The following is a 144,179-nucleotide window of genomic DNA, read 5'->3' on the forward strand; positions in this document are numbered from 1 at the left end:
ATAGGGTCGCCCTAAAAGCTGCTGGATTGACGAACTGATAAATTTCGGCGGAAATACGTAGCAGCGAACGACACAGGACCGAGAGAGTTGGAAAAAGCTTGGGGAGGCCTTCATCCAGCAATGGATTGATCCCAGTTGCTGATGATGATGATAGTTTGGTTTAGGCAGGGCTTAATGAATTTAAAAAAATGAACCACCAATATGTGTAATGATAATATATATTCTCAATACAACGAAAACAAATAAGTATGAATGAAAAGGTGTGCGCAATTTTGTCAAAATTAAACCAAAGCTATTATGGTTTGATTTAGGCAGGGCTTGATTGATTTTTAAAACAAATCAATATCATCTGTAAATAATTATTGAAGTCTTAGTCAAATAAGAACAAATACGCATGACTAACAAAGTTTAATGTGCACTATTTATGGTGGATATTAAAAGCCCACCTCCACCCTTTGCTACTGGGGCATACATTACTTAATAGGTCATAAATTCACATTTTTTCATGAATTTATATCTTCAATAAGTGAGTTGCCTAGAGTAATAACTCACATTATTATATTATTTCAAAAATCGAGTTTTGAGATAATCGCAAAAACCCACCAGAGCACTGTTTTTTGTAATAAGAAGTAAAGTATTGAACTCCCTTGAATATTAATGAGAGAGTTAGTCAATTTACATTATTTTTTGTGAATATATATAATTTTCAAAAGAATATAAAATTCTTATCTTGTTTATGGGTCTCCGTTTTTTTATTTCAACTAAATCCAAATTATCAAAATAATATAAAAATCAGTTCGGATGATAACTTTACTCTTAAATATACTTATGATTTTTTTAAAAGTTAAAATAAACATTTTGTCATTCCAATAAGTATTTCTGTTTCTTAGAGCTGAAAATCTGGAAGTCACATATTCAATATTTTGCAGGAGAGTAGTTTTAAAATAGTTAATCTAATCTTGTTAAAATACTCACTTGCGTTCAGACTAAAATTCCATAAGGAATTCTGCACTTTTGCAATTAATCTGTTTCAGCTATAGATTAAAGCAAAAATGACTTAAATTGGACATTAACTCTTTCAGCTCTAAAGTATATTAATTGGACTCCCGTCGTTTTACAAGTAAGTATTTTAAAAACCATGTGACATTAGACTCTCAAATTTTCAGCATTAAAAGAACGTGAATACACATTTAGGTACTTCTGCATACTTTACTCAGAAATGATAAAAATGTGACTTTGGCACTTTTAACTCTAAGCTACAGATTTTGACAATGGGAAAAACAATTAAAAAAAAAAAATTCCAAACACCTTTTTTAAAATTAGACGTTTCATATAATATTATGATATTATATTGTGAGTTCTTTAAAATATATATTTCGTGAAATAATACAAATTATCACATAAAATTATAATATAATTATTAATATATTGATTATTTATATCGTATATTATACTAGATTTAATTACAATTTGTTTCCTTTTCATCAGGAAGCTTAATATATTCGAGATTTCATAAAATATTCCGTAATGAAATTTTACTGGTTTGGGTATAAATAACAAATTAAGTTTTAGCACTACCATTTCTATATTTTTAATTCACCGCAGACGTTATATGTAATGGGTGTTATTTAATGAAATATTCAATGTTATTTTAATTTTATTAATATCGTGATCATTGGATGAAAACTTCATGATTTATAACAAATTAATTTTAAATGTTTTGTATTTTCTGTTTCTATCTGCATATAAAGGAAGAGTATGCGAGTATTTTAGACGGCTAATATAATGAGAGCAGTGATGCTTAAATTACATTGGCATATTGCGTCTGTCCTGATCATCTGCCACGATTGCCAACATCAATTATCTATGGTTTGCTGGGATTGTGAACGATCGTGAAAAAAATGAAATCAATCCTATTTCCGTCTGCCACGATTCACGAATATTCAAACGAAAATTGCCGAGAACGTACGAAAATATCCGAACAACTGAGTTTTGACGTAAAATTGTGAGGGAAAACTGTTCAGTGTAACGACCAATCTAACGAAGACACAGTTTTCGGTCAATCTATATTTTTAATAATAGAAACACTATATTTATTTTAAACTAATCAAAAGCAAGGACCAACGCGATCGAATCATTTCATGTAATTGTTTATGTTGTAAAGACGTTGGTCACAACGGTCAGCGTGGATCGTTGGATCTGGTTGGATCTGCGCGTCTGCCAATGTAATTAGGCCTTAAGAAAATCATTCCACTCTAATATTTCTGTATGTAGATAAAGTTATGTTGTGCTTTTGTGGGTGTGGAAGGGCATACCTTAGATTTTTCCAGAACCAAGGATCACCCCATTTAATATACGTATTCATCAAGAGATAAGCTTTTAGTTCAACGTCAAGGTTGTCAATAGGTCCAATGTCACCATATAGTATTAAAACTACTCTTGCTCGTCCTTCATTCAACGCTTGGGTGTGCGCCACCCTAAATTCCATCCTACCCCACGAGGACTCTAAAAAGCTTAAGGACAACACGATTATAGTACGCCGGGAGCATTCGACGGATTTGACGATCTGGTTTGAGATAAATTCACCAGCAAGCCAATCTCGGGAGTGCAGACATATTTTCAATGGGTGAGGCTCTTTTTCTAATTCAGGTAATAACTTAGTCACAACAAAATCTTCGTCTTTGTGGGAATATGAAATGAATGCATGTTTGTCTTTGTCGATCTCTTTTTCTGACACCCACGACATGCACAGTCCTTTAGAGAAAAGCCACACTATGATGCTCTGTTTGTATTTGTAGAATAACGCAGCGGATGTTCCCAGGGTGATACTAATTATCGCTCCAATGACACTGATGGTTATTACAGCAGAATGTTCTTCACATAATGTCCCCAGAGCGATCTGTGAGATGATTTGTCCATCCGAGCAAGTGATGTTATAGAAGTCTTTCACCTAATTATACCAAAATGAAGAATACATTAATAAGGTTAAATAATAATATTGTGATAGGGCTCAATGTGGTATTTAGTTTAATAGTTAATTAAATAAAAATAAAATTTCTTTCAGGATTAAAATATTTTTGTGAATAGTAACTAAATATTTTTACAAATTTTTGTTTTATCGTAGTTCAATTTGTGATATTTTGATAATGCTAATTATGTTTAACGGTCGTAAATAAAAATAATATCAAAGCTAAGCGCGGAATATTTGATTAGAAATGAGTATTCGCCAATGTACGTACAGTAAAATAATGCTTCAAATACATTATTATGTGCTACCACGTGCTGTCACGGCGAAAAAAATAGTCTATTGTTTCGTGATACCGCAGAATATTTTGAATGATCACTATATCTATAAATGCAATATATCAGTATTTTGAATAAATATATTTTCTTAAATATTTACAAAATAAAAATAACTTTTTGTATACAACGTTTTTAAAATTTCTGTTGAATTATATAAACTTGACTTGACTTTAAACAATCAAAACAATTTGTAATTGATAGAAATAATACTGAAATGTCATATTGATTTCGATAGTAATGCACGTATATATTAATAATTTAGTTGCTAGGACCCCAGGCCCCATGCAACCAACAATGGTGTCGAAATAACTTTTCATACAAAACAGAATTAACTGAAAATGAATTCAATTCTACTTAAAGATGGGTAAAAGTATTTAAAAAATGTATTGGCATCGTGTTCTGATATATTTTAAAAGTTTCAAATGTCTAGCTAGTTGGAAAGTTAGTTAAAATCGATTACAAGATTTTTGCCGGACAAAAAACTACCGGACAAATAAGAATACGAGCTAAGAAAAACGTTGTTATAAAGAACACGCGATTTTGACATGGATATAAAATATGTAGGCTTACTGACTAGTGCGGTTTATGATGTAGCACGATATGCGTGAGGTGACCTCATTGTTGTTCTAGCCATTTTGGCAGATTTTTCCAACTGACAATGTTCGTTTAACTGTCCAAAATGTTCTACGGGATGGAAGCGTCAGTCTGATAACATTTTAGATACTTACCAAGAAAACCGACATTACTCATATTTTCTGGCAGTGACAGCTTAACGTAATAACACGTAATACCACATAACGTGATGATAATGACATTAGTATTTGGAGCATAATTATCAAAACTATATTTATTGTGTTATTTCAAAAAGTAGATTGATGTATTACAAATTGTGGAAATCACTTAATATTTAGTATATTCTATTAGATACTAAGTTTACGTATCTCGGATCCAGCCTAAATACCCAAAATAAGTCAGCGGAGGAGATAAAAATCAGCCTTATCTCCAGAAATAAATGCTGGCATGCCTGCAAGCGACTGGTGGGGTCGAAAATTCTAGGCCGAAGAAGTAAACTTCTAATATATAAAACAATTATAAGGCCAGTGGTCACTTACGGCTGTGAGACTTGGTGCTTAACTCAAAACGAGGAAAACAAATTAGCTGTCTTCGAGCGCAAAATACTTCGCAAAATCTTTGGACCCACGTTGGAAAATGGGAACTACAGAATAAAAATGAACAACGAGTTGGAAGAGCTGATTGAACAGAAAACAATCATAAGGTACTGTAAGTCCCAAAGACTACGATGGGCGGGACATGTGGAGAGAATGCCTGATGTTAGAGCGCCAAGGATCATGAAGAAGTGGCTACCCCAACGGAAGAGACCCAGAGGCCGTCCATGAAGGAGATGGGCCGTCGTAGAAGTGGACTGACTTCATATAGGAAGACCCAGTAACTGGAAAAGTGTGGCGAGAGACCGGAGTGAGTGGAGAGCGGTTGTGAAGGAGGCCAAATCCCACCCCGGGATTTAGCGCCATGGAAAAAGAGAAGATTAGATACTAAACATTAGATGATTTCCACAATTTGTAATACGTTTTGGTAAGACCGTAAACAAAGCTATATGTAATTATTATATGATACGTACTTTTTTGTAGTTTCTCTGCAGGAAAGAGAAAAAAGGTAGATTGTGACATTTGCAGTCAAAGGGATTACCAGAGAACCACATCGACGTTATACTTGTTGAGTTGCCCAATCTGTAGACGACCGACAAATCAATGATTCTTATCAAATTGTTACTCATGTCCAAATCCTGAAAAGTTTATATATTACTAGCTGAAGTACCCGGCTTCGCACAGGGTCGCTTCGTGGTTATATTTATCTTAGATATTTGAAAAATAATAAGAGGTAATTATTTTTTTTATATTAAAATATCTGTGTAATACAATATGGCAATATGAAAATAATTCTAGTAAGAGTAAAGGTCAAACATAAGAACACTAAATTAAAATCGAATCCAAAATATGAAAACGTTATTAATGTTATTAATATGTAGTAAAAAAAAAATCAAAATTGGATGGGACAAACAAACTACAAACTTTGTATGTTATATAATAATAATTTAGAAACCTTCGTAGGTGTGCGCACACAACTGACAAAAGTTTCATCGCAATCGGATGAATGGTATAGGAACGCATACGAATAGTAGAAGAAGATGATTTTCTAATTCAAAAACCTTCGCGGGCGTGCGCACAACAACTGGTCAAATTTTCATCACAATCGGATGAATGGCATAAGAACGCATACAAATAGAAGAAGAAAAAGATGGTTGTACTAATTCAGAAACCTTTGCGGGCGTGTGCACAACAACTGGTCAAAATTTCATCACAATCGGATGAATGGCATAAGAATGCATACAAATAGAGGAAGAAAAAGATGATTGTACTAATTCAGAAACCTTTGCAGGCAAGGGCACAACACTTGATCAAAATGTCATTGTAATCGGATGAATGGTATAGGGATGTATACGAATAGAAGTAGAAGATGATTTTCTAATTCAGAAATCTTCGTGGGCATGCGCACGACAACTCACCAAAGTTTCATTGCAATCGGATGAATGGTGTAGGTAGGCATTCGAATAGAAGAAGAAGATGATGGTTTTACTAATTCAGAAACCTTCGCAGGCGTGCGCACGACAACTCACCAAAGTTTCATTGCAATCGGATCAATGGTATAGGAACGCATACGAATAGAAGAAGAAGAAGACGGTTGTACTAATTTAGAAACCTTTGCGGGCTTGCGCACAACAACTGGTCAAAATTTTATCGCAATTGGATGAATGGTATAAGAACGCATACGAATAGAAGAAGATAGAATAGAAGAAAAAGAAGATGAAAATAGTTGTATCAATTCAGAAACCTTTGCGGGCGTGAACACAAAACTTAATCAAATTTTCATAGCAATCGGATGAATGGTATAAGAACGCATACGAATAGAAGAAGAAGAAGATGGTTGTACTAATTCAGAACTCTTCGCGGGCGTGCTCACAACAGCTGTTCAAAATTTCATCGCATCGGATGAATGGTATAAGAACGCATACAAACAGAAGAAAAAGAAAATAGTTGTAACAATTCAGAAACCTTTGCGGCGTGAGCACAACACTTGATCAAAATTTCATTGCAATCAGATGAATGGTATAGGAACGCATACGAATAGAAGATAGAATAGAAGAAGAAGATGGTTGTACTAATTCAGAAACCTTCGCGGGTGTTGGCACAATTACTGACAAAAATTTTATTGCAATCGGATGAATGGAATAGGAACGCATATGAATAGAAGAATATAGAATAGAAGAAGAAGAAGAAGAAGAAAAAGATAGTTGTACTAATTCAAAAACCATTGCCACAACAACTGACGAAGGTTTCATTGCAATCGGATGAATGGTATAGGGACCATACGAATAAAAGAAGATAGAATGAAGAAGAAGGAGAAGATGATGATTTTTCTAATTTAGAAACCTTTATGGGTGTGCATACAACCACTTACCAAAATTTCATTGCAATCGGATGAATGGTATAGGAACGCATACGGGACAGATACACAGACAGACAGACATACAGACAGACAGACATTCATTTTTATATATTAGTATAGCCTATACTCTTCCCGCAAGTACAAGCAATAAGTTTACAAAGTTTTATCGCAATCGGATGAACGGTATGGCTGCGCATTAAATACGAACAAACAAACACACAAACACACAAATATTAATTTTTATATATTAGATTATAATATTGAGTTAATAAATATTTCACATACATTTCCATTAATGATTATTTATATGGACTGTATTTGAATATGTTGGGTTCGGGTGTAGTAGGGTAGATATAGGGATAGATTCTAGGCCTTGACCTATTATAAATGCTTCAGGATTCATGGAGCGTTCATGGATTCAGGTTCACTCACATACTATATCTATGCTGGGGTTGAGTTAGGTTATTACTCACGTAACGTGTCATGTTCCACTTTATGTGTATCAAGTTTAGTTGAATGTATTATTGTATAACCGTTGTTAGAAATGAGCCTTGTGGTGATCGATTTGGCGCTGAAATTGAATGTGCCCAGAAAAAACATGGATGGACATGATTACCGATTTTTTCGGGGGGATATTAAAAAAAATGACTTAAACCACTATAGGTATCAGTAGCGAAGGGTGGAGGATGGCTATTAAGATCCGCCATAAATAGTGCACATTAAACTTTGCTCGTTATACGTATTTGTTTTTATTGAACGGAGACTACAATTTACAGATAGTATTGGTTAGTTTTTAAAAATCAAATCAACACTGCTTAGCCAAACCATAATAGATTTAGTATGTTATGGGCAATCAGACAAAAAATAGTGCGCACCTTGTAAGTCATAGTTATTTGTTATCATTGAATTAAGAATACATATTATTTATTGCAGGTGATGTTAGTTAGTTTGTTTTTAAATTCAATAAACCCTGCCCAACCAAACTATTATCGATAAAAAATATTCTCCTCTCTATAAAATATCTAAAATTATGTATGGTTTGATTGCATAATTTTAGATATTGTATAGATAAATGAAACTATTGTGTAGTACCTATAGCTTAGATTAGGCGGGGTTTAATTGAATTTTAAAAACTAACAAACACTATCTTCTCGTCATTATAGTCGTAGTTCAAAGAAAACAAATACGCTTGACTGACAAAGTTCAGTGTACTCTATTTATGTCGGATCTTAACAGCGTACCTTCACCCTTCGCTACTGGTAGGTAGATATTATACAAAGTCTTTTCAAGTATTGAATAAAGGGCTATAATAATTATCAAAATGTAACATTTAATGAATGAATCATAAAACATATAACTCAGATTATATGCTTCCACTACTATTGAATGGGTAAGTAGTAAAAAAATTAAATAATAAATTAACAATTACCTGAATGTTTGGTGGAATATCATTAACACTCAACTCGGATATATTATTTTTACCCACGTATAATCTGTTAATTTGATTAAATGAAGATCTTTGACTCGAAAATATCGTCAAATCTTTCAATTCATTTTCCTCTAGGTATAGATCAGTAACTGTATGGTTTAATGTTGATTTCGGGAGCATGCTTGTTGACTGCAAATAACAGTTAGAGCAGTTGGCTATTATTGATTTATCCGAAGTTCGAACAAAACAACTGCAATTTTCCGGGCATGTTATAATGCTTTCCATCCATAAGCACCACATTTGATCTTCTTTAAGCTCAGTCAACACTGTTCCTTCCAGTCGCTGTGGAGCAAGACATTTAGCTATATGTGTGTCTGCTTTTACGCCAGTTGGACGACCGTGATTATTTTTTAGGTATTTTACAAAGTCGTATAAAACACAGTCACAGTTGATTGGATTTTCGGCGATAAGTAAATTTACTAACTTATCGGTTGAATCTATGTCGTTGGACCATATTGGAAAACTGATTGTTGATAGGTTGTTGTTTTTTAAATTCAGCTCATAGTCGGATATAAAGATGATATCGTCAAGCTAAAAATAAATACATTTTTAAATTAAATTAAAAGATAGATCGCTTACAGTACTAAAAAGTTGCATATTTTTTGTACTATCGTTACAAAACAGTAAATTTTTCATAAGGGCCCACATGCACCACGTAGGTCAAAATGGAGGTTTTATGGTATTTTCAGAGCATAAGCCTGGACACTTCTTAAACGTTGTAAATAATCTATGTATATAATTTTGAAGCTATATTATCCTTTATATTTCTTTTAAACATTTGATGACTGAATAAAGTATTTTTATTACATAAAATAGGTTTCTTTTAAACCGCTCGATCTAATGTTATAGAATATAGTCATATTTCAGTACATCCATGTGTAGTCGTGTTAATTTTTTTAGATTAATTAACTTTTAAATGCATTAGTAAAATTCGAGGGCTTAGTGTCAAACAACACTATCTACAAAAGTGCAACTTTACAGGAGAGCCAAAAATCGTTATTTTAGATTCTTGTAACTTAACAAGGGAAATGTTTATTTAAAACCTAATGTTAATATTTTATAATTCATTGTGTATTGTACATTTATCTTGCTTATGATGATGTTAAAATTTATAGGGATAGTTTTAAAAAAATATGAAAACCAGGATAACTTATGTAATTAGCGTTAAACTTTACTGACAATTTAATAAGAAATTAGAAAAGATTGACATAACGTTGTTTGACTATCATGTAGCCGTAAATGTAAAATAACGTTATCTCAAAAAAAAAAAACACTTTTTTGTAGATAACGTTGTCTGACTTTAAGCACTCGAATTGTTGCTAACATTATGATATAGTGAAATATTTACGGTAAAAAAGTATATTTATAATCTCTGTGATCCCAAATTTAACAAGAATTAGTTATTTTATTATTCAAAAATGGGCAAGATTAACACATTTGAAGATAATTCTAAAGAAACTAATTATAACGTATATCTTTGACCATTCAAATGTGATAAAACATCCTGCGAATAATGATTGTTTTATTTATTCACCTAAGAATAAGGTAGTATTTCTTTAAAATACGCCATTTTTTTTGCTGGAATGAAATGCCAATAGAATGAATAGATGCAGAAATTTATATTTGGCATGATTTCAGATACATAATTACTTAATTAATAATTAATACAGTTGAAATTGTTGATTATTAAAAAAAAATGTCTCAAATTGCAAGCTTGGAATTTTTTCTCTATGTGCCTCTGGTAGGTAGAAGCATCCCTCTTAAATATTTTTGAAAAGCAAGAAAATTTGATTGATAAAATATTAAAATGTGCTTTGGTTATTATTAAATAATATTATGTAAAATTATACTCTAGCTAAAAATGTTTATGGAATATAATAACAGCGCTACTGAAATGTATAATAGCGTTATTAATATAATAAACGTCTAAGCCAAAATTTTCATATAATATTTTGTTAATCAAGCGACATTTAAAGTGGTAGGAGTCTATTTTTCCGGGACATTCTATAATATAGTATATAATATATTCCCAATATATTATATTGGGAGGTTATTTTCTCAGGGGTTATTATCTAGGGGTTTTGTAAAGGTGATAATTGTCTTGATATAAATAATTATTGTAATAGATATTAAGTCACATTTATAAAGTTTTAAAAATACTCGAGGAAATGGCTGTGGTTACTAGGTAACCTACATTGTTATAATATTCAAAAATCGAAATTCGAAAATCAATCATTGGAAATATTTCAAATTAGATGTTGAAAATCTGGGCAGTTGATATAATTTGAATCTAACTAGGTACCTACTATAATGTCACATATGTATTTACTGAGGAAGCTAATAATAGTTTATAATTTCTTATCATTGGAATCGGTTAAAACCTTATTTATTAATATTAACCAAGTATTTTGTCTGAGATTACAATTTTTGAAAGTAATTTCCTTTGTCTTTTTGTAGAGCTAAAAAAACTGTAGAAACTGGTATTGCTAAATTCATTCATACCAAAATTATGATTATAAATAGTAACATATTCTATCAACTTCAAATATAACTAATGATAGGTAGAAATATCAGTCGATTATTAAGTACTCGTCGCTCGAACTTAGTAGTCAATCAGTCGATATCAACCCGTTCAATCATGCAGTTGACAAAATAATCTCTCAATTGAATCATCATTTCTCGCATAATGTTTATCCGAGAATGATGAAAAACTAATAAATATGAAGTTCACATTGATAACTTAATTAAGATTATCCGTGGGTCCCAGGTTCGAATTCTGGGTCTGGCAAGTGCACATATTGTTTTTCAATTTTTGTATCAGTCAGAGTATGGGCCTAATAGATTGAGCAAGTGGCTGACATCCATTTCTCATAAAAAGAAAATCTGTTAATACAAACCTCCACCCTGTGGAGACCCATATGTTCTTATTAGAATCGGACATGGTAGAAAGAAAAAAAAATCTTATTTTTGCTCTCCTCAAAATTTTTAAAATTGAAATTCTGCCACATGACTGACGAAATATAAGGCTGCGCGCACACACACAGCCAATGGCCCAAATACATTACCATTACGAAACGTGCCGTCATGCTGAGATAGAGATAGAAACGTTGAGATGGAGATAGTGAATCACTATCGCTTCGATCTCTATCTCGGAATGACAGCATGTTATGTGGTGGTCATGTGTTTGGGCCATAACCCTCGTTCATCGTGAAACCGGCGAATGCAAATTCGTAATATCACAATCGATTTTTGATATTTTTTTGACCCTCACAAATCTTGACATATGTATTATAAATCCTCAAAATCTAATACAGTATACAAGTGATACTATAAATACTTAGCTATTAAAAAACAGTCCTGCATTATGAATCAAATTCGTATCCTTATAAAAGCAACTGCGAATGGTGCCCCCTTAAATGGTCTATTAAATCAATCTTATTGAATTTATTGAACATACATAACTTGAAAACAACCAGCAGAAAAAATCATATTTGAAAAAAAATACGATGCTCGGCGGGATTTGAACCCGTATAACCACTGTGCATTAACCAACTATGCTACGAGCCTCCTATCTAATTGCAACAATTAAAACTAGTAGGTCATACATGAAATACCTATCAAATGCCGTTATTACTGATTATTGGTTGTTGTGTATTAAACAAAGGTAAGTAGTAATACATAAAAGAACTCAATGCGCTATGATGAGTGAAGTCCTGGTACTTTAAAAAATTTGTTATTGTAATGTTATTTAGCATTTACAGAGGTTGCAAACATTTGCAGGGCTGGTCATTTATGATTTTATATAGAATTCTGATGTGTTATTTGAGGCATTCTTTGGGGGGGGGGGGGGTATATTTGGTGACAGTAGTAATTAATATAATTATTACTTCGATTTCAGATATGATTTTTTTTGGTGGGTATATACAATGACATTATTAATGGACGATGCACTCAATACAGAAGCTAGCAAGTAAATTCGCGCATTCGCATGTATAGGTAGACGTCAAGCAATTTCCATTATGCGATATCACGCATCGGGAATTTATAGCAATATGACCTTTATTGTAATGGCGTTAGAGCAGTGTTTCTAATGTCAATGTTCATTTGAGCGAACCCGTTCGAACCAAACCGTTCGGCAGACCCAACAAAAAGCATCAGATATTTATAGCAATATCATCTTTATTGTAATGACGTTAGAACAGATTATGCCATTCGGCAGACCCGACAATAAAGTGAGTGTCATTTTCTTTTCTAGATGATTCGTCCATATTAATGTCATTGTGTATATAATATCTGATGTGTATTCAAGTCATGTATGTTAAATAATATGGAATGTTACATTCTCAAAATCTTATGAATTATTCGTTGAATAAAAGAAATGGTTTATTAGATTAAACATCTGCATGACAATGTCTGAAACTATTCAATTCAAATATTAAATAGTCAACTCACCTGAATCTCAGAGATCATGTTATAGCTTAGATCCAAGTATCTCAATTTCGGAAAAATGTATCTCCACATTCCATTTAAATTGGTAAATTCATTGTGACTAAGGTTTAGTCTCACTAATGTGGGGAAAATTTCATTCGCATTAAAGTCTACAAAATCGCGAAAATCGATTTTCATAATATTAATCATGTTGTGGGAAAAATCGATAGACTTGATATTTGAGAGCGCTACAATATAAAATACTTCTTTTAAATTGTTATGCTTAATGCTTAGGTGCTCTAGATAAGTTAAATTTTTGAAGAAACGTCTGTAACAAATAAAAAAAAAACAAGTTACCCAAAATATCTCGCTCAGAACGACTTAGAAAGTCGGCCGTACGAAAATTACTTTGGTCACCCAACGAATCCGCTACCATACGCGATAACTATTGTGGGGGGAAATTATCACATTTATTTGAGACTATACCTATTCTTAACATGTTTTTTCTTTCATGGTATTAACTGTCAATTCATGGTAGAAACGCATTTTATTATTATATAATTACAAGATAAAAAGAACTTTTTAAATACAGTGTTTTTAAATTTTCTGTTGAATCATAATATAAACTTGACTTGACTAGCTTAAACGATCACTTGATAGAAATATTACTGAAATGTCATTTTGACATGCCATATTGAATTCCATAGTAATGCACGTATATATTAATAATTTAGTTGCTAGGACCCCAGACCCCTAGCAACCAATAATGTTGTCGAAATAACTTTTCATACAAAACAGAATTAACTGATAATGAATTCAATTATACTTAAAGATGGCTAAAAGTATAAAAAAGGCATTAGCATTGTGTTCTGATATATTCTAAAAGTTTCAAATGTCTAGCTAGTCAGGAAGTTAGTTAAAAATCGATTGCAAAATTTGTACTGGACAAAGAACCACCGGACAAAATATAAGAATACGAGCTTATAAAAACGTTGTAAAACAGAACACAATATTTAGTCAAAATACATAATTATTTGAAAACGATTCTGCAAAAAATCGTTTTGAAAAAAATACGACACCCACCACTATTCAAACATGTACCCCCGGGATTTACGCCCGTGTATTCTGAACAGGAAATTATTATTATGTGTCATATTTAATTGTGACTTGACTAATTGTTTTTACAATACTATATAATATAATAATACAATACTCTCTGAAGCTCTTTTTAAATTACGTCACTTTTTGGCAATTCTTCATTAGTTGAAAATATCTCCCAGAAGTAGACAAAACCGTTCAATAATATTATATAAAAATAGTAATTATGTTAGGTATTTTTTGTTTTAATTAACATATCTTTACCTTAAAATTCTTTTCGCGTACAACAATTTTTCACCGTATTTTTTAAAAATTTAATAAACTTTCTTATTATGTACATGAACGATTGTCTATTTTTTGATAAATTAGGAAATAACCATTCTCGATGTTTTCGAATTCTAGATAAAAACAAAAATACCTACTTGTATGTTTTCATAATATCACCCTGTATTAAATGAGTGACATGTTTTGTTATCAAAACAAAACGATAGAGCGATAATGAAGTCAGCATTTCCTCAATCATAACTAGATTGGTATGATTTGTTATAATTTTCTAATTGCGACAATATCTCTTGTAATAGTATGTACTGCATTTGTAAAAATTTGGAAAGACAATTTATGAATCCTCAGTCATTCATCGAGTCTATCCGTCATTAATCAATCTCTTGATCACATCGATCTCACCAGTACATCATTACCCATGATTATAATCTCACGCTGTCATCTTTATTAAAGTATAACTTTACTGTATTCTTGTATCGATCAATAAACTTTCTTCACAACAACGACCTTTTATCTCCTCCATCTCATCACCACCAAATATCTAGAAAGGATATACGTATTACTAATATTTTAAAATAAAATCGATAATATTATAACATACGCTTACTTATTGATATTGGTTAGCAGGTTGTAATCCAATTTGAGGATTCGCAGGTTTTGCAATGACATAAACGCCTCATCAGGTATCGATGTCAATTCATTTTCACTTAAATCCAACTCTTTCAGTCTTTCCAAGTGATTGAACAAATGAGGAGGAATTTTTTAAATATTTTTTTGATCTAAGACAATTTTAATTATAGACGTTGAATACAAAAATAAATTTTCCGGCAAAGAACTTAAATTATTTGCAGTCAATTTTATATGTAATAAATTAGGAAGATTGTGAAATACATCGTCTGGTAAAAAAATTATGTTGTTAAAGCTTAAGTCCATATATTTCAAAGTATTTAGACCTTTTAAAGATTCACTCTGTAAAGTTATAATATTATTTGGTATATACAAGAACTTTAAGGATGCCAACTCTTGAAAAAAACCTGAGGACAAATTGATTAGACCACTTTTGGTTAATTCCAATGTTGTTAGCTTTTTCATAGATCTAAATGAGCGAGGTGTTAAAAACTGCAAATTGCAAGAAATCAAGTCAAGCGCTGAGAGATTTGTCATGTCGTCAAAGGCATCTTCTGCAATATTGTTCATTTCCACACACGATAATTGAAAATATCTGACTCCATCCAGTTTTTTGAGATGGTGCCGTTTGATTGATTTTGTCATATTTTGTTTATTTCGTGTTTCAAAAATAATTTAGTTTTTGGTTCCAGAGTTTTTGATGACTTCTCCGAATGATGATGATGGTAGAGGGCAATTTAGGATTTTCATGTTGTCAATTTTATGGGTAAACATTGAGAGTGGTGGCAAAATTACAGAAAATTGTATTCCTGAACATTTTATTTCCTGTACATTGTTACTCATACTCAAAACAATTTCCGGTTTATCTGTAAGAAAAAATACAGCAAGTTACAATTCAAAATATAATATATAAATAATATAGGACAGTAGATAATTTATAACAATCAAGTTTAATATCATCCCGTTAGATTAAAAAGGATTTCAAGTTATACACATTTATAATTTTATAAAAACCGATGTTTTTTAAAATAAATATGAAACATATTAAAAAAGTCAAAAATCTAAACGAGGAAAAATTTAAAACTTAGAAAACTAAATTTAAATATTAAATATGACCACAAAATATAATGTAATAATAATATGTGACCCTGCAACGAATTCATATTTTATTACATTTTTTTACAATTGTAAGTTTATCTTTAAATTAAAAAAAAAATCTTTTTAGTGTTTTCAAATTATTAATTAATACAGTTGAAATTGTAAATTATCAAAAAAAAATCTCAAATTGCATGCTTCGCATTTTTCCGCTAGGTTCTCTGCTGAATAGTTAATAGTTGATATAAAACACATTTGAGACATTTTTATTATTTAAATTTAATTTATAATAATTGATTAAAAAGTATTTCAAGTTAATTGTATTGTTTATAAAAATATAAATAAAATACTAAAACAATAAATTAGTCAAAAATATTAAAAACAAAAAAAAAGGTAATAAGCCTATTTTCAATAGGTGTCAATAAGTAAGGTAGGTAGGTATACATTTTTAAATTAAAATGAAAGATAGATCGCTTACATATCAGCACTAAAAAGTAGCATATTTTGTGTACTATTATAGTTACAAAACATTAAATTTGTCATAAGGGCCCACATGCGCCACGTAGGTTAAAATTGAGGTTTTATGGTATTTTCAAAGCATAAGCCTGGATATTTCTTAAACGTTGTAGATAATCTATGTATATAATTTTGAAGCCCTATTATCCTTTATATTTATTTTTAACATTTGATGACTGCATAAAATATTTTTGTTACATAACATAGTATTCTTTTAAACCTCTCGCTCTAATGTTTTAGAATTAAGTCATATTTCAGTACATCCATGTGCAGCGGTAATAAGATTTTTTATATTTATTAATTTTTAAACGCATTTACAAAACCATTAGTAAAATTAATCTTAACATTATATAGTAACATAATATTTACGATAAAAAATATATTTTATAATCTTTGTGATCCCAAATTGGACAAAAATTAAGCATTTTATTATTTAAAAAAATGGGCACGATTCACACATTTGAAGATAACACTAAATATACTCATTATAAGCTGTGTATTTGACAATTCAAATGTGATAAACATCCTACGAATAATGATTTTTTTATAATAATTATTGACCTAAGAATAAAATAGTATTTTTTTTAAATACGCCATTTCTACTAGCATAACCCCGTGGTTAAGCTACAACATACGGCCGTAGCCATAAATCGACAAAAAATAAATGAAGTAGAGAGTAAGATCATGATAACGCGCGTTATTTGCGACTACAGCAACTTCCGGTTATCGACGAGATCTTGTTGTCGGACAGTACAACCACAACTGATTATTATGCATTAATTAGTTTTTAAAATTATTATTTTTTATGAGTAATCATATTTACCTACAAACTATTTACCTGAATTGGGGGGGCATGACACCGTATATTTTTTCATAATATCACCAGAACACGAACAATTGGATGGGGCTGGACACGGAAACTGGTCATTTTTACTTAACACTAAAAATGACGACAGCATCTCGAAGATAACGACCGTTACCTAAAGAAAATCCGCCATAGTGTATACCCATAGTACATCGGCTATCTTTTCTGGAGCTGTGAATCATTCGGACAAATCTATGAGTGAAATAAATTATTCAGAGGTTATAATAATTAGGCCATCTCTCACTCATCAGCTATAAAATTAATAGAAAACATATATTTTAATTGATTTAAGGGTTTCGCCTTCCGGCATCTTCAAGCACTATGCTTACTGACAACGGATACAGTTAATTCTCACTTATATAATAAATTAACAGTCATAATTACAAGATAAAAAGAATTTTTTATATACCACGTTTATAAATTCTGTTGAATCATATAAACTTGACAATTCTATGTATTAATAAATACTTTTTAAAATTTTTTTGATGAATTATCTCATCAACTTGAAAGAAAATGATCAAATGTGTAATAAAGAGAGCAATTATAAGAAATTTTCAAACATTTATTAAATTAATAACATATTATGTGATTTTAAAACTTGTACTTGATATGAAGTAAAAACAAACGAACAAACAAAAAACAACAAAGCGAGTTAATTCTTTTTTCAAAACCGTTGAACGGAGTTACGCAAAAGTGCAAGCATTGAATTCGATCAAAGCGCCACTTTGCGGATTTTTTCCGAACTAACTTTCCATACAAAATCGAATGAACTGAAAACGAATTCAATTCTGCTTAAAGATGGCTAAAAAAGAATGGAATTTTATCGTGTTCTGATATATTATAAAAGTTTCAAGTATCTAGCTAGGTCAGGAAGTTAGATAAAAATCGATTGCAAGATTTGTACTGGACAAAAAAGAAAACGGGCTAATAAAAACGTGTTAATAAAAAATACAATACATTTATTATATAAGTTAGAGTTAAGAGTCTTCATTGTCAGTATGGGTTTGCCTTTGGTGAGTATACACAGCGCATGAAAATGCCGAAAGGCGAAACCCGTGTCGCAAAAAAAACGACCCAAATGGAATAGTACAAAACCTAAAACCATTAGAATTTAAAGATAATTCAATTGAGAATATTAATACAGTCCAGATAAATCATTACATCATACCAATAATAATTATGGTTTGATTTAACTATTGTTTAAAAGTTAAATAAAATATATTCACAAACCCATCCCGTGCGTCCAACGCAACTGATGCATTGCCATTAGATACTATTAGTATGTTAATTAATAAAAAATAAGTTTAGTTGGATAGTTGTGTTATAGTTCCGCACTTTTGAGCCTATCTTTGCATTCTTATCAAGTATTAATAAGCAGTATAATGAATGTCTGAATGCATTTGATAAAGATTTGATTTATCGCACTATTGTTCTTATCAATAAAAACGTCTGGAAAGCAATGTATCTTTATCGCTCATTATTTCAAACTTCTTTCTAACGGATAATATTTTATATGTATTCACTCTTATTTTCAAACATAATCACTGAAAATGCCATGTGTAATATTAATTATGTTTGTTTTATATAGAATTAAAATAGGTTTTAATTCAGTTTTAACTCAACCTTAAAGAAGGACACATCGACTGCATTCAATCACTGTTTAAAATCAGACTGTTGACAAATTAATGTCTTAAACATAATATAATATAATAAATATTATTATTTTCTAATAAAGCCAGTTTAATTAATATAACAAGTATTTATATGAATTCCATATGACAGATATAGCAGTAGGCTTTTTCAAACGATCCACTGTAACACTGAAACATAATATTTAATAACTTTTTAAATTTATCATTGTAAAACTTACTAATAATTAGGTGTGTAAGAATTTACAGTTTTTTTTTATAGGCTATTCAATATTAAAATATAACACTAAAATATGCTGATTATAAATATTTTTATTTATTCTAACAGTACATTTTTAATAAAACCTGTAGTAGGTATGCAGTTGACTTATTTTTATGTACTGAATACTGCCTGCTTTTGAAAAATAATAGAATGATTTTATATTGACTACAGTCGTGAGTAATGATTGTTTACAAAACTATTCTTACCCCGAGAGCTAAAGTGAACTAATTGAAATAGCGTAACTTTTTCAATCTTTTACTTAGGTATGCTTACATACTGCAGGCTGCAATTTAGAAGAGATCTTTATTTAGCTACGTATTTTTTTCGACTTATACGAGGTATAAATGAGAACTCTGCCATTCTTGGTAGTGTTGACCTGTGTCCCCCTGATAACTATCTTAGAGAAATAGAGAGCATCAGTTGTTTATTCTCCCAAGATGCAGAACCAACCTTCCACTGCTAATGCCAATTGGAAGGGCGATAACTATGTTCAACCAAATTGCTTAGCGTGTTGTTGATACATTCCACTTGCGTGAGGGTGAGTTTGGGTGGACGCTATTTTATAAATTCTTACAATAGGGCCTCCTTAGAAAACTCGGTGTACTTCTTTGAACATCTATAGATGTATAATTGTATTGTCACTGCTTTTGTATGTACTTATAATATGTTCTCTTTTTATATTTTAATTTTTATAGCTTTTATTACTATTTTTCGTCTTTATAATAATGTTTCATGTCATAGATAGTCTTAATCTTATAATTTGTAATGTCAAAAATATTCTTAAAATAAATAAATTGAAAAAGAAATTTAAATTGAAATATTTATTATTAACCTCCACTCTGTAGAGGCCCATAATTTTTACGATCATATTATTAGGATCGGACATGGTCAAAAAAATATTAATGGCAGGTACCTATCATCCATGATTCAATTATTTATAATGTGTCCCACGAAATTTATGTAAAATCTGTATTATTTTTTATTCTTCATATCAAATATTAAAAATGACTACATTACCTACTACTAAAATTACATTATAATTGGCTTATCCATTTAAGGGGTGTTTAAAAAGCACCCCCAACCATTTTAGCGGGGTTTGAAAGGTTAATCTTTGGCCATCATCAAAAATCCATCAAAATACATATCTAACTCAAAATTTTTCAAACTCTGTTTTAGGTTGATTTGAAACAAGGCACTTAATTTAGTTAAAAATATAAGCTTACACAATGAAATATTTTTTTTATTTTTTTGCCTCATGTTTTTTAAAAATAGAAAAATATTTACAAAAGAAAGGCGGCCCGCCAAATATTATTGATTTCAAAATTGTCCCTTTGACGAAAAAGCACCATTAGTGATCACACACAACCTTCGCATATTTTTAGAGTATAGTCATACATCGAAACTGGGCGCAACATTGAAACTTTTTCTGTGTGCGTTGGCGAGGCCATACCGGGACAGTGACGTCACGCGGCGACCCAAAATTATTAACGAAGTGTGACGTTTTGAAATTATACCCATATCGCATATTGCAGGAAAATAGTTGCATGCGACACCAGCTATTTTTTTCAGAAATTCTAATGACACATATTTGAATCCATTTGGAATCAGTCAACTGTCCTAACAATCATTGTAAATAATGGCCTTGCTTATGGAATTACTCCAGGTGATATTCGTGATGTTTGGGACCAATAAAAAAACGGAAACGTGTTAACTATCTATAATAACCCAGCAGGCTCACATAGTATTTCATTTTGGTTAGGTTTATGGGTGCTCATCGTGAATCTCACCAAGTGCATAGTCTGTTTAAGTACATACATTTAAAGAACTAAGTTTAAGCATACATTGTAAAGTACTGTTTTCAAATGTAAACTCGTGTTTAGCACCCGTCGGCAGGGAACTCACCTTTGGTCGTCATTGACACAAGGTGACCCCCGCTATAACAGACGCACGAGCCGAGTTATCAAATCGATTCAAAAGCACGTTCATCAGAATTTCAACGTTACAAAGTATCACGGAACAATCGGATTTCACTTTTTAACCGAATTCCATTGGTAATCAAATACGAAAACAGCGTGTAAACACTTTGTCCGCAGGCAAGTTTGTTCAAGAAGACATAAAGATTTCTTTTATTTTGTTAACTGTCAATAATTCATGGTGGAACTGCATTGTATTGTTGTTTTTATTTAATAAAACGCATTTTTTTTATAGTACTTATTCCACTTTTAATTAATATATTAGGACCGGTTTCGTCCGCCTCAGTTGAAAATGTCCCACTGAGGCGGACGAAACCGGTCCTAATATATTAATTAAAAGTGGAATAAGTACTATAAAAAAAATGCATTTTATTAAATAAAAATAACAAGACATAAAGATGCTGATAAGGCGTCGCCGCGATACATTTCCTTCGTATTCAAGTAATATAAAAAGGTGGGGTTGCTACCCACTGATAATCAGTCACACACAGTCATTCAGTTCTTGCCAACGTAACCACGTCTGCCGAGCTGTCAATTTTCTCAGAACGCTATATTTGTAATTTTTATTGTCAATTATAAACGAAAATCATTAATATTAAATACTAACGTGTCTGCAATCTTGTATCAATTTTTAATAGAAGGGGATAATAAAATCAGGGTTATTTTATTTCACACGACAATTTGTTTTATCATTTGGAGTCATTCATCAACCTATCTACCCTGTCCACATCACACATCTCTAACTATAGGTTAAAATTACATGTATCTTTTCAAATAAAAATCCATGTGTTTTAAAAAAGACCGATTCGTTTATTTCCATTATCGGCAGTATTGCGTTTGTCACACATTACCATTCGAGTACAGAACATTTTATCTCAAGGCGGAAATGCGATAAATTTAATGTTTTTAAACGTGTTTATCTGTGTTTGTCGAATTTATTAATCTCGTTTGTTAGTAATTATCTATATTTTTGTATGCCAATTGTTTACTATTTACGAAATTAATTTAAACTAATATTTTTTGAACGTTTGAATTAACTATCAAAGAAACGCAACTTTCCAGAACTAATAATAATACATAAATAATAATACCCATAACATTTTATAATAATATCTATGCGATTCTCTCTTCATATGCTATGGCTCATTACTGACAAAGGTAACCAGTGAAAATAAAAGCGTGTCCAATCTCCTCCCATCTAGCTAGAGTCTAGACCAGGGATGCCGAACCTGTGGCATTTTGACTTAATCCAAATTTTACAAAATAAATTCTTTTATTTTGCCGTTTCATTCTAAAGTGTATTAGTTATCGCAGGGACAGGTGTTAGCAAAAATTTTGTTTCTAAAAGAACATATATTTACTTGAATTTTATGAAGAATAGAATTTGCGATGTGAGTTATTGAAAGTAAATTTACATAATGAATATTGCATTTTGTGTGATAAAATATGATATGTGGAAAAAAACTCCAGGCATTTCGTAAAAAGCTATCTTTTTTAAAAACACTTTTTGTTCATAAACAAATTTTGGATGAACATTTCCCTCAGTTAGCGAAGATCATTGATTAGTGGAATAATTATAAATTAGCGTCATTTGAATAATACGCAGTAATTGTAGAATACAACCAAAGGTTTACCGATTTTGAGACTCATTAAATCCCATTTAGAGGATCTAGGTACTTAAACTGCCGACCTCTACGCTGCAACCAAATATTACAAAACTTTCCAAGAAAAAGCAGATATAACCCAGTCATTAATACTTTGGACGCGGAAGACGCACACGGTGCGTAATGACCAGGCGGCCGATCGATGTAATTAACGTGCATTTTAAAGGGGGCAATTAACATCTCATTATCTCTTTAGCAGCGAAAGCAAAAGCTGTAAAATTAATAAATAGTTTTCATTAATAATTATAAATATTTATTATATTCCTGTAAATATATATATATATATATAGATATATAATATAATGTATGTATGCATGTTAATGGGTAAACCCGTAAATAAAATTCATTGTTTTCCTTCATTTACAAAGTAATGTACACTCATCCCTCGATTTACGCGGTCGAGAAAAAACAAAAAAAACGCTTCTTCTTAAAAAAATCCTTTAGAACTCATCTACCGCGTAAGTTAAGGGATGATTTTACAAGTATTTTAATGTTTGTTTCTTAAATGCGACCTTAGATTGTATAAGATAAATGAATGCAGCCTTCCGACAGGAAAAGGTTCGTCACCCCTAATCTAGACCGATCTTGATTATTGATCATGTTGTTTCAGTTGTTGTTGGTCCAGTTGTTTTATTGATGTTGTCACTGGTTTTTCTGAAAAGCTACATGCCTTCCCAACCTTCTTCCCCTCCATTCGACGTTACTTAAGATCACTCATTTTACCACGTTGCCGAAAAATTTAAAAAAAAATCGTCTCATTGATATTGCCGAGAGACGTTCTCTAACTCTACGTTCATTCAATGCTTACATGAGATAATACACTAAATATAGATCTGAAAACATACAAAAAACAAGAGAGGGAAAATAACACATAATCTAGATACAATATTTAATAAGAGGCTCGCAGCTTAATTGGTTAAAGCATTTTGGCGCAATACCAGTGGATACCTATACGAGTTCAAATCCCGCCAGGCGTCGAATTTTTTAAAATGTGATTTTTAATATATCTGAGGTGTTTTCAAATTATGTATGTTCAGTATATTATGGAATGTTACATTCTCAAATTTAGTGAATTATTCCATGAATAAAATAAATGATTTATTAAAAATTATTAGCAACTTCAAGTAAATGTTTTAACTAAATATTTGGCGAGAGCCGGACGTCGCTTAGTAATTATTAAGGTTATTAATATTCCTTGATTTAAAACACAAAAACCGATAGTCAATAATAACGCAATTTGATAAGGATTTCATGTAAGACCTACTGGTTTAAATCATCGCAATTAGGTAGGAGGCTCGTAGCTTAATTGGTTAAAGCATATTGGTGCAATACCAGACGGATATTATATGGATTCAAATCCCGTCGAGCATCGTATTTTTTTCAAATGTGATTTTTTCTAGTGGGTGTGAAGTGTTTTCAAGTTATGTATGTTTAATATAATATAGAATGTTACATTCTAAAATCTTGTGAATTATTCGCAGAATAAAAAAACGCTTTCACGCTTTTACGCTTTTCGCACCTCAGAGGCAGACGGATGCAAATGCCAAATACGCAATTGTTCAGGAGAGCCAAAAAACAATTTTTATTTTAAACGGATACTCATAACATAAGAAAATATTCATAGAATAATCATTATTTTTTTTATTCTAATTCAATTAAAGTACTTATGGAATATGTAAGAAAGGAACAAATATAATACAATTTTATATCTAAAACAAATAAAATTTAAAACGTAGTGTGGATTTGCATCCTTCTGCCTTCAAAGATATTTTGTTAATGTGGATTTGTATCTTATTTATCTAGCCAAATAAAACAATTTATAAGTTAAAAACAATTTTAAGTATAAATATAACAAAGCAAAACACTTTTTTTTTAAATTTTATTATGTCATCATCATCATCACCAGCCTGAATCTATTCACTGCTGGATGAAGGCCTCGCTAATCTCTAAGCTGATTCCACTTCTCTCGTTCCTGTGCGTTGCGATGCCAAGTTTTTCCGCAGAACTTTATCATTTATTTCATCGATCCAGCGGCCTCTAGGTCTACCTTGCGGGTGTTTTGTACCTCTTGGATACCACTGGATAACTAAATTTCTCCAAGGATTGTCCTTTCTTTGAGCTTTGTGTCCAGGCCATTTTCATTTGAGGTTTTTAGCAAACACTATCACATCCTTAATCCTTGTCTGTTCCCTTATCCACTTATTCCTCTTTTTGTCCTTTTGCGTTATACCCAGCATGCACCTTTCCATGTGTGCTACTCTAAGTTTCTGGATCACTCTTTTACTTAAGGTCAATGTTTCACACGCATGTGATTACGGGAATTACAGACTGGTTGAACACTTTGAACTTTAGACACAGTGGGAGGTCATTTTTGAAGAAATTATTCAGGCGGCCAAAATCACTCCAGCCTAGCTTTACTCTTCGAACGATTTCATCAAATATACATCCATCTATAGACACTTGCTGTGCCATATAGATGTAGTTTTTCACCTGTTCGAGCTGAATGCCATTGATGAGGATCTCTTTTTGGCCCGCAAAGCAGTTGAACATAACTTTCTTCTTTGATACATTTATTTTTAAGCCAACTTTGTTGCTTACTCCAGCGAGTTCCTGCAGTCTGCTTTGGAGGTCTTTTGAGTCTTGCAAACTACTATTTATTATCATCGGCAAAGCGCAGATGACTCACGTATTCTCCATTTATGGGGACCCGCGTCATTCCAGTCAAGTTGCCTAAATAAGTCTACAAGTGTAGCTGTAAATAGTTTAGGTGAAATTGTATCACCTTGTCGGACTCCTCTTCTCATAGGAAATGCACGATGGTTTATGGAGATGTTGTTGCGCTACTGTATATATTATTAAAAATATTTATATAGCGCCCGGGGATTCCTTGATTTCTGAGTGCATCGAATATTGAAAATTTCTTTATGGAATCGAACGCTTTCTCATAGTCTTTATAATCCATGGATAGCGGCAGCTTGTATTCCTGTTATTGCTCTGATTTCTCTGATGACTTGGATATGGTCCATAGTGCTGTATTCTCCTCTAAAGCTCGTTCTCCTGGCTGTTTTTCATCTAGTACATATTGCAGACGGTTTGAGACAATTTTATCTTAGTGGATTATTGGATTTGCATCCTTCTGCTTCTAAGGTATGTATGGCATTTGCATCTTTATGCTATGCATATCTTGGACTAGGACTTTTATCTCTCTGCCTCTAATAAATAAAGCCTTTAGCATGACGATTCTTAAGATTCTTTTTCCCCAAAAATGGAATTGCATCCGTCTGCCTCTGAGGTACAGATATTTAAGTGCTTAAAAATGACGAAGAAAAAGAGGTAGGTACGATTTCAAAAAAAATTGAATATTGCACCGTTCTCAAAAAAATATCAGGTTAAATTAATATTTTTAAGTTAACAGAATTCTACGGATAAGTGAATTTTTGGCAAAGAAGATAAATAGATTACGTGTAAATTTAAAAATATTATCAACCGTAAAACAATTATTCACTTCACTCTCAGTTACAAAATAATAATCGCCGTTGATTTGGTGAGTTTTTTATTATATGTTTATTATTACGGTGTTTGACATCTCCTCAAAAATACCTACATTTATTATGTTGACACATGAAGAATCAATTATTACTGGCTTGAATCATATTAATTTGGCAAATAATTTACCAACATTATTTTTAAAGATTGAAACAATATATTGTTGGGACCTTAATAGTATTTCAAACATAGATTTATATTATTTTTAACACTACATCAGGCTTAGAGACCCAATGACCGTAGTGTTGTTTAACATTAGTGTGTTGTTGTTTAACATTAGAGCAAATGGTTGGCTAGGGCCTAAATGAAATGCACTAATGCCAATAGGTACATTTCTATAAAGTGTTGAGACGCTACTCTACAGATGGCCAACAAATCCTATCTTTAGCCTCCACGCGGCGTCCCCTGGACAATGCAGATGTGGTGTGTCTTGTGACAGTATAACTCATCTGTAGCTAATAGAGAAGGGTGAAAGGCGACACTCTGGCGCCTTAAAACGAGAGACCCCTTGGCTACGGGAAGGAAAACCCAGACAGAAAACCACACATCAACCCGTTTGGACAGCGTGGTGTGTTATGTCCAAATACCCCCATGGAACGAGAACAAAAATCTCGGCCCTTGTTCTCCGGAGGCCAACCTGACACTGATCACGGCAGCAATCAGCAAGGGAAGGCAGAGGGTGCTAAGAATCCCCGAAAAGACGGTAACGGCTGCCTACCGATGACCATTGCCACCTATAACGCCAGAACATTATCCAGCAACGCCAAACTTCTAGAGCTCGAAGAAGAACTCGAAAAAATCCATTGGGATGTTGTCGGGCTCAGCGGTGTAAGACGACAAGGAGACGATATCGTCAATCTCCACAGCGGACATGTACTCTGTTATAATGGAACTAACACCAGACGCACAAGCGGTGTCGGATTTTTAATCCACAGACTCTGGAAAGATCGCATAGTTGAATTTGATTTCTCCTCAGATATAGTGGCAAGCTTAACACTTCAGCTCAGCAAAAAATACCTGATTCTGCTTTTGCAAATTTATGCCCTCACTCAAAACTCACCTGATGAAGAAGTGGAGGAGGTATATGAAGAAATCAGTACGTTGAAAAATAAACGGAAATGTCACTTCACTATCATCATGGCGGACTTTAATGCACGAATCGGATATCAAAACCAGGATGATGTAGCGGTCGGGCACTTCGGACATGGCACCAGGGATGGCCGAGGAGACATGTTAGTGGAGTTTGCGGAAAACCACAATCTCTACATCATGAAATCATTCTTCAAAAAGAAGCCTTCCCAAAAATGGACATGGCGAAGCCCAGCAAAACTAACCAGCGAAATTAACTACATCCTCACCGACAAGAAGGATATTTTTCTAGACTGCACAGTCATTAACAGATTTAATACTGGCAGCGACCACCGAATGGTAAGGTGTAAAGTACGATTTAACATCAAACGTGAGAGATCCAAACTGATGCAGAAGCCCAGAGTCCGCAGAGGCTTGAGAAGCAGAGTCAAATTCCAACAAGAGCTGGAGAACAGGCTAGCGGCTTTCCAGGCTAAAAATAACCCCATCTCCCTACAAAACACCGAAGCAATAACAAAAATCATTATAGAATCTTTGGAAGAGACAGTTGCTGCTGTGGTTGAACGAGTAAGAAAAATTTCAAAGGAAACGTTGGATCTTATGTGGAGTACAAAAAACGAGCAGCAAGTTGCAAATGATCTCGAGTACTCCACGCGGTGCAAAACTCTACGTAAAAAACATACGAGAAGATCTTTGTAAATTCAATATGAACCTTGAAGAATCAATCGTTGCGTCAGGAAGGAGCTTACATAAGAACAAGCAGCATCTGTCAATAGGAAGATTGCAGATCACGACACTAAAAGCGCAAGATGGAAGTATCGTGCGTAACTGGGATCATCTACTGGACACTGTTGTAGAGTTATACAGCGCTCTATACAAAGATGACACTGACATCAATTCAGATCTTCCGGTGAACGGAGAATATAGAGATCCTCTTCCCGAGGTTACTACCACAGAGGTGGAATATGCTATAATGTGCATGAAAACTGGGAAAGCCCCGGGAGAAGATGGGCTCACTATCGATGTTCTCAAACGGGCCGGGAGGACGGTGAGCGAAGTGCTCGCACGTCTGTTCACGTCTTGTCTGCACAAAGAGAACATCCCAGAGTCATGGAAAAATGCCTCTATTATTATTTTTCATAAGAAAGGAGACAGTGAAGATCTGAAAAACTATCGAACAATTAGTCTACTGCCAATTCTGTATAAGGTGTTCTCGAAAATACTCTCAAACCGTCTCGAAACAGTTCTAGACGAGAACCAACCAAGAAAGCAAGCCGGATTCAGAAGAGGCTACAGTACTATGGATCATAATAATAATATACAGGTCGTCAGGGAAATCATAGAGCGCTACCAGGAATACAAACTGCCATTATATCTTGGTTTTATAGACTATGAAAAAGCGTTTGATTCCATCAAAAAATTCTCAATTATAGACGCCCTTAGGAACCAAGGAATTTCCAGAAGCTACATAAACATATTGAACAGTATATACAGTGATGCTACAGCATGCGTGGAACTCCACAAACGGTCGTGTAAATTCCCCATTAACAAAGGTGTCCGGCAAGGTGATACCATTTCACCTAAACTATTCACCGCTACTCTTGAGGACTTATTTAGGAAACTTGATTGGGAGGAAAAAGGTGTTCCAATTAATGGAGAGCACCTCAGTCATCTGCGCTTTGCAGATGATATTGTTATACTCTCACAAGACCCGAAAGACCTCCAAGGTAGAATGCAAGAACTCGCGGATGTCAGTCAAACGGTCGGTCTAAAGATAAATGTCTCAAAGACAAAAGTGATGAGGAACTGTTTTTCGGACCCTGCGATTATCTGTATTTCTGGCACTCAACTCGAGCAAGTCAGCAGCTACGTCTATCTTGGACAGCAGGTGTCCATAGACGGAAGCATGCACGATGAAATTGCTCGAAGAACAAAGCTGGGATGGAGTGCTTTCGGACGTCTGAATAGTATCTTCAAGAGTGACCTACCATTATGTCTTAAGCGTAGGGTGTTCAACCAATGTGTACTACCCGTGCTCACGTATGGCTGCGAGACGTGGACCCTCAACACGAGAGATGTCCAAAGGCTAAGAGTCACACAGCGAGGTATGGAGAGGTTCATGTTGGGCATCATGCGAAAGGACCGTAAGAAAAACGAATGGGTTAGGAAGCAGACAAGAGTACGCGATGTAATAGATGTTGTCAAACAGCTGAAATGGAGATGAGCGGGGCACATTGCTCGCCGAAAGGACGGCCGCTGGACAAATGCCGTCATCCAATGGTACCCAAGGGGTACGAAACGGCCACAGGGTCGCCGTCAAAGCCGCTGGATTGACGAACTGATAAAGTTCGGCGGAAATACGTGGCAGCCAACGACACAGGACCGAGAGAGTTGGAGAAAGCTTGGGAAGGCCTTTATCCAGCAGTGGATTGACCCCGGCAGATGATGATTTAGTAATAGAAGTGAAACAATCACAAACACACAGGTTTTGAGAAAATCACATATCAAAATAGATTGTGTCCTAACCGGATCGAACCCGGTGCTCCCAGATGAAAGGCCAGCGCCAGCGTACTGTACTGCGAGAGTACAATGTTATACCTACCAGTATTATATAATATAATAGCTCTAATATTGATGCATGCTTGCGCATGATATAGTATGGTCTGCTGTAATATTATAAAATGACAATTATTTTTTCTTTCTTTCAATGTTATATTTTATTAAAAAGAATCACGTTATAATATAAAATTTTCTTAAATATACATACATAAAAGGCATAAATTCCACATAGTTATAGTACAATTTAATTACTTATTTATATATATTATTATCTATAATAGAGAATGTGTGAATGTAACAGGTTATGATAGTCTGACAACATAAACATTAACTTTTTGATGGTATGTTGGGTTTGGCTGTTTGCGGCCACTATGAGACCGTCTAAGAAGGTATTACACGTAGCAAATCATCTTTTTCTTTAAATATAAATAATTTGTAAAGCACTATCCACAACATGATCTTGGCGATAACAGGAAGTCGTTATAGTCGCGTGTAGAAGATTTCTGTGTTGTCATTTTTTGAGAAAACAAATCCGGCGAAATTAGATTTTTAATTTATAACAATTCTATTCTTAGTCATTCACTTAGAAGTCCAATTATTTTAGATAATAAACTATGGAAAAAAAAATTCAAATAATATCACCTATTAATGGTTATTATTATCTAGTTAGGTAAATTAATACTGGGTTATTATTACGTTTGGAAGATAATAAATCAATAAACCCGCATTAACTGATTATTAATACTGTTGCAAGAAATTTATTAATTAAATAATTAAGAGGAAACAAACTCTTACTTAAAAAGTAGAAGTAAACAGTATGCATAATAAATATATCGATGAGCCAATCATATTTTTTTATAATTATTTACAAATAATGTTTTTTAATTGGTATTTTTAGTAGTTATCATTGTAAAACTATAAATAATATACGATTGAATTGCGTAAAATCGACTTATCATGAACACGTTCCGACGTTAACACGTCTGAGATCAGGGATGTACTAATAATTAGTAAATAATAAAAAGGATTTCAAGTTATACACATTTATATTTTTTTATAAAAATTGATGTTTTTTTAAATAAATAAAAAAAAATTAAACTATGAATTAGTCAAAAATCTGTACGTTTAAATTAAATTAAAATTAAATTTAATAAAGTAAATTTTAATAATAAATATGACCTTAAAATATAATGTAATAATAAGATGTGGTCCTGTGACAAATTCACATTTTATAACATTTTGTTTTGTACGCGCGTGTTTTAACCTAACCGATTTTTTTTAAACGGTACATGAGTACCTTAAGAATTATCTTCAAATGTGTAAATCTTGCCATTTTTTAAATAATAAAATGCCTAATCTTGTCAAATTTGGGATCACAGAGATTATCAATATTATTTTTTATCGTAAATATTTCACTATAATAATGTCAACATAAATTATACTGATGGTTATAAATGCGTTTAAAAATAAATAAATGTAAAAAATCTTAGCACCACTGCACATGTATGTACTGAAATAAGACTATATTCTTAAACATTAGAGCGAGAGGTTTAAAAGAATACTATTGTATGTCATAAAAATACTTCCTGCAGTCATAAAATGTTTAAAATAAATATAAAGGCTACTAACGTTTCAAAATTATATAAATAGATTATCTGTAATGTTTAAGGTATGTCCAGGATCATGCTTTGAAAATAGAACAAAAGCTCCATTTGACTAACGCTAAGTATGTACCCCCTTAAGGTGATTCATCAGTGAAACGGCAAATAATTTTCAACCATAGGCGCGACAAAATTTTGCACTCGCTCCTATTCAGAGAGAGAATGTAGAGCTGGAAACACGTCATTTTGCTTCGTAATGGCGACGGTCGTAATAATAATAATAATAATAAAAAGAAAACATGTCAATGAATATATTATTAGTGTTACTGACAAAACAATAAACACATGTTGGATTTATAAGACAAATAATATTTGGTTTGATATGCCTCATTTGCACCCGCGACCTGAGATCCGCGCATCGCCTAGCGACGATCTTTTTAGACCGTGTCTCAACTGAGGTATGGCCTTAACAATTAATAAACAAAAATTCGTTTCAAAATAATTACAAGATAAAAAGAACTTTTTCATTACCACGTTTTTATATTTTCTGTTGAATCATATTATAATCTTGACAATTAATAAATACCTTTTTTGTACTTGATAGAAATACTGAATAAATATAGAATACTGAAATGTCATTTTGACATTTTGGTACCGTTCGTTAATCAGGAATACAGCGGAAAACACATTTTGAAAATACCCGATATACTGGATTATTTCATTACATTTCATATTGATTTCCGTAGTAACGCACGTATATATTAATAATTTAGTTGCTAGGATCCCCTTAGCAACCAATAATAGTGTTTACTTTTAACGATTTTTTTCCGAAACATACGAAACAGAATTTAAAAAAAAGCTGAAAATGGATTCAATTCTGCTGAAAGATGGCCTAAAATATTAAAAAAATACATTTCGTCGTGTTGTGGTATATTCTAAAAGTTTCAAATGTCTATCTAGTCGGAAAGTTAGTTAAAAATCTTCAATCGTCCAATACAAATATTGGACAAACAAGAAAAAATTTGTACCGAACACACAAGAAAAAATCTGTACCGGACAAACAAGAATACGAGCTAATAAAATCGTGGTGAAATACACATTCTGAAATTAAAAAAAAATATTTTCATATTATAAACATAGTTTGTGTGTTATGTAAGTGACAGAATGTGGTATATTCATTTGTTTTTTTAAGTCTTCTATAAAATGAGTGGATAATAATATGAAAATGATAATGCCTGCGACTATCATTTGTTTCTGTTTTAAAATGTTGTATAAAAAGTGTATTATGAATATAAACATACTCATGTCAAAAAAATCCTTTTATGATTTTTATATTATAATAATAATATGATGGATGTAAGATAAAATTTCTAAAATTATTCGAGCGGCTTTATATTTGGTGTTTGCATTGAAGTTGAGTGAAAAACTACTGGCAAAAGACTTCTAAACGGGAGATGGTCCTGTGAGCTGCAAGAATATTGTCAAACTCTAGTATCTCTGACGGTTGATAAGATTCTTTTCACCTTTTGGGGATGCGGTAGAGCGTACCTCAGATTTTTCCAGAACCACGGATCACCCCATTTTATATATGTATTCATGGTGATATAAGCTTTTAATTCAACGTCCAGATTATCAATGGGTCCGATGTCACCATATAGGATTAAAATTACCCTTGCTCGTCGTTCTTTCAATGCTTGGGTGTGCGCTGCTCTGAATTCCATCTTTCCCCACGTGGACTCTAAAAAGCTTGAGGACAATACGATTATAGTTCGCCGGGAGTATTCGACAGATCTGGCGATCTGAGTTGGGATAAATTCACCAGCAAGCCAATCTCGGGAGTGCAGACATATCTTGAATGGGTGAGGCTCTTTTTCTAATTCAGGCAATAACGTATACACAATAAAATCTTCATCTTTGTGTGAATAGGAAATGAATGCATCATAACATTTGTCTTTGTCGACCTCTTTTTCTGACACCCATGACATACACAATCCTTTAGAGAAAAGCCACACTATGATGCTCTGTTTGTATTTGTAGAAAAAAGCAGCGGACGTGGCCAGGATGATACTAAATATCGCTGCAATGACACCGATGACTATTAAGGCAGAATGTTCTTCGCATAATGTCTCTAGATCAACTCCTGAGATGTACCGACCATCCGAGCAGGTGATGTTTTGATAATCTTGCACCTTAATACACAAAAACGTACATAAACTTGATATTTTAAAAGATAACGTGATTAAATATAAAATTATGAACCCCACTGTTTGCAAAATAAGCTAATAACTAAAATATGCATATATAATGGCACAATGCTCATTTTCTATTTGTAGAAACTAGGATGATACTTATTATCAGTACGATAACACTGATGGCTATTACGGCAGATTATTTTTCAAATAATATCTCTGGAACAACTTATGAGATGATAAGACTATCCGAGTAGATTGTACTTTGGTATTCTTTCACCTAAATTTACCAACATAGATACGTATAAACCAAAGAAACAAATGCCTGGTTGCAGGCCAGGACCTTGATGGCCTCACGAAGAAGTTTCTTGACAGATTATTTCAGAAATGTATGTCAGCCTATATATTATTGTGAGTCCCTAATGCATGGTAGTAGAAATTTAGTAGGTACTAAGTAAATTAATACCATTGACCGATGGTATTGATGAAATTCGAATTTAAATTATAATTGATTTTAGTTTTTTACTATTCCATTTCGGTCGTTTTTGGTAATGCACGTTTCGACTTTTCGCCGCATTCTTTAATAATGCAAAATTGCCATATAGGACTACAACATCCCACAATAATTTAAAGATTGTGATCGATAAATCTCGTCTTAAGTAATCGGAAAAGGCTTAACTCGAAAGAAAAATTATTTTCTGAAATTTCATTTTTGGAAAAATCATTAATGAGATTCTCGAGAAATTTAGAAATTATCACTAGCCTAAAGTGCATACAAACATTTAATTTCATAAGATTAAAAAGTTATAATTGCATAATACGTACTATTTCCAAGTTTTTCTCCAAATAACGAATGAAAGGTTTAATGTCACAGTTACAGTCGAAAGGATTTCCAGAAAACCATAATTGATTCAGACTTGTTGAATTGCTAAATATACTGACTACTGACGAATCAATAAACGATAGCAAATTGTTTCTTATGTCCAATACCTGAAATGATAATGTTAAGTATTTAAAAATATTTTTCGTATGGGTTTTCAAGAATGAATAAATAAAAAAATCATTATTCTATTACTTTAATATTAGGAAAACAAAAATAATAAAGTAATGTCAAAATTAAAGCATCTTTCATTGCATAGCATTACTAATAATGGACGAAGTTTTAATATAAAAAAGAAGGACCAATAGAATGAACGGCAATGCATTTCTATGCTGTTTACCTCCCCCCCCCCTCTCCATGGATCTATAATCCACCAGTATCCTAAAATTACAGTCCACTGCTAAAAGCGCAACCATCATAAATTATTACCGGAATACTAGGATGAATGAGTAGCAATCGAATCTTAAAAGACAGAATATAATCATATGGAATCATTCCGAAATATTATAATTATTATAGAAAAATTAATATTTATTTACCTTTATTTCTGTTGGGATGTTTTGAACACTCAAGTCGGAGATTTTATTATCAGCCACATATAATTCAGTAATCAGATTGTAAGCATTTAATTGATTCGAAAATATTGATAAATCTTTTAAGCCAATTTTGTTTAAGTAAAGATCAGTAACATTGTGATCTGATGTTGATATAGGTATAAGGATGGTTGATTGATTATCGTAGTTGGAACAATTGACTATTATTGAAGTATCTGAGGCTCGACTAAAACAGCTGCAATTTTCTGGACATATAATGTCATCTTTTGTCCGTGGACACCACAAATCTTTGAATTTCAGATTACTCAACAATTTTTCTTCCAGTCGATGTGGTGTTTTACATTTAGCCACATGTATGTCCGCTTGTATGCCATTTGGTTTACCGTTATACCGTTTTAGTTTATGTAGAAATGTGACCATACTACAATCACATATAAATGGGTTTTCGGCGACATATAGATAAATATACTTTATATTTAAATCTGGTTGTCTGGTTGATAGTAAATAGATTCGTTGTAAGTTATTATTTTTTAAGTTGACAGCAGTATAACCAGGCTTAAAGATGATGTTTTCCAACTGAAATAAATATACTCACTTAATAATAACAGTTTTATTTATTAAATTCAACCCTAACGAGATCATAATGAGCTCCACAGATTGTAGTGAAGGTGAGAACAGACATGGCATAACGTCAATAATTATAGCATCATTTAGAATTTACAGAAACGACAAAAACTGCTTAATAAGTACAAAAATGAACGATACTACATACATTGGAAGTAATACCGTCGTAATAAAATGCAACATGTTACATTGGAGGTTTTTACCGTCATTAGAAGTACTACACCCCTTGGCAGATCAATGTACCCTCAACAAACCTTTTCCACCCTGGAAAACAAAGCGCTGTTGTTCTACGGTTGATTTTTCTGAGCTTTGGCTTTCTAGGTAAATATTTTTCTATCAGAGAATGAGAACATAGTCTCCCTTGTTGATAACTATCCCTGCAATCTGAAGAGTATACTCTTCTTCTTATCTTTAAATGCTCCTTTATAACCTAAAGCTTTTTCTCTATACTCTCATTTCAAGAGATATTCATATTTCTCTCATAATATATAAAAAAAATGCCTAGTATTCTGACCCAAATGTAAACACTGGCTGCAGAAGAGGTTTTGTGGAAAGTTGTTTTAGTTTTCTTTGAAAATATCTTATTTTTCAGAGGTTATGAGGCTAAATGCAGCAGTGTGGTGTAACAATATTGGAATCAGTAATATAAATTAAATAATCACAAACACTCATTCTTTGAAAAAATCACACACATAATATATCGTAACTTCACTGAAATTCAAACCCAAAGTCAGCGAATTACAGCCCAATCAATTACACACTGAATGCATGTTTAATTAAGCAACATATTAGCATGGAACATGCTTTTGTCTTGACCACCTGGGTGGATTCGTTACGAAAACATCGCACAGGTTCAGCGGTAACGAAAACGAAAATAAAGTCAAAAAAGTAGCGCGGGCCGCGAGTGGGTTAAGAGTCCATTCGGTCACGAATGGCGCTTTGGCAGTGACGTGTGATCCGCGCCCCGCAACTCCAATTCCTTCGACAAAATTGATTCAAAAAATTACATAACTTATTTCAGCTATCATAAACCCATGTCCATTACTTTTAACGATTACGTGGAGCGGAAATAAAATCAAATCATTTTACGTTCGGTTATTTCAGGCACCAACATTAGGTATGAATTCATAAATTTTAATTTTCAGAAAAGTAAAATTGTGTGAAATTTTTGGATTCGGTTGCTTTTAAAAATAAATTTTCTTTTGAATTTGGACAACCAGCATTCAGAGAATGAGAAGGCAAAGCATGTTCCATGTTTAATAATTTTAACGGTCAGGGTTTAAGTAACCATCGTCTGAGGGCAATAGTCTGAGGGGACCAGGGGGGTAAAGCCCCCCCGCGAAGCGCAAATTGCCGAGTTTTTTTATAAAGAGATTAGGTACCTAGTTATGTATTTATGTAATTTGGCAATGTTCGTGTTGGTATTTTTCTTTTTTTTGTTTGCGAGAAAAATGCAAAAAAATAAACACGTTACCGCACGTAAGTGAATTTTTAATATTCATACTATCGACCGAGGGAACTTGATGGAATTAGAGTTTAATTGAGTTTTAATTATAGTAATATTATAAAACTTTGATGGTTTTACTGAGCTCTGAAATCTACAGACAGAAAATAAATAAAAAAAAAAAAACATTTTGACAACGTTGATAAATCAGAACGATAAAGTATTGTGAATGTAATATATTATGCGATACCTATGAATATTAATGAATTAACTCACCTGAAGTTTGGAGATCTTGTTGTAACTGAGATCTAAGAGTTTCAATTGTGGAAATTTTTTTCTCCATATGGGATCGACTATTTCAAAATGATTATGACTAATATTTAGATCCGTTAAATTGGAGAATACTGTCAAATAAAAGTAGTTATCGACACCCAACATTGTAAGATTATTATGAGAAAAGTCGATACGCCTTATATTGTGTGTACACGAGACATTGTAGAAATAATAAATATATTTTAAATTGTTATGATTTATACTCAGGTCCTGTAGAGATTTTAAATTTCTGAAGAATTGTCTGTAACAAAAAAATAATGTAAAAATTTAAGTTCCTTACACATACGATAGCTGGCCAACAAATAAATTAGCTGTAATAATTCACTTACCCATTCAAATACTTTATTTTGTTGTTATTCAGATTGAGAATTTGTAGTTTTCGCAGTGACGAAAATGACTCTTCAGTTATCCATGTTATTTCGTTGTCACTTAGATTTAACTCAGTCAATTTTATCAAGTTACTGAAAAAATGCGGCTCTATGTCTTTAATATTATTTTCATTCAAAAATAAATTTAAAATTGACGTTGATTGAAAAAACAGTTTTTCGGGCAAAGATCTTAAATTATTTTTGGTAATTGTAAGAACTTCTAAATTTGGAAGACCATAAAATATACCATTTGGTAAATATTTTATACTGTTCGAACTTAAATCCAAATATGTTAAATTATTCAAACCTCTAAAACATTCATTGTTTAGATACATCAACTTATTTTTTTGTATTCTTAAGAGTGTTAACGACATGAATTCTTGAAAAAATCCCCAAGATAAACTATACAAGCTGTTATTAACTAAAATTAAATGTAACAGATCTATCATAGGGCTGAATGAGCTTGATCTAAATGATGAAGTTGTGAGATTGGTCATATCCTCAAAAGCATCTTCTGCAACGTTGGTCATATTCTTAAAAGCATCTTCAGCAACGTTGGTCATTTCCACAAATGACAACTCTAATTCTCTGATTCCTTCCAGTCCTTTCAGATGATGTCTAGTCAAGTTTGGTGTTTCAAACTTAATAGTATTCTTGGAGAGTTTACTACTTTTGATGATTTTTCTATACGATGTAGTTGGCAGGGGGCAATTTTTGATTTTCATTGTGTGTATTTTGCCATTTAACTTCGGGAGTCGTGGCAAAGTAGCGGAAAATGGTTTTTCTGCACATTTTATTATCATAAAACTGTAATTTACCATTGACTCGATTGACGGATTTTCTGAAAGAAAAAAAAAGATAATTAGATAAGTAGGTATGCTAAAATATAAGAAAAAATTACAATATATTAAACTTACATAATTTTGAAAAACGCTTTCTGAGAAAATATATTATTTTAACCAATAGAAAAAATCTTTTTGAAAAAAGTAAGCCACCAATTTTTTTCTATTGGTTATAATATATTTTCTCAGAAAGTGTTTTTTAAAATTATGTGTGTTTAATAATCAGACGGATACATTCTTAAATCTTGTTAATTATTCGTTGAATAAAAGAAATAGTTAATTATAGACAATATATTAGATTGATATACATAATATAATTAAGATCAAGCCTGATTCCATTCAATTAGATGGCTATTGTCATAAATCTATTCCTTATTTCAATGACGTACGTATTTTGTTTTTGAAATTTTATTTTAATATATAATATTGTATTTATTTTTATTTATTTTTTTATTAAGGAAACAAACAGTTACATTTTGTATGTATGTATATTTTAATACTTTCTTCTCTCTTGTGAGATTATTTATTTATTATAATGTCAATCTCAAGTTGTGAACGTCTTGAATTTAGATTTGATATGTCCACAATGTTCTGTTATCTCAAAAAAAAAATCAAAAACAATGATTTATATTCATTGGTTTGAACTGTTTCGTATTCAATTCTAATGGTAATTACTCTTTAATGAACATTGTTTTATTATCTTTATATATAAAACAATGTCGGGTTTAGTTACACCATGTATAACTCAAGAACGGCTGGACCGAGTTTTCTGATCTTTGATTTGTTGGATTTTTCCTTGCTCCCGAATAGCAGAATAACTAATAAAACATCGGATAAATCACGGAAAAATAAATTATGAAGAAAATTCATTATCTTATACATTTTGTATGGAACTGCCTTTGACAGATATCGATGAATTTGAACGAGTATTCGAAAAGTAAGAAAATCACAAAAAATTAAAACCGTATACAACGCCATCTCTGATACATTACAAAAATAGTAAACAAGAAACAAACAAACAAACAAAAGAAAGAATGATAGTTGAAATGTCTAACTGTCAATGGTGTAGTGTGCCCAACATTTCGTGCTTCATGTCAACAGCTCAATTTGCTTGAAAACGATACTCATTGGGATATGACAATCGCTGAAGCAATTGTTTCTGCATCTCCAAGTCAGATGCGCACATTATTTGCTATCATTATTTCGACATGCTTCCCATCGAATCCACATGAACTGTGGTACAAGTACAAGGATGAAATGTCAGAAGACATTTTACATTGAATTCGTGTCAGTTCAGAGAATCCCGATCTCGAAGTGAATGAGGAAATACATAACCAGGCTTTGCTTTTGATCGAATACATGTGTTACCTCATGTACGGCAGTTTGTTAGTCAAGTTAGGAATGCCAACGCTACATCGTGGAATGAACGACGCTTTCAATCGAGAATTGGAACGTGAACGTGAATATGATCGATATGCATTGAACCAATCAGTTCAAACAAATGTGCCACTGTTGAACCTCCAAAAGAAAGAAGTATGTCTAAGAGCGATTGAAGACACGTATCCACATTCCAATGTACTTACATGTAGCGGAGATACTCAGCATTTACCCACCAACCAAATATTATGTTCTAAATTGTTTTTTTTACCCAGTTTCTCGAAAGGTTACCGACCACTGATGTAGAAAGCGTTTGTTACTTTTTAAAATTCATTTAAACTCTAAATCTAAGTCATAGTCAAAAGATATTCATTTATTTATTAAATATCTAAAATTATGCCATTATACCATACACAATTTAAGTTTTTATAATAGAAGAATAATTATTATCCTGAATTATTAGTCTAGTATTCACTTATTTACGTATATTTTGTCTTGCTAAGGTTAAAAAATTTAAAACTTAATAAACCAAATTTTAATAATAAATAAGATCATAAAATACAATGTAATAATAACGTAACTGGGGAATTAAATATGTGACAAATTCACATTTTTTTACAATTGTAAGTTTATCTTTGACTTAAAAAAAACTTTTTAATGTTTTCAGATACATATTTTTTAATCAATACAGTTGAAATTGTAAATTATCAAAAAAATGTCTCAAATTGCAAGCTTCGTATTTTCTACTAGGTGCCTCTGCAGGAACAAACCCTTCCCACCCAAAAAATATGCACCGTGTTCAAATGGCAGAATATCTTTTAAGCCGTTCATCTTAGCTTTTCACCGTCCGACTAGGTATTTTTTGGAATATTTGTCTTACTGACTTCCGTCACCAACCCCAAAAGATCAATTAAGAAGATAGTGATAAGTCACCTGAGCCAGAAACATAAACTCCCCCAAACTACCCGCCTCGCACCACAATCGATTTTAAACGATCATATCACGAGGTTCTATGTTTAATTGTGTGCGTATTTTAGGCCGGGGAATATCTCAAGAGCAGATTCATAGAACTGAGGTCGCTTCGCACTCAAGTGTACTACTTTAACTGAGTTTACAGAGACTTACTAATAAAAGTACCCATGGGACAGAGGAGCATGGTGAGCTTACCTAAATGATTTTAATAATTAATAAACATAATATAGTACCTACAAAAAATGTTACGAATATACAAAACTATGTGAAAAAAACAAAAATGTGCTGCTAGGTTTTTGACACCTGATTACCCAATATTACCCCATGTAAATCGTGGGCAATATTAGAAATCGCAATCTGCGCAATTTCAGGGTTAAGTTATTTTAATATTTGTAATATTTTTATATATCTGGGTAAAACATATTGCTTATTAGAAACCTGCATCGGGGCACCGAATCTTGTATTGATTGTTAGCATCACGAGAGCATAAGCACTTGGAAGGTTCAGGGCAGGGAACCAGTTCATCAATCGCATAACACGCTGACGTCAATAATGTAAGAAGTACAGCCATTGCACTAAGTAAAACCATCTTGTTGACAACACATCAACTATTTTTTAATGAGTTCTGGAATAATGTCAGTATTCTTCCTAATTTCAGGCCATCAACTAAAAATAAAAATCGTAGTATTAAATTTAATTTATTTGATCTTATTGTATTTGTTCAAATGGTGTCAGTCGTGGTTATTTAATTTTGTATTATTTTTATATAAGGATATATTATTATATATTTTAATTTATACCTCTACAATCGCCCCAATAGCAATAGTGTAAAGAGTCATAACTCACATATTCCAAAATGGAGTTTTGAGATAATCGCAAAAAACGACCAGAGCACTGTTTTGTGTAATTAGAAGAAAAATATTGAACTCCGTTGAATACTTATGAGTGAATGAGTCAATTTACGTTATTTAATAATGTATATATACATAAGATATATATAATACTTATAAGGCTGCAGACACAGCACACTATGAGAAATAAAACTCCCTGATTGGTTCGATAGGCTTTGACGACAGAACTCACATTATTCATCGAAAAATGTGAGGTATGACACCAACAGTCAACTTTGTCAACGATTTTCACATGGTTTAAAGTGATCTTTGATAGTTAACTATTTTTTTAAAATTATAGATTGATGCATTTAGAATCACTTGGTGTCTTTAACTCAAAAATGACAAAATTGAAAATTGTGAGTTATGACTCTAGGTGACTCAATTAGTAATAAAACCGAAATAATCATTTTGAGAAAATCACTGGAAAGTCCCTAAATGAAAGACATGCGCAATACTAACTTTTTTACAAAACAAAATATTTATTTATGTTTGAAAAATGGGTTTTATCTAATAAATTCTGGATCTCTCCTGGAGAGATCCAGAAACTTAGAGTAGCACAACGTGGTATGGAGAGGTGCATGCTGGGCATAACGCGAAAGGACAAAAAGAGGAATGAGTGGATAAGGAAGCAGACAAGGGTTTGCGATGTAATAGAGTTTATTAAAACCCTTAAATGGAGATGGGCTGGACACATAGCTCGAAGAAGAGACAATCGTTGGACAAATCTAGTCATCCAGTGGTATCCAATAAGTACAAAACGTCCACAAGGTAGACCTCGAGGCCGCTGGATCGATGAAATGATAAAGTTCTGCGGAAGTACGTGGCAACGCAATGCACAGGACCGAGAGAAGTGGAAGCAACTTGAAGAGGCCTTCATCCAGCAGTGGATAGATTCAGGCTGATGATGATGAGGATCTAATAAATCAGTATTTAATGATTAAAATCTCTATGAAATTAAAGGAAAACCTATTTTTTTTATCGAGTGAATCTTTTAATATTTAATTTTCTTATAAAATCAGAATTAATCAGAACACAAATATTTTGAAATCACAGCATTTTTTTAGTATACAATATACTAGTATGTAATAATTACAGTCAATATAACTAGGTCCACAATATTTGTTTTTGAATTGACAATTGATTACAATCCGACTCTAATCTTGGCCACCTCACGGAAAGGTTTCGTAAAAGATTTTGGTTTTACGAGAAATGAACGGTGGCTAATTGCTTTGGGTATAAACACTCATTTAAAAATAATACTTGATTTTGTTAATCCCTGAATTTACACCTGAGACTAGAGACTGATGCATTACTCCTCGCGACTCGGGTATTCTAGGCTTATTAACAAAATATAGATATGTAAAAACTTACGGTAGTAATTTTTTCATGCTACAGAACAGAACTGTAACAACACTTAAATAATTAACAATAACAGAACGTTTTAATAGGTATAAAGTATAAACTGTAGTATTTTGGCTTATTTTAAATGATGAGTACTGCTTAACGTTGAAGCGACAAAACAATGATTGATGATGAAAAAAATTAAATTCTTTAGCTCGAAAGAATAGGTTATTTTTATCACAGGAAATGTGTAACCGCATCTTTTGCAACATTGATATATTTGTTATTTTTCTACAAAATTCATTTCGATAATAAAAATGTTAAAAAAGTACAAAAATAAATCAACGTTTGTTATTTGTTTCGTTATTTTTTGTTTTTAAAGAAGTATACTTTCTAACGCGCGTATTTTTCGATCATGTCCGATCCCAATAAGATCATATATGGGCCTCCACAGAGTGAAGGTTTGTAGAAACCTATGATACCTATGGTACCTATGGTACAACTGTTCTTATAATGAATGCTCAAAAATGATTAATTTATCAAAATAAAACAGATAATTTGAGGTGTCTACGCCGAATGACCAACATGCAGTGAATATATTATAAAATTTTATTTATACTCTATATATAAAAAACTGCAATATTTTCAAAATAACGGTTATTTAAAAAAATGTATGTATACTTACCGATAAACAGTTGATATTTTCACTAAAAAACTGAAAAATTTTAAATATTAAATTTTATATTATACTAGCTGAAGTACCCGGCTTCGCCCAGGGTTGCTTGGTTATAATATTATCTTAGCTATTTAAACAATAATAAGAGGTAAATATATTTTTTTAATTTAAAATATCTGTGTAATACAATATGAAAATATATCTAATAGGAGTAAAGGTCAAACCACTAAAATTTAATTAAAAATATGAAAACGTTATAAATGTTATTAATATGTAGTAAAAAAATCACAATTGGATGGAACAAACAAACAGCAAACTTTGTATTTTATATAATACTAATTTAGAAACCTTCGCAGGTGTGCGCACAACAACTGACAAAAGGTTCATCGCAATCGGATGAATGGTATAGGAACGCATACGAATAAAAGAAGTAGAAGATGATTATACTATTTAAGAAACCTTCATGGGCGTGCTCACAATTGGTCAAAATTTCATTGCAATCGGATAAATGGTATAAGAACGCATATGAATAGAAGAAGATAGAATAGAAGAATAAGAAGGAGAAAATGGTTGTATCAATTCTGAAACCTTTGCGGGCGTGAGCACAACACTTTATAAAAAGATCATTGCAATCGGATGAATGGTATAGTAACACATATGAATAGAAGAAGAAGAAGATGGTTGTACTAATTCAGAAACCTTCGCGGGTATTGGCACAATTACTGACGAAAATTTTATTGCAATCGGATGAATGGTATAGTAACGCATACGAATAGAAGAAGATGTTTGTACTAATTCAGAAACCTTTGCAGGCGTGCGCACGACAACTCACCAAAGTTTCATTGCAATCGGATTAATGGTATAGGAACGCATACGAATACAAGAAGAAGAAAATGGTTGTACTAATTCAGAAACCTTTGCGGGCAAGGGCGCAACACTTGATCAAAATTTCATTGTAATCGGATGAATGGTATAGAAACGCATACGAATAGAAGAATAAGATGATTTTCTAATTCAAAAATCTTTGTGGGCGTGCGCACGACAACTCACCAAAGTTTCATTGCAATCGGATGAATGGTGTAAGTACGCATTCGAATAGAAGAAGAAGATGATGGTTGTACTAATTCAGAAACCTTTGCAGACGTGCGCACGACAACTCACCAAAGTTTTATTGCAATCGGATAAATGGTATAGGAATGCATACAAATAGAAGAAAAAGAAGATGGTTGTACTAATTCAGAAACATTTGCGAGCTTGCGCACAACAACTGGTCAAAATTTCATCGCAATTGTATGAATGGTATAATAACGCATACGAATAGAAGAAGATAGAATACAAGAAAATGGTTGTATCAATTCAAAAACCTTTGCGGGCGTGAACACAACACTTGATTCAATTTTCATGCCGCTTTGCTTTCACAAGCCGCCTATGTATGATTACTTCATTCCGTTACCAGAAATTGACGTGTTACTTGACAAATTGTAAGTGTTTATAACGCGGTCGTACCAGTGTCACATTAATATTTAACGTTGAAATCGAATCCCATCCATATTATTCCATCTAAACTTTTTGTACGGCTTATACCCAGTTGAATCCATAATTAATTATTTGTAATTTATATCAGCGCATATACTTCGTAAAATTATGCGACTTTGCTTAGGAAAATGGGCGTAAACCTCGATTTTGCTTCTAGTGCTTTTATTAGATATTAACAATGTATACAACCAAATACACGTTTTGTAAAAAGGAAGTAAGCCGCATCTGCCGAATTATTATCTAAATTAAGGTTTTAATTGAGCTTTATTTAAATTTTAATTTAAAGAAAAAATCATTTACCTTCAAATTTATTTCGTGATGGCGGTGGGGGTATCAATTCTTAAATCGTCTAAAGATGACGAAAAAACTACTTGAAAAATAAAACATGTCAATGAATATAATACTATTATTGTTACTAATAGAACAATAAACAGAACATTAAATGGATGCATGTTGGATTTTTATGACAATTTATATTTCGTTCGGCACGCGTCATTTGCACAATCTGCGCATCACCTAGCCACGATCCTTTTAGACCATGCCTCAACTGAGGTATAGCCCTAATTTTATTATTATATCGAAAAGATATTACACCAAATTATCAATCATCATACACCCAATGTCATGGCATATCAATAAGGCTCATATGATCTTATCAGGATCGGACATGGTCGAAAAAGTGGACATGTACTTAACCGGAAAAAAAAATATTTTTTTAAAAAACGGTACATATTCGAACATGCGCGTTAACATGATCTTACTCCCTACTTCATTTATCGTTTGTCAATTTATGGCTACGGCCGGATATTATAGCTTAACCACTGGGAAATGCCAATAGAAATGGCGTATTTCAAAAAAATACTACCCTCAATAATTCAATCAATCAATAATTATTTTAAAGCAACCACTATTCATATGATGTTGATCACATTTGAATGGCCAAAGACATAGCTTATAATCAGTATCCTTTCTTCAAATGTGTAAATATTGCCCATTTTTTGAATAATAAATTCCTAATTCTTGTTAAATTTGGGATCAAAAAAATATAAAATATATTTTTTTATCGTAAACTAGCTGAAGTACCCGGCTTCGCACAGGGTCGCTTCGTGGGTATATTTATCTTATATATTTAAAAAATAATAAGAGGTTATTGTTTTTTTGATATTAAAAGATCTGAGTTATACAATATGCCAATATGAAAATAATTGTAATAGGAGTAAATGTCAAACAAAAGACCACTAAATTAAAATGGAATCCAAAATATGCAAACGTTATTAATATGTATCAAAATTGCATTGAACAAACAAACAATAAACGTTGTATTTTATTTAAGGTGTGCGCACAACAACTGACAAAGTTTTATCGCAATCGGATGAATGGTATAGGAACGCATACGAATAGTAGAAGTAGATGATTTTCTAATTTAGAAATCTTTGTGGGCATGCGCACGACAACTCACCAAAGTTTCATTGCCATCGGATGAATGGTGTAGGTACGCATTCTAATAGAAAAAGAAGATGATGGTTGTACTAATTCAGAAACCTTTGCAGGCGTGCGCACGACAACTCACCAAAGTTTCATTGCAATCGGATTAATGGTATAGGAACGCATACGAATACAAGAAGAAGAAAATGGTTGTATTAATTCAGAAACCTTTGCGGGCTTGCGCACAACAACTGGTCAAAATTTCATGGCAATTGGATGAATGGTATAAGAACGCATACGAATAGAAGAAGATAGAATAGAAGAAAAAGAAGAAAAAAATGGTTGTATCAATTCAGAAACCTTTGCGGGCGTGAACACAACACTTGATCAAATTTTCATTGCAATCGGATTAATGGTTAAGGAACGCATACGAATAGAAGAAGAAGAAGATGGTTGTACTAATTCAAAAACCTTTGCGGGCGTGCGGACAACAACTGGTCAAAATCTTATCACAATCGGATGAATGGCATAAGAACGCATTCAAATTGAAGAAGAAAAAGATGGTTGTACTAATTCAAAAACCCTTTCGGGCGTGCGCACAACAACTGGTCAAAATTTAATCGCAATCGGATGAATAATATAAAAACGCATACAAATAGAAGAAGAAAAAGATGGTTGTACTAATTCAAAAACCTTCGCGGGCGTGCGCACAACAACTGGTCAAAATTTCATCATAATCGGATGAATGGCCCAAGAACGCATACAAATAGAAGAAAAAAAAGATGATTGTACTAATTCAGAAACTTTTGCGGGCAAGGGTACAACACTTGATTAAAATTTCATTGCAATCAGATGAATGGTATAGGAACGCATACGAATAGAAGAAAAAGATGATTTTCTAATTCAGAAATCTTTGTGGGCATGCGCACGACAACTCACCAAAGTTTCATTGCAATCTGATGAATGGTGTAGGTACGCATTCGAATAGAAGAAGAAGATGATAGTTGTACTAATTCAGAAACCTTTGCAGGCGTGCGCACGACAACTCACTAAAGTTTCATTGCAATCGGATTAATGGTATAGGAACGCATACGAATAGAAGAAGAAAAATATGGTTGTACTAATTCAGAAACCTTCGCGGGCTTGCGCACAACAACTGGTCAAAATTTCATCGCAATTGGATGAATGGTATAAGAACGCATACGAATAGAAGAAGATAGAATAGAAGAAGATAGAATAGAAGAAAAAGAAGAAGAAAATGGTTGTATCAATTCAAAAACCTTTGCGGGCGTGAACACAACACTTGATCAAATTTTCATTGCAATCGGATGAATGATATAGGAACGCATACGAATAGAAGAAGAAAAATATGGTTGTTAATTTAGAAACCTTCGCGGGCTTGCGCACAACAACTGGTCAAAATTTCATCGCAATTGGATGAATGGTATAAGAAGGCATACGAATAGAAGAAGATAGAATAGAAGAAAAAGAAGAAGAAAATGGTTGTATCAATTCAGAAACCTTTGCGGGCGTAAACACAACACTTGATCAAATTTTCATTGCAATCGGATGAATGGTATAGGAACGCATACGAATACAAGAAGAAGAAAATGGTTGTACTAATTCAGAAGCCTTTGCGGGTGTTGGCACAATTACTGACGAAAATTTTATTGCAATCGGATGAATGGAATAGGAACGCATACGAATAGAAGAATATAGAATAGAAAAAGAAGAAAAAGAAGAAAATGGTTGTACTAATTCAAAAACCTTTGAGGGTGTTATCACAACAAATTACGAAGGTTTCATTGCAATCGGATGAATGGTATAAGGACCATACGAATAAAAGAAGATATAATGAAGAAGAAAAAGAAGATGGTTGTACTATTTCAGAAACCTTTGCGGGTGTTAACACAACAACTGACGAAGGTTTCATCGCAATCGGATGACTGGTATAGGAACCATACGAATAAAATAAGATAGAATGAAGAAAAAGAAGAAGTTAATGATTTTTCTAATTCAGACACCTTCATGGGTGTGCATGCAACTATTTACCAAAATTTCATCGCATTCGGATGAATGGTATAGGAACGCATACGGGACAGACAGACAGACAGAAATACAGACAGACAGACATTAATTTTTATATATTAGTATAGCCTATACTCTTTGCGCAAGTGCAAGCAATAATTTGACAAAGTTTTATCGCAATCGGATGAACGGTAGGGCTGCTCATTAAATACGAACAAACAAACACACAAACACACAAATATTAATTTTTTATATATTAGATATGTCACAACACAATGTTAACAATGATTTTACTCAAGTTTTTGTAAATGCGTTTAAAAATTAATAAATCTAAAAAAATATTAACACCACTGCACATGGATGTACAGAATTATGACTATATTGTAAAACATTAGAACGAGAGGTTTAAAAAATACTATTATTTTATGTAATAAAAATACTTCATGCAGTCATCAACTGCTTAAAATAAATACAAAGGTTAAGGGGGACATGCTCGTCGTAGGTCAAAATTGAGTTTTTATTGTATTTTCAAACCATGATCCTGGACACTCCTTAAACGTTGTAGATAAACTATTTATTAATTTTGAAGCCTTATTATCCCTCATATTTATTTTAAACATTTGATGACTGCATAAAGTATTTTTGTTACATAAAATAGTATTCTTTTAAACCTCTCCCTCTAATATTTTAAAATATAGTCATATTTCGGTACATAACTGTGCAGTGGTGTTAAGATTTTTTACATTTATTAATTTTTAAACGCATTTATAAAACCATTAGTATAATTTATTACGAGATAATTTTTGTAAAATATTCACGATAAAAAATTATATTGATAACCTCTGTGATCCCAAATTTGACAAGAATTAGTCATTTTATTATTAAAAAAATGGGCAAGATTAACACAATTAAAGATAATTATTCTAAAGATACTCATTATAAGCTATGTTTTTGACCATTCAAGTGTGATAAACATCCTACGAATAATAATTGCTTTATAATAATTATTGACCTAAGAATAAGGTAGTTTTTTTTTGAAATACGCCATTTTTTTGTCATTCCCCAGTGGTTCAGCTACAATATACGGCCGTAGCCATAAATTAACAAACTATAATTAAAGTAGGGAGTAAAATTATGTAAACGTGCGTGTTCAAACATGTACCTAACCGAATTTATTTTTATTTTTTTTAAACCGCATATGTTCAAACACGCACGTTTATATCATTTTACTCCTTATTTTAATTATAGTTTGTCAATTTATGGCTACGGCCGTATGTTGTAGCTTAACTACTGGAGAATGACAAAAGAAATCGCGTATTTCAAAAAAACACTACCTTATTCTTAGGTCAATAATTATTATAAAGCAATCATTATTCATAAGATGTTTATCACACTTGAATGGTCAAAGACATAGCTTATAATACATATCTTTAGAATCATCTTCAAATGTGTTAATCTTGCCCATTTTTTGAATAATAAAATGCCTAATTCTTGTCAAATTTGGGATCACAGAGATTATCAATATAATTACTACTACTAATACTAATGGTTTTATAAATGCGTTTAAAAATTAATAAATGCAAAAAATCTTAACACCACTGCACAGTTATGTACCGAAATATGACTATATTCTAAAACATTATAGCGAGAGGTTTAAAAGAATACTATTTTATGTAACAAAAATACTTTATGCAGTCTTCAAATGTTTAAAATAACTATAAAGGATAATAAGGCTTCAAAATTATATAAATAGATTATCTACAACGTTTAAGGAGTGTCAAGGATCATGGTTTGAAAATACAATGAAAACTCAATTTTGACCAACGACGAGCACGTGGGCCGTTAACAACGCTTCAAAATTATATAAATAGATTATCTACAACGTTTATGGAATGACCAGGATCATGGTCTGAAAATATAATAAAAGCTCCATTTTGACCTACGCTGAGCATGTGGGCCGTTAAATAATAGTCTCGATTGCCTGCAGCGTCCAATTTTTTTATAAATCAGAACCAGGCCATCGAAAGTTTTTCTTAGGACACTCCCAGTACAAAGTTTATGTAAGGTAGGTAACCTGTTGTTTTGTATGCCACAGTAATCATCAGAAATGGATAAAGACGCCTTGGTCCGTGAGGAATGAAATCATTTATATTTTATACTATAATGTTGTCAAACACGAGCAGACTCGCATACTCGACGATCCTAAAAAACAATTGCATGACACGATCGGTAAAGCTTATTTTTTCTAGCAAAGTCTCGATTCAATCGTATGCCTTTATTACTTGTCCTTGATCGTGATTTTGAGTCTATCGCTTTAGTCGTAGAAAAATAATTTCCATTTTTCTTGCACCATTCAGTCGATGACTGATGACAGGTGATTTGACAATTACCAAAAACCTACGGCTTGACCCAATATTCACCGATCTTTGTTTGACTTGTGTATGAAAAATAAGTTATTATTTTTTGCGGTGACTCCAATGAACGATCCAAAATGATTTACGATCCGGCCAGATGAACGTCGTGAAAGCGTAGTGTAATTTGAGCTTTATGCAATTCGACCGTCTAACGTTAATTTGGTTCATAATATATGTTGCGTTATTATTATTTATTTGAAAATATTAAATATATAACTAACAAAATTAAGTGTTTGATATCTGTTTCATATTTTTCTCCCAAGTAGAGACAGTAAAAAATAATAATAATGTAAATATATCCATTTAAATGCTTACTTAATGCCTACCTAAACTATATAAACAGTCTCTTTTCGTATTGTATTCCTAAAAATTACACTAATAAAAATAATTATTGGAGATTATATTTGGATAAACTGAGATTTTGTTGATTATGTATAATAGCATACGAACTGTGTTTCATATTATTATTAGTTTACACCTCAATTCGGATTCATATGACTAATGAGTACTTGACAAATATCTTCCTACTGTTTATGGGCAAATGTTGGCACGTCCACCAATCATGGAAACAATTGAAAAATATTCTCTACAGACCTATTTAGGTATACGAATGCACATTTATTAAATTTGTCAAGTTCAACGGTCTTTCTGTTATGTTATGGTGCCCCATGGAAATTGGTCACCGTGATAAGTACTCTCTACATAAATACGTATTTAGTGCCGCGTAAAGGCTAGAACATCAGCTGTCCTCTTTCAAAATTACAACAGAAGTAAAGCAAGGCTGTGTATACGCGCCCTTTCATTTTATCATCTTAATAAACCTCATAATGCGCAAAAGAGTTTGATTCGAAAGTGAGATACGCCTACATAATAATGACGAAATTAAAGTATACGAAGAAAGACTGTCCGATTAAAGCGATCTACATGTTGCAGGTCTCACAATATGGTGGCGATTGAGCGAAGAAAGTGGCGTGACCTTATATATTCCCTTCTCTTTACCACTGGGGCATGACAGGGAAAAGCAAAAAAGTAAGTACACCAGTCGTGATATTAAAAATTGTGATACAATAGTATTTATATGATTTTGCTCTCTTAAAGTGACAGATTAGACGATCGACAACAGTGCGTAGGTTGTATAATTTGGACATTACGTAAAATATTGAAATAATTAAGTCTCAAATCTATAAAAAAATGCTATTTTATTTAATCGAAATTCTATATTATTTATCTCAAGTATCTCTTAGTTTGACCAAGTGGCTGAGATCCATTTGTTCCATTTGTTCTTATTATGATACAACATAATATTATGTAGAATGTACAGATACAGCATATTTGTTATATTCTATATTTCAATTTGTGTATGAGTCAGGGTATGGACCCAATAGGCTGAGAAAAGTGGCTGACATCCATTTCTTGCAAAAAAAATCTGTTTATACAAACGTCCTCTCTCTGGAGGCCTAAAAACACTTCTTCTTCATAAACAAATTTCGGATGAACATTTTCCTCATTTAATAAAATAATTATATATTAGCGTCATTTGAATATTACGCATAATAATAATTGTAGAATACAACAAAAAGTTTACCGATTTTGAGACGATTGAGAAATCTCATTTAGAGGATCTAGATACTGAAACTGCGGACCCCTACGCTGCAACCAAATAATACAAAGCTTTCCAAGAAAAAGCAGATATAACCCAGTCATTAAAAGCTTGACATTAAAAACTGTACAATTTATAAATTGTTTTCATTAATTATAAATATTTACTATATCCGTTTAAATATGTGTATATTATAAAGAAATATTGTTATACATGTAAATGGGTAAACCCGTAAACAAATTTCATTGTTTTCCTTCATTTACAAAATAATGTACACTCATCCCTCGATTTGCGCGGTCGAGAAAAAACAAAAAAACGCTTATTCCTATTTTTCAAAATCCTTCAGAACCCATCTACCACGTAAGTTAAGGGATGATTGTAAATGCATTTTTATGTATGTTTCTTAAATGCAGCCTTATTTTATTTAAGATAAATGAATGCAGCTTTCCGACAGGAAATGGTTAGTCACCCCTGGTCGAGACCGATCTTGATTATTGATCATGTTGTTTCAGTTGTTGTTGGTCCAGTTGTTTTATTTATGTTTTCACTGGTTCTTCTGAGAAGCTACGTGCCTTCCCAGCTTTCTTCTCCTCCATTCGACGCTACTAGAGATCAATCATTTTACCACGTTACCGAAATTTAAAAAAAAAAATCGTCTCATTGATATAGCTGAGAGACGTTCTCTAACTCTACTTTTATCCAATGCTTACGTGGTATAATGCACTTAATATAGATCTGAAAACATACAATAAATAAGACAGGGAAAATAACACAAAATCTAGATATAATATTTAATAAAAGGCTCGCAGCTTAATTGGTTAATGCATATTGGCGCAATACCAGTGGATACCTATACGAGTTCAAATCCCGCCAGGCGTCGTATTTTTTCAAATGTAACTTTTTCTTCTAGGTATTTATTATATCTGAGGTGTTTTCAACTTATGTATGTTCAGTATATTATGGAATGTTACAATCTCTAATCTAGTGATTTATTCGATGAATAAGAGAAATGGTTTATTAAAAATTATTAGCAAGCTCAAGTAGACGCTATAACTAAATATTTGGCGAGAGTCGGACGTCGGTTAGTAATTAAGAAAATTAATATTTCTTTATTCAAAACACAAAAACCGATAGTCAATAATAACGCAATTTTATAAGCATTTCATGTAGGACCTACTAGTTTAAAATGTCGCAATTAGGTAGGAGGCTCGTAGCTTAATTGGTTAAAGAAAATTGGTGCTATACCAGACGGATAATATACGGATTTAAATCCCGTCGAGCATCGTATTTTTTTCAAATGTGATTTTTTCTAGTGGGTGTGAGGGGTTTTCAAGTTATGTATGTTTAATATAATATTGAATGTTACATTCTCAAATCATGTGAATTATTCGCAGAATAAAAAAATGCCTTATTAATATCTGTACCTCAGAGGCAGACGGATGCAACTCCGTTTTTTGGGAAAATGAGTTTTTTTAAGAATCGTCATGCTAAAGGCTTTGTCTATAAGTGGCAGAGAGATGAAAATTCTAGTCCAAGATATGCATAGCATAAAGATGCAAACGCCATACCTACCTTAGAAGCAGAAGGATGCAAATCCAATAATCCACTAAGATAAAATTCTCTCAAACCGTCTGCAATATGTACTAGACAAGAACCAGCCATGAGAACGAGCTTTAGAGGAGGATACAGCACTATGGACCATATTATCCAAGTCATCAGAGAAATCAGAGCGGTAACAGGAATACAAGCTGCCGCTATCCATGGGTTTTATAGACTATGAGAAAGCTTTCGATTCCATAAAGAAATTTTCAATACTCGATGCACTCAGAAATCAAGGAATCCCCGGGCGCTATATAAATATTTTCAAACAGTAGCGCAAAAACATCTCCATAAACCATCGCGCATTTTCTATCAGCAAAAGAGTCCGACAAGGTGATACAATCTCACCTAAACTATTTACAGCTACATTTGAAGACTTATTTAGACAACTTGACTGGAATGACACGGGTCCCCATAAATGGAAAATACATGAGTCATCTACGCTTTGCCGATAACAATAAATAGTAGTTTGCAAGACTCAGAAGGCCTCCAAAGCAGAATGCAGTAACTCGCTGGAGTAAACAACAAAGTAGGCTTGTAAATAAATCTATCAAAGAATAAAGTCATGTTCAACTGATTTGCGGGCCAAAAAAAGATCCTCATCAATGGCATTTAGCTTGAACAGGTGAAAAACTACATCTATCTGGCACAATAAGTCTCTATAGATGGATGTATTTTTGATGAAATTGTTCGCAAAGTAAAGCTAGGCTGGAGTGCTTTTGGCCGCCTGAATAATTTCTTCGAAGATGCCTAAAGTGCAAAGTGTTCAACCAGTTTGTACTTCCCGTAACTACATGCGTGTGAAACATTATGCCTAAGTAAAAGAAAGATCCAGAAACTTAGAGTAGCACAACGTGGTATGGAAAGGGGCATTCTGGGCAAAACGCAAAGGGAAAAAAAAGGAATGAGTGGATAAGGGAACAGACAAGGATTAATGATGTGATAGAGTTTGCTAAAAACCTCAAATGGAAATGGGCTGGCACATGGCTCGAAGAAAGGACAATCGTTGGTCATCCAGTGGTATCCAAAAGGTAAAAAACATCCGCAAGGTAGACCTAGAGGCCGCTGGATTGATGAAATGATAAAGTTCTGCGGAAAAACTTGGCAACGCAACGCACAGGAACGAGAGAAGTGGAATCAGCTTGGAGATTAGCGAGGCCTTCATCCAGCAGTGAATAGATTCAGGCTGGTGATGATGATGATGACATAATAAAAATAAAAAAAATTGTGTTTTGCTTTGTTATATTATGTATACCTAGAAATTTTTGCAAATCCACACTACGTTTTTTATTTTATTTTTTTTAGATATAAAATTGTATTATATTTATTCCTTTCTTACATATTCCAGAAGTACTTTAACTGAATTAGAATAAAAAAAATAATGATCATTCAATGTATATTTTCTTAGAAGTTATGAGTATTCGTTTAAAATAAAAATTGTTTTTTGGCTCTCCTGAACAATTGGGTATTTGAATTTGCATCCGTCTGCCTCTGAGGTACAGATATTTAAATACTTAAATATGATGAGGAAAAACAGGTAGGTACGATTTCAAAAAATATTAAATATTGCACCGTTCTCAAAAAAATGTGAGGTCCATCGACTTTCAAGAATATTTAAAATAATTACAAGATAAAAAGAACTTTTTATATACTTTCAACGTTTTTAAACATTCTGTTGAATTATTATGCTCAATATGCTCAAATTTTTTCTTGATAAAAAGTAAATAATAAACAAACAAATATAGAATACTAAAATTTTATTTTGACTTCCATAGTAACGCACGTATATATTAGTAATTTAGTTGCTAGAACCATCCATTTAGCAACCAATAATAGTGAATTGGATTACGGATTTCTTCCAAAATAACTTTTTATACAAAACAGAATCAACTGAAAATGAATTCAATTCTACTTAAAGATTGCTCAAACTATTAAAATAATGCATTGGCATCGTGTTCTGATATATAAAGTTAGTTAAAAATCGATTGCAAGATTTGTGCAGGATAAACAACCACCGGACAAATTAGAATGCGAGCTAATAAAAACGTTTTAATTAATATTTTTAGTTTAACAGAATTCTTTCGGATAAGTGAATTTTTGGCAAAGAAGATACTTAGATTACGTGTAAATTTACAAATATTATCAACCGTAAAACAATTCACTTCACTCTCAGTTACAAAATAATAATCGCCGTTGGTTTGGTGAGTTTTTTTATGTATGTTTATGATTACGATGTTTGACACCTCCTCAATAATACATACATATTATTATGTTGACACATGAAGAATCAATTTTATTAATACTGGCTTGAATCATATTAATTTGGCACCATTTAATTTACCTACATTATTTTTAAAGATTGAAACAATATTTTGTTGAGACCTCAATTAATAGTATTGCAAACATAGATTTATATTATTTTTAACACTACAACAGGCTTAGAGACCCAATGACGGTAGTGTTGTTTAACATTAGTGTATTTAGTAATAGTAGTGAATCAATCACAAGCACACAGGTTTTGAAAATCACATATAAAAATAGATTGTGTCCTAACCGGATCAAACCCGGTGCTCCCAGATGAAAAGCCAGCGCCAGCGTACTGTACTGCGAGAGTAGAATGTCATAATACTCGTATTTACCAGTATTTTTATATAATAGCTCTAATATCGGTGCATGTTTGCGCATGATATGCGGTCTGTTATAATATTATAAAATGACAATTATTTTTTCTTTCTTTCAATTTTATATTTTATTAAAAAGAATCGCGTTCAAAAATAACATTTTATTAAATATACATACATAAAAACCATGAATTTCGCATAGTTACATTGCAATTTAATAACTTATTTGTAATACAACATTTTATTAAATTTACACACATAAAAGGCATAAATTTCGCATAGTTTTAATGAAACTTAATCACTTAATTGTTTTACTTTATTATCTATAAATAATGTGTGTATATAACAGGATATGATAGTCTGACAACAAAAACATTAACTTTTTGATGATAAGTTGGGTTTGGCTGTTTGCGGCCACTATGTGAGCGTCTAAGAAGGTAACAGCCCATGTTACACGTAGAAAATCATCAAAGTTTCTTTCAATTTAGAAATTATTAAACCACTATCCACAATAAGATCTCGGCGATAACAGGAAGTTGCTGTTGTCGCGTATAGAAGATTTCTGTGTTGTCATTTTTTGAGAAAACAAATCCGGCGATAATATATTTTCAATTTATAACAATGCTAATATTCGTAATTCACTTAGAAGTCCAATTATTTTAGATAATTGACATTAGAAAAATTAATTGAAATAATTTCATCTCTTAATTATTATTATTATCATAGTTAGGCAAATTAATATTGGGTAATTAATAAGTTTGGAAGAAAATAAATCAAAAAAGCCACATTAACTGATTATATTGCTGCAAGAATTTATTATTTAAATAATTAAGAGAACACAAACTATTACTTAATAAGTAGAAGTAAACAGTATACATATTAAATATATTGATGAGCCAATCACATTTTTTTATAATTATTAACAAACAATGTTTTTTAATTGGTATTTTTAGTAAAGTTATCATTGTAAAACAGAATTGCGTTAAACAGACTTGTTATGAACACGTTTCGACGTTAACACGTCCGAGATCAGGGATGTACTCATAATCAGTAAATAATAAAAAGATTTCAACACATTTTTATTTTTAAAAAAATCGATGTTTTTTTAAAAAAAAAACTATGAATTAGTCAAAAATCTGTACGAAAAAAATAGAAAACTTAATAAAGTAAATTTTAATAATAAATATGACCTTTAAATATAATGTAATATTAAGATGTGGTCCTGTGACAAATTCACATTTTATAACTTTTTTTTACAATTGTAAGTTTCTTTTTGACTTTAAATAAAATATTTTTCTTTTTAATGTGTTCAGATACATATTTATTATATTATACAATTGAAATTATAAATTATCAAAAAAATGTCTCAAATTGCAAGCTTCGTATTTTCTTAGTGACTCTTCTGGTATGCCTCTCCCCCTTAAGTGATCCTCAAAAGTTTACTCGGTTTCTAAAGGGCGGGATACCAAAAATGAATGCATAATAATATGTATACTGCGAGACGAAAACAACCTTGACGTTGCTCATGGTGATTTGGTCATATCTAAAGATCGATGGTGAGGATGATGTAAGGATTGATTGCTTTGGTCATAAAAAAAAACAACAACGGTTGTATGAGCATGGAAGATTTATTTAGAACGGAATTGTTACAAATTACAGTCATAGCCAATCATAATACTTAATAATATAATATTGTAATTTTTGAATCACACTGACAGAACCACCGGCGTGCTGAAGGTCAGAAACCCTAGTAATAGTTCTTGATCTGGACAGATCAAAACTTGGCAAAAAAATACAGAAAAATAAAAAATACAAATTCTGCCATCGAATTCTGACAACCTCTTGTCTCGTTCAAACTACTTTGGGGTTGACTCATCTCCTCTCACTCTGCTTTTACAACCCGGGTATCAGGCAGTGCCGAAAACTACAATTATTTATAGATGTTGTTGGATAATATTTAAAAATCAATTAAATCCTGCTTAACCAAACCACAATAAATTTGGCATGCTATAAGCGATCCGACAAAAATAGTGCACACTTTTTCAGTCATAATTATTATTTTGTTTTCGTTGAATTAAAAATGCATATTACACAATATTCTGTTGGTTCATTTTTATTATTTTTATAATATTACAGATGGTGTTGGTTAGTTTTTTTGAATTCAATTAGCCCTGCCTGACCAAACCATAATCGATAGAAAATATTATTATATCTATCAAATACCTAAAGCTATGTATAGTTTAATGGATTAATTTTAAATATCTTATAGAAAAACGAATATTTTTTTACTATTATCTACTATGGCTTGGATTAGGCAGCGTTTAATTGAATTTCATAAACTGACATTGTAGTCTTAATTCAATGAAAACAGATACGTTTGACTGACAAAGCTTAGTATGTATTATTTATTACGGATCTTAAGAGCCTACCTCCACCCTTCGCCACTTGTCTCAGGTGACATCTGTTTTAATTGTCCACCTGGTATTCCCCACGTTAACTACTATACAATATTTAGGTGGCCGGTGTACTCACAATAATTATGTTTATAGCTAGTCAAATAATATTATTATTTTAGTCTCCGGTCCTAATGCTATTACAGTATTTATTATTTATTTTAATTAAAACATATTCTAAAAAAATATTTTATATATATCTTAACTTAAGGATGTTCGTTTAATTACAATAAATTTAGGTAATTACGTTAAATTATTACACTTTTAATTTCCAAATTATTTAAAACATGCTTACTGATTTCTTGGCAAACTCTGATTATATTATTTGCTATAAGGTGACCACATACTGCTTCAAACTTCTTTGGTTTCTATGGGAATTAGGTCCTTAAGGGGTGACACCCTTTTGACTGTTTCAATATAAACTCATTATAGAGTCTCATTTTTTTTTTTTAAATAATATTACTATAATATAACTTTAGAACATGCCAGGATCAAAAAATAGCAACAAAATGGTTTGTTTGTTAACAAGTCATATATGATTAGAGGCGTGTATTTTCAAAGTGAACTTATTCCACTTGAACAAATTTTTGGCAAAAGCCAAAAAACTATTTACGCTGTTGATGTTACATAATATGTTTATTGTATTGGAATTAGCTATATTTTATAACTAACACCAATTTTTAAGTTGATTTTTTATTGAATTCAATGCTAGTAGGTTCTTTTATACAAAAAATACTTGTTAAAAATTTAACCTTTAAATTCTGGCATTCATAACTAATTTTCGTCAAGTAGCGGAATAAGTTCACTTTGAAAATACACCCTTCTATAATATTTATTGACATATGTATTATTTTATACTTAATATTATATTCTAATTAAAATAATACAAATAACTTACAAATTATGTGCTTAGAAAAGAATAAAATCCCCCATTAGAGAGATAAAAATTAATTACTTGTAAAGGTAAGCAGTAAAAATGTTTAAAACAATCTTGTTTTTTAAATCTAATAATCCATAACAGTCTTGTTTTTTTATATATACCGGTTATATTTTTCATATAAAACAATAAATCATGATTAAAATATTAATAAAACGAAGTTCTTTGGATGTTTAAACTGCTTAATTATCAAAAAATAACTGTAATATTTTATGACCATGAATATATGCCTAAAACAACTCCTTACGTGAGCAAATATGATGTGGTGTAAGATTTTAAAATCTAAAAATTGTAAAGTAAAATTTTCAAATTTTGGTTTAAAAATTACATTAATGTGTGATAATAATATACTTAATAGGAACGAGTACAATAAATGTTAAAAATAAATTCCTTAAAAAGCTATTTCCTTTTAGCTTGTCCGCTTTACACATATTTTTAGTAGATGGCAATAAATTCTTAGATCTATAAAACGGAATAAAAACGTATCATAAGATCTACAGAGAAAATACAGTTAAAAATCGGAGTCACCAAAGTTATTCTACTGAATCAATATAAAAAACCATCACATGCCTGTATAAATGTCTAATTACATCGATATAATTGCATATTATGGTGCTGTTGCGAGTGTGAATTGAATTTCTTTGAAGCATGTTTTTTATCAGCTTGGCCTCTCCACGCGCGATTACAAGATAATCAATACAATAAATTATTAGATCTAAAAATCTAAATAAAATCTTATTATAAGTGCACAGGGAAAATAAATTTAAAAAAAATTATCAGGGCACCTAAGTTTTTCCGATAAGTTTACAAAATATTTATTAGGCATTTACAGAGTGGAGAATAATTGTATTACCAGATTTTGTTTTATACGAGAAATAGATGTTAGCTTCTTGCTTATTCCATTAGGTGTTGACTCTGACTTTAAACACATTAAAAAACAATATGTGTATTTGCCAGACCTAGGATTCGAACCTTGGCTATCGTTGGCTATTCACACTTTTTTAACAATCAGTTAACAAAAATTAGTTTCAAAATAATTACAGGATAAAAAAAACTCTTTAAATACCACGTTTTTAAATTTTCTGTTGAGTCATATAAAACTTGACAATTAATAAATATTTTTATATGTAATTGATAGAAATACTGAATAAATATAGAATACTGAAATGTCATTTTGACATTTCATATTGATTTCCATAGTATCGAACGTATATATTGATAATTTAGTTACTTGGATCCCCTGAGCAACCAACAATAGTGTTTACTTTTAACGATTTTTTTCCAAAACATGCAAAACATAATTAACTGAAAATGGATTCAATTCTGCTTAAAGATGGCCAAAAGTATTAAAAGAATGCATTGTCGTCGTGTTCTGATATATATTCTAAAAGTTTCAAATATCTAGCTAGTCGGGTAGTTAGTTAAAAATCTTCAATCGTCCAATTCAATTCTTGGACAAACAAGAAAAAAATTGTACTGAACACATAACAAAAAATCTGTACCGTACAAACAAGAATACGAGCTAATAAAATCGTGGTAAAATACACATTCTGACATAAAAAAAATATTGTCATATAAAAATAGTTTGTATGTTATGTAAGTGACAGAATGTGGTATATTCGTTTGTTTTTTTTATTCTTCTATAACATGAGTGGCAAATGATAATGCTTGTGCTTGTGTATTATAAATATAAACATACTCACATAATCGTAATATGATAGATGTAAGAGAAAAATTAGAAAATTATTCGGGCGGTTTCATATTTGGTGTTTCCATTGAAGTTAAGTAAAAAGTACTGACAAAAGACTTCTAAACGGGCAATTTTCTGTGAGTTACAAGAATATTGTCAAACTTTAGTATCTCTGACGGTTGATGAGATTCTTTTCACCTTTTGGGGATACGGTAGAGCGTACCTCAGATTTCTCCAGAACCACGGATCACCCCATTTTATATATGTATTCATGGTGATATAAGCTTTTAGTTCAACGTCCAGATTATCAATGGGGCCGATGTCACCATATAGTATTAAAATTACCCTTGCTCGCCGTTCTTTCAATGCTTGGGTGTGCGCTGCTCTGAATTCCATCTTTCCCCACGTGGACTCTAAAAAGCTTGAGGACAATAAGATTATAGTTCGCCGGGAGTATTCGACGGATCTGGCGATCTGAGTTGGAATAAATTCGCCAGCAAGCCAATCTCGGGAGTGCAGACATATCTTGAATGGGTGAGGCTCTTTTTCTAATTCAGGCAATAACGTAGACACAATAAAATCCTCGTCATTGTGTGAATAGGAAATGAATGCATCATAACATTTGTCTTTGTCAATCTCTTTCTCTGACACCCACGACATGCACAATCCTTTAGAAAAAAGCCACACTATGATGCTCTGTTTGTATTTGTAGAATACAGCAGCGAATATTCCCAGGATGGTACTAAGTATTGCTCCAATGCTGATTGCTATTATGGTAAAGCGCTCTTTGCACAATATCCCTGGGTCAAATTTTGAGATGTACCGACCGTCCGAGCAGGTGATGTTTTGGTAATCCTTTACCTTAATATACAAAAATAAATAAACTGGATTTATTAAAATATAACGTGATTGAACATAAATTGATTTATGTATTACTCAACCCTGCTGATTACAAAAAAGACTAATAACTAAAATATGCTTATAAAATGGCAAAATGCTCAGTTTCTATTTGTAGAAACGAGCAGTGGAAACTCCTAGGATGATACTGATTATCAGTATAATGACACTGATGGCTATAACAGCAGATTATTTTCCAAATAATATCTCTGGAACAACTTATGAGATGATAATACCATCCGAGCAGATTATGCTTTGGTATTTTTTCACCTAAATATACTAATATAGGAGCGTATAAACCAAAGAAACAAATATACATCGAGGGGCTATATATACATGGTTGCAGGCATTTTAACCACTAATATGAAATTGACGTTTACCTTAATGTATAAAACAAGCGGGATCATACTTTTAGAGACCAAAATATCAGCAATTTTTAAAAATACGTTTAACAAAATAATTGGTTTTATTGACTACAATTTTATTCGATGTGGACCTTGATGGCCTCACGAAAAAGTTTCTTAACAGATTATTTCAGAACTTTATGTCAGCCTTTATATATTATTTTGAGTCCCTAATGCATGGTAGTATAAATTTAGTACTAAGTAAATTGATACCATTGACCGAGGGTATTGATGAAATTCTAATTTAAACTATAATTGATTTTAGTTTTTTACTATTCTATTTCAGTCGTTTTTTGTTATGCACGTTTCGACTTTTCGCCTCATGCTTCAATAATGCGAAATTGCCTTATAGGACTACAACACCCCACAATAATTTAAAGGTTGTGATCGATAAATGTCGTCTTGAGAAATAATCAGAAAAGGCTTATCTCGAAAGAAAAATTATTTTCTGAAATTTCATTTCTCGAAAAATCATTAATGAGATTCTCGAGAAATTTAGAAATTACCACCATCCTAAAGTGCATACGAAATTTTAATTTCCCTGTAAAAAAAAAACGATTTTTGACGACTTGGTCCGAACAGAATTTCTTGGTTTTCCCGGTATAAAAATTTTAGTCGAAAGAGCTAAACAAAGGTCTCGTCAGTATTATTGTTCTGATGACTCAACTTTTAACAAATTTTACAGTAAATTGTTTTTTTTTCTGCAGGAAGCTCAAAAAGAAGAGATAATTTGGTAATAATGATGATTTTGAGAATCTTGAGAATTTTCGAGAAATCTTATATGCCTAATTCGAGATATCTCAAGCTCTACCCACAATGATATTGTTGAACTTTTTGGCATATATTTGACATATTTGACATATTAAATAAATTTCAAAATATTATCCGTGTGTGACATATTATTATAATACACCCACTATAAGAAAATTTGAGTACATAAAAAAATTATTTCCTGGATTTTTAAAAACTCTGAATACTGCTATTTCAATAAGATGAAGAAAAAGTTATAATTACAAAATACTTACTATTCCCAAGTTTTCCTCCAAGTAACGAATGAAAGGTTTATTGTCACAGTTACAGTCGAAGGGATTTCCAGAAAACCATAATTGATTCAGACTTGTTGAACTGCTAAACATATTGATGACTGACGAATCAATAAACGATAGCCAATTGTTTCTTATGTCCAAAACCTGAAATGATGATGTTATGTATTTAAAAATAATTCTCGTATGAGTTTTCAAGAATAAATAAATAAAAAAATCATTATTCTATTACCTTAATATTTGGTAAACAAAAATAATAAAGTAATATCAAAATTATAGCATCTTTCATCGCATAGTAATACTAATAATGGACGAAATTTTAATATAAAAAGGAAGGACCAATAGAATGAACGGTGAAGCATTTCTATGTTGTTAACCCCCTCTCTCCCTAGAACCGTAATCCACCAGCATCTTTAAATTACAGTCCACTGCTAAAAGCGCAACCATTATAAATTATTACCGGAAAATAGGATGAATGAGTAGCAATCGAATCTTAAGAGACAGACTATAATCATATGGAATCATTCCTAAATATTGTAAATATAGTAAAAATAATAATTATTTACCTTTATATTCATTGAGATGTCTTGAATACTCAAGTCGGAGATGTTATTATCAGCCACATGTAATTCGGTTATCAGATTGTAAGCATTAACTTGATTCAAAAATATTGACAAATTTTTTAGGCCAATTTTGTTAAGTAAAGATCAGTAACAATGTGATCTGGTGTTGATTTTGGTATAACGATAGTTGATTGATTATGGTAGTTGGAACAATTGACTATTCTTGATTTTTTGAAGACTCGACTAAAACAGCTGCAATTTTCTGGACATGTCATCTCTTCTAGTTTTGTCCATGGACACCACAGTTGTTCACCTTCAAGATCTATCAATAATGTATCTTCTAGTCGATGTGGTGTTTTACATTTAGCTGTGTGTATGTCCGCTTGTATGTCATTTGGTTTACCGTTATACCAATAAAGGTAACTTAGAAATGGGATAAAATCACAATTACAATTAACTGGGTTTTCGGCAACATATACATAAATTAACTTTTTATCTAAATCTTCTGTTTGTACATTTCGTATATTGATTCGTTGTAAATTGTTGTTTTTTAGACTGACAGCAGTAAAATAAGGCTTAAAGATGATGTCGTCCAACTGAAATAAATATACTCACTTAAAAATAACAGTTTTATTTATAAAGTTTAACCCTAGCAACATCATAATGTACTCAACAAATGTAGTAAAGGTGAGAACAGACAAGGCATAACGTCCATATACTCGTAGTATCATTTAGAATTTACGGAAACGACAAAAACTGCTATATTGGTACAAAAATGAACGATACTACATAGATTGGAAGTATTTTCATCGTAATAAAATGCAACATGTTAAATTGGAGGTTTTTATCGTCATTTTAGGTACTACAACACTTGGCAGGTCAATGTATCCTCAACAAACTTTTTGCACCTTGGAAAACATAGCGCTGTTGTTCTACGGTTGATTTGTCTGAGATTTGGCTTTCTAGGTAAATCTATTTCCCTCAGAAGATGCTTACACAGCCTACCTTGTTAATAACTATCCCTGCAATCTGAATAGTATACTCTTTCTCATACCTTTAAATGCTCCTTTACAACACCAAAGATTTTTCTCTATTCTCTCATTTCAAAAGATATTCATATTTCTCTCATAACATATAAAAAATACCTAGCATTCTGACCCAAAATTTATGCAGAAGAGGTTTGGTAGAGAGTTGTTTTAGTTTTCTTTGAAAGTATCTTGTTTTTCAGAGGTCATGAGGCTGAATGCTGCAGAATGGTGAATTAATATTGTAATCAGTAATATAAATGAAATAATCACAAACACTCAGGCTTTGAAAAAATCACATCCATAATATATCATAACCTTACTGGGAATCAAACCCAGAGCCAGCGAATTGTAGCCCAGTGCTTTACACACCGAATGCATGTTTGATTCTGCAATATTTAAGCATGGAACATGCTTTTGTCTTGACCACCCGGGCGGATTCGTTACGAAAACATCGCATAGGCACAGCGGTATCGAAAACGAAAATAAAGTCATGAAAGTAGCGCGGGTCGCGAATGCCGCTTCAGCAATGACGTGTGATCCGCGCCCCGTAACCCCAATCCTTTCGATAAAATCAAAAAAATACATAACTTATATCAGCTATCATAAACCAATGTCCATTACTCCTAACGATTATGTAGAGCGAAAATAAAATAAAACCATTTTACGTTTGGTTATTTCTTAAGGGCGGACATGCTCAGCGTAGGTCAAAATGGAGCTTTTGTTCTATTTTCAAAGCATGATCCTGGACATACCTTAAACGTTGTAGATAATCTATTTATATAATTTTGAAGCGTTATTATACTTTATATTTATTTTAAACATTTGATGACTGCATAAAGTATTTTTATTACATAAAATAGTATTCTTTTAAACCTCTCGCTCTAATGCTTTAGAATATAGTCATATTTCAGTACAGACAAAATATATATTCTCACTACTATACTATTCTCATACCTAACAATTATACATAAAAAAATTCATAAAAATCGGTTGAGCCATTTCGGAGGAGTGCGACCACAAACACCGTGACACGAGATTTTTATATATATAGAGATTATATTATGCGACACCTATGAATATTAATGAATTAACTCACCCCAAGTTCGGAGATCTTGTTATAGCTGAGATCTAAGAGTTTCAATTTCGGAAATTTATCTCTCCATATGGGATCGACTTTTTCAAAATGATTATGACTAAGATTTAGTATCACTAAATTGGAGAATACTGTCAAATAATCGTTGTTATCGACTCCCATCGTTGTAAGATAATTATAAGAAAAGTCGATACGCCTTATATTATGTGTACACGAGACATTGTAGAAAGAATAAATATGTTTTAAATTGTTATTATTTATACTCAGGTCCTGTAGAGATTTTAAATTTCTGAAGAATTGTCTGTAACAAAATAATGTAAACAATTAATTTCGTAATACATACGACATCTGGTCAACCACGCAACAAGCTGTGATAATTCACTTACCCATCCAATTTAGTCAGCTTATTGTTATTCAGATTGAGATTTTGTAAGTTTCGCAGTGACGAAAATGACTCTTCAGCTATCCATGACAGTTCGTTGTCACTTAGATCTAACACAATCAATTTAATCAAGTTACTGAATAAATGCGGCTGTATTCCTTTAAAATTATTTTCATTCAAGGATAAACTTAAAATTGAAGTTGATTCAAAAAAGATTTTTTCGGGCAGAGAACTTAAATCATTTTTGGTAATTATAAGATTTTTTAAATTGCGAAGACCATAAAATATACCGTTCGGTAAATATTTTATGCTGTTCGAACTTAAATCTAAATATATCAAATCATTCAAACATTTAAAAGATTCATTGTGTAGATTCGTCAACTTGTTTTTCTGTATTTGTAAGTATGATAACGATCGGAACTCTTGAAAATGTTCCTGAGATAAACTATACAAGCTGTTATTAATTAAAGCTAAACGTAATAGATCTGTCATAGAGCTGGATGAGTTAGATCTAAATGATTGCATATTGCACGAAAGTGACTTCAAAGTTGTGAGATTTGTCATATCCTTAAAAGCATCTTCAGCAACGTTGCTCATTTCCACAAATGACAACTCTAATTCTCTGATTCCTTCCAGTTCTTTTAGATGATGTCTAGTCAGGTTTCGTGTTTCAAGCTTAATAGTATTATTGGATAGTTTACTACTTTCAATGATTTCTCTATACGATGTAGTTGGCAGGGGGCAATTTGTGATTGTCACTGTATGTATTTCGCCATTTAATTTCGGGAGTAGTGGCAAAATAGCGGAAAATGGTTTTTCTGCACATTCTATCATTATAGAACTGTTCGATACCATTAACACGTTTGCGGATTTTCTGAAAAAAAAGACGATTAGATAAGTAGGTATGCTAAAATATAAGAAAAAAATACAATATGTTATATCGATACTGTCATTTCAACGCCCCATAACTACCAAAACCTTCAACGCATATAACCGAATACCGTTAAAATTACAAAAAATAACGATTAATTTGGCACATCCTTACTGTAAAATGGGTAGCCCTGAATACTAGTAATTATAAAGAAACATTAGATGATTATCAACCAATCAGAAGATTTGGCGCCTTTTTTTTTGACGCAATAATCAGTAAGGAAAGGGTTCACAATGAGCGAAGACAGTAAAGTTCACAGTCTCACTTTACACGTCACTCTTTAAATTACATCTCATCAGTGAAGACGTCACCGGATTAAGTTAACAACAGTTTCTATATTATTTCAACATGGATCTTCTCGGACGGGAAATGAAATTTGCACGTTTCCTGTTCATCCTTCTAGAACTTCAGACTTCAAACATATCCAAGTTAAGTATTTTTTACAAATAATTAGTCCATAATAAGCTCTGGGTCCATACCAAACTAACCTTACTAAAGTGCATTTTGTTTTCTAAAATTTATTTTAATATATAATATTGCATGTATGTATATATATTTTAATATTTTATTCTCTCTTGTGAGATTATTATTTATTATTATGTAAATCTCATGTTGTGAACGTCTTGAATTTAGATTCGTTATGTCCACAAAGTTCTGTTACCTTAAATAAATAAATAATATTGAGAAACAACGATTTATATTTCAGCTGAACTGTTTCGTATTCAATTGTAATAGTAATTATTTTTTGATAGAAAGGCAATGTTTTATTAAATTAAAATTAAATACAATATTACACAATTTATGTTGTACATATTCCACATATTTGAACAACGAATATAAACAGTTTCGTTAGCTTCAGCAAACCATCAATTATTAAGAAATTTATATTGTAGTGTAAGACACCGGTCCTGATAATTGTATGGTAAATAGTAGTAAGATAACACAAATAATTTGTATATTACATGACGTCTCATATACTGCAGTGATTCCCAACCAGAGGTCTGCAATAATTTACAAAACCGTTCTATAAAAAGTTCAACCTGATCTTTTTTTGGCAATCGTAAAAAAAGTTTACTGAGAGCCTAGGTATTTTAAGCATGGAAGTAATTTAAAAATATTTAAGTACTTTAAATTACGCAATATTTCGCCCATGATGGCTGAACGGCTAATGCGTTGGCTTATAATGTCGTGGGTCCCAATTTCAAATCCCGGGTCTGGCAAATATTATTTTTCAGTGTGTATTCAGAGTCAGATCATGGACCTAATTGAGAAAGTGGCTAACATCCATTTTTTACGATAATTACGTTAATAGAAACCTCCACTCTGTGGAGACCCATATAATGATCTTCTTAGGATTGGACATGTTAAAATATTACTAATCGTATAAACGTGTTTTATTTGCATGTTTTGTTTTTTTGTTCAACTTGAAAAGATGATACAATAAATCGTGTAGGTATTCGAAGTATTGGTTAATTTATTATTGTATACTAGCTCTGGAAAGAATACGAATGAAGCGAAAATAAATGGTGTTACTGAAGAATTAAAACCAATTAAAAAAAAAGGTTCCACCGCACAAAAAATGCTGAGAATCGTTGCTAAACAACACCTTCAAGTATGTAAATTATGAGTAGGTACTTGTTATTGTACTTATAAATGTTAGTATGTCATATTATTATATATAAAATTTAAATACTACTTATAGGATTTTAGTGGGTTCCAAAACCATAATTAGTCTGGAAATTGCTAGTTATAGAATTATTGTTGGACTCCATTCAAATTATATAACAAATTGGTAGACGTCATGTAAATAAAAAAAATGCCCGCCGAGGTTAAATGGCAGAATATCTGTTTAAGTCTTTCAGTGTTAAATACGCGCTAGGCGCGTTACCATTAGTTAACCATACGATATAATTAGCATGATATTTAAATGTGGTAATTAGTTAGTAATTATCTGGTCAGCCGCTAATCTTATTTTTTAATCATCCGATTAGGTATTTTTTGGAATGTTTGCCATACTGACTTCCGTCACCAATCCCAAAAGATCAACTAAGAAGATAGTGATAAGTCACCTGAGCCAGAAACATAATTTCCTCCAAACCACTCGGTTTTAAACGAGCGTATCACTAGGTTCTATATTTATTTGTTTGCGTTTTTTTAGGCCGATGAATATTTTAGGAGCAGATTCATAGAACTGAGGTCGCCTTGCACTCAAGTGTACTACTTTAACTGAGTTTACAGAGACTTACTAATAAAAAGTACCCATGGGACAGATGAGCATGGTGAGATTACCAAAATAAATCATTGTACAATATAATAATATTAATAAACATAAAGTACAAAAAATACAATACGAATATGCAAAACTATGTGAAAAAACAAATATGAGCGCCAGGTCTTTGACACCTGATTACCTAAAATTCCCCTATGTAATTCGTGCGCAGTATAAGAAATGGCAATCTGCGCAATTTCAGGGTTAAGTTGTTTTAATATTTTTATTTATCTGGGTAAAACATAATATTGCTTAGTAGTAACTTGAATCGGGGCACCAAACTTTGTATTCTTTATCAGCATCACCAGAGCAGATGCAGTTGGAAGGTGCAGAGTAATGAACCGGTTCATCAGACCGAGAACGCACTGACATCAATAACGTAGAAAGTGTGACCACTGCACTAAGTGAAAACATCTCGTTGACAACACATTAATTAGTTAGTAAGTTGTGGAATAATATTTTTATTATTCTTTATAATTCCATGCCTTCAACTGAAAAGGGAAAAGGTAGTTTTACATTCAATTTATCTGATCAATTGTATTTGTTCAAATGGTGGCAGTCGTGATTATCTAATTTTTTTGTTTTAATATGTACTTATTTATTATTATATTACATATTTTATTTTATACCTCTACAATTGACTAAAATCCCCAATGGCGATAGTGTAATTGAGTTGCCGAGAGTCATAAGTCACATATTCCAAAAGTTCAGTTTTGAGACAATCGCAAAAAACCACCAGAGCACTATTTTTTTGTAATTAGAAGAAAAGTTTTGAACTCACTTGAATATTAATGAGCGAGTGAGTCAAATTACATATTTTTTTAAATATATATATATATAAACTCTTAAGGCTGCAGACACACATCATACTATGAGAAATAGAACTGCCTGATTGGTTAGAAAGGCTTCGATGACAGAACTCACGTCATTCATTGAAACGTGTGAGTTATGACACCAACAGTCAACTTTGTCAACAATTTTCACATGGTTTCAAGTGATTTTTTACAGTTACCTTTCTTTATAAAATAAAAATTAATGCATTTAGAATCACTTGGTATCTTTAACTCAAAAATGACAAAATTGAAAAATGTGAGTTATGGCTCTAGGCGACTCAATTAGTAATAAAACTGAAATAATCACATTGAGAAAATCACATAAGTCCCTTAATGAAAGACATGCGCAATATTAATCCTTTTACACACATTATATTTATATATTTAAAAAAAATGGGTTCTATCTAATAAATCAGTATTTAAAAATTAAAATATATATGAAACTAAAGGAAAACCGATAAAGCAAAAAAAACATATCTACTTTATGGGTAAAAGTAAGTATCCCTTCGATTGACACAAAAAAATTTTATAGGTTTATCATTTATAACAGACAATTTATTTTCAGGTTCATTCCTTATTTTTTTACTAAGTGAATCTTTTAATAATTATTTAATTTTCTTATAAAATCAGAATTAATCAGAACAAAAATATTTTGAAATCACAGCATTTTTTTAATATACATTGTACTCGTATGTAATAATTACAGTCAATATAATATATACATAGTCCACACTATTTGTTTTTACATTGACAATTGATTACAATACGACTCTGATATTGGCCACTTCACAAAAAGTTTTCGTAAAAGATTTTGGTTTTACGAGAAATGAACGTTGGCTAATTGCTTTGGGTATAAACACTCATTTAAAAACAAAACTTGATTTTGCACCTGAGAAACAAGACTTTATAAACTGATGCATTACCCCTCGCGACTCGGGTATTCTAGGCCTTATAACAAAATATCGATATGTAAAAACTTACGGTAGTAATGTTTTCATGCTACAGAACAGAACTGTAATAACACTAAAACAATTTACAATACAAGTACTTTTTAATTGTTATAAACTGTAGTATTTTGGGTTATTTTATATCATTAGTACTGCTTACCGTTGAAGCGACAAAACAATGGTTTTAAATTAAATTGTTAGCTCAAAAGAAGAGATTATTTTTGTTACAGGAAATGTATAACCATATCTCTTGCAACATTGCTATATTTGTTATTTATCTACAAAATTCATTTCGATAATAAAAATGTTTTAAGTACAAAAATAAATCAACGATACGAGCCAAAGCTTTGAATGCATGTAATATGAATAAAGTCTTATCTACTACACGATAATATAGTAGGAGTGGCAAACCTTCAGTAAAGTAATATAGTAGTTTAAAATATTAATATTTAATTGAGATTATTCTGGAAAGGAGTCACTGTCCAGGTCTCGATTAAACTAGGAAGACAAACCTTATTTATTTGCTCGTGAGTAATGTTATGCCATCCTATTCTGGACCGTATAAGTATGTTGCAGTAATCGAAAAAAAAAATCAGTCGACACAGGAAACTATGTTTTGTTATTATATTTGTTTAACCATATCCGATCCTGTGATTTGATTTTACATCAAATGATAATAATGTTATTAGGAATGCCATTTAATAACTGGTAAGTATTAATCCCAATTTACGCATTGTGTCCGCGAATTCAAAGTCCCCCTCCACCCAATATAAAAAAAACATACAAAAAATAAAAATAGTTGAAATAATTATGACAAATATGTTGTATTTTTTTCTACAATGTATACTAATATGTACAAAAAATGCGCCATGAGCGATTTGTTTTTGCAATTCAGTGAACTAATACATTATACTTATTTCTCTCACATATTATAGATTAAAGACTCGGTTAATATCTTGGATATAAATAATTACATTTTTACGAAAATTTTTATGCTTATTATTATATAATAAGACACTGAACTTATTATATGAAAACTTCGATAGAATGCTTTTCAGTATGGTTTTGTATTGTATTTGTGTTGCAAACTATTAGTTATAGATCGGAGACATATGTCGTAAGTGTCACCTTTCGGCAGTAGACAACACACGACACACGTATGTATTTCATACATTTAACATTAGATGTCGTTAAATATAAGTATTACAAAATGTACCTATATTTTGTGAATTTTGCAACTTCCTTAATCCTGCCGCCCACTTGGTAGGCCACGTGGGGGTACCACTTGTCGCATCCCTGCAACAAGACTTTTTCATGCCAATTTTTTTCTTTAAAATAACTCCTAGATTTTAGTCGACTTATTTATAGGTGTATTATACTCACATCGTATTTGATTCTTTTTAGTGCAATGGCTCTTTCAAATTCTATCTAATCATGACAATTCTTCCTTTTCTATCCAATAATACCAAAAAAGAGCAAAAAGTGATTTTTGAAAAAAAGGCTGTCGGGTAGAAAAAATATCACAAGAAAAGAGCACATTTGTCGGTAAATAAGAAGATAATTTGATATTACTGCTGATGCATACAGGTACACTGGTACACACTAATGACAACGACACACTTAATCGATTACGTCAATTCAATAGCACACTGACGATATTAAATTGACCGAAAGTATTTTCCTTAAGATGAAGCCTTTACTGAGCCTTTTTTAAAGAGGCACCTAGCGGAAAAATTCGAAGCTTGCAATGTGAGATTTTTTTTTGATAATTAACAATTTTAACTGTAATAATTAATAAATATGTATCTGAAAACAGTAAAAAGAAAAAAAAAATTAAGTCAAAGATAAACTTACAACTGTAAAAAATGTAATTAAATGTGAATTTGTTGAATCGGACCGCACCCTACTATTACATATATTTGATGGTCATATTTATTACTAAAATCTAGTTTATTAAGTTTTGTAAGCATCATTTAAGAGATTTTTGACTAATTCATAGTTTTATTATTTTTTATATCTATTTTGAAAAACATCGATTTTTATAAAAAAAATATAAATGTGTATAACTTAAAATCCTTTTTATTAAGTATTATTTATGAGAAAAATTATATATCAATAAATAAAGAAATTTTGTGTATGTTGAGTTGGTAAATAATTCAAACAATGGTTTGTTGTAAATTTACAATGATTAGACACTTCATACACAAAAATACATATTTTTACAGTTTTGGATAATATTTGTCGTATATACCATGTTAATTTATTTATTAGTGATTTATAATAATTATTATTATGTTTCATCACAAAAGCCAATATCACGTTTCAGTTAAACCGTTAAATAGGCTATGTTTTTCATTTGATTTGTAATAAATTATTATTTTTTACGAAAATAGTTGTACAGTCATCTGTTTAAGCAAAGGTGGTCGAAATAGCGGTTTGCTCAATTTTTAAAACACATATTTTGAGATTTTTTTTTCATCATTCTGCAATAATATGTTTTTTTTTTTTTTGAAAAAAGTGTAACTTCTAACGCGCGTATTTTTAAATAATGTCCGATCTTAATAAGATCAACTGGGCCACAGAGTGGAGGTTTGTATTAACAGGTTTTTTTAACGAGAAATGGTTGTCAGCCACTTGCTCAACCTATTGGGTCCATACCCTGACTCATACACAACTTAAAAAATAATATGTGTACTTGCCAACCGAGGATTTAAACATGAGATCCACGGCGTTATAGGCTGATGCTTGAGCCGCGCGGCCATCCTGGGTGTACTATTACATAATAATAAAATATATTACAAAATACAATATACGAAATACATTTAAAAAAAATTAAATACAATTCTCATTTACGTTTCATTTACCAAAGATTACAATATATTATTCTGAATCAATGCATGAAAAGTACGAATTACTAGTTTACATGTGTAAAATTGTAGATTAAACAGGTGTTCAGGTATTTAATTTCTAAGATCATTTAGTGAATTGAACGGAAGTATTTTAAACACCTATAATGAGTATTAAGATAGTCTCGTAACAATTCAACGAGGAACGTTTCTTAACGCCAAATTAAATATTTAACATGGTATGAAAATGTATTCTTATTCTAAGCATGTAAAACATAAGGATACCTATGGTACAACTGTTCTTATCATGGAATCTCAAAATGTGCATTTTCCATTGGGGGGCTACAAAATTTTAGTAGGTTTTATGATACAAGAATAATTTTATATTATATATATTTATTATTATATTTATCATCATCAGCCGAGGTTAATCTACTGCTTTTTAAAACGTACGTTCATCGCAAAGAAAGTAATGTACCTGGGAGGAAAGTGCCCACAATTGTGCCGTGCTCCAATGCAACCGGGACACACAAACTGAAGCTTTTGGTCATAGAGAAAACCAAGAATCCTAAGCCATTTATGAATATCTGCCTCACTGAACAACTGGTTGTGTCAAGTGATTTACTGTTTAATATTTAGTTAATAAACTTATATTATCGATATGTATAATTTAGTAAATACTTGATTTTGGTTATAAATAAAATCGCTATTTGCTAGTACAAATTTCTCAAAAAAAACTATTTTTACGACATACCTGTTTTAATAGTTTTTACCATATTTTGTATGTATGCACTATAATCCGCCGCTTTCACTAATTTGGCACTTTTCTAGTTTTTGGGATGGCGGATTACTGAGAGAGTACTGTATTGTATAATTTATCATATAAATGTGCCTTATCAAATATGTAATTAATTAGTACTGAAATAAATGTGTTTGTTTGAAAATAAAGTTTCGGTTGTCAATTAACTACCCCTCGATTTTAGATTGTGTCAAGTTTCCTTCATTATCCGCAAAGTACCTTAACCCCAAGTATCACAGTATGTTGACGTGACATATAATATTTTAAATTAGATTATATAAATTGGGTTCTTTGACAAAACAGAACAGCCAGGGGAGAAATTAAACATTTTTTGTGTAACCTATTTAGTAATTAAGTCCTCATAAAACCAAAGTTTATAAACAAAATATGTATATAAATATTTAATATTTTCAATTTTTTAAGGGAAATCATCAACTTTTGATGATAATTTCACTAAAAAATGTTGTGAAAATTTAAATTTAATAAGAAAAATAAAAAAATAATAAATTTTATATATGTTTCCTTTATAAACTTACGTTTCATAAGTATTTAATTAATAAAATTTTGTGGAATCTATTTATTAGATTCCACTAAAAAAAAATTGTTTTTCTCTTGGCTGTTCCGTTTTGTCATTGTTCTGTTTTGTCATGTTCTGTTTTGTCCGGTTACCATAAATTGTGATCAAGAAATAATAATAATATGTCGATATCCTTTAAGGAAGAATAAGTTAAGTCCAGAGAAATTTCACTATCATAATAATATTACAAGTCATACTAAATATTAAAGTATTCGAAATTAGTTATTATATGGCAAAAAATGTACGCCACTGTGCCTTATTTCAGCGAAGGCAAATGAGAGTAGAAAGCTTAGTGAAACGTTTCTCCTGGGAAATGGTACACAGTGGCGCACAGAGTACATTGGAGGTCGGGCAGTGGGTACACAGACTAACGTTGTGGGCACTGGGTAGTGGAAATTACATACGTATAGGTCATTACGTCTAAGAATTTTGGTGAGTTATACATTTTCGTGCATTTTTCAGCTATAATTATATTATAATCAATCATGGTAATTATAATTCTAAATATTTTATTTCTAAATATATTGTTTTGTATTTATTTTTTATTCGTTGGTTGGGCCAATTATGGTGGCATTTATTCCTTCTTTCCCTTCTACCTCAAATCCTCAGTATTGTTGCAAGACCAGGCACAAAGCAGTGACGACTTGTCGACCGATTATTGATATAAAAAACGTCAGTAAATACCGCGCGCGTATAAACACTTATAAACCAAACTATTTCTGAACATTAAGTGCTGCGTACCGGATCACTCATGCAGTGCATACCACGAACATATCCAGTAAAAACTGTGTTAAATCAAACCAAATCCGTGTTACCGGCACAGAGTGTTTTCTCATTTATCAAATCATTCATCAAAAGTGTGCCGTTAGAATGCTTACTAGGATGTGAGGGCATGCCCCGGAGACCAGCTTTTGCCAGATCTCATAACATCATAAAAGATCAGTGCCTGGCATCGTACGTGTAACCGAATCCTCCCAGCATCCACATCCACCATAATGATCAGCCCACTAATTAAAACAGTCAACTATGAAAAAGCGCAACCATTTATTTTATCAAAAATAATAATATGTAAATACCATAAATAATTTTCAACAAAAGTTATAGGTGGATACAGTAATCTATTCATTATGTACAAATTCATTAAAATAAAAAAACGTAATAAAAATGTATCAACCGAATAGCGGTCATAGGTATTCTGTACACTGCTACACTCCAATATCAGAGCCATGAGACATACAACGTGAGACCCGTTGTAGCTTGATGATCACTTTTTTAGTACTGGTGAGGCTGAATCCGGTCTAAAATGGTATGAAGTGTCACACTCTGGCTGTATTGGCACACATCATTACTACAAGCCGCCTATGTATGATTACTTCATTCAGTCACCAAAGACTGACGTGTTACTTGACAAATTGCAAGTGTTTAGCTGAGCTGTGAACACGTCAAATTGTTTCGTGATGGCGACGGGGGAATTAATTCTTAAATCATGTAAAGATGACTAAAAAACTTTACTCATTTACTTGAAAAATAAAACATGTCAGTGAATATGTTATTATTGTTACTAATAGAACAATAAACAGAACATTAAATGGACGCATGTTGGATTTATATGACAAATTATATTTCGTTCGGCACGCGTCATTTGCACAATCCGCGCATCGCCTAGCCACGATCTTTTTAGACCATGCCTCAACTGAGGTATAGCCTTAATTAATATTATATCGAAAAGATATTACACCAAATTATCAATCATCATACACCCAATGTCTGTGCCTATTTTTTTTTTTAAATATTAAACCAAAATTATTCAAAAAACATTTTTTGCGCCTTTTGTAAAATTTTTACTGTGAGGGTTACGCCTTTTTCGTAAACACGGTCGAATACATTGAACGCCATATGTGTGCTTGGTTATGAGTGACCAAATGAACATTACAGACATATTGTGCCAATTATTGTTGTCAAACTTCTAACATTTCACGCATACCCTTTTTACTCACTGATGTCCAAAAGGCACAGCTACAAAGTTAGTTATATTTCGATGATAAAACCATCAATACCACAGTGACTCCATTATAACACAATAATTACAAGTGTCAATTCGATGGCCATCCGCGCCTAGCAATTTAAACTCATACCGCCTAGCCGCAATAAGTATAGGGGGACTCGAGAGAAAAAAAAATGAAGGTGTTTACCACCCTTAAACAGGATCCAAAATCCATCATAATACAGTGCATTAAAAATCATCACCACATCTTAGTATTAAAAAAACAATATTATTATTAAGTAAATCAATCTATCAACAAAGAAGTGAGACCAGTGAAACAATATTTGTACATAAAAAAATGTTTTGAGCTGTTCTGATAAAAGACCTCGAGTATCATTACGACAATCGATCTCTATACTGAGTCTGTTCATCCAGACAGCCATTCTGTGTTGGCGAAACTCTATACTCTCGGCATTGTTTTCTTACTTTATTGAAACAACAGAAATTTTCAACATTTTATTTTTATATAGTAACGTGTAAACATGGGGTTGTCGATGTATTATCGAAATTGAATTTTGATGCTGATGGAAACGAAGTAAAGTAAATAGATTTTAGTTTGAACTTAACTCGGCATGTAGGTTTTTTATTATATTATTCACTCTTCCAGAATAATATTGACGTAAAGAATAATAAAATATTTTCAATGTCATAATACCTCTAATATATTAACATTATAACTTTAATTATATATCTTTATACAATTTATTAACAATAAAACGATATCTTTGAATGTAACTTTTTTGATGGCTACGTTCACTGCATAATAATTAATAACTTCTGATAATATCAACACATTCTCATTCTATAGATGTCCTACAAAAGGTAGGTCTCCAATGATGGTAGAATGCATTAGACGTGGCGATAGATCGAGAAAATTGACGTGAATTTATGCTTGCCATGTGCTCCGATTATAGAGCGTGATAGGTGAAGATTATTTGAATAGTGTTTAATAATGTCAAATGACCGTTGTAATATTATCTTTATTTCTGTGCCGCACGATTGTCCAATAAAAAAATTGAAATGAAAAAAGAATGTAATATGCCTACCTACTAGTTTAAACAAAATAGTAAAATTGTATTATAGATTGTCGTCTGATTCTTATTATAACCTCAGCGAAGCTATTCTCTACACAATGCGGCTATTGACGACAGTGTATCTAGTGAGATTCTAGGGTAGAGGTGCGTAATTGTTACAATAAGTTAACCGTCTAACTAAACTGTCAAAAAATGCTGAGTTTTAATGGCCCTTTCTTGGCTGCGCTACCTTTTAGAGCGAGATAGACTGTTTGGACAGTTTAGACGATTAACGTATTGTAATAATTAACCGCCTCGATACATACATATAATAAAGTAATAATATTTATAACTTTAGCCATCGATAGCCGCCTTGTGTACAAATAGACCCACTGGAAGATAAAAACTAGTATAAATGTAGCGAACTAAATAAAATCTTCATCAATTTCTTCCACGCTTTCAACCTTTAAAGGCCAATAATGTCGCTCTATATTGAAGTGTGAATAAAATTTTATCGGGCATGGTTTATCACATATAAAAATCATGTAATAAATCATAAATTTAAATAGTAGGTTCTTAATTTATTATCAACTTAATGTTTTGTTTTATACAAATCTTTGATTTTTGATGTGTATATGATACATCTATATAATAAAATAAATTGGGTAAATCAATCATTTCTCATAAGAAAATCGGACTCTCATATAAAAAGCCACAATTTACGTGAAAACATAGTTTGAAATAAATATATTTATTATAGGAATCGTGTACGAGTTGGCTAGAACTGGTTGGTATAAGACATAGATAGCTAACCTTTTTACACACGCGTGCCAAAATTTCCCAATCAATATTTTTTAACTGCTTGACGTGCCAAGCAGTTTTTCATGGCGAAAATTTTTTTTTTTAGGTTTTAAATAATTATTCTATTACAAAAATTTAACAATTATTGCAAGTGAGTTCTTGGTATTCTATCTTCCACCGTATCTTTAGCCAAAGGCATATCTTTTATTCATCGATTTTTCCCTAGTTTGCAACTTAGTCAAAGAGATCGTGGAAGCATTTAAACTACTCTTTTTTCATGTTATATTCTCCACCACTAAAAGGTTTTCCATTTTTAGAGATTATGTTTAAAGCAAAATAACAAACAGTTATTATATTTGAATGACTACTGATAATTAATTTCATAAGGTTTGTTGATTGAATATTTTTATTTTTAATTCCCCGATTCTAAGGACCAACATATGCAATAATTGTATATTAACAATGAACGTAAGAGTTTATTCTTGAAAAGGATTTGTCTGCAATTTTTTATGCAAGACGATTATCATTTGCATGAATTTCGTCGTTTTCATTTTCCCATCGATTGGTAAATATAATATCAACAACAGAAGAAAATACACATGGCTACGTCATTATTTTTAAATATTATACAAGTAAGTACTTAAATAGTCATTTGTAAAACTTAAAAAACATTTTTTAAATAATATATAATATAAAGTAGTATGTTTTTCTCCTAAAAATGAAACAAAATCATCTCGCGTGCCACTAGTGGCACGCATGGCATAGGTCCACCATCCCTGGTATAAGAGAATTGTATAACCACGGTAAACACGCGTTAAAGCAGTATGTCGAGATATCGCTTTTTTTTAGCTTCCATTACTTATTATGCGGATCATGTACTAATTCTGAAATACAAGATGAAAATTTTTAAATACCGCATGAAAAGCATTTGCAAGATTTCTTGAACCATCTTATTAATATTCAATTCATCGGATCATTTTATTTGAAAAACCCTTTAAGACAATGAAAATAGAAGGAGTTCATGTTATTATTTTAGAAACATTTTAATAAGTTCAATAAAAAGGTTTTAACGTAAATTCAAACAATTCATTATAATACTGTATATTATATGACCTAATCATACACTAACGTGTTCTTCTAGCACTCGCATATGTGTGGTAAAATATATGAATAAAAAAACAATAATTACAAGATAAAAAGAACTTTTTATATACAACGTTTTTAAATTTTCTGTTGAATCATATAAACTTGACTTGACTAGCCTAAAGGATCAAAAAAATGTGTACTTGATAGAAATACTGAATAATGAAAATATGTCATTTCATATTGATTCTCATAGTAACGAACGTATATATTATTTAATAATTTAGTTGGTAGGACCCCCTAGCAACCAATATAGGTATCGAAATAACTTTTCATACAAAACAGAATTAACTAAAAATGAATTCAATTCTACTTAAAGATGGCTAAAAGTATTAAAAAAAATACATTGGCATCGTGTTCTGATATATTCTAAAAGTTTCAAACGTCTAGCTAAAATCGATTGCAAGATTTGTACCGGACAAACAACCACCGGACAAATAAGAATACGAGCTAAGAAAAACGTTGTTAAATAGCACTTGGCATGGAAAGGTGTAATATTATAACGATAAAATAAATATAACATAACAAATATATCTATATTTTAAATATTTAAATAAAAATTTAACAATAAGATTATTAAGCCATATTATTTAGAATCTACTTAGGTATATTTTATAGCATTAAATTTAGTATGACCAAATCCGACAAAATCTACGTAAGTCTTAGTATATATTATAATTTCCCACATAAATATTTCTTATATAACCTATATTCTTCTTATATACAAATACTAGTCCCAACAACAACTACATAATGTTTTCCTTGCGTATTTATTATAACTCAATTAATTTTAACATATTTAAAATAAAATTATGGTTTTTACTGTCCAATCTTCACAAAGTAGAGCGATTACTGTTTAACTCCAGTATATGCTGTTAATAATAAATTTAAATTGTTTTGAATTAAATGATTAATATCGCTGGATCAGTCTTTTAATATATTTTAATATAATGTATCATTCACTGTGTAAATAAATAAATATGAAATATTTTCAAGTATTGAAATATATGGTAATGAATTTTCATTTTCGTCTCCTGAACATTTGACATGTTGTTGCTTTGACAAACCAATCTTAAGGCAACGGTATATTGGCCATAACATGAAAATAACTTAATATATTATATAAATGTACGTAACAGTAGATGAAATCGATCCATTTATATTTCGATACACAGGCATGCATGCTACCGATTGCGCTATCTCTGCAATTGGTTGACTGACATAATATTATAATTTGTATATTTTTTCCAAACTGCGTATTTTAGATATAAATTACCAATAAATTATCATTTTTTTTTTAATTATTAGGTTGTGTTATAGTTAACAAAAATGATAATACTTATGTCATTATCTCTTCGATGCCACATGCATACGCCGAACTTGGTGAGTTCGTCGATTAAGCGAATGTTAGGACAGTCTTGCCCCGAGAGAATCAGTGAATGACAACATTTTTTCGGCGGTTGTTTACTCGCCGAGCGACATGTTCGGTTCGTTGCCATATCATTTGACATTCTTAGTATCGCAAACTTTTGTCTTCCTCTATATTCATTGTGGTCTCTCCGCGTTATGGTCAATATACAAATTCCCATACCATAGTGTTTTATTTGAAGTTAACATCAGTAGAAATTTTAATGATGTAAAAATATTTGTTTCGTAATAATTATATTAATACTTTTCTATATTATCTAATTATATTACAAATTGGAAATACTGTGGAATATGTACACATACCACACGAACAAAGACTCGTCCAAACCAACCCACCCCGCACTAAATTCGGTCTTAATCAAGCGTATCACGACGTCCTACGTTTGGTGTGAAGCATCAGCAGTTTTTTACGCCTGGTCATGTCTCAGGCGCAGATACCCATGACTGAAGTCATCACGCTCTCAAGTGAGCCTTAACTGAGTTAACTTAAGTTACTAAAAAGTGCCATGGGAGAGAAAATCATGGAGAACTAACATAAAAAAATTAATTCAATAATAAATATATAAAAAAAAGATCAGTAATACGGACATACAAAAACTACGTAAACAGATCTTCACGTCGACAATAAAACTTTTTTTTACATTTTTAAAAAATACAATATAATTGGCTTTTGTGGCGACCAGGTTGGACGGATCCGATGGGCCCAACAGGTGCTTGGACCGACTTGAGCATCTCTACCCTTTTGGAGCACATTCTCGGACATTCATAAAGGTATTCTGTAGATCTCCGCCACATGGGCATGTTGGCCAGGTAACAAGTCCAAACTCGTAGAGCTTGGCAGTGAATCCACCATGGCCTGTCAAAAACTGACTGGTGTAGTGGTCAGCATATCTATTCTATACACAACACTACTATCGGCCGCTATCGACGGCTATCAAGAGTAGTTTATCATATTGTTGTATTAATGTATTATAATTGTTACAATAAGTTAGCCGTCTAAACAGTGAAAACTGTCTATGTCGCTCTTAAAGTTAGAACAGCCGAGAGAGGTGCTGTTAAATAATAGCACTCATTGTAAAAATTATAATACCTAAATTAAAAAATATGAAAAACTACCCTCGATAGCTGCCTATAGTAGCCGATAGCAGTCTTGTTTATAGAATTGATGCGGAGAAGTCAATTTGGTAAGTTATAATAATTGTTCACGTATAATTTTATTATAACTAATTGTTATCAGCTAAGAAATAAACCACTCAAGCATAGTGTCAGCGAAAGAAAAACACTTTCCGTGTTTGATTTCCAGCAGTATCTTTATTATAAAATTAATTTATTCCATGATTTTGATTGAAAAGCTGTCACATGAATAATAAATATTTAAAAATACATTTATAAATGCATGCCTGATAATATAATATTATTTCTAGTGCGTTGGAAAAAATGATAAGATGAAATTTAACATTTTTTTCAGACTGGCACGAATTGTTATTATGATCTTTCTATGGGGTTTTCACACCTTTTGCTCACTTGTATGTTACTTTGAAATAAGCGACTTTATATGCGAAGAGATTTGTGAACGAACGAAAATTTATTTTTTTAGGAAAAACCTATGGAAAGTCGCACACATGCGTATTTTATTTGAAAATAAATAAAGGGAATAAAATACGACCTGGCGCAACGTTTCATTGTATTTTCTTTTTTGAATATCTGAATGAATTTTATATGACTGTGACCTACCTACACAAAGACATTTCCTTTTAAAATTGTACAAAAGAAAATATTTTTTAACATTATTTCTAAAATCCCATCAAGTATAAATGTAGCCCCTTAAGATAGGGCAGCATAACATTTTTATGTGTTTATTTTTGTTTAAAAAAATACAAGCTTTTTATTTTATCTTAAGGGGGGACGTGCGCTGCGCAGGTCAAAATGGAAATTTTATCCTATTTTCAAAACATGATCCTGGACATTCCTTCAACGTTGTAGATAATCTATTTATATAATTTTGAAGCCTTATTATCCTATATATTTATTTTAAACATTTGATGACTGCATAAAGTATTAAATATTTATTACATAAAATAGTATTCTTTTAGACCTCTTGTTCTAATTTTTAGAATATAGTCATATTTCGGTACATCCATGTGCAGTGGTGTTAATATTTTTAAAATTGATTAATTTTTAAACGCATTTACAAAACCATTAGTAAAATTTATGTTAACATTATATAGTGACATATTCACGATAAAAAAATATATTTTACAATCTTTGTGATCCCAAATTGGACAAGTATTAGGCATTTTATTATTCAAAAAAATGGGCAAGATTTACATAATTGAAGATAATTCTAAAGATACTGATTATAAGCGATGTCTTTGAAAATTCAAATGTGATAAATATCCTACGAATAATATTTGCTTTATAATAATTATTGACCTAAGAAAAATGTAGTATTTTTTTGAAATACGCCATGTCTATTTATAATATGGCATGACAGGGTTAAGTAAAAAAGTAAGTACACCAGTCGTGGTATTAAAAAATGTGATACAATAGTATTTATATGATTTCTCTTAAATTCTCTCTTAAAGTGACAGACCAGACGATCGGCAACAGTCAGCATGTCATATAATTTGGACATTACGTAATATATTGAAATAAATAAGTCTCAAATCTATAAAAAAAATGCTTTTTATTTAATCGAAATTCTATATCATTTATCTCTAGCCAAGAAGTTATAAATTCTCAGCATCTAAAAGCAGTTTTTTATACACCCAGTGAAAATTTATAAAATACGTCGGGACGAATCTGTTTGCTTTTATTATTCAAGAAAGATGTTTCTTTTTAGACACACAATGTATCTATTTTATTTATAAAGGTAGACCTAATCTAATATTATTACGGATTTCGACTAGGTACTTACATCAATATTTTTTTTTTTGAATGTAAAGATTTTCGGAATTTCATTTCAGTCATTTTAATATCAATTTAGTGTGGTTACTTGAATTGCTGGGAGACGTCTCGCACACTTTCCAAAGACTCTCCACGCAAATACTAAATCATATTATTTTGTTACGCTAAATAAAAACTACCCCTAAAAGATGTCACTTAAAGATATTATTAAATAATAGCAAAAAAAATACTATACGACTGAATCAGGTTCAAATCATTTTGCATTGGAAAATTACTGCAATAATAATCGCGCGGCTTAAGCGTAATAGGGTCGTGGGTCCCAGGTTCAAATCCTGGGTCTGGGAAATACACATATTGTTTTTTCAATTTGTGTATGAGTCAGGCTATGGACCCAATAGGCTGAGAAAAGTGGCTGAAATTCATTTCTCGTAAAAACAAACTCTAATAATACAAACCTCCACTCTGTGGAGGCCCATATATAATTTTATTAGGATCGGACATGGTCAAAAGAAAGAAAATTTTATCTGTCAAAAATACCAAGCATTTTATATAAGTACTGTAAATATTTTTAGATTTAATCAAAAATAATCAATTTCATAAATACATAAAGATATATTCTCCAAGTTTAATCGATTACGAAGGGATTGTAATTCGTGTTCGGGTTGCTGTCTAAAGGTATTTAGAGTTATCAATGGATAATGTACTAAGAAAAAATTAAGGTTATTTGATATATAGAACATGCACATAATGCACAAACAATGTAAAACTTTAAATTGCAATTACTCCATAACATGATTTCCGGACTTAACAACTTTCGGCGTGTTACTGCGATATTATATTTTATTACATACCATTGATCGTTATGAACACAAAACATGTTATTCGTGTACAGGAACTTCAACAATCACATTATTTTATTTAAAATACAACAGCCAGCACCAAATTATAGAAACACCCAGGCTTAAAAAAAATCACTTTCGACTGAATAGCGAATGACAGTCAGATGCGACTCACTGCGAAGATTAAAAATTACTAAACAAATCCGCTACACGGACCCCGCCCGCTCTTCCCTACATGCATTATCCCTCACACTCAGATACAAAATATTACTTTAAATCGAATTATAAACACTCGGCCTATATCTATAATGGTTACATATAAATTGTACGTAATACATTTCGCCATTGGAAAGTTTTCCGTCAGCTTTCTATCGGAAATAGATGACCATATGTTATACGGGCATCTCTGATTTTGGCAAAAATTCATGAATTCAAAAATGAAAACCCAACCTAACCTCAACTAATTTAACCTAACCTAACCTAACAAATAATCCGGTATATCGGCTATTTTCAAAATTTGTTTGCCGCTGGTTTCCTGTAAACCGACAAGAACTGTGTTTTATTTAGACATGAATTTTATATCAGTACTATTATACGACCCAGAGAGGTTGGACGGTCTTTAATAGACGACCATACATTTCCGATATAAAATTTCATGGTGAAGTGTGATACGGCAAACTGCATACGTACGAATTTTCTGACACGGTTATCTACACGGACCCCGCACTTCCCTACATGCATTATCCTTCACACGCAGAAACAACATATTACTTTAAATCGAACTATGAACAGTCGGCCTGCATAATAACGGTAACATGTAAAAAGTACGTAATACATTTCGCCATAGGAAAGTTCACCGTGAGCTGTCATAACGGAAATAGATGGCCGTATAGCATTGAGATAAAAATACGCGTTGTGTATGGAGCATTTCAGACTTTAATTTTCCAATTATATTAGATTCAAACAGAATAATTGATTTGATATTGATAGGATTTGACAGTTAAGTTTTCATTATTATCAGATATTTGATAAGTACTACTAAATACTTACAAAAAAAACTGGCAGAATTGTATAAACATTACACGATAAAATTGTAGGGATTTCTAGTTTACTGACCTACCTATTTTCTTATCACTTTCACTTGTATTCCGATGGTCTTTATTAAATTTACATACATACAACCAATGTGTGCTACCCGTGCTCACGTATGGCTGCGAGACGTGGACCGTCAACACGAGAGATGTCCAAAGGCTAATAGTCGTACAGCGAGGCATGGAGAGGTGTATGTTAGTCAGTGGTACCCAAGGGGCACGAAACGGCTACAGGGTTGCCCTAAAAGCCGCTGGATTGACGAACTGGTAAAGTTCGGCGGAAATGCGTGACAGCGAAAGACACAGAACCAAGAGAGTTGGAAAAAGCTTGGGGAGGCCTTCATCCAGCAGTGGATTGACCCCGGCTGATGATGATGATTTACATAAGTGTTTTATTTGGAAACAAATATGATTTAAATTCTATACAGTCATTTGTTTCTCACAGAACTGCTTACGTACTAATTTCCGGACACGTCTATACATAACAACGGTCATGATTTAAATCTAGCAGCTACTGTCTCCTTTATAATATTGAACCCATAAGGGGTTATTAGGTACGCGAGATCAAAGTTACGGAGCACACTGCAAGAAGCCGAACGATGCGCGCACAGCGCATGGGGCTTAAACGGCACTTGCTTTCTACAGTGCCTCTTGCAGTGTACTATGGCATTAAAACGTGGATTTTTAGTTGTAATGTTTATTAACATATTATGAAGTTATGTCTGCACACATGGGTTCAGAAATGAATACTTCGCACCGTGAGTGTAAAACCAAGATATTTGTAAAGTTTTCAATTTCAAGATTACTAATGCGAAACAACTGAAAAATTTATGAACTTGATAATGTAATAGTGAAGTCACTGAAAGAATATAAAAATAATTATAATGTAGATATAAACCAAATATTATGGTTTTACTCGTATTTTACAAACTCTTTTTTTGTCCTGACAAAATGAAGACCTCAAACCCTAATATCTCCGATACTAATATTAACACTCATGTCTTGATTTTACACTGACTTTTCCACTACGTCACCCCATGTCAGTTGTTGATAAAATATGTATTTAATTATTTATTTAGGTTATTAAATAGTTTTACTTATAATGACGTCTTTTAATAAAAAAATAAATAAACAGGCCGTGCTGTAGTTAATTCTTTGTGACATTTTTTCAAAGCAAGAATTTTAGCTTTTTAAATGGTTTCCGTAAAACTACATTGCAACAGAACTATCAAAAATTTAGTACTTATGCGAAATGTTTTCAGCTAGCACAATCGCTCGAAAAATATGACTCTCTGTCTCGTAATGATGGTCGTTTCACGTAATACCGCATATATGCACCTAGCTTTATGGAACAGTTAATGTTTTCAAGCCATAGTTTTTATATTCACATTGATTTAAATAATATTCACATGTATGTAGTCAGTATGAAAGATATCATATTATGTTGATAGTAGAGCAGAAACGCTTTAAAAAAATCCACCCCAAATCAGTTTATTATTATATTGTTAAATAATATCAAAACCGGAATTAAGGCAGGTAGGTAAACAGGTAGTCGTTAAAATCTATAAAATAAAATAATTACAAGATAAAAAGAACTTTTATATACAACGCTTTCAAATTTTCTGTAGAATTATTTTGTTCAATATGTTCAAACTTGTAATTGATATGAATTAAATAAAAAACAAACAAACAAACAAGGAATACTGAAATGTCATTTTGACATTTCATTTTGATTTCCATAGTAACGCACGTATATATTAATAATTCAGTTGCTAGGACCTCAGACGCCTAGCAACCAATACTAGTGTTTTACTTTTTACGGATTTTTCTGATATAACTTTCCATGTAAAACAGAATTAACTGAAAATGAATTCATTTCTGCTTAAAGATGGATAATAGTATTGAAAGAATGCATTTGGCATCGTGTTCTGATATATTCTAAGAGTTTCAAATGTCTACCTAGTCGGCAAATTAGTTAAAAATTGATTGCAAGATTTGTACTGGACAAATAACCACCGGACAAACAAGAATACGAGGTAATAAAAACTTTTTAATAAAAAATTGAAGTTTCTACATAAAAAAATCTATGGGGATGAAAATAAGGACGAGGGTATATGAGGCTATAATTTATTTGTTTATTTAAAAAAGACATGTTGAGTACATAAAAAATTATTAATTTAAGACGTTCACAACATGACATTTGAATAAAAAGTAAATCAACTAGAGAAAAAACAAGGTATCAGAGTATCAGTATCAGATTAGCATTAATTTCTCGAAGACTACGTATATGACTCACTCCGGTTGATCGAAAAATACGTCACAATGATGTCGTATGACGTCATGTCATCGAGTGACTTCTTATCACGAGTTACAGCATAAGGCGCCCAAGTGTCTGCTTGTGTAGCATATTTATTGACTGAAAAACTTGCTACCTATGAACATTTTACAATGACAATGAAATGCATGTTTGGTTTTTAGTTATTTAGTCAGATGTAATTCTAAATAAATATTTAAAAACATAGAAGTCGGAAAAATACGTGGTCACTACAGTATTTAAGCATACATAAGAGAAAGCAAATTGGATAAATCGACAGATAGTATCCTTACCGCTTAAGTAAAGGAGTCTAAAAAAAATCTTTTGCACTCGCTCTACCGCAACGTCAAATTTCAACTGATTTTGGGCCCAGACAATCGACCCACTCTCAAGTCGGCTTCCAACTATGGAATAAAATTATAAAGGTTTGTTAATACAGTTACATCCGAAAAGACCCGGGAAGTACATAAGACAAAGCACAACATTTGTAGCGCCTTTTTACAAATAACGTAAGCATACTGTCAAACGTAATTCCAAGATCCCTTGCATAAAAACAGTATTCGCAAAATAACTCTGGTATGCGTCGAATATATTGCATTTTTTAACATTGAAGTCCATTTTGTTGCGCCTGCTCCAATCTTATATAATATTATTATCTATATGAAGTTGGAGTTGACGACAATTTTATTATCCATGGTGATAACTTCAATGAAGAGTTTCAAGTCATCAGCGAATAACAAAAACATAAGTAGCATTTTTAAGGACCGTTGCTATGTCATTTATAAAAATTGTAAACAACAATGGCCCCAAATTTTAGGCCGAGCCCGTTTATACTATAAAATTTATTGAATGTCTGTGACTGATAGACGCTATACGATACATATTAATAAGAAGTTATCAGAAAAAAACATATTATTTACAAATTAAGGGGCAGCTAGCGTGAATAGACATTTATACAAGAAGAGGCCTGATGACGCCATTTGGTTCGGCTGAACACATTGCACATATTAAGGGGGAGAAGCATGCCAGCAGAGAACCTAGCGGAAAAATAAGAAGCTTGCAATTTGAGATTTTTTTGATAATTTACAATTTCAACTAATAATTAATACATAAGTATGTATCTGAAAACATTAAAAATATTTTTTATTTATTTTTTTTAATTCAAAGATAAAATTACAATTGTAAAAAAATGTAATAAAATGTGAATTTGTTGCAGGGTCACATCTTATTATGACATTATATTTTATGGTCATATTTATTTATAAAATTTAGTTTATTAGGTTTTCAATTTTTCGTCGTGTAGATTTTTTACTAATTCATCGTTTTAATATTTTTTATATTTATTTAGAAAAACATCGATTTTTATAAAAATATAAATGTGTATAGCTTGAAATCATTTTTATTTATAAAGTAAAGAATTAGTCAAAAATCTTCACGACGAAAAATTGAAAACTTAATAAACTAAATTTTAATATTAAATATGACCATAAAATTTAATGTAATAATAAGATGTGACCCTGCAACTAATTCACAATTTATTACATTTTTTTTACAATTGTAAGTTTATCTTTGAATTAAAAAAAAAATTGAAATATATTTTTAATGTTTTCAGATAGATATTTATCAAATAATACAATTGAAATTGTAAATTATCAAAAAAAACCTTAAATTGCAAGCTTCGTATTTTTCCGCTAGGTTCTCTGCTGGCATGCCTCTCCCCCTTAAGCGCGCGGCGCCTATGTATGCGTATGTCATTTTATTATTTCTCTTACATACATTGTTGATCCAACAAATTTACAACGCATTGAATAAATGATTTTTCAAATTAAATTGATACAATTACCATCGTTCACTGGCGGGTCAATTTGATATGATAATGCGATAGTAGAGAAGTTGACTTTCATTCAAGCAGATCATTTTGCTAATTTATAAAAAAAATGGTGTCGAAATAATGAAATGGCTTCAAATAATTGCGTTGAGAAAAATATTGCAACAATTTATTAGTTCCACACTATTTATCACATTTTATAAATTCTTTTCAAAGCTGAAAATAAACATTTGCTTTTTAGTATTACTCAATATCACATCAATTATTATTATCAACTATTTTTCAATTTGTGTGAGTAGAGTGTGGACCTTATAGGTTGAGCAAGTGGCTGACATCCATTTCTCGTAAAAAATCTGTTAATACAAACCTTTACTCTGTGGAGGCCCATTTATGATCTTATTAAGGTTGGACATGGTTGAAAATCTACACCGTTATACTATCTTATGAAAGATATCGTAAGTAGGTACTCACTAGGGCTACAACTAGCACAAAGACTTTTCGTGTCAAACCTATCAGGCATCATCAGCAAGGGATACAAGACTGGTTAATGTGCTCCCAAAAGAAAAAGACATTTCAGTGGCGAGCTGTGTATTTACTTTTTTAAATTTTAGTTTACTGTATAAAATTGTAGGTATATCTATTTTTTTCTTCTTCTCTTTTGTGAGGTTAATATTTGTTATAATTTAAATCTCATGCTGTGAATATCTTGAATTATTTCGATTTTTTATGTCCACAACATTTTGTTTCCTAAATAAATATATAAATAAACAATCTAGACATATCAAGGGCCGTCTGTTCAAAGTTTGCAATAAAAATTCATTCCCACTGGAGATATAGTTCAACCCATTGCCACACCTTCGGTATATTTAAATACTTGTTTATATAAATTGGGTGGTTTTTTTGGAACACAGACTCCACCAAAAATCAATTCCTACAAACCTTTACTTACGGTTGCTGACGGTTACTTACGGAGCATGTTGAACTATCAAAACATAAATTACTTTAATTAATAAACATATATTATTAAAAAAAGAAAGCTATAACAATACTGTCAGACAAGACTTTGTAAAGAAATTTTCACGCCCGCAGTTTCTCAGCTAAACAAATCAATTTTGACACACTAAGAGCAGAGGTCTTATTCATACACATAATAGTACATTTAAAGGAAACGCAAATAAGCAACGAAATGTAATAATAAAACAAACGAAATCTCCCTTAAAATTGATGACTATGGATAAAACTATTGGTTGGGCCAAATATGGTCGCTTTTCCCACCTAGCTCAAATCCCCAGATACTGTCACGGGACCAGGCAAGCAGCAGTCATGGGTCATGAATAGACCGTGATTAAGTTACAGTTCGGTTACTTCAAGACAGCGAACGCGCCTAGGCTTGTTCAAGCTAAGCCATCTTTAACCACAGAGTGACTTATCTAAAAAGCATCTGTTCGACCTTCGTTGCACTAAATCTGTTGCGGTTTGATTGAACGTCGCGTATATCATCCATCCTAAGCTTGTCATCATAACTCATCCCAACACCCAAGTGAAACCGAGAGAGTAACATTTCTAATCGTCCATTTACCAATACGTGAACACCGAACCAGACATCAACATAAAAGGTTAGTGTCTGAAATCCTATTTAAACCCCCCCTTCTCTATTATGTTATTGAACTAAAACACTTTTAAAGCCTGAGACAAAGCGATGAGGCACATCGCTTCAGTTTTAGCAAAAGCATGGAATTATTATAAATGCATTCTGATTGAAATTAAAAACCAATAAAAGTAAACGAAACACCATACAGTTATTTGCAATAATATAATGTGTAAATTAAGGTTTTCAACTCTAACTATAATGATAATCAAATTTCGAAAAGACTTAGCCTTTAGGCTACCTAAGATGCAGATAATTAGAGCATTAGCATTTGATGAACTTTCAAATCATTTAACTATTTAAAATATATATATTTTTTTGTATGAGTCGTTCTATTAATTTATTGTCTTAGGTTGCATAAAAATTTTGGCTTCAGCTGAAAGATACTGAACCTGTAAAAAGAGTAATGTCGACCAATCTAATAAGACACAAAAAAACATATAGGCCAAACATCTTCCTGCAAGATGGAGCTACAAAAGACCATACTATTTGAGATGAACATTTTAAAGTAGATACATTGTTGGAGGAAGCCAGAATACATCCAAAGTGAATGTGCGTCTATTGATGATGACAAAAATCAGAGATGAAAATGCGTATTTAAAAAAAATCTGACCAACATTTTCTTTCAACCAGAGTGTCACAACTATTGCAGTAAAACCAACAGCAAACAAATTAAAGGAAAACCGTTTTCCCAGTAACGCAACAAAGTAACTTTATACTGTTTGCTCTTGTTGTTAAAAAAACACATCAACTGAACTTGACTTGCATTTGTAATGAAAAACTGGTGTCGTTAAACTTGATTTTCTTATTTTTGTAGTAAAGGAAAAGCCTGATGAAACTATACAACTTATTACGATACTAGTATTTTATAACATACTTAATCATGGAATTTATAACAATAATAAGGGGATATTATAACACGGTTTTAAGATTAAGTAGTTAATGCTTTTATAATAAAAAAAATCTTAATTCTACGACATTAATTAAGTAGTTCGTGTTACTACTATTTCTCGCTATAAACCTATATCCAAAATGACACGAAGTTGGTTTAATAATTGTAAAACGAAAAATTGAATGCTTGTCACAGTTAAGCCATGACAGAAAGATACAGTAAGTTGTGCTAATCTATATTCTTTGAGAGGTGCTGTTAAAATATAGCACTTATTGCAACAATTACAATCAACTTATTGTAATTATTACAATAAGTGCTAATACTTTGATACAAACCTACCCTAAGTTTTATAATATTTAACACTTTAGCGGTAGATAAGTATAGAATAGAGCCACTGGAGTAGATATTGTCGGTTAAATGTATAATATCAAAAAACAGGTTTGAATCTGAGCAAAACCACGATTTTAAATAAAAGTTTCTAATAATTGTATTATATAAATAATACAACAAAATAATTCACATTGTAATATTTCAAGTTTGTATTTTTGCTATAAGCGTAAGCAATATTTTTGAACACAAATCCATCTAAAAAAATCTTTCAGAGATCTTCTTTAGTTCCTTTTTTATGGCTAAGTGAAATGTTGAAATTCTAAATACAGTATGTATGTAATACAATTTTTATTTTTTTACTAGACAGTGAGTTTAAAGGTAAAATAATATATAACTCACTTGAGAATTACTTCGACGTGTAGGGTTATCTGGAAGGTGATTTCTTTTGACCCCAGTAGCAGACTATTTAGAATGCTGAGGATTGAACGAATATAAGTAAATTGGTTACCAAGTATAGTAAAAGATGCGATTGCTAATTATACAAAACTTTTTACAACTTTCTGTTAACAAGGTTTCATTTGCAAATGATTCCTTATTAATATTCCAACAAGGCTTTTCTAATTATTATTGATTACCACGGTAACACACTATCTTTGTTCTTCTTAATCCAAAATAATACGGATATCACCCGGGGCAATTTTATATACAAGGTGGCAGTGGCGAAAGGTGGAGGTAGTCTGTTAAGATTCGACATAAATAGTGCATACTTAACTTTGTCAGTCATATTTATTTGTTTGACGTGATACCTACACTAGGCTACCGCCGAAAAATAAGTACTTAGATGATAATTAATTCGCTCATACCATAAGTACAAACCTATTATGTTTTCAGCAACGGAAATCCTTACCAACGGGCCCCGATCCTTCACGTGGTCCAGTGGAAGACATATGTCAGTAATAAGACTCGAAAGTTAATCTTCAGTGATGTTTATTCGTAATGGTCTCAAAGTACAGTTATATATTGTAAATAAAAGTGAAAGGACTCAAGAGAGTTCGATCCGTAGTGAAACAACTCTGAGAGTAGAGCTGAGTTAAGTTTGATCAAGTTGAATCGTCCGAGTTGCATGATATTAGAATCATTTACATTGGTATAAATGTGAAATAGTATTACAGTAAGTAAGTAATATTAGTTCATGTACAAGGTTTTATAATATATGTGTACTAACAGAGCTAGATAGGATGGACATATTATTATTGTCGTTGAACAATAATAAAATATTGAGTACATTGCAATAGTTGAAATTACACCGATCGAATATTCTTAACAATGGTACATAATTAGTATCATTGTCATTGGGGAGATATTATTTATTCATAATAAGCCTATGTTAAAATAATAAATATTATTTGGCCAAATACAGCCTGTAAATTAGTTCCAGACGAACTCGTGACTAGCAGATCAGGACCCAAGTTTACTTAAGGGCCCACATGCTCAGCGTAGTACAAAATGAAAATTTTATGGTATTTTCAGAGCATAACCATTGACATTCCTTAAACGTTGTAGATAATCTATTTATATAATTTGTTAGCCTTATTATCCTTTATATGTATTTTAAACATTTGATGACTATATAAAGTATTTTTATTACATAAAATAGTATTTTTTTAAACCTCTCGATCTAATGTTTTAGAATATAGTCATATTTCAGTACATCCATGTGCAGTAGTGTTAGGATTTTTTAGATTTATTATTTTTTAAACGCATTTATAAAACCATTAGTAAAATTAATGTTAACATTATATAGTGACATATTTACGATAAAAACTATTTTATAATCATTTTGATCCAAATTTGACATGAATTAGGCATTTTATTATCTGATTATAACCTATGCCTTTGACCATTCAAATGTGATAAATATCATATGAATAATAATTGCTTTATATTAATTATTGACCTAAGAATAAAGTAGTATTTTTTTTGAAATACGCCATTTCTATTGGCATTTCCCTGTGGTTAAGCTACAACATACAGCCGTAGCCATAAATTGGCAAACGATAAATGAAGTAGGTAGTAAGATCATGTTAACGCGCGTGCTTGAACATGATGTTTATGACATTTGAATGGTCAAAGACATAGCCCATAATCAGTATCTTCAGAATTATCTTCAATTGTGTCAATCGTGCCCATTTTGAATAATAAAATGCCTAATTCTTATCAAATTTGGGATCAAAAAGATTATAAAGTATAATTTTTTATCGTTAACATGTCACTATATAATGTTAATATTAATTTTACTCGTGGTTTTTTAAATGCGTTTAAAATTAATAAACCTAAAAAATCTTGACACAACTGCACATGGATGTACTGAAATATGACTATACTCTAAAACATTAAAGAGAGAGGTATAAAAGAATACTATTTTTTGTAATAAAACATCATAGCACAGTATGCAGTCATCAAATATTTAAAATAAATATAAAGGATAATAAGGCTTCAAAATTGTATAAATAGAAAGATTATCTACAACGTTTAGGAATGTCCAGGGTTATGCTCTGAAAATACCATAATAGCTCCATTTTGACGTACGCTGAGCATGTGGGCCGTTAATACATGGTAAAAAATAAATATCTTTTCAAGAGAAAGCAATAATAAATATCACGTATCATCGGTATAAAAAATACACATGTCTGAAATTTAACTTTGAATGTTATTTAGGTCAAAACTATTACAAGGGATATATAAATGAAAACATAATATTTCTCGCAGGTACTTGAGGGTTTTATTTTTCTCTGGAAAAGTGGTTTACGATATGCTTTTCCAATATGTCTAGGAGGATTATACAAACTTAAAAATGTTATTCATTCTCATGTATGCTATGGTCTAGTGAACGTAAATGTACGTATACCTGAAGTAAATCTTTAAATATGTCTTAATATTATTATGTAATAAAAATAGTCCCTAATATAAACTATAATTCCATTATCATATATTATCAAGAATATAAATAATATTTTCATAAAAAATAAAATAAGAATTTTGTATAACATGTTAGACAAAGATTTTTTCTACGTATAAGTACCAGTGGCGTGCAATATTTCTCGACCAAGATTCGATATTTTACCTGACTTTTCAAAAAATGCAATACCTATTATACAAACGGTTCTCATTTTGATTCGTTATGTCAACCTGGTTAATTTCTATGTCTTTCTATGTGTGGCGTGGACTGGATAGCTTTAAGAGTTAGGACGCGGACGATTTGTCTCAAATATCCCAAAACTTCAGTTCCAAACTAAACCTAGTAGGTACATCTCCCCTTTAACCCATTAAATGCCGGGTGATATTAACATATTATCGGCATCCAGCGGGCCACGAATTTATATGAAAAAATAAAATCTTAGAAAACTTCTAGTATATCATAGAATTGTACTATATCGGTTAATAATATCACTATAATTCCAAATGATGGCAGTATGTGTACAATATAATAAATTATGTAATACAATTGACTGCGGCTAGTGTAATGAGTGTAAAGTACAGCGTGTATACACGCTCATTTTCTATGGCCGGCTTTGCATGTACGGAATTGTAGAGTGCATAAACGCGCATATGGCATATATCCGGTTAAATGCAAACATGACGTGTTCAATGTTAGCATAATAAGTATAAAAATATAAATACTACAGTATTTTTGTTTGGTACAGTTCAGTTATGAGGAATACAGCGGAAAACACGTTTTGAAAATATATACTAAATATTGAATTATTTTTTAGGTTAACCTGACCAAACCTAACCTTACCTAACCTAAACTAATCCAAACTAACTAATAATCCAGTATATCGGGTATTTTCAAAATGTGTTTTTCGCTGTATTCCTCATAACCGAACTGTACCTACCCTTTTGTTTTTATCAACCAGAATAACTTATGAACTATAGCAATTTTACTATACTTACTTATGAGTTTGGTAAAATTTCTAGCAGCCGTTGGGTTAAAAATGTTGAAATTCTTATAATTGAATTTAATCTCTATATATATAATAATCTCGTGTCACGATGTTTGTGGTCGAACTCCTCCGAAATGGCTCGACCGATTTTTATGATTTTTTTATGTATATTTGTTTGGTATGAGAATAGGTCAACAAGTATATTTCATACCGCTAGGTGATTAGGGTATCTCTATCCAGAAAAATTTTCTTTTATTTTTTTGACAATTTTTTTGTTGTAATTTTTTTTATTATTTGGCATCAAAAAATACTTATAACTCCAAATTTTCACCCTCCTACCCCCACCCTCCCATTTTTTAATTGCGATTATATTATTTTTGTATGAACAAATTTAACCGTCGTTCGTATTTCAAACAGAACGAAATTATTTATGTTGTTGAATGACAGATGGCGCTACGTCCGAGAAGAATTCAAGAGAAGCGTCGCGTCATTTTGACATTTCATTCGGCATATCACAACGCAGTGCGTGCAAAATTTTGTACGATTTATTTTAATTTATCTATTTTCATGTGCGTGTATCAAAGTCACAATGCCAGCAAAACGCAAGGAGGGCCATTTGGGCCATCAAACGAATAAAGCAACAAACATGCGAAATAGTAGAGCAGAAAGAACAGACAAAAAAATCCAACAAGATAACAAAAATGTGCGTGTAAGCATGTCGCAATTGCGTGTTTCTCAATCACAAGAGGCACGAGCTGAACGAAATCAACAACGCTTAACACACGCAGAGCAAATGACGACAACGCCAACAAGTACATCGAACATTTATATCCGCTTCATTCCTTCGTCTCGCATTCGAGTACGAGCCAGATATTGAATATTCCGCTCATCCGAAAGTGCTGATTGGTGCTATGGACATGTCCCCATTGTCATGCGCTGTGTCAGCCGGGATGTGTTGCGCATCAGGAAAAGTGCAACTACCAGAAATTGAGATACCACCAAAACCATTGAACGGCTTGCTCATCGGCACGGTTCCAGATTCAAACCTGTTCCTGAAGTCCATTCGCACATTCAATGCATGCTTCCAAAAGACTTCGTTCGGAGCAACAGAAATAGTTCACAATACTGCGGCAAATGGTCAACAATTTTATTCTACGTTCAAAATCAAAGGCTAAGTATACCACAAAGTAGGCTCATTGCTGCCAATGCCAAACGAACCACATACATTTTTACAAATCTACTTCATGGGCGGCGAGGACATCAATCATGTGGATGCACGTTGCGGCTACAATAGCCTCAATTCGCCTAATGCCAGGCGCATCGTCGGCGAACTGGACGCCCTGTTGAATGAGCACAATGAATTATTGAAATTCTTCAAAGCACACATGTACGAATTGCAAAGTGACAATCACGCTATTGTCACCAATACTGATAAAATACCAGCTGGAGAGCACGTGCGTCGATTCAATGCGCCTGTTGTTGACGACATTGCCGGAATCATGGTTGGCGACCGCACATTGACGCGAGAAATCGTGATCCGAAGAAGAAACAATAATCTGGAGTTCATCGCTGACACACACCATTCATACGACGCTCTCCAATATCCGCTAATTTTTTGGAAGGGACAAGACGGATATTGCATAAACATTAAATAACGAGATCCTGTCACAGGTAATTCATTCATTATGAACATCATTACTCATTTTGAATTGAGAAAATGAATGGTTGATGTTTTTTAGTTTTTATCGGCGGTCATCGTCTACAGCGCTCTATTCCTCTTTCTGTCATAGATCCCATCCCCACACTCTTACGATACATTCGTTATTTTTTATTTAACAACCAAAATATTCACTAGAAATAATTTATATAACAGAACAACGTTTGCCGGGTCAGCTAGTGTCTTTATAAGTATAAAGTGCCACCAAAAATGGATTGAGGTTAACAAGTGAAATCATGGCGTTCCTTGCATAATATGTTTATTTGACCTATAACAACGGTTTTTTGAAGGTACTCTTTGATTTAAGTACTAATAAATGCTCTCTGTGTCAGCCTGTCATTAGAACAGTATTCACTTATTGTATCTTATACGCAGTAATAGTATATAATTTTGTAATAGATCCTGTTAGTTGATTTTAATAATAATAAAAAAAATCCAGGGGTCAGCAAACTATCGGTGGACGAATCACACGTGGCTCTTTCGTACGCGTGGGCAGTTCTTATAAATATTGAATGTAGAGATAAATCCAAAAGATATTTCCAAAACTTGTCAAAATATCAACGAGAAAATAATGCCTCCATTAACGTCTATTATTTCAAGACAGCTATTTTAATCACGGTGGAATATCGTCTGTGTAGCTTTCATGAATTCAAAAAAAGTTATGCAACCCTAGCTTCTGTTAAAAAAATTCTCTAATTCCCGATGTGAACTATTTTGATATTTTTGGATTTGCATTATTAAAATGTAATTGTTAATTGGTGAACATAAATACATAACATTAAATAATTATTTTCTAATGGATTTTAGTTGTGTCCTATTCCATTTTTGAGTGATGTTTTACAACCTGAGTTTCGCTTTTCGGCATCTTTGATTTGTTATATAAGTTGAAATGAATAGTGTTCGTTGTCAGTGTGGGTTTGCCTTTTGGTGAGTGCACACAGTTCCTGAAGATGCCGAAAGGCGAAACCCAAGTCGCAAAAAATTACTCAAATAAAATAGTATAAAACTTAAATCTATTAGAATTTAAATTCAAATCCCATCAAGTACCTTCGGGCAATACTATTAATATTAAATACTTAAATTTAATATGTTTGTTCTTATGGCCTTATGGATATGCAATTACATTACCTCTAATAAATACTATATTTTAAATACATCACAAATACATGTATCGTTTATAATTATCATATAATATCTTTGCTTCTTGGTCATTCCGACATGACTCAGGATCATGACAACCCTGAAATTCCATCATACTTTTCTGAGCGAACAAGACTTTTTACCACACTTGATCCCCTACTTTCAGTGCAAAGAGAAAGCTACCTCCCTCCCCATTAAGCTCATTCACTTAGCCGCTCCCAGAGCGTTGGCGTTCTTGCTCTGCTTTGTCTTCCCTAGTGGCAACTCTATACTACCAGTCTCTCCAAGGTTATCCGGTCTGCACCAAACAACGTGTCCAAAAAACTGCAAAATGCGAGTCAAAAATATTGTCGAGAGCCGTTTCTTTATATCTATGCAGTCTCTGGAATATTTACTAATTTTTCGTCATGTGCTCTGTCCAAGAAATACGAAGCATTCGGCGCATAGACTATAGATACATATATACCCCATCCGTTGCATTGCTAAATGAAGCTACGTGCCGTGCGTTTGGTTGAGTGGTGGCCGTTTGGTGGGCGAGCGAACGCATTCGCCTACAAATGTTCGAGACCATAGACCATTTCGCTAGTGCTCGCCCAAAGTGCTCGCACTAGACGCTCAGAATTAAAATATAATTTTTAATTTTTGTACGTTATATAGTATTTTTAAGCGGTCAAAATGCAACCAATTAGGTAAAGATATCCATAATTTAGGTTGTTTTAAAGAAACACTAGGTCACTGATATTAAAATAAATAATAATATACAAATAAATTGTCACGAACATGTATCAACTTACCTATGAAACGTAATACCATCTTCTTGCTTATCAGTACGGCTACCATATTTTAATACAACACGCAGAACCACCTCTCCTATCTAATTAACTAAACATATTTACCACTGACTTTATGTTTAACACAAAAAATAGCAAACTTAGCAACACGAACTCACAGATTATCAACGCTGCGTGAAGCGATTCAGCACGATTTGCCGGCGATAGTTTTGGAAACTAACTAAAAAATAGGTAGACCTTTTATCTTACTCTAGCGCGTGTCGCAGAGATTATAAGGGTGCCGAATACTTTCTCACTCGCACTCGTGCATCGTTTTTGTTCAGGCCTTGATTCGGCGCCAACACCACATTTTTAAGATATTATCAATTACCTTTCACTCCCTTGTCCTCACGGTTCATGGCTCGATACCATACAACTACATAGAGAACACTATTGCTTATACAATTATTCATGACAATTGAAATTGCTCGTTTCATCCACTTAGTAACAAGACCATCGTGTTTTTTGCAATCGTATATATTAAATAGTAACAAATTTAATACACCCAATCCTCTTTTTGCACGGGGATATGTTCCAAAGACTACCGTTCAAAATAAAACCGTGTAAAAAAAGATAAGGTGTCCATACAAAAATGGTAGATACCTAGGTTCCATTAGAATCAACTCAAAATACGAAATTCTTGAACTCAAAAATAAATCGAATTTATTTATTATTTATACATAAAAATATTTATAAGTAGGTACATAAAATACATAGTTTTCGATTTAAACTAAATTTGACATAGAGAAATATATTCATTCAGTGTCGCTACTTGACAATACACGTGCCCGTTTACCGTTGTTTTTCGCTGGCGAAAAATCACTCATCGCTGGAAATATTTTTAATGACGCTGACGCCGAAGCACGTAGCGGGTCTCTCGTATCAAACCCGAAATGACTGACTAGTGGCGCCATGTATGTACGTATGTATGTCTAGGCGGCATCTGGTGATAACATTTATGTATTCTCCAGTGGCGTGCGGTCCATTGCAACGCAATTTTTTGATAAAATATGTACATATATATTTTTATTCATTTTGGTTTTTTTAAACTGTGTTAAAGCAAAAAAATCAGTGTTAATAAAAAATAATCGATACTTTTTTGAAACCGTGTTATTTCGAAACCGTGCAGAAAAGCCGTGCAAAAAGAGGATCGGGTGTATATTGGACGCTAAAGACGCGCCCAGCGCGTAATGATTAAGGTGACTATTCGATATAATTAGCATGCTTTTTAAATTTGGTAATTAAAAAGTAATTATCTAGTCAGCAGTCAATGTGTTTTAATTCTTTTCCCAACCATAGGTCAGTAGATATACATGAAAGCAAGTACTACCTGCATGGACATGCTGCAACTGCTGTGTTTGAGCCATAAGACATTACAAGGCAAAAAAACTGAAGATGATTTATAAGGGGAGTTTAGTAGTCGCTATTTGTTTGGTCAACTACCCCCGTTATTATTTTATATTCAGACGGTTGCTTTTGTATGTGAGATGAGATATTGTATCAGCAATATTCAAGGAAAACACGCGTTGGTATTCATATCGTTTTGTTTTTTACTTAAGTATATGACACAAATACACTAATGGTATTACATGGCAGTTAACATGAATTTATAATAAACTATGTTTTACGTGTAAAGGTTTAACACGACTCTTTTAACTCGATATTTTGGAAAAGCCTAAGTGTCCTTGTAACCTCTATAAATTATATTGAAGGTCTCTAGACAACTGTCATTTCCGATTCGCTATTGTCTATGCTCTAAATATCAACACAGATAATAATGTATCAGTTTTAGAGTTGGGTAAAACCTCTACAGATTCGCATAAAAACTCAAATGCCTTGTGATAAGTTCGATTATTACCGTATATTATGATGCACGGTGGTTTGGTTAATGTGAACATTTAGGAAGCCTATCTGACAAAATATTATAAGTTTTCTAGGTATATAATATTTAAAAAAATCATCTATAATTTATTTAAATTGAATTACGAATAATTTTATCTGAAATATAAGAACTATAAATTTTTTTTAAATAAAACTAACTGAGAATTTTATGATTTAAATTCAAGATTTGTGTACAGTTTCATGAAAAGAATTTTTTTTTAAATATCCATTGAAACTGAATGTGAAGTCGGAAGTTTTGTGCTGTAAAATATATATCCTGGGAATATGTCGTTTCTCATACTTCTTATGGGGCCTGGCTTAAAATGCTTTCACCGAAATGAATAGACTGAATTCACGAGCGAAAAATTTCGATATAAATTCATCTTTTTCATTTGTCGCGGTGATCGGCTTTATGTATAAAATAAAATATTTACGACACAAACAATTGAATTGCAAAAACCGACCCGCATAATTTCGTATACATGTTATTTATTTTGTCATAAAATTTTCACTTACATAAATTCATGAACATAATTTGAAAGCACCCCGGAGAAATAATATTATACAACCACGTAATTTAGTTGATAGAGAACATTACCGCAAATTCAGTGAGCGTCCGCTCAAATCCCGCTGGGCGTCGTATTTTTTCGAGACACATACAATAATACTTTTTCATATAGCATTAAGTGGTGTATAATTCTGACGATTTTACGATATTGATTAAATTACTTTCCTATATGTGAGTGCCGAGAAATCCATGCCGCTGAGTACGTTATTCAGGTCTACGGGCTATAAAAGTGCTTTCACTTGGAGACTTTCTGTCATCCACCAGCCTTTTAAAAACGCGTTTGTATTGATTGAGGCTCTGTCGGTACGCCTCTAGTTATATTGTCTTGACATTAGTAGCAAAAGGTGGAGGTAGGCTGTTTAGATTGCAAGGACGCTCATCCCTTTTCCAAATTATCAAGTTATGTTAACCTTTACACTCAAAAAAGTAATATAACTTCATGGTATCTGCCGTGTAATAACCACTAAAGTATTTGTGACATATTATAAACGATACAAATACCATCTCATGTTTCCCTTCAACACTGCCCATACAATATCACATTTCACATTTCACATGCACAAGTAACAGTCTGAATATTAAATAATAACGGGGGTAGTTGAATAAACAAATAACAACTCTACACCCCTTATAAAACACACATTGAAAAATCTGCCAGACTGAACCTGGGACCCGAGACATTATAAGCTGACGCGTCGTCATCATAACCATTTATAGTTTATAATATCCAATAATTAGGTAGACATATTTTGTCATTTAAACCAAGGTGTGTTATGTCACGTTTAGGTAAATTGGTCCATAAATACCGAATTTAATCACAAAACCTCTGGGAAATCAGCAAATGACTCGCCCTATATTATATTACTTTGAGATCAAAGTGTATATTTTCACATTGCATTCGTGAACATTTTCATAATATTTTTATGAATAATATAAAATGACTTTCTGACCTTTCAATAAAGCTGCTAAAAGCTTTTTCATAAACTGTCATATTATTAAAATAAAAACATCACAAAAGATAAAAATAAACTTGATCATTTTTTTTCTATTTCTGTAGCTCTACAACCTCCATTCGAATTCTCTTTTTCCAACTATCAACCCACGAGAGGCGTCATCTTCATAAAATTAAATTAAACCTGAGATATTTGTCAGTGGTTCATTGTAATTTAAGTGGACTGTATGGATGGGTTAGGGTAGTAATGGCAGTAATGTGGACTCAGTGGCACTAACTTTGACGTTATCTGTGAATGATAAAATCACACCATCTGCACTACCTATGAACCAATTATATCTCTGCTAATTTAATTTGGAATCATTCAGATTTCTATATAAATATACAACTACGATATGATTGTACCAATAATAATTTAACTTTTATTTATTTATTTAAAAAAGACACGTTAAGAACATAATAAATTATTAATTCAGGACGTTCACAACAAGATATTTGGAATAAAAAGGACAAATAAATCATTTAGAGAAAAAACAAGGTAGAGAAAAAAAACAAAGCAAAAAATAATTTAATAAGTAAACATGAAATAAGTAAAATAAAAAAGAACAATAATTCATTAATTTCTTTTATTTTGTTAACTGTCAATTCATGGTGGAGCTGCATTGTACTATTTTTAATTTGATAAAACGCATTTTTTTTGTAGTACTTATTCCACTTTTAATTAATTTTAATAACACATTAAAAATAAAATGAGTGCTAAAAAAATGGCATTTTATTAAATTAAACAACAACAATAATTCAAAAAAAATACAAATTTAACAATAAAATAGAATGTTAAAAACAGAATACATAATTCATTGCTAAAAATGTCTATATCTCTAGAGAGTGCATTGACCAGCCGCACAGCCCTCGATATTGGTGCCTTGTGAGCCCGACATGAGGAAACAGCTTTCAATATAATTATAAACTAAGCTCTCAAGGATAACTAAACTTCTTATTTTTTACCTTTATCAGACATTTGTATAGCAATAATTATATTTTTTTTTATAACTAACTTTAAGCAGACAAGGCTTTGTCGAATTTACAATACCATCCAATAGTAATTAAATATACGGAATCATTGCGTAATTTTCACCTGGAGTTCGCAAACAATTGATTGAAATGTCGATATTTTCTCACCTTTGCCGCGGTCAGGGATCGCTAACAAGGGACCTCCGCTGCAGCGGACAGTTCATTAGCCTAATTGGGACCCGCGGGAGCCGTCGCGACCCGCTGATTGCCTCCCCTGCCGGTATCAGATAATAAGCAATTATTCAACTTTACATTTTGGTCAGAATCAAATGCCAGAAGTGCTTTGAGTAAAAGGACGTTGTTTTCAAAACATGATGCTTATAATATCCATATAGATGATGCCGTAAAAGTCTCCATTACATACACGCAGAATGATCTTTGTAAATTTTTAATTTTGAAAGTTTCTGGTAAACAGATCATTTACCACCCTAATTATTATATATGCCCATGTCATATTTTTTTTGTTGATTTCAGCTGCTCTTTGTCGGTCACGCTTATCAGGCACCCATATCGAGTTCTGTAATACGTCAATATTCTCGCTAGAGACGTAGACGTTTTAAATGGTATCTATTTTCTTTCAAACATTTTATATTTAATTGATTTTTTTCTAAGATTAAAATTTGATTTTTAATTTTATAAAACTAATTGACTTATTGAGAAAATTATACATTAAATACGTAGAAGTAAAATGACTTCTCTTCATTTCTAAATTCACAACAGTCACTTTCTGACATGTTAAGATAAAATTAGACTAAATAACAAATAATAATAATGAAATTTGTAATGCCCCAAAAATTTTTCAGAACTTTATCATTACTTTTATGAGCATTTTTAAATGAGTAACCATATGTAATTAATTAATGATTTGAAAATACATAATTTGAAAACATCTCATGCATTAAACGCAATAGAATTTTTTTTTAGAAAAAAAATACGACACTTGGCTGGAATTGAACCTGTAGGGATTGGCGCCAATGTGATTTTTTTACCACGTTTTTCTTAGCTCGTATTCTTGTTTGTCCAGTTGTTATTTATATCCAGTACAAATCTTGCAATCGATTTTAAACTAACTTCTCGACATTTGAAACTTTTAGAATATATCAGAACACGATGCCAATGCAATCTTTTAATACTTTTAGCCATCTTTAAGTAGAATTGAATTCATTTTCAGTTAATTCTGTTTTGTATAAAAAGTTATTTCGGAAGAAATCCGTAATCCAATCCACTATTATTGATTGCTAAGGGGGTGGTCCTAGCAACTAAATTATTAATAAAACCTTGTATACAAAAAGTTCTTTTTATCTTGTACTTAATTATTTATTTTATAGATTTCAACGACTACCTGTTTACCTACCTACCTTAATACCGGTTTTGATATTGTTTAACCATATAATAATAAACTCATTTGAGGCGGATTTTCTGTTTTGTACGGAAATTTATTTCAGAAAAATCCGTAAAAGGTAAAATACTATTAGTATTGGTTGCTAAGGGGGTGGTCCTACCAACTAAATTATTAATATATACGTGCGTTACTATGGAAATCAAAATGACATTTCAGTATTCTATATTTCTTTGTTTGTTGCAAAATACCAAAAAAAAATATTTGTTGACAATTGCCTTATTTGTCCTAAATTATTAATACATTGAATTGTCAAGTTTATATGATTCATCAGAAAATTTAAAAAGGTGGTATATAAAAAGTTCCTTTTATCTTGTAAGTATTCAATAATTATGCTACGGGCATCCTACTTAAATTTAATTAGTAGCTCTAACATGAAATGCTTATCAAATTGCGTTAAAATGTTCGCTATCGGTTTTTGTATATTAAATCCAGGATTCTTACACCACGCGAAATATCATCCATAAGACGTATATGGTAGACCTATGCAATGCTATCATGACATGGTATGTAAGAAGACTATACAGCAAAAAGTGTTATTGGAGGCGCCACGGAACGGAGCTGGTGTAAGAAGAATATCGTTGAACCAGATCCAACGTCAAAACTAGGGATTCTAATCCCGGGATCCCGAGCTATTTTCGATACCTATAAATCCCGTGATTGATAAACATAATCCCAAAACTTTCAAGATTGATTTTTTTATCATTTTTTATGGAAAATAAAATAAAAACGAAAATATAACAGAAAATATACTTTTAATAACAAATAACTACATTAGAAATAAACTGAGTTTGGATGAAGTTTGATTTATACCCATGTGTAAGTTGCCGATTTATTTTATTTTTTCACATAAATTAATAAAAATGAGAAAAATTGGAAAAAACAGTGCTTCGCATTATTAACAAAGTAATTCCACCATGATCCCATTCGTTTTACGCCAGTTTCATATTTGGCTGACTAATAATTAGATTAATGAAGCGGAAAGGCCATAAGTACACCATGATTTGCTTTACTATTTTAAATCTCGCTAATCCATTTATTAAGTCTTTACTATCAAAAACAGCAATCTCATATTAAATTCATATTATTATTTATATTACAATATTATTTACTCCATTAAACTTATGTATTTCCAAAATTGAACGTATACAATATTAACAATAAATGTCTTAAATAGTATAAATTATAAGTACTAGATTTATTTTTGACCAATTTTATCAATGTTATTTGTAAATATAAAAATTTTATAATAATAATGGAAAAAAAACCCAATCTCGGGATTGTCAAATTGTAATCCCGGGATCAGAATTTTGGCTCGGGATTGGATTCTCTGGGCACAACGTTGTTTTATGTGATAATAGTCTAAAATCGGTTTCTTTTTCAAAGCCATACCATGGCATCCTCAGTATTTAAGATAACAATTTAAATGAAACACTGCTGTTTTATGAGAAAATTTAATTAACTTAATACCTAACGTAATTCATTTTATTATAATGAATTGCCGGTTGTATAACAGTGTTTCTATGAAAGTGTTTATTTACATAATAATGTGAAGAGAGACAAACAGTTTTGTTACCGTGGGACCACTTCCTATACCAGCGGTTGCGAAGTTATGGCACGTAGATCCTTTATATATATTTTCAAAGGGTGAGTATTTTTTTTAAATAGATATCAACTCAGAATTTATATAAAATTATAAGTGAAAAAGCATTGTATTTACCACGTTTCCTTTAAAAAATACGTAGGTATATAATATTGACAAGTTTTCAGTTATAATACAATAATACAATATAAGGTATATTTACCAACAGATTTGTATGTTTTATGAAGATTAGGATTTGTGATTTTACGACATATCTTTCCAATGATCAAGATCTTGAAATAGAGTTTGTAGCAATCATACGACTCAGGCGGCTCTCGTGGTGCAGTGCGTAAGGCATTGGCCTTCTATTCGAGAGTTTTGGGTTCAATTCCCGGTGAGGACACAATATTTATGTGTTTTTCTCAAAGCCTGGGTGTTTGTGATTGTTCAAAATTACTAACAACCACCTTGTACGAAAAAGCAAGGACATGGTTATTATGAATTAAAAAAAAAATACTGCTCAGCATTAAATGAGTGACACACTTTATTAAGTATGTTTTGTTGTCAAAACAAAACAATAGAGCAATAATGATCGTCGGCATTTCCTCAATCATAACTAGATCAGTATGGTCTGTTATGATTTGCTAATTGCGCCAATATCTCTTGTAATAATGAACTGAATTTTAATAAATTGGAAGGACAATCCATGAATCCTCACTCAACTCATCGAGTCTATCATGTGATGCACTACTATCGTCGTGAGTTTTTTACTCGAGGTAGTTAACCATCACTCCACTCGAGTCCAATCTCTCAGTTCATTAATATCACCAAAATAAGTCAGAAATTTTGAATAGATTTCAGTGAAAGTCGTTTGTAATGTAGGTCAAATCATAACCTGGATGATGAAAAAAGTAGAAAAAGAAGGAACCTAATACTGATGCATTTAATTCAATTTAAAAAAAATGGCAAACAATATTTTAATTAACTATTTTCATCGATGATTTTTTTTTAAATATTTATTTAAAAAAAGGTTATGCGATTAACCAACGCACCACAATATACAAGATTGAAAAAAAAGACATTGCCTTAGCAATGATTTAACTGCAACAGGTGTAGAGCGTGATTTTGTTGTTAATTTAAGTATGTACTTTAACACACACGTAGAAACAGGTTTGCCACCCCTGTTCTAGAGCTTTGTATGCAAATGAATATTGCAGGGTGAAATATTATGTTAAAGCTCTACCACTTGTATGTCTGCTTTGTGGATAATACTAAACTTAATAATACAGTTTGGCAAACTGTGATTGATTTTCAGTACTTAATTGAAAACGGGGCTAATTAAATTAATCCCATAACCACGCTAATATAGCGCCATAATTATTATTATTACATCACTGTTACCAGATTCTGTATCTCTTATGTGGGTTATGTAGAAATAATGTCAGAATATAAGATTCCAAATTTAAAATGATGATTATATTATTATTAAGTAATGAATATCTTAAAGGAAGGAAACGATAGTTACCGTAGGACATTTTTATTAGCTCGTATTCTTGTTTGTCCGGTGGTTGTTTGTCCAGTACAAATCTTGCAATCAATTTTTAACTAACTTTCCGACTAGCTAGACATTTGAAACTTTTATAATATATCAGAACACGATTCCAGTGCATTCTTTTAATATTTTTAGCCATCTTTAAGCAGAATTTAATTCATTTTCAGTTAATCCTGTTTTGTATAAAAAGTTATTTCAGAAAAATCCGTAAAAAGTAAAACACTAGTATTGGTTGCTAGGGGTCTGGGGTCCTAGCAGCTAAATTATTAATATATACGTGCGTTACTGTGAAAATTAATATGAACTGTCAAAATGACATTTCAGTATTCTATGTTTATTCCGTATTTCTATCAAGTGCAAATTTTTTCTATCGTTTAAGCTAGTCAAGTCAAGTTTGTATGATTCAACAGAAAATTTAAAAACCTTGTATATAAAAAGTTCTTTTTATCTTGTACTTATTAGTTATAGATTTCAATGACTACCTATTTACCTACCTACCTTAATACCGGTTTTGATATTGTTTAACTATATAATAATAAACTCATTTTCTGCTTTGTACGGAAAGTTATTTCAGAAAAATCTGTAAAAGGTAAAATACTATTATTGGTTGCCAAGGGGGTGGTCCTAGCAACTAAATTATTAATATATACGTGCGTTACTATGGAAATTAAAATGACATTTCAGTATTATATATTTGTTTATTTGTTTGTTTTTATTTACTTCATATCAAGTGCAAGTTTGAGTATATTTAGCATTATAATTCAACAGAAAATTTAAAAACGTTGTATTGTAAAAAGTTCTTTTTATCTTGTAATTATTTTCGAAATCACATTAGGAGTTAAGCAGAAGTGTGTACTTACGCCTATTCTTTTTATCATCATGATGACCTAACCGAAACATGCGAGGAAAGATTGTGCTATTTAGAGTATAATTATATAAGGAGAATAGTCATTTTTGGTTTGAATAATGTTTGGAGGTAAATGTGAACTGGTTCACCGTTAACTCGAACCGTGTATATCTTCATCTGAATGCGGCAAAGACTAATAATAATTGAAGACATGAGAATGAAAACTATACAAAGACCAAATAGTGAATTTTACAGGAGAGCCTATAAACTGATTTAAAAATATGTGTTATCCTATCATTCAAAAAGTGAATGTAACGTGATAGTTAAAATGGGTTTGAACGTTTTATAGTAAAAATAATTAAATATTTGCAGATACATATTATTTTTATCAATTAAATTGTGTTTGGTCTTTATCCTGTTTCAATATCAATTTTATTATTTTATTTTTACAGGAGAGCCTATAAACTGATTTATCATATCATTCAAAAAGAAAATGTAACATGATAGTTACAGTGGTTTTGAACATTTTGTAATCAAAATAATTTATTATTTGCAGATACATACATATTTTTTTATCAATTAAATTGTATTTGGTTTTTATACTGTTTTAAATACTAAGTAAATGAATATTAATTCCGTTTTTTGGCTTATTTATTTTTATAAAAAAATTTTATCACTTATAAGTAAAAATGTTACAAAATATGAGTACCAAAAATATTTTTCATTCATTTTGGGGATCAACATCTTCAACATTTTTGCCGGTTGTTTTTTAGTCTTCCTAGGACGACGAGGAGTACCAATTTCTTCTTCCTCACTTTCTAAGATGTACTCAAATTCACTATCTTCTATATTCTTGAACATATCTTCACTTTCACTGGACATTAAGAAGATACACAGAAAATATCACTGACGTTCGAATAAGAATGAAAACGAGATATAAATGGATTATATATCTTTCTCATTATAAGTGAAGTTAGATTTTAGCTGAATTTAATACCACTATTTTCATCTTGTGGGAAAAGTAGAAGTTTATTATATCTCGTTCTCGAACTCATCGATAGAGGTTTTTTTTTTATATGAAATTATCGAAAAACCGTTTTTAGACTTTTTGGTTTATATAATGTTCTCATTATCGGGTCTTCAATTCCATATGCAGTGTATTGATGTCCATACTACACTGTGAATTTTCATTGTCAAGATTATCACTACATTCAAATACTTAGATGCCACAGTTACCGAAGATAACAGTCTTTCAGATTATCTTAGAACCCAAATGGGTATAGAGGGGTCTGCATTCAGCCAACTTGGAATCGCGTGGAGGTAAGGGCCGTAATTTGGGCTGAATGTAATTTTTTCAATGCATACGTGTTATATGGACCTGTTTATGGCTGTGAGTATATCATTTTACCAGGCTCCAATTCGAATTTTCGTGGTACATTAGTACGACTACGTTACAAAAGAGTAAGAAATTGACATGTTTATATACTTATAAATATTGGACCATATCTATATAATTCATCACAATCCAAAGACTGCTTACGTTCGACTAGATCAGGGGTCAGCAAACCGCGGCTCTTTGGGTATTGGCGTGAGGCTCTTTGCCAAATTCCCAATTCACAATTTTTCCAAAAACTTTTGCAAAATTCATAATTTTTATTTTTTGTCATTATTTTAAAGTACTTACACTTATTATATCGTCACTGTTCTGGCAGAAGACACTAATTCGAAAAAATGACATACTGAGTTAGTTATACCAAAATGTTCCTTATTTCACACTTTACCGTATGGAAAACTTCTCAATAAATAAACAGTTTTTATTTTAAAGTACGATTACTTAATAAACTCACATGATAGACCATTTCAAACATTATAACAACTTCAAAGTCAAATTACTCAAAACTAGTATTCTCCAGTTAGTGTGTTCTGCCAGAATAGAGACGATATTATATAATGACATTATCGCGAGCCTATTTTTTTCTCCGTGATGGTTGATGCCAAAAGATATGATTGTTGTTGTTTTAAATCCGCCCATTGCAAAAGTCGACAAATTAAATTTTTCTCCGTTTGATATTGACACGAGCACTTTGGAAATACAATTTTATTGGTGGGTTTAACAAGCAAAGTGTTATGGAGCTACAAAATTTGTGGGTCTTGCCACCAAAATTGAGGATTTGGAAAAAGAAAAATACAATTGAATTTCAATAACAATATAAATAGCATTTAGAGAAGCCAAATAGCCAATGAGAATTTTAGTTAATAAAGTTACATACCTACCAACATACAGAAACTCTCAAAAGAAATGCAAGGAAGGCCATTGTTCACATTAGTTTTAAGGAATGCGTGAAAATTATGTGTAATTCATATTCTGTAAAAATTACATTTATAATTTCAACAAAGAAAAACATATTAATTTCGTTGGTTTTATTCGGGAAAAATAAACAATTATAACATGTAATTAATTCACTTAAATATATCATATTATTTATAAAAATATATGGATCTCAAAAAAAAAATTAACCGTTCTGCTACTCATATTTAGCTCTTTCGGTCCAAGAGTTTGCCGACCCTGGACTAGATGAAAAATTTAAAATAAAAATATTTTCTAACGAAACTTCTAGGTACATATTATTTTAGTCGCAGGCAAAAAATTACTTAAGTTGATTTTAATACAATGTTTTTTTGAATATTTCTTTTTTTACTATATTTGCTGTGTTTTTTTAGAAATGGGTAAAAAATATTGTCGTCGCAGTCAATTATCCGAATTCGCAAAACCACATTTTTCGATATTTTTTTTATTTCGTTTAAAAAAATATTGCAAAGTAAATATTTATAAAGTGTATGAAGGTTTAGCTTTTTTTACTCATTTTCTCATCAAAATAATTTTCAGAAGAAACCACAAATTGAGCAGCAAGTACCTTCAAAGAAGCATAATGACCTCCCCTTTTATAAACTACTGAATTAAGTGAACACATAACCAAAAAGCATTACCTCAAAACAAAAAAATAAACAGTGGCTTTTTACCTGGGGGGATTTCCTTTGAGACGATTCTATTTAAGAACAAAGCATTTACTAAGTAATTAATTCCTGGAAAATTCATTAAGGTAAATAATGTTTTTTAACAAATTAAAACTGCTGTATTTTTACCCACCATGAAAAAGAAGTAAAAATTAGCGCCTCATGTTCCATGGTTCGTAGTTTCGATTCACTTTGTTAAGTTTTACCTATTTCTCGTGGTTACATGTAAAATATACGTATTATATTTCACGCGTGGCACAGTTCACCGTGAACTTTCTTATCGGAAAGAGGTGACCGTATACTATACGGTCATCTCTGATTTTGGCAAAATTTATGAATTCAAGAATGAAAACCTAACCTAACCTAACCTTACTTAATATAACCTAACCTAACAAATAATTCAGTATATCGATTATTTTCACGTTTGCCGTGGCTTCCTGTAAACTGACAAGAACCGTGTTTTATTTAGACAAGAATTTATCTCAGCATTATACGACCCAAAGAGATTGGCGGTCTTTAATATACCACCATATAATATTTCTGATACAAATTTTTTTCTTCTTTCTTGTTTGGCCATATCCGCCCCTTAATTGGAGCATATGGGCACCACGCGGCGCTTCCAAGAATCCCTGTCGCTTGCTAGTCTTCTTGCTTCATTCCAAGTCAAACCAGCATCTCGTAGCTTCTTGTATTTAGCGGCCTTCCATGACGCCCGAATCCGGTTGGCTTGAAGAACAGGCAAGCCAGGTTGAAGTTCTCTCATTTTACAACATTCTACCCTTCCTTTATTTGCATGTCAGTTTTTTTATAAGAATTTCAGTTAGGTAACGTACCTATATGTTTTCTCTCACCTTACCAATTGTATAACATATTCTCTCTGACTATCTTTCTCCTACACAACTCTACATGCAGACAAATATATAATATAACATAATATATCATTCCAGGGTATGAATCATACAATAGGTTGAGCTAATAGCTCACACATCTATAATTTCAGTCATTCGCAATTTGGCTGGCACCCTTATTAAAATTTATATAAAAAAGAGAGAAAGACTAAGCAGAATAGATGGGTCTGTTTGTGGCGGCTAAGATTAACCCTCAGCTGTAGTGCCAGACAAGAAGAAGAATTCGATAAGTACCACAAAAGATACATGCAAAGTCATGTATTGCAACGGCTACCGGCTAACAGTTTATTGTGGTTGATGCACATCATGCATGCACATAGCATTAGTCTTCGATGTACACAGATGTAAAATCACTTTATTCAAAATGGTGGAAAAATTATTCAAACACGTCACGTCACATTTTATTCTTTAACCCTCACTTTTGGCACACCTTTGCTTTGAATTTTTCCCCCAAAAATCGAAAAAGATCAAATGCGTAAAGCAATATGAAGAAACAAAACCCAGGACTTAGTTGATAGCGCTCGTATATAACTCGATTCCCGCTAAGGCCCACTACAAAAGGTTTACTCGCGTATAATACGAACGGTTTTTCGATGACTCCGGATTATACAGTGAGCCTTTGTGAAGCCTCTTTTTGTTACTCTATTCCGAAATTACACTCCCGATCTTCTTTATTTGGTCAATATTGTGCTAAAAAAGATTGTAGTTGACTCAAATATGCTGTGTGTCATTTTCATAGTAATACTCTTTGCTACTATAATAATATATAATATTATTCTCACAAGCACAGACTCGGTGCCTTATGTTTTCAACGTAATGGTACCTAAAAAATTCACTAAATAAACTATCGATACATAATTTGAAAACAGACCAGAACCATCATTAGGCGGCCAAATTTACAGAGCACTATTCAATTGTATCCCTTTTTTATGACCATGTCTATATTCGCAGCTATCGGCGGCTATAGAGGGTAATTTATCATATTTATGTATTGCGGTATTATAATTCTAATAGATTTAAGTTTTGTTTCGGCTTTTTTAGTTTCGTTTTTTTTTATTTCGGCATCTTCATGCGCTATGTGCACTCACTAAAAGGTAAATACACACTGACCATGAGTACAAATCTAAGTGAAACTGTTTAAAAAAAAAACCAACAAATTTGGCGTTTAGATAAGAGATAAGTGTATTATCCAATAGAGAATCAATAAAAAAAATATTCATAGGGAAGAACCATCAGCTCAGCATCGCAACGCCGCTTGACAAATAAACGAGTTCGAACTACATCCAAGAATATCGAACGATGGCACTGCCACCTGGTATTTTTTATTATTACAACGTTTTTCTTAAGTCGTATTCTTATTTGTCCAGTGGTTGTTTGTCCGGTACAAATATTCTAATCGTTTTTTAACTAACTTCCCGACTAGCTAGACATTTAAAACTTTTAGAATATATCATAACACGATGCCAATGCATTTTTTTATACTTTTAGCCATCTTTAAGTAGAATTGAATTCATTTTTAGTTAATTATGTTTTGTATTAAAAGTTATTTCGATACCATTATTGGTTGCTAGGGGGTCCTAGCAACTAAATTATCAAGTAATATATGCGTGTATTACTATAGAAATCAATATGAAATGACATTTCATTATTAAGTATTTCTATCAACTACATTTTTTTTGATCGTTTAAGCTAGTCAAGTCAGGTTTATATGATTCAACAGAAAATTTAAAAACGTAGTAAGTATATAAAAAGTTCTTTTTATCTTTTAATTATTTTTAGTTATTATACAGGTATTTCATTTACTATTATAGTATAATATGAGTTACTATACAGTGAGCACCATAAATCAATGAGTGTTATTTTTTTTGCTGCACTGCCTGTTTCTATGCTGGCAAATAATAACACAACACTGCAAAGCTTTTTTACTGTGTCCATGATGCCATCGTTTACTGATATACGATATACCTATACTGTCCTTGACGCTTTTATTTTAAAAACTTTATGATGACAATAAATATATACTTACTCGTCTTTAGATTAATATTTATTTTTATTAGCTTCACAAGAAGTGTTTATTTCTAGTTTAAGGCCATGCATTAGTTGAGGCACGGTCTAAAAATATCGTCGCTAGGCGATGCGCGGATTGCGGGTGGCGGGTGAAAATGACGCCTGTCAAACGAAATATTAATTGTCATATAAATCCAACATACGTCCATTTTATGTTCTGCTTATTGTTCTATTAGTAATAATAATAATATATTCATTGACATGTTTTCTTTTTAAAGTAAATGGGTAACGTTTTTAGTCATCTTTACACGATTTTAGAATTAAATGACCCGTCGCCATCACGCAGCAAAGTGACGTGTTCCTCGGTCAACATTCTCTCAGTGAATGGCAGCGAGTCCAAAATTTCGTCGCCCGTACAGTTGAAAATTATTTGGCGTTTCACTGATGCGTCACCTTAAGAACATTCGATGTTGTTTGGGCATTACCAGATAACTGCTTTTTTGGTAATTTTATGTTAAGAGTATAAATTTGGACATTATAGTATTATTTTCCATTTGCTAATAACCCGATATCTATATTTTATTTGAAATACTCAAAACTCTATGGTAATAATATGATGATATGTGAACAAACACAGCAGTTAGTTCAGTCAAAACATGACCAAAGACTTTATCATAGTTTGATCACTGACAAATGACTTTATTTTCTTAATTATTGAAATAATCATTGACATTCTAATTATTGTCATATTCTTCTTCGGTTATTATTTTATTATCTTTTTCACAATTTCAGACAAAAAAATTGAACTGAAATTTATGTGGGCAATTCAAAGCTTAAAATTTCTCTCCTGTAAATTCAACATTTTGCAGTTAACAGATTATGCCCAAACACCACCATCATGTAAGTTATCTATATTGTGTCACCACTAGGTTTTCAACACTCGCATTATAACACATAATTATTTACTACCTTTTTATACTGTCGTTCAAAATTTATATCATATTTATAGTACTTTTACGACTAAAGCTTTTTACTATGTTGTAATTGATCGTCAAATATTAAGTGCTTTTTATGGTATTTGGTTTTTTTCCATATTCTCTCGGCAATTTTTTGATCATAAACATATTATTATATCTAAAAAATTTACAGGCAGACAGTTTAGGATAAGCGAAAAATTTTAAAACTATATTTGGTTTTATCGTACACTGTTATAGTTAGTTTAACAACATCTTAACAATAATTAGACTCTTATATTATACCTCAAGTGAACAGGAGCGGCATTATATTAAGCAAACCGGGCCAACTGGTTGGCAATGCAGACGACCTCAATATGATGGGCAGATTGTGAAGAAAGAATTTGACCACTTCCAAAGGGCCGCACTAAAGATTAGCTTAAGAGGAAATGAAAACAAAATTAAAGTCATGCTACAAAGCCGACAAAATCAGAGTAGGCTGGGCCAAAGTTCCAGTTTTGGAAATCATCAATTAGAGGTTGTCAACCGGTTTACATACCTGGGTTCCAATATTACAAAAGAGAACGAGACATTGGAAGAAATAAAGGCCCAAATAACCGCTGCAAATAAATCGTACTTCTCATTGCTGCCTATGTTCAAATCCAGAAACGTCCACAGAAAAACTAAAACCCAGCTCTATAAAACCGTCATACGCACAGTCGTTGCATACGGGTGCGAATCATGGACGCTAAAAATGAAAGCAGCTAAAATGGTGGACTGCTTTGAGAGAAAGTTCCTGAGACGGATATACGGACCTGTGAATGATGGTGGGGAGTGGAGAATTAGGTAGAACACGGAACTATACCGCTTATACTAAGATTCAAAACTCTCCACCGCCATAAAACTCCAGAGGCTAAGCTGGGCAGGCCATGTCCAGCGCATGCCTCAGTCACGGATACCGAAGAAGTTCCTCGAAGGAAACCCAGGGGGAAAAGGCCAGTGGGAAAGCCACGCACACGATGGGGTGTTAACATTACAAAAGATACCAACCAGCTGCTAAAAATCAGGAACTGGAAAAGACGTGCGGTGGAGGAGGCCAGGGCTCGACTTGAGCTGTAGCGCCATCGAAGAAGAAGAAATATACCTCTCCTGTGCACCCACTTCTAAAATACATTTCTACAATATGGTTATCCTATTATAAAGTTAACATCCAAACCATTAAAAGATATCAACATTAATTTCTACGTTTTATTAACTTTCAGCTTGGTATACCATCTATATTGTATATATAGCAATTATTTGTAAGAGATTACTAATTTTTCCACGATAAAATCATGGAGGAAAGTAATTGACTTTTTAGTTTCATTTAAAAATGTAAATTTAATATGATTATTGTATGATCTAGTTTCGTGTCCCTACTGCCTAGGACGAAAACTTGCGTCCTCCTTACGTTGTTTTTATTTTAATCTAACTTCTCTATTTATTCTTCAATAACAAAGACTAATTTACTTTCGAATAGCTGTTCTATTGACATGTACAATACCTCTATTCAAGCACTCAAACAGTGCAATAAATCATTTTTTTCTGATGACTATTCAACTTGTTTTCATAATTTGAGATGCTAATTTTTCTTTTTCAATAATTGTATTAATTTCATTGCTGTTGTATAAATTATTGCGGGAATAGGACGACTGGCCTTCGGACAATTGGACGCCGCACTGTCGTAGACACGAGTAGACGAGGTATTTTAATCAGTTTCTATCTACTACTTAGTAGTTTGAATTAATTTTACTCTTTACATAATGTATTCATTATCGCAGATTGAGAATTACCATGCCTAAGGCTTTATATAAAATAAAAAAACTCTTTTTTCGTTGGAACTTAAACATATGCACGATTAAATCATTGTTTACGTCTGCATATTTACATTCTCACCAACTATTAAATCATAATATAATCATTGAAATATAAATAATAATATTGAATATTTTTACCTATAAGTACCTAACGTCTATTTATTTTCGAATTCCTTGGCGTCCAGTTGTCTGGTGCCAAATTGTCCTAGACCCATTATTGCTGGCTTATTTTATGGATGAATAAATAAATATCGACTGCGGTACTGATTTGATAATAATAATTATACTCGGTCATTATGGTAGTTATTCTTGTATTTGAATGCACATTTGCTGCATTTATGAATTGTTATCATTTTTCTTTGTCAATCAAAACGGGCACATCGTCACCGATGGGAATTATTATTAAACCCCAAAAAACGTGAAGCATTAAAAATTCAAATATGCCATTTTTAGCCGCTCTGTAATAAAATAATACAGTGCGCATATTTTCTTACTAATATATTATGTTAAATCACAAGATATGTACCTACTAATGTATCCAGGCTAAGGAATCCAATCCTCAGCCAAAATTTTGATCCCGGGATTACAATCTGGAATTTTTTTCGATATATATATTTTTTATATTATATACAAATAGCATTGATAAAATCAGTCGAAAATGTCAATTCTAATTTATAATAGTTATACTATTTATAATATCTTAGTATTGTTAATATTTTGTACGTTCAATCTCGGAAATACATCGATTTAATGAAGTAAATAATATTGTTATACAAATAATAATGTGAAAGGAAAACAGTTTTATTTATTTATTTAAAAAAAATGTAAAATACAAATACAAGTTCAATTAAAATAAAAAATAACATATATATTCTGTTAATAGTAAAAATATAATATCGTATTATATAATAAAATAAATTTCACAAACATTCCGAGAATCTAATAATTGCTATTCATTCGTAAATATTGTATTTGTATAAAATTAAAAAAAATATTCATAAAATTTGGCGTAGAAACAAGTTCTTGCCTGCACTCCGTTATGCTGGCAGTTGGACGCTGTTCACGTGCCAGCACGTCATTGACATCTGACTGGTTAAATAAATGGATTTATAATTTTTATGATATTAATATGATTGTGTATGGCAGCAAAATATGGTTATTCGATAAGCATTTCATGACTTTGTATGATATTACTTATTCATTATTTGAAAACATCTCATGCATATACACATTAGAAAAAAACATTTTGTAGAAAAAAACACCCAACGGGACTTGAACCTGTATCTGCTGGGTCCGCGCCAGTATGCTTTTCCAATTAAGCTACGGGAATCTTACTGAATCACGGCAATTTTAACTAGTACCTACTTGTTACATGTTATTCTACAAAATGTTTTTTTCTAGTGTGTATAATGCATGAGATGTTTTCAAATTATCTATACTTGTACACTTACTCAATATTGATTTTAGTTGATAAAAAATCAATCAATATTTACTAATCCCGGGATTCATCGGTATCTAAAATTGTTCGGGATCTCAGAGTCCCATAATCCTGACTACACTAGCCATTTTTTTTTAAATTTTTCGCCTAATAACATTTTCTGGGTATACGTATGTCATTTATGTAAAACATAAAAGCAGTTATTATATAACATTAAGGACGTGTGGGAGACAGTCCTTGTAAATCCAATTATGTAATTACCCACGTCCCTTTTACCGAAATACAAATTTAAATTTAATCTAAATATTGTCGTAAATGCCATACAAGCACTTCATATTCTCGTAACTTCAAAAGGTCGTTATTATAATTAGTCTATTTACAAAACGTTACAATAAATTTAATTTGACCACTCTACAATATACGTTGACCATATTTTTTTGGAAAATCATCAGTTGAAACTAATATTTTATTTGGTATAAATTAAATAATCTTTTTCAACATAAGTGTTGAGTAAGTAATGACATATACTAGATCAGGAATGGCGAACCTATTGCACGCGAGATGATTTTGCATGGCACGCGAATGTTTCATTTTGAAGAGAAAAGGAATTACTATTTTATATATATTTTTCTTATATAAGGATTCTTTACAAATAATACAATAAATAATTAAATAAAAAAAATAATGACGACATAGCCATGTGTATTTTCTTCGGTTTTTCATAATATATTTACCAATCGATGCGCAAACGGAAACGAAGAAAATCAGGCATAAACGACAAATCGCATTGTATAAAAAATAACAGAGAAGTCCTTTTCAAGAATAATCATAACTTACATAAATTAATTATCGACAGTCATTCAAATATAATAACTGCTTGTTACGAGTATTTTGCCTCAAACATGATATCTGAAAATGGAAAACCGTTCAGTGATGGAGAATTTAATATGAAAGAAGAGTGGTTTAAATGCTTCCATGATCTCTTAGATAAACTTGATAACAAGGAAAAAATATTCAAAGAATAAAAGATGTGGATTCAGCTAGAAATACGACGAAAGATAGAATATCTAGAACTCAATTGTAATTTTAAACTTTTTTTTCGCCATGAAAAATTGCTTGGCACGTCAGACAGTCAAAAATTATTATTTGGAAAATTTTGGCACGCGTACGTAAAAAGGTTTGCCAACCCTGTACTAGATTATCGTCTTGACTGCTCCATTCGCAGATTTGACTGAAAAACTAGCTTCTGGCTGTCTCATGACCATGAGCAAGATTCAATTTAATTTCATGTGATTCTGTATGTACAATTACTTAGCTGTATAATTTATAACAAACATGTTACCTTCTTTAATTTAAATGAGAAAAAATACGGCACCCGTAAATAAAGAATTATCCTCTACAACATTGCCATCTTAACAATTATTAAACTGGTATAAGCAAATATTATAATATTGTCAAGACCAAAGGTTTTTTACACTTTTTGTAATTATTTCCATTGTTGTTGCTATAACTGTAGCTTTTTGACACCGGCTTCTCATATCGGTAAGTATATTTTCCGGCTTGACTTTTAGTGAGGTCAAAATATATCAATCAACACACATAATTTTTTTCGTATCCAGAAATTTGTACGTCAACAGTTCACCGCAGGACACTTATTCGTGCGCCGCAGTACGTGAAACATGAGTTCGTGTAACATTTAATCAAATGACGAGCTATTCTTCGTTCAAAATTTCATCGTGGAGTATATTTGTACATATGCTACAACATGTGGAGATGTCTTCACTAGGTTAGGTTAGGTTAGGGTTAATCTAATTGGAACAGTACTATTTGCAAACTATCACCGCATTTTGTAAGATACGTATAAATGTATTCCACGGTGAAATGTTCAACGAAGAACTCGTCATTTGATAAAATATTATACGAACTCATGTTTCACGTATTGCGGTGCACGAATAAGTGTCCCACGATGAATTGCATATGTACAACTTACATGTCACCCATTTTTTCAACTCAGGTGATGTATTTCATTGCTGTTTTTGGTATCACATGAACTGGTGTATTGATAAAAAAATATGTGGTGCTAAAGCATATTTAGGTTGTTGTTCTTTCAAAACTACATAGAAATATCACATGTAAATAATTATGTAAAAATAATATTATAATATTAGATAATATAAACAAAGTAAATGTTACATGTATGTAAAAATGGAAATACCTCTGTCTGTATATTAACGGTAGAATAAAGAACGTCTAGTCTTTATACTTATTAAAGCCATATGAAATTTTATCTTTTTCATATAAAACCTAATCTTATGGACATCGAGTATTAAATAAATAATATATGTTGGTTATATTAATAGCCAATAACATTATAAGAGATAATGTTTCCTAATACCGCTGTGAATAATAATATCCTTTCTGTGGGTCTATTCTATACTTATCGAACACTAAATAGTATCTAACTTAGGGTAGGTTTGTATCAAAATATTAGCACTTATTGTAACAATTACACGAAGCTGGTTTTTATTGTTGCAATAAGTGCGATATTTTAACAGCAGCAAGATAGGTGCTGTTAAAATATAGCACTTATTGCAACAATAAAAACCAACTTCGTGTAATTGTTACAATAAGTGCTAATATTTTGATAGAAACCTACCCTAAGTTTGATAATATTTATCACTTTAGCGGTCGATAAGCATAGAATAGACCTAATGGAAAAGCTGCCGTATGGCTTGCCTTTTCTAATTGATATTAGTATATTTTTCTCATAGTTAGCATCTTCTCCTGATTGAAGGCCGGTAAATATTGTTTTCATTAACTTTACAATCCCATGTTGATTTCGGTCAGCTGACAAAGATATTCAAAAAACTTAAATCATTGAAAAAATAATCATAACATTACTGCTCCACGTGAGAGCAGGAGTAACAATATGTGAGGTTCAAGTAAGATACAACCATGAAACCTTTAAGAATGACAGTAGGTACTGTCTTACAATAAGAAATAAATTGGCGATTACAGGAAGTCGCTGTAGTCGCATATACAATACTTCTCAGTGACGTACCTGTCATGGCGGCAACGCGTGCTAGAGGCGTGTTTAAAAATAATTTATCAGCTCTTCTTTTAGATTTCATTCTTTTTCTTATTCGCCATATACCAAAATTTTACTAATATTAATTCTAACATCACTTCTGATTATTTTAGAAATAAACACATGGACCCATTTTCAAGAATACTACGTACTAAGAAAATGTAGAATGTAACAACGTAAAGGATTTGTATTCTTGAATCTCACAATGCATCTTGACAGCTGTGTAGTCATATTCGTGTAAATGGTAATCTGTTTTAATATCTACCAAAACTTTTAGGTGGCTATGGTAAATAAAATATTCAGTAGGTACTTATTCTTTATTAGATTACTACCCACAAATTCAATTTAGTATGATATTAACAATAGCTTTAATATAGATCTACGCGTCAATATAGATTGCCTCTTTTAATTATCATTAATCTTTATATCACTAATATTATTGGTTAGCCAAATAAATATATTATTTTGGTTGCAGACATAATCAATGTATTTATATAAATAGATATAATATATATTTAGGTACTGTGATTGCAAACTGTTATAACTGAGCTGGTTACATAATTTTACAGGAGAGCAATAACAGTGTTTTGAAAATCACTCTGACAAGTTAGTTTATAAGATATTTTGATTTATTTTATATCAAAATAAGTGGAATTGGCATCCCAACACAAACTTTTTTTTTAAATTTTCAAAATTTATTTGAAAAATATTTAAGTTTTATTGTTATCTTACACTTTAAGTAGATATTTTTTTGGCATATCAACTTTTTTCACATTCAGTCAGATGCAGATATCTTTAAATATTACTTTGTGGCCAATAAAGTTGCAGCTCTATCATGTTGATACATCAAAAATGTATAATTTAGAATATAGAATAAAACTTAAAAAGTAAAAAAAAACTGCAGTTATAACAGTCTGCCATCACTGTACCGATTTATATAAGTACCTAATATAATTATTACATATATATTTTTTTATTTATTTACCAATATTAATGGTATCAGTTCTTGTATATAATGTAATGCTGGATTTAACAACCATAAGCTGCGTTTAGACTCTATTTGGAGCACCTGATTGCTTTCAAATTTCAATATTATAATATTATATTGTCACAGCATTAGTACATTTTCACATAATTTCACGGGATTACATATACTGGATATATGCGAATTAGCTTTTGCTTGTTAAAAATATGTAAAAATGTAAAAAAATTAGTTACGGGATGGCAAACTAAGACCCTTGGCATTGGTCGCGAATACTCTGTCACTAGTGCACTGCGAGTGCCTACCTACCATAAAGGTACTTACGTAAATATTAGGGTACTTCTATCCCCTGCGCCAGTGCTAAGTTAGTCATCGTGCAGGTCACGCCACGATAAATATTAAGGGGATGTTACAAGCATTTTACATTAATCAAACAATATGAAAAGTACATCTACGAAGGTAGTTAGATGGATTATGCCTACACAGTTAGTTACGAATAAACAAAAACATTCAATGTATTTCAATTATTGAAAAACATCGACTAGAAGAAATAAATTTTAAAAGTACATACTTAATTAAAATGCCAAAGTACATACCCACGATGGTCGCACGGTTTAAGCGTCAACCTATAACGTCGTGGGCCCCAGGTTTGAATCCTGGGTCTGGCAAGTATACATTATTGTTGTTCAATTTGATTGATTCAGAGCATGTGCCTAATGTGTGCTAGTGGCTAACATGCATTTCTCGTAAAAAAAAATTTAATACGAACCTTTACTATGTGGAGGTCCATAATAATTATGATCTTAATAGGATCGAATTAAAATATATTATTATTTAATGTATTTAGATTTAGTATTGATTTTTAGTCTCATGTTTTATTATAGTGATTTGTACTAATTCTAAGTGAAACTTGATGTTTTGCAATTAGACGCAAAAAAATCAGTGTTTATCTGATTTGATTGATTAGTTATTTGTTATACAATTAAAAATAATATCGTGTATATAATACAATACTAACGTAGTTAATATAAAATATTATGTACTTGAGCGTTCGAAATATAACCAAGTGTTAATGTCTCCGCTTGGTAAGTCAATGGTCTCGGGTTCAAATCCTGGGTCTGGCAAAATTCACGTATTTATTTTTCAATGTGTGTTTGAATCCAAACCATGGACCCAATAAGTTGAACAAGTGGCTATTATCCATTTCACGTAAAAATGATGTTACAAAACCTCTTCGTGTGGCGTCCAAGATTCACACAGTGTTATAGTGCGATTAAAATAAAAATTGTTATTACGAAATATTATGTAGGTACTCTAGTCAGTAGTTAAAATGGTAAATCATTTTACCAGAATACGGTTGACGCATGCGTGCTACCTGTGCTCCTGTATCACTATCAGATATGGCATCTTACTAATCTTCAGTGTTGCTATCTTTTTGTTACCTATAATAGTACGCAGTCTAAGAAATTAGAGTATTTCCGCAAAAATTACAGTACGCCTTATTATCTGTTGAAAATTAACAGGATTTTTGTTTTTTACTAAAGCCCTTCTTTATTTTGGTGAAAGTACCTCTTTCGATCAAAAAACCGTACCGACAAATTCAAGAAATTCCATTTTAAATCAAAATCGAGGACTTTTTTACCTATTCCGAGGACCAGTTTTTCTCGGCACCCCAAAGTTTCTTCAATTCTTCTTCTTCTTCTTTCTCGGCACTACATCCCGGGGCGGCATTTGGCCTCCTCTACAATTGTCCTCCACACGCTCCTTTCCCTGGCTGCTCCTCTCCAGTCTACAGCCCTCCCCATCTTTCTCCAGTCCTCTTCGATACAGTCAGCCCACCTCTTCTTTGGTCTGCCCCTAGACCGTTTCCACTGTGGGATCCACTTGGTCATGATTTTTGCCGTCCTGTGCTCAGGCATTCTCTCAACGTGTCCAGCCCACCTTAGTCTTTGGGATCGACAGAATTTCACCACCGTTTCATGTTTTATTAACTCTTCTAACTCGTGGTTCATTTTTATCCTGTAACTTCCATTTTCCAATGTGGGCCCGAAAATTCTCCTGAGGATCTTTCTTTCGAATATGGCCAGTTTATGTTATTCCCTTTGAATGAGGCACCATGTCTCACAGCCATAGGTAGCTACTGGTCGAATAACTGTTTTGTAGATAAGCAGTTTGCTATTCTTGCTTAGGATTTTCGAACTCAGTAGACCCTTACAGGCGTAGAAGCACTTATTAGCAGCTATGAGTCGTATGTTCACCTCTTCTGTTGTTTTATTGAGTGTGTTTAGGTTAGAGCCCAGGTACGTGAAGCTCTGAACCTCTTCCCATACCTGCTGCTCCACACAGATATTTCGAGGTGGACCCTGCTCTCGTGTGGATACCATGTATTTTGTTTTGCAGGCGTTTATTTCTAATCCAAGCTTTTCCGCTTCCTTTTTCAATGTTGTGGCATGGTCGATCAGTCTTTGTTTGGATCGGCTGGTTATGACTATGTCGTCAGCATATGCACACATCTGGGATGTGTTAGAGTTAACACAACCCCTTATGTCAACCTTACGGGCTATGGCCTCGAGAACTAGGTTGAACATCATGGTGGAGAGTGCGTCACCCTGCCTTACACCAGACTCAATCACAATATGGTCTGTTAGCTCATTTTGTATGTTTATGACGGCCTTCGACTCAGTTAGGGAGACATGTATCAGTCTTCCAAGCTTTGAGGGGATTCCTAGTAATTTTAGTGCATGCAACATTTTTTCTCTGTTGATACTGTCAAAAGCTTGTTTGAAGTCGATGAAGACATGATACAAAATCATATTATACTCATACGCCTTTTCCATAGTTTGCCGCATCAGGTGAATATGATCAATGGTGGATCGATTGGGGCGGAATCCGCACTGGTATTCTCCCAAGATACTCTCAGTATACCTTAGTAATCTTGCATATAGAATACTGGAAAAAACTTTGTACGCTGTGTTAAGGAGAGTGATACCTCTGTAGTTCTCACATTTAGTCTTATCCTCCTTTTTAAGTATAGGTACTATAATACCCATCTTCCATTCTTCGGGGAGTGTTTTCTTTTTCCATATATTGAGAATTAATTGGTACAGATGTTCTTCCGGCTTTGGTCCCCCCTTTTTGATTAATTCAGCAGCTATCATATCAACACCGGGAGCTTTATTATTTTTTAACCACCTTAGTGCCTGTTTTACTTCATTCAGCGTAGGTTCTTCAATGATTTCTTTCGCTGTATGATATACCATTTCATCGTCATTTTCTCCTTGTTTAACGCCAGCATGATTTAACAGTGAATACAAATATTCTCTCCATCTTGCCATGATATCTTCTTTTTCAGTTAAAATTTTTCCATTTGAGTCTCGGCAAATGTTCATTCTGGGTTGGTATGATTTAGTTAGATCCCGGAAAGTTTTGTAGAATTTTCTAGTTTCATTGCACCTTCTCTGAGATTCCATACCCTCCACCATTTTCCTCAACATTTCGCGTTTTCGTTCACGGCAGAGTTTTGTTGCATATCTTCTTTTCTCTTTATAAATTTCCGCATTTTGGCGTGTTTCTCTTTGTAGGCATTTTTCTCTTGCATTATTTTTTTCTATAATTGCCTGTTTGCAAGCATCATCGAACCAGCCGTTATTTGCTTGTACTTTTTTTTCCCCTAGTACTTCAGTGGCACTTGCTATTATGCAGCTTTTAGTGTTTTCCCAATCATCATTTACGTCATCAGTAATTGGTGTCACTTGTAATTTGCTATCTATCACTTGTTGGTAGTTTTTCAGGGAGTCTGAATTCATAAGATTTTCCAAATTCCATTTTATTCTTTTCTTTCCATCGCTTTTTTGAGCTCTTGATATTTTTTGCTTCAATTTCGCTTTTACAAGAAAATGATCCAAATCACAGTTGGCCCCCCTGCAAGAGCGTACATCTTCAACTGTTGTGGCTCTTCTTTTAGATATAAGTAAATGATCAATTTGGTTACACTCCGTGCTTCCTGGGATTCTCGAAGTGCCTTTATGTATCATTTTATGTGGATAACAGGTGCTACTAATTACGAGATTGTTAGCTGCTGCAAAGCGCTCTCCATTTTCGCTGGTTGTTTCATGCATGCTATGTTTTCCAGCAATTTCTGCGTATATTTGTTCTTTTCCAATTTTGGCATTGAAGTCTCACATTACAATTAATGCATCATGCGCTGAGACAGCTTCACATGCATTTTGTATGTCGTCATAAAATTTATCTTTGATTTCTTCTGTTGCATCCTCGGTTGGAGCATAGGCGTTTATGAAAGTAATATTATAAAATATGCCTTTTATTCTGAGTTTACAAAGTCGCTCATTTATTGGCTCAAACCCCAGCACGGATTTCCGTATATTAGCATTGATAATAAATCCAGTTCCATGGTGCCCTTGTGTATTCAGTGCTCTACTAAAGTACAGAGAATATTTCCTTTTATTAATGCAGCCACTGTCCTTCCACCTTATCTCCTGCAGAGCTGTCACGTCCATATTATATTTATAAAGTTCGTTTGCAACTTCTTCCATCTTTCCTGTTCGCAACATTGTTCTTATGTTCCAAGTTCCGCAGTTTAAATAAAATCGTTTGTCCTTAATTTGTAGCCGGGGTCTTTCATTGATAGGGGTCCTGTGTTCTGAAGCGCTTGTGTTGGTGTTCGTAATCGGGTGTTTTTACCATGTAGGGTGATTAGCCCTACGATGAACCCTCCTCCTTCATCCGGGATTGGGACCGGCAGCAACCTAGGTGAATTCTATGGCTACAGGCAGAGTTTCTTCAATTACAAAATTATAATATTTTGCACCAATTTATAGTACGATAATATAGAAATTTTCGTAGTTTTGGCGTATTTATTAATATCGAAATTAAATATTTTATGATAAGAGATGTAAAATTATAGTACTTCTGGCGTACTATACCTTTTTAATATCGTACATAGTACGCGGACCAAAATTATAGTACAAATACTATAATTATAGACGGTTGGCAACGCTGCTAGCTTCGAAGGTCTCGACGTTTGAGCTTTTAGAATCGATTTCTCCGCCGAATTTTAGGGGTACATTGGTACGAACGCGTAAAAACACTCGAGCTCGTGAGCGGACACAACAGCCTTCGGTGATTAAAGTAGGTAACCACGAAGAGACGCAGTACACGGCTGGGACATGTGTTCCAGATGCCGCCAGAGAGTGCGATACTTCTTACCCTTGTGGCACAGCCTCGACGGTTCCGTCGCCGTAGCCAGCCCTCCCTCACCCTGGCAGCGGTGCTACAAGACTGATCTACGGGCTGCAGGTCTGGCATGGCGGTAGGAGCGATAGTTGGGGATAGATCGAGGAAAATGGCGCGAACTTGTGCTTTCTTAGTATCTAAATAATCGTCTCTGTTACAGTTTCTGTAATAAATTCTAACGCTATACAAATAATAACAAATATTTAATACACGCTATACAAAATTATATAATATTACGCTATACAAAAAATAACATAATAACAAATATTTAATAAACTGAGTTCCTGAAGGGAGGTATTGAACATGACAATATACGAACGTACTATTAGAACGAGAATGAAATGCATTGAAGAATGTATTGCAAATTTTAATTTGTTAAATCCAACGTGAAATAGGTATTTCTAATTAAATTAGGTATACTTAAGTGGGTGAATATAAAAACGTCCGCTTATTAATATTACAATAAGTATTATTAATTATTGTTTCCTAATAAAAAAATAGCAAGATATTTAATAAATATTGTATATTAAACATGGAAGCTTATTAACGAACGACTGATTAATGTTTTTCTAAGATATTTAGTGCTAGCAACCCTATTGGGAAGGCTATTTAATTATGATTAATTATTTATGTCTCGGGGGACATTGCTGGTAAAAAAGCGGACTGTATTGTTTTGAAAGCTCTCAGTTAATAAAATAAAGGGGGGGGGGGGGCTCTAAAGAAAATACGACTCTCACTAAAATATCGCCAAACTGGCATACGGTGACCACAAAATTACATAGATAAATTATTAGATATATTATTAGACAATATTATAGATTTCCTACCTGTAGTTGTGAGCAGGAATTACAAAACCGATTTAAAATACCAATACCAGTATTCGCGAAATATATGAAAATAATTACAAGATAAAAAGAAGTTTTTATATACCACCTTTTTAAATTTTCTGTTGAATCATATTTATACTTGACAATTCTATGTATTAGTAAATATAGTATACTGAAATGTAATTTTGACATTTCAAATTGATTTCTATAGTAACGCACGTATATATTAATAATTTAATTGCTAGGACCCACTTAGCAACCAATAATAGTGAGTAGTAAATATTACTTTTAACGAATTTTTTTCCGAAACATACAAAACAGAATTAACTGAAAATGAATTCAATTCTGCTTAAGGTGATACTTCAGTGAAATAGCAAATAATTTTCAACTATAAGCGCGACGAAATTTTGGACTCGCTAGCACTCGGAGACCGAACGTCGAGGTGTGAATACGTCAATTTGTTTCATGATGGCGACGGGGGTATTAATTCTTAAATCGTGCAAAGATGACTAAAAACGTTACCAATTTACTTTAAATAGAAAACATGTCAATAAATATATTGTATTATTACTAATAGAACATAAGTGCCCACCACCACCCGTCATATATGCACGGCCGCTTTCTATGACGCTTTAAACGTGTCTGAAAGAAGTGATTTTAAGTGCTCATTCCGTCCCAAGACGGAGCCGCATGGGACTGATGCTGCAACCATGCACCGTAGTGCTTAAAGAAGAAAGTTAAGAAAGAAATAAACAGACCATTAAATGGACGCATGTTAGATTTATATTACAAAATATATTTCGTTCGGTATGCGTCATTTGCACCCGCGACCCGCAATCCGCGCATCGCCTAGCCGCGATCTTTTTAGACTATGCATCAACTGAGATATAGCCTTAAACATGGCAAAAAGTATTCATAAAAAAGCATTCCCGTCGTGTTCTGATATATTCTAAAAGTTTTAAATGTCTAGCTAGTCGGGAAGTTAGTTAAAAATCTTGGACAAACAAGAAAAAATCTGTACGGGACAAGCAAGAATACGAGCTAATAGAAACATGGTAAAATGGAATTATCTACCAATAATTAATATAGATATAAAAATCTCTTTGAAATAATTTTGTTTCTGTTTTTTGTTTGTTTGCATATTCATACTGCATGTTTCTCACTTATGGTGTTTACTTTATTAGTCAAGAAACATTGTCGGCGTTATGCACCAGTAAGCACCGCGGCTTAAGCGTTGGACTATCACGCCGTGGGTCACAGGTTCGAATCCTAGGTCTGGCAAGTACACATATCGTTTTTCAATTTGTGTGCGAGCCAGGGTATGGACCAGATAGGTTGAGCAAGTGGCTGACATCAATTTCTCGTAAAAAACAAAATCTGTTAATACAAACCTCTACTCTGTAGAGGCCCATATTATGATCATAATATTAGGATCGGACATGGTCGAAAAAAAAACACTGTCGTCATAACAAAGAGTATTTATATTCAGTCGTGCTTTTTGTGGACTATATTAGATAGGGTGAATGATGTTTCTGGTGCTGGGAGAGGGGTTATCAAGAATGCCAGGCACTAACCTTTTGTGATGCTGAAGCTGGCTCCATGGTCTTGGTCGTCAATCACTCTTACGTATATTATCACTTTCGCGCGATACTGTTTATTTGAGTCACTCCGTAGTTTGTTGCTTTGTACTTACGATGCGTTTTCGTGGCATTGGCGACAAAAAGTTAGTAAGCGAATTATTTATGTAATGCACATCTAACCGCGTTTATCGTTAGTAGATAACTGAATATGTTTAAACTATGTTTGAACGTGCGTATGGTAGTTTAATTGGTAGGAATTTGGCTGGGATTGCCCCGGCCATAATTGGCCCGGACAATATTAATTTATCTTTCTACCAGTTATCTTTACATCTTTTTGAAGGTTATCAAATTGACACTTTAAATATTAAGTCAGATTATATATTAAATAGTAACATTGATCAGAGAGATCTTCATAATGTTGCACTTACTTTGACATCAACTATCCCAAATTATCCAGAACCGTATGGTTTTGGTACAAATTTATATTATCCGAGTAGCAACCTCTAAAGTCGAGATTCAGAAGTTTAATAGTTTAAAATTTTAAATTAAATGAATCCTCCAACCATCAATACACAAACCCTTTGTTAAAATTATAACCCCTGTCTAATTAATCGACAGCTTTTTAATATTAAATTTATAAATATTTCTCTCACGGTTATATTTTATAATTTAACCCTTATTTAATTACACGAAATAACAATAATTGATTAAAAAAAAAAGTTAATAAAAACGTGTCAATTTTATTGTATCTTTATCAAGGTAAATTATTATTTTCAAAATGGTAGTAAAAGAGTTTTTATTTACAAAGGCAATCAGTGTTATTTAAATCCGATTTAATGTTAATTTAATTTTGCGGTAACTTTGATGAATTCTTTTTGATTATAATTGAGCCCCTCTACGAAAAAGTAGCATTATCCGGAAATCTTTACTTTTATGACGTGATACATGCTGCGCGTTATTACTCAAATAATATAATGCTATATTTTGTCAAATTTTATGAATGCGCTTAGGTTGTATGTAGAAAAATGTATTGTACGTTATTTGAATTACTTTATCAAAAATAGCATGATGGTGATTGGCATCATTGGCTCTACCATCCTGGCTGTCTCCAAAATATTTCACTCTTGTTTACGCTTTTTGAAGAATCAAGTGGTGTTTATTAATTCAGTTATGCCATCACAACTTGGGTTTTCTATTTTTTTTCTTCGCTCCGGGTTCACTGATATTAGCGTTTTTTAGACTACGTTAATTCAATACACGAAGACTACGCCACTGTTGGTACAGAGAATAGAAATATATATCAAGATTTGCTTTTGCTCTCTTACAACCATCTAGAAATAAGTCATCCGAATCTACAACTCAAATTATATAGTCGACCATTTCAAAAATGGGTTTATAGTCCGAAATAATTATTAACGTAATTGCTTCAGTTAACGTAGAATTGATATAACTAATTTCTATTCAAAATCATCAAAATCATGTGCCGGAATGGATATGATGTAATTATTATATAATTCATATTATTGCAATAATGCTCTTCATCCGCTTAACGGCTTAATTGTAGGTATAAATAATTAGTACCTAACTATATTATTTTTTATAAACTAACAAAAAACAAGATAGGTAATTAGGTTATATTAGTATATTCGTCTTCCTAAAACTCCCCTCTATTTTACATCCCGGTCTTGTGCCAATGACATTCAACTCAGTCTAACGTCATTGCTGATGTCATCCACCCATCTAGTATGAGTACATATTCCATTACTTTGATATCTTGTCCAAATCCTACATTATATTACTTCGTTATTTAGCCATAATATTATGCAAGGGTGGTTTTTCCTAGTGTATTCAGCTGGAACTTCCTGTACCCTTTGATCATGTAGAATCTACTCGTAAGCCGGCTCGCACATCACAATTCGCCTTGTGTGCCTAACGGCCATAAATCAAAAGTTGACAAAATTTCGACGAATGTTGCATCGTACATCCTCGCACATCTGCCCAGCGGCAAACGTCAAACACGAAAAAAGAAAAGTCTCTCGTCTGCCATTTTTATTGTGTTGATTGTATGAACAAACGTCAAACGCGGCGGCGTGAGCGAGCAATGACATTGTAGACAGAGACAAAGACAGAAATGACCGATGGCCGCCAGCTGTGCGCTTGCGCGGAGGCGACATTCCCGAGATCGACATGCACGCTTTGGCCATTGCAACTAGACGAATGTCGCAGGGTCGCAGAGTTGCAGTTGCATCGGCAAATCTGCGAAGGTCCATTTGATAACGTTTGTTTCTTGGTTTACGATGACGTCACATCGACGAATTCGTCGTAAGACGCATGCGGCGAGTTCTGATGTGCGAGCCCTCTAAAGCAGCAAGGCCTGTTTATTCCGATGAAAATAGATATTTTATTTTGCTCTTTTTCTCCATTTCTGGCAAATGTTCACCTTTATTCTATCAAGGGATGCATTCTCTAAGGGTTTTCGGCTCCCCCAAGAATAATAGATTATTATAATTAAAAGATAAAATGGTGAGTGCTAATACATCGGACGGACCGATATGTATAAATACTTTCGAATGTATTTTTAAACGATAATAAAACAAAACATTTTATATTATTTAGTTTCTACTTAATTTACAATATAATGTTTTTGAATTAAATATTTTTTTAAATCTTATATAATATATTCAAATATTTAGTAATGATTAAGAAAATACTTATTAATTTCTATAAAAAGGTGCAAGTACGTCATTAATCAATTTGATAAATTCCGGAAACCATTAATAACCATATTAGTCGTTACAATTCTAGTTCCATTTATATTAATAGTATTTTAGCGACCTTGGACATCGTAGTTGTTATTTACTGACGTAGGTAACCAACAACACGTTTGCATTACATTTTCTATCTTCTAAATACAATAATTTAAATGTATTTAATTTTTTATTAGGATGTTACGTTATATTTTTTAGTAAGGCAATTTTATCGTGATTTTATAATCAGAGCATCTAATACAAATAATAAAATTCAATCTTGCCTCCACTAGATATAAGAAAAATTATTACCTATTTCATGTTGATTTTTATATATTATTATCAAACTTCTCAATGCATTCTTCAATATCAAGGATTTATTCTCTTTCGAATATTCTGCCTATTGATGTTTAATACTGTATTTTTTTGGTATTGTGCTTATTTTCATTGTAAAATGATATTATGTTTTTGTTTTCTTTTTTATTTTATATAATATGGCATTTTAATCTGTGTATAAAACATTATAATGAGTCATTCTCAGGTGCATGCGGCGTTTATAGATAATAAATAGATAACATATTCCATAAACCACAACAATTACCGATAACTGAATAAAAAAATATAAAATTAATATTATTTTTAATTCAATACTAAATATACAATATACACAAGGTTTTTTAGTGTGTTAGGTGTTTGATTCTATATTATAGAAATGACATAATTTTACAAACACGCGTATTCATATTTCTAGAAAATAAAAGTTGGCCCAGTGGGACTCAAAACAAACGTCTTTCACTTTCCGGGTGAATGGTTTGGCCTCTAAGCTATCGATCCGTCAATGATTCATGCGGATTGTTTCGTATATTTACGCTTAAACTGAGGTACCTACATCAAATTCTGCGAATCAAGAGGTCAGTTATGTCATTTACATTAATTGATTGCAAAGCAATAATTTAGATCGGCTCTCGTAGTGCGTGTGTGCAGGCGCGCTGGCCTTACATCCAGGCCCTCCGGATTTGATTCCAGGTGAGATCACGATATATTATTGTAATTTACTCAAAGCCTGGCTGTTTTTTTATTGTTTTACTACTATTACTAAATACACTACTGGTATTTGGCCTCTTAGCCTGTGTAGTGCTGTAAAGAATTATTTATTACTAAAAAAAAAAAAATTATATTTTCTTATACTTATGCATGTTTCTAAGGTTTTTCAAATGGTGTTATTACTACAATGACATTATTAATAGACAACGCACTTAGTACAGCAGCTAGCAAGTAAATTCGCGCATAGCGACGTTCGCACATGTATAAGTAGACGTCACGTGACAAAATTTCACAATTTCCATTCTGTGATATCACGCATCGGGAATTTATAGCAATATCACCTTTATTGTAATGGCGTTAGAACAGTGTTTCCAGTGTCAATGTTCATTTTTAAACGAACGATATTGATATTAAAATATGAATTATGCCATTCGGCAGACCGACAAAGAGCATCGGGAATTTAAAGCAATATCACCTTTATTGTAATGGCGTTAGAACAGATTATGCCATTCGGCAGACCCGGCAAAAAGTGAGTGTCATTTTTTTCCAGATGCTTCGTCCATATCATTGCATAACTACAATTAAAAAGTATAAGTTATAAATAAGAATGATTTTATTATTACAATAAGTACAAAAATAATTATACTGCGCCTATTCATTTCAACATAATATTATCATCACCCCAGTTTTAACATGCTTTACTTATATGCAATTTATCAGTTTTGGTTTTAAGTCAATCTATTTCAAAGATTAAAATTATGTATAGGTAAATCAGTATACAGTGGCACCATGGACACGGTAAAACCACCATGCAGTTGTAGTGGTATTGTTTGCTAGCATAGAAAGAAGCATCGCAGAAAACTATTCCAATACAACCGGGTGTCGCCTATTTAGAGTGCCACTGTAGAACCATTTATTTATACCTAATGTTGCTATACAGGTCAAAGTATAATATTTTGTACTTCATATTGAAAATAATATTTAATATAAAAATAATTGAGTCATGGTAATAGTAAAAGAATATATATTTGTATATTATGTATTATAACCTTAATTTTATTTCATTAGGTATCATAGGTATTCATCAGTGCTATAAAAATATTATATTAGAACAAAAAAAATAAAAATAATGAATACTATTACTTATTGATATATAATTACAAGATAAAAAGAACTTTTTATTTACCATGTTTTTAAATATTCTGTTGAATCATATAATAGACTTGACAATTCTATGTATTAGTAATTTAGGACAAATAAGGACATTTTTTTGCTATTTTCCAACAAACAAACAAATATAAAATACTGAAATGTCATTTTGATTTCTATAGTAACACACGTATATATTAATAATTAAGTTGCTAGGACCACCCCCTTAGCAACCAATAATGGTGTATTGGATTACGGATTTCTTCCGAAATAACTTTTCATACAAAACAGAATTTATCTGAAAATGATTTCAATTCTGCTTAAAGATAACGTATTAAAAGAATGCATTGGCATCGTGTTCTGATATATTCTAAAAGTTTCAAATGTCTAGTTAGTCGGGAAGTTAGTTAAAAATCGATTGCAAGATTTGTACTGAATAAAAAACCTACGGACAAACAAGAATATAAGCTAAGAAAAACGTGGTAAAATACGTACTAAAGTTCTATTGATACTGACGTCAATTACTTGGCTTTTTTCAATTAACGCAAATAATTCGTTTGTGATTCATTCTCGCCTACGTTCGGTTCTCTGACTACTCTACCAAAAACTCTCTCTTTCTGATATTCATCCGCTGATCTAAACGTCATAACTGTAAAACTTCAAAGTATTTTATAGATTTTAGATGGAGCTTTCAATGAAATATGTTTTAATCAGGGTAAAAGCACGATGCGAAAATCCGATGAAATAAATTTCTGATCATTAAACGAAAGTTTGTGAATTTCTCGCTCATTGAAGTTAACCAAATTTTACTGCTGCACCGTGCAAGTTGGTTTCATAATATATAAACATTTAAATTTTGTTTATTTACTAAAATATAACGTTATTTTATCAAATAAGTGTCAATGTGGAAACAAAAATAAAGATATAAATCTCATTATTATTAATTAATTACCAATTTACCAATTAAATTTACCAATTATTGGTAAAGGCTGCTTTATAATGAAGAAGGATGAAGGTTCCTTGACAATTTATGAATTTAAAATTATCAATTCTTTGTTCTTCTTCTTCCACCCTGTCACGTCCCAACATTGGGGCATAGGGCAAGCACAAGTTGGCGCCACTTCCCAACTCGCCAACTCTTACGCCTCCCGCAATGTCAGACCTGCAGCACGTATGTCGCTCTTGTAGCACCGCTGCAGGGTGAGGGATGGCCGGCCACGTCAACGAAACCCTTGAGGCTGTGCCACAAGGGTACGAAATGCCGCACTCTTTGGCGGCATCCGGAATACGTGTCTCAGCCACGTAAAGCGTCTCTTCGTGATAGCTTCAATCACTGAAGGCTATTGTCTCTGCTCACGAACGCTTATAATTAATCCAAATCGCTTCGGATGTTGATATTATGTTTACACCTACGTGAGAATGAGTATAAATGGGTAAAGGTTGTTTTATAAACTCTTAAAATAGGGTTTGCTTAGCCATTGCCGACTGAAGAAGAAAGCCGATACATTTCACGACTGGTCCTATCTTTCTGCCCCTCCTGTTCTCTATGGATAACCTATCATTCCCTGTCATTGTCCATAGAGTGCTAAAACTGACGCGTCTGTCGGGTTTACTTGTCGGCGTATTCTTAGATTCAGATTTCTTTCAGACTGTTTTAACGTATCTTGGAGACCTTGGAGTTCATCTGATTGATTATGTTTTATAAATAATTATTGGAAGTGACGATCGAAGTTAGTAAACTTCTTCTGTGTATAATAATATCATTATACACTAGGACGTTTGTCAATGTGACAGTCTATTCTAAACGACAATAACTTATTTATACTCTTGAGTCATTATAGAATATCAAACTCTGCTTGCAAGTACGTTATCAATAAATAGTATGACGGTGGACCACTCGTTGCTTGTGCAAAAAGTAATGCTCAGGCTTTAATAATCTAAAGATGGCGTTGGTTTAGCTCATTCGGTATTCTTGAATCTAATATTTTTTTTTATTTACACTTTTCTACTGTTTATTAACTTAATACTGATATTTCTTTTTTTATATAATACTATTTTTATAAAAGTTCTTTGTTTCTAAATGTCATGTTGTGATCGTCTTAAATTAATAATTTATAATTTATAATTTATAATTTAAATTTATATTCTTATATTTTTAATTTGATGTTATCAATATCAATGTTACACCACACGACTAATAGCATAATCTAATCAAACATTATCTCTGATTAAAATATAAGTGGATAGCTTTGTTCAAACAGTATGAAAGTCTTGTAGACGCGCACCTTACACATAAATTCTCGATCCGAGCTTATAAGGCATTTCTGATTTAAGCTGAGTGCAAAGAACACTAGTGCAGAGTAATTAATCCATTAGAGATCTACCTCACCGATCCAGAAAACACTGACGAAGCAGACAGACGGGAAATTAATTCAAAGCCTCTCCCGTCTTCTCCCTGCCAGGCAGTTAAGTACTAAAATGTTTGATAGCACACCGCATAAGATTTACTTCGAGGTTTTGTAATACGTGGATGGATTTTAGTAAGGTAAAAAAAAACTAATAAATAATTTTCGTACGTTAAAACTAAACATTAGAGAGATTCTGATGTTATCGAGTCACTAAATGCAGACATTAGCCTAATTAAGACGTTTCGTCTGTAATTTTCTACAAACACATATCTCAAAAAACACAACTTTTCATCATGAGAGGCAAATAACAACTTTATTCTCTCAGTTTTTAATTTAGAAAAATTTTCTTCTATGAAATATCCATTTAGTATAGTTATTTTGTTATTTTATATTTTCATGAAAAAAATGTTATGTTTCTTCAATTTATCGCACTATACTTTCGACCGATCAGTCATATTGTCGGAGATACGAGAATGCGTTGCAAGTTTACCGTGAATATTACTTCAGCAAACACGTATCTTGGCTTACGAGAAAGAGCTTCAGTACAATCATCTGTCAGAGTTCAGTATTCTGTATACTTACAAACACGTAACTCAAGATACGAGTTTATAACATTTATAAAAGTCTTTTATTGTGATATGAGTATTTGTTATTGCTTAAATCTATTATGTTCTAAAGCACGTTTTGACATACATGTTAGTGGAATATATGCGTATTCAAATTCTGAATTCATTACATCAAACAACTCAAAACTGACAAAAATTGAGATACGTGTTTGTAGAAAATTAGCAATGGTTTGTATTATCAATACCTTTGCCATTGATACTTAGGTATTATGCATTGCTTAAAGCCACTTAAACACTAACCCATGTCGCACATCTGAACTCATTTCGACTGAAACACTTCGAATATGTTGATATTAATTATATAAGTATATATATTATATATATATAATTAATAATATGTCTCCGCACACTGCTTGAATACGACATTTTAGTTTGAAAAAACAGCACGTGTCGCGAGTTTCACTCGACACGGACTGCATGTCGCAAGTTCTTGGTGTTACGACTATGTCGCAGTAGCAAAGAGTGGAGGTAGGCTGTTAAGATCCGCCATAAACAGTGCACATTAAATGTTGTTAGTCATACGTATTTGTTTTTATTGAACTATAACTACAAATGGTGTTGGTTTGTTTTTAAAAATCAATTAAACCCTGCCTTAACCAATCCATAATAGTTTTGGTATATGTTCGGCGATACGACAAAATTTTGAACACTTTTTTATTCATATTTATTTGTTGTCATTGGATTAAGAATACATTTTACGCATAATGTTGGTTCATTAAGCCCTGCCTAAACCAAACAATAATAGATAAAAAATATTATTCTATCTATAAAATATCCAAACTTATGTATGATTTAATTGCATAATTTTAAATATTTTATATATAGATGAGTATTTTTTGACTATTACCTATAATGGGTTGGTTTTCGCAGGGATTTTTAAAAAGTAACCAACACCGTCTGTAAATAAAATTGTAGTCTTATGTCAATGAAAACAAATACGTACGATTGACAAAGTTTAATATGCACTATGTATGGTTGATCTCACAGCCTACCTCCACCCTTCGCCACTGCTATGTCGGATGCAATGCCGGGACAGCGACGTCATGCGGCTAACAAAAATATATGACTTAAGTGCGACATTTTGGTATTATAATATTATTTGCGTCATATGTCGGAAAAAAATTGTTTCCTGCGACACTAGCTGTTTTTTTTTCATACTAAAATGTCGCTTTCAAGCCGTGGAGATACACTTGATTACATGTGATTTGTGAATACCAACAAAATTCATCGACATATTCGACGTCGAGACGAGTTTATGTGTGCAACCCAAATAATGCTAAAATGCACTCAAATCCTCCGTAGCACAAGTAGAATTGGGTTGCGAGAATTTTCCGACGGGAATTTTTGAGAAATTTTCAAGATTTTCCATCCCGAATCTCGAGAATTTAAATTTTTAACATTTCAGGAAATCCCGGATCTCGAGAATCTTTTCTTTGGATTCGGGATTTCTTTATTATAAAATATTAATTGATAAAACGATTTTCTATATGAAAAAAGTGGATAGTAAACACAAAACGTTCAAAGACTGATCGGGGCATTAAACACATTTAAGCCAACG

General features: G+C 32.0%; 2 protein-coding genes and 2 pseudogenes across 2 annotated transcripts; 1 reads left to right on the forward strand and 3 right to left on the reverse strand.

Moving 5' to 3' along the window:
- Positions 1-26,913: 26,913 nt before the first annotated feature.
- Positions 26,914-28,110, forward strand: LOC147071116 (uncharacterized). The gene has a single exon (XM_085948533.1). It carries the CDS (start codon positions 26,914-26,916, stop codon positions 28,108-28,110), a length of 1,197 nt encoding a protein of 398 aa, XP_085804659.1.
- Positions 28,111-30,562: 2,452 nt separating this feature from the next.
- On the reverse strand, positions 30,563-87,317 carry LOC147071117 (uncharacterized). Its single transcript, XM_085948241.1, has 6 exons — positions 87,167-87,317; positions 37,925-38,804; positions 37,539-37,836; positions 35,180-35,770; positions 34,586-34,750; positions 30,563-30,582 (listed from the first exon to the last, which is right to left on the reverse strand). Exons 2-6 carry the CDS (start codon positions 38,782-38,784, stop codon positions 30,571-30,573), a joined length of 1,926 nt encoding a protein of 641 aa, XP_085804367.1. The 5' UTR covers positions 38,785-38,804; positions 87,167-87,317; the 3' UTR covers positions 30,563-30,570.
- LOC147071118 (protein toll pseudogene) lies at positions 32,838-34,056 on the reverse strand (annotated as a pseudogene).
- Positions 62,524-67,557, reverse strand: LOC147071119 (protein toll pseudogene; annotated as a pseudogene).
- Positions 87,318-144,179: the final 56,862 nt, after the last annotated feature.

Source organism: Rhyacophila brunnea, unplaced genomic scaffold (assembly GCF_057557595.1).
Source record: "Rhyacophila brunnea isolate RB1 unplaced genomic scaffold, BYU_Rbru_1.0 scaffold_20, whole genome shotgun sequence".
Taxonomy (NCBI): domain Eukaryota; kingdom Metazoa; phylum Arthropoda; class Insecta; order Trichoptera; family Rhyacophilidae; genus Rhyacophila; species Rhyacophila brunnea.

Coding starts and splice junctions, on each gene's coding strand:
- LOC147071116 (XM_085948533.1), top strand. CDS start 26,914: ATGGAACGAGAACAAAAATCTCGGCCCTTGTTCTCCGGAGGCCAACCT.
- LOC147071117 (XM_085948241.1), bottom strand. CDS start 38,784: ATGGTAAATTACAGTTTTATGATAATAAAATGTGCAGAAAAACCATTT. Junction 37,837..37,924: donor AAAATAAAGTATTTGAATGG/GTAAGTGAATTA, acceptor TTTTTGTTACAG/ACAATTCTTCAGAAATTTAA. Junction 34,751..35,179: donor ACATCCCAACAGAAATAAAG/GTAAATAAATAT, acceptor TTATCATTTCAG/GTATTGGACATAAGAAACAA.